The sequence below is a fragment of the Ipomoea nil genome, unplaced genomic scaffold, assembly GCF_001879475.1.
Source record: "Ipomoea nil cultivar Tokyo-kokei standard unplaced genomic scaffold, Asagao_1.1 scaffold2279, whole genome shotgun sequence".
Taxonomy (NCBI): Eukaryota; Viridiplantae; Streptophyta; class Magnoliopsida; order Solanales; family Convolvulaceae; genus Ipomoea; species Ipomoea nil.
In genome coordinates this window covers 2,804,810-2,927,598 of record NW_017618707.1, presented here as the reverse complement: position 1 = coordinate 2,927,598, position 122,789 = coordinate 2,804,810, and the positions used below count along the sequence as shown (strand labels likewise).

Below are 122,789 nucleotides of genomic sequence, written 5' to 3'. Positions count from 1 at the left end.
ATACTACAATGTAATAGAGCTAGTAGCATTCAAAAAAAAAAAAAAAACGATCATATTTATAGAAGTTGAAGAAGAGGGACTAGATTTAGAATTTAGAAAGAATAGAAGTAATAAAAATGTAATTTTTTCCTTTTATTAGACTACATTTAATTTGGTCTTTCGTCCTTTTCCTATCATGAACTTGACTATTTGTTGAGCATTTAATTCAATTTACTTTAACTGTTATTTAGTTTCCATTAATGATTATTATGTAATCTAGTGTGTGTATACACACACACATGTTATACTGTATTCACAATTTCTAACCAATGTAATTTTTTGCTTTTATTAGACTACATTTAACTTACTAGGACTATATGGTCCAATGGTACCCGGGTTGGACTTCCATTTGGAAGGTTGTGAGTTTGAGCCTCAGTGGAGGCGTTACTAACTCATTGTGTTTTAGTAGGTTGAGAAAATATATGAACAGATACTACAATCTAATAGAGCTAGTAGCATTCAAAAAATGGTCCTTTTCCTAACATGAACTTGACTATTTATTGAGCATTTAATTCAATTTACTTTAACTGTTATTTAGTTTCCATTAATGATTATTATGTAATCTAGTGTGTGTATACACACACACATGTTATACTGTATTCACAATTTCTAACCCAAAAAAAAAAAAAAAAAAAAAAAAAAAAAAAAAAAAAAAAAAGATGAAAGAGAATGCTCTCATTTGATATTATTTAACCCTGATATGGTGTTGTACTCCTAAAAAATTAAATAATTATATTTGGATATAGTTATAACTCCATAATCCAAAAGTACAACTATACGGGGAAAAGATACAACAACTTTAATTAAAATATTATTCGCATGAACAGCTCAGTTGGTCACATGGGTGAAGTTTAGAAACAATGACCTCTGTGTTTAGCTAAATTATCATGATTTACATCCTTCTAGATGCTTTGCCGGGCCTGGGGGGGGGGGGGGGTGCTTGATTAGGGATTCAACCTTTACATGGCGTTTGATTGGAGAGAATTTAAATTCCATTCCCACTTAATTCCCACCTAATTTCAAAGGCCATTAAATTCCTTAGTTTGGTTGGAAGGAATTGCAATTCCCTCATTTTCATGGAATTAAAATCTCATGCTCCCCTTGAGATTTTAATTCCATAGATTTTAGGAAGAAAAAAAGATAATGATGAGACAAAATTATTCCTCCCCTTTTTTAACATAAGATTGATGTCTGACAATAACAATGAGCATTTTGGACTTTATACTACTTATTCCCTTTCAATTCCAATGTATACCAAACATTGGAATTGAAATTCCCAATCATTTTATTCCTGTAAACCAAACACTTGAATTTAAACTCCCACTTTGTTCTCAATAATTCATCTCTCATGAAATTGCAATTCCTTTCTCACGTAATTTCCTCCCTCCAACCAAACGGCTCGTTAGGGAACAACTTTAATTAAAATATTTTCTTTTTGGTGTAGAATTTATTTTTCATTAAATGTTAAACTTAATTGACCACATTTATTTCAAACAAAAACAAAAAGTACATGTCACTTATCATTTGAATAAATACTAGTTTTTGTCTTTTAAATTATAATAACTAGTATGATACTAGTATGATATTCGTGCGATGCACGGGATGAATATTGTTCATTTTATTGTGTAATTATATGAAAATTTTAAGAGATGATGTAATATATAAAAAGTTGGAATAGAAATATAAAATGGAAAATAGACACAATAAAGAAATTGCTTTAACATACAATATAGAAAAATAAGAGTGACAAAATTACAAATTATTGAAAACTTCGTGGTATACCATGTTGGTTGCTGATGTAATAGAGGAACTTGAGTTCTTGGCAATCAATATTTTAAGACCATCTGGGTTGTTAACTCGATAAGCAGCCACGTACAACTGATCATGCACAAAAACTGGTTTTTTAAGTAACAATCCTACGTGTGACAATGTTTGACCTTGACTTTTGTTAATAGTCATTGCATATGATAACATCAATGAGAATTGTCTTCGTTAAAACTTGAATGGCAACCTGGTATCAGATGGTGACATTGACATTCTGGGGATCAACACTTTTGTTCCTTTGTTAGCATCATCTATTAACTCAGCTTCAATTACACGGTCTGCTAACTTGGTGATTACCAACCGCGTACCATTACACAATCCAACTGAATGATCAACATTTCTTAACAACATGACTGGTGAGCCAATTTTTAAAGTTAATGAATGGTTTGGTACACCTGAAGCTCTAATACCGTTCAAAATTCCGGTGTGTGTACATCACCCAGTATTCCAATGTCTGCATTGGCTTTGCACACTGTGTCACAACTAAAATATGTTCTACTTTCAGCCGTATGCAACACTCTCATATGTTGTACATTTTTGCACGACAAAACTAAATGAGTAAAACAACTAGATTAGGGTTGTCATAGTTGACATGCTGTAATAGTTGATCAACATATTGCTCCAAAAATGTGCAATGTAAACGTCTCTCTCTGAAAAGAGAAAAAAAAAAAAAGAGATTGTTATAAGGCGTACACACATTAGGAAACACATATAATCCATGATTAAGTGTAAAGTTGATTGATATAACATGACTTACTCATGATCCTGAAGAACAAAGTGGATGAACTTGGTTTCTCTTCCATTAATTATGGTTGTACATGGAGATTCAATCGAGACAACAGAACCAACCAAATCTATAGAGATTTATCATCATAACAATAACTACTATTATATATATATATATATATATATATATATATATATATATATATATATATATATATATATATATTACTTGAAATGATAAACAAAATGAGGACCGTAAATAAGTATTACCAAATAGTTCGGAAGTATTAATTTGGGTAGGACCAAGTTGATCGAAAGCTTTCAACATGTATGTCATGTTTGGAAAGTCGTTGTTATACTGAAAGACTTTTGTAGAATGCATGAACAGGATCTTGTATTTGTGGTGCGTAGTTTTGTATCTCATGTCATTTGTTGCAACGATACAGTTTTTAATGGAGTACAAATGACCCTCAAAAAGGATTTTTATTTTTAAATTCATCAACTTGAGCCTTTTTTATTGTTGCATGTATACGCGTACCCTAAATTAGCAAAACGTAAAAATTTAATGGAAATCTATATTATAATAGAATATGAAATACATGAATATGTGTTATATAACAAACATATTAGCATGTGAATTATAAAACTAAAATTAAGAAAAATATATATTGGTATTGAATATATTATAGTATTATTATAGTATATAAGGCTAATTCGTTATTATAGTATTATTATAATATAGTATTATATTATTATTATTATATTGTTATTATTATTATTATTGTTGTTGTTGTTGTTGTTGTTATTATTATTATTATTATTATTATTATTATTATTATTATTATTATTATTATTATTATTATTATAAATAGTAATAGTAATTATAGTAATAATAATTGCCTAATAGGATGATTACGCGTTTTTGTGTTGTTATTAAGGCTGATTTTACGTTTTGTATTAAAGATTGATTTAATAAAGGTTAATTTAATTTAAATAATTTAATTAAGGATGATTATTTGTAATACTAAATATATAGACTGGTTTAATTTAAATGATTTAATTAAGGATGATTTAATTTAAATAATTTAATTTAATTAAAATACTATACTATAATAACGAATTAGTATTACTATAATAATAATAATAATAATAATAATAATAATAATAATAATAATAATAATAATAATAATAATAATAATATACTATAATAACGAATTAGCCAATTTATAAATAAATTCATGTAATTTAACATGTTGAGTAAAAGAAGAATATAATATTGGCTATTATTATTATTATTATTATTATTATTATTATTATTATTATTATTATTATAGTAAATAGTAATTAAAGTAATAATATTTCGTTAAGGCTAATAGGATGCATGATTCATCTATTTATAAATTAATATGAATACAATAAATGTTTTCACATTTGGAGGGAAATTTTTTGGGAATTACATGAATCTATTTATAAATTAATATGAATATAATAAATATTTTCACATTTAGAGGGAACATTTTTGGGACAATTATTTTGCTTTAATATATATTGAGATAGAGATAGTATTATATTATTATTATTATGATTATTATTATTATTATTATTATTATTATTATTATTATTATTATTATTATTATTATTATTATTATTATTATTATTATTATTATTATAATAACTAGTAATAGTAATTATAGTAATAATAATTGGCTAATAGGATGATTCCGCGTTTCTGTGGTGTTATTAAGATTTATTTTACGTTTTGTACTAAAAATTGATTTAATTAAGATTAATTTAATTTAAATAATTTAATTAAGAATGGTTGAATTTAATTTAATTAAGGATGATTATTTGTAATACTAAATATATAGGCTGATTTAATTTAAATGATTTAATTAAGGATGATTTAATTTAATTAAAAATAATCTAATTTAATTAAGAATAATTATTTGTAGTACTAAATATATAGACTGATTTAATTTAAATGATTTAATTAAGGATAATTTAATTTAATTAAGGATGATCATTTGTAATATTAAATATATATAGGGTGATTTAATTTAAATAATTTAATTTAATTAAAATACTATACTATAATAACGAATTATTATTACTATAATAATTACTATAATAATAATAATAATAATAATAATAATATAATAATAGTAATAATAATAATAATAATATACTATAATAATGAATTAGTCAATTTATAAATAAATTCATGTAATTTAACATGTTGAGTAAAAGAAGAATATAATATTGATTATTATTATTATTATTATTATTATTATTATTATTGTTGTTGTTGTTGTTGTTGTTGTTGTTGTTATAGTAAATTATAGTAAATAGTAATTATAGTAATAATAATTCGTTAAGGCTAATAGGATGCATGATTCCACGTTTTTGTATGTGAAAAATTCATTTTGTATGTGAATTATTATTATTAATATAATAATTACTAATATATATATATATATATATATATATATATATATATATATATATATATATATATATATATATAGTAACTAATATTATATTCTTCTTTTACTCAATATGTTAAATTACCTGAATCTATTTATAAATTAATATGAATACAATAAATGTTTTCACATTTGGAGGACAAATTTTTGGGAATTACATGAATCTATTTATAAATTAATATATGAATTCAATAAATGTTTTCACATTTGGAGGGAAAATTTTTGGGACAATTATTTTGCTTTAATATGATAGAGAATAGAGATAGAGATAGAGATAGAGATAGAGATAGAGACGATATTTTTTTACTTTTAGTTATCCACTACTAATATCAATTTGATCAAATTCTAAAATGTCCAAAACATACAAATTTTTTCTCTTCTACAAGTGAGGACATTTCAAACATTCTAGATTGAATTTGTCCATCTATTTTGTTAGGTGTTCAACAAATTCATATGTGTTCTTATCGAGAAGTTTCTTAGATGTGGTATTCTCTTTTGTTAAGCATTCAATGAATTCAGTAGCTCATGGCCTAGCAAAGGCTGTTGTATCCTTGTCTGAATGTGTTGTATGGTTCGACTTTCCACCCGCTATCATTTTGGATAGTTTAGGATTTGACTTGAATTAATAAAATCTATAATTTTTCTTATAATAATAATAATAATAATAATAATAATAATAATAATAATAATAATAATAATAATAATAATAATAATATTGAATTCGTCTCTTATTTAAAAGAAGCTGTTATGCTTTGTACCAAAAAAAAAAAAAAAAAGAGATACAAGATTTTAACTAAACAATTTTATTTTCTAAAATAAAATATGAGATAGTGTGATGTAACACTGTACAAAAAATTATTAATAATAACATATCATATTTTTGGAGTTAAAAATTTTAAGAAGAAGAAGAAGAGGCACTAGATTTAGAATTTAGAAAGAATAGAAGTACTAAAAATATAATTTTTTCCTTTTATTAGACTACATTTAATTTGGTCTTTGGTCCTTTTCCTATCATGAACTTGACTATTTATTGAGCATTTAATTCAATTTACTTTAACTGTTATTTAGTTTCCATTAATGATTATTATGTAATCTAGTGTGTGTGTATACACACACACACATGTTATACTGTATTCACAATTTGTCAATTTCTAACCCCCCCGCCCCACCCCCACCCCCACCCCCACCACCAAAAAAAGAAGAAGAAAGAAAATGCTCTTATTTGATATTATTTAACCTTGATATGGTGTTGTACTCCTAAAAAATTAAATAATTATATTTGGATATAGTTAACTCTATAATCCAAAAGTACGACGGTACGGGAAAAAGATATAACTTTAATTAAAATATTACCTGCATGGACAGTTTGGTCATGAACAATGACCTATGTGTTTAGTTGAGTTACTATGATTTACGTCCTTCTAGATATTCTGTCGGGTCGAGGCGTAGGAGTCCTTGGAGTTGGGGATTCAACCTTTAAGGAACAACTTTAATTAAAATATTTTCTTTTTGGTGTATAGTTTTTATTAAATGTTATACTTAATTGACCATATTTATTTCAAACAAAAAGTACATGTCACTTATCATTTGAATAAATACTAGTTTTTTGTCTTTAAATTATATAATAATTTTTTTACTTTTTGTTACCCACTACTAATATCAATTTGATCAAATTGCAAAATGTCAAAAACATACAAATTTTTTCTCTTCTACAAGTGAGGACATTTTAAACATTCTAGATTGAATCTGTCCCTCTCAACACATTCTTATCGAGAAGTCTCTTAAATGTATCATTCTTTTTTGTTAAGCGTTAAGCGAATTTAGTAGCTCATGGCCTAGATAAGGCTATTGTATCCTTGTCTGAATGTGTTGTATGGTTCGACTTTCCACCCGCTATCATTTTGGATAGTTTGGAGTTTGACTGGAATTGATGAAATCTATCAGTTTTTTTTTTTTTTTTTAAATGATTGAATTCGTCCGTTACGCTTTTTACAAATAAAAAATAAAAAAAATAAAAGATTTTAACTAAACAATTTTATTTTCTAAAATAATATAAGAGATAGTGTGATCTAGCACTGTAAAAAAATAAATATTAATAATATCATATTTGGAATTAAATTTAAGAAGAAGAAGAAGAAAAAAAAAAAAAAACTGATATAGCTACCTGTGCTGCACACCACTCAAAGAAGACGCTAACGATCCTTACGACTTGCCTACTTTCTCTCTCACCTACGTATGTAGTACATTGAACGCACTTTCTCTCTAAAACGACAAGGGGAAATGAAGAAAAAGATGTCAATAAAGGGGAGTAGAGAAAAAGGGCAAAGGCCACTTCCTCTTTGTTTTTTCTCAAACTAGGCACCAAAATCCACCAACACTTCTGATCATTTTTGTTACCAAAACCCTAATAAAGTTTCCATCTTTCTGTCTTTCTTTCTTCTTCTTCTTCTTCTTCTTCTTCTTCTTCATCTTCATATATACCCTCACTCGCTCTCTCTCATTTATCTTTTGTTTTTCTTCCCTAGATTGTATGTGTTTATTGTAGCCTTCCTTCTGTATACATTTGGTGTGTGAGAATCCGCATCCATTTATATTTACTAGTTTCAGGGATCACCCAATTGATGTTTGGTATCTGAATAGGGTGATAAAGATTGAGTCTTTGGAGGAATTCAGGAGAGGGTCTTTGTCTTGACTGATCAGATATATAGAATTCTTGAATTTCAGAGTCTTTTTTGCTTTTTTGAAATTTGGGTTTGGTTCAATGGCTGCTGGTGCGGAGGTTTCTGATGAGACAGCACTGGATAAGGTCCCTGCTGTTGAGAATTCTTCTCCATTGCCCAACACTGGTGCTGATTCCAACAAGATTTCTGATGCTGCTTCTGATCTTAGCACCAATGCGAAATCTGAATCTGTGATGAATGGTGATAAGGAGGAGTCTGATTCTGATACCAACTCCAATTCAGGGTACCAAATGCAGGATATTGTTGATATGCTGAAGACATTGAAGTTGAATCCACTGGCAAAGGAGTTCTTCCCTTCTTCCTATAACCAAGAACAGAAGCTGGTCAATAATTTTGTGGGAGTTAATAAGCGTCAGGGGGCTGATGGTTTCCCTAATAACCGAAGGGTATAAATTCAGTTCTCCATATTGATTGCCTTTCCTTTTCTGTTGGTTCTTGAAATCACTCATTATTTATTCTTTTTGGTTTGTCTTCCTAGCTTAAAAATTTTCATTTCATTTCCTTTTTATCTGTTTAGATTTCCAGGTCTGATGCAATCTATTCCTTAATAGTTTTATGTGATTAGATTTCCATTTTGATACTTTTACCAATGAGAACTGAAATTGCACTGCATTTTGTACAAAAGGATTGGATGCTTTTTGTGAATTTTGTTTGTATGCTTTTATTTCTCTTATAATTGTTGGTTTACATGTAAATTTAGCAGTATCTAACCATTTTTAAAGTGTGGATAATTGTACTTGAAGAAATTCTGTTTTATGTTCTTTTTTGGTGGGGTGGGGAGCTTGATTGTAATTGCATATAATACTTTATCTGATGAATTCTAGTTTTATGATATCTTTACTGATATTAAGATTGTATGGATTGGGAAACCTGATTATTGTTGGATTCAAGTTTAGTCTTTTTTGTAATTGTTTTTATATTGCAAACAACCCTTTCTTTGAATTTGGTTTATGGCTATTACTTTTGGTCATCTTCCGTTTTGACAATTGCTTTGCTTACACAGAGAGGAAACAACCAGAACCAGGGCAGAAGGAGAATGAATAACAGAGCTTTCAATGCTCAAAGAGAAGATAGCATCAGGCGAACAATTTATGTATCTGACATTGATCAAAATGTAAGTAAGCACGAGGCTTTCCATTTAACTTTACATGAATATTGCAGTTTGTATTAGTTCTTATGTCTTTTTGACTGTTATTTAGATCACTGAAGAGCAACTGGCTGCACTGTTTAGTGCCTATGGACAAGTAAGTTACTTTCTCAAAACATTACAACGTATTAACTTGTGTTATTTTGAACTGTCCCTTTTTTTTTTTAATCTTAAATAAATATTTTGCCGTTAGTTTTGAAGACTACATGTAAATTGTGGGGAGACACGAATTTGACGGGACTGGGGATGTGAGGCCCTATTTGTATTGTTTTTAAGAAACTTGAGCTTTAGGTCTTATTTCCCAAAATTGGAACTGAGATTTAAACTGAGGTGGCTATTGAATTGAATATATTTCTTTTGAAGGTATTTTGCTTAAGATTCTTTAATTGTAATACTTATTTTAACTAGTGAAGAAACTTTTTGACCGGGCCTTCTTTTCAGGTTGTTGACTGCCGCATTTGTGGCGATCCTCACTCCCGTCTTCGCTTTGCTTTCGTGGAGTTTGCTGATGAATGTAAGTTGGTTCTACTTTCTCTATCGTCTACTCCCGTTTTTGCTTTGTAAAGTTGTAATCTGACCGGAAATAAATTTCAACAGACTCTGCAAGAGGAGCGCTTAATCTGTCTGGTACGATTTTAGGTTTCTCGCCACTGAAGGTCCTGCCTTCGAAAACTGCCATCTTACCTGTGAACCCAACATTCCTTCCGAGGGTATGTGATAGGATTTTGTAGTAGTATATAGAGGATTGCGGAAAATATTGGTTTAATTTTACCTTTTCTTTGTTTTGCGTGTTTCTTGATCTATAGTCTGAGGATGAACGTGAGATGTGTGCTAGGACTGTTTACTGTACCAACATAGATAAAAAGGTATTGGCTTCTAGAAATCTTTATGGTCGGCCTTTCTGTACTTTTCTCTCGATCATGGTTTTAGTATAAATGGAAGTCCTAACAGATTAATGCGCTCTGTTGAGCAGGTTACTCAGGCTGATGTTAAGAATTTCTTTGAAACAAGATGTGGTGCGGTCAGTATGACGTTTTGATGCTCTGGAATTCAGTGCGTATATCATATATTTTGCGTATATGCTATGTTTGTTGACATCGAGTTTATGTTTAGGTTTCTCGTCTAAGGCTTTTGGGGGATCAGGTGCACTCAACCCGCATTGCTTTTGTTGAGTTTATCCTGGTATGCTTACTCTTATGTCTCCCTACTACTATTTCCGTTGGTTCATGTGTTTTTTTTTTCTTCTCTCAAACGGTTGAATCCCCAACCCTAAGGCACCCCGGCCTGATGTATGTGGGAGGAGGTAAATCACGGTAACTTAGTGGCTCAGCAGACAGTGCCCTGACACTGCTGCTGCTGAGTTTTGAACCTTGGTCTCTTCTCCCAAATACTGCCTACTGAACTAGTTCAGGTTGAACCCCAACACTAAGGGCCCCCCACAACCTGGCCCGACAGAGCATCTGGGAGGATGTAAATCATGGTAACTCAACCGAACATGAACCACATAGGCTAGACCTTTGCTTACTGTGCACAAGGAGCCCCCCTCACTTTGAGAGGTTGCTCCCACACTGCCGCGGGTGAGACTTGATCCCTGGTCATTCTTTTCAATTTTCACCTCTATGACCAGTTGAGCTGCCCATGCGGGCTCTCTCACTAAACATTGCTTCATGATGTGGTGATTGAAAATATAAATCACGAGGCATGTGAGGTATGCTGATATAGGCCCTTGATACTAACTAACGTGCAGGCTGATAGTGCGATTCTGGCCTTGGACTGTTGTGGCGAGATATTGGGATCCCAACGCATCAGGTAAAGGTTTCTCGTGCTGATGATTCTTTTTCACTAATAATAATTTTCTCCATATGCAACAAGCCCCTAACCTAAGCCTTCCAACCGAGCATATGCAAATTTGAATCTGAAGTGAGTAAAACTCTTAGTTTGCTAATACTGTAGGGTGAGTCCTTCGAAGACACCTGTGAGGCCACGGGCTCCTCGAGCTGCTATGGCTTAGCGATCTGCAAATGCTGGAGGTCTAGATGAGATATGGCGCAAGCCTGCCAGCCCCGCATGGTAGATACTTTTTTCAGTTATGGAGGATGGTGAAACGAACTTTTGTTCTGTAATTCCCTTTTCTTTTCCTGCTAGAAGCACATTCGCTTTTGCAACTGAACTATATGACAGTTTTACCTGCTGAAGTTTCAATGAGAATCTTTCAACTTTTTACTATACTTGTTTTGCCTCATTAATCATTTCCATATTCAAATGTATGAATCATGGCTTTCACTAACAGTGGCCTTTTACCACTGTTAATTCTCATACTTGTGCTGGTTAATTTTCTATATTTTGCTTCCTAGTTTTTTAAACAAACCCAATGAGGTAGGTTGGAAAGGAGAAGGAAAAAAACTTCCCTCCCATGTAGGAGGGATTGGTTTTTCACGATTTTTGATGACTAAAAAATTGTGTGAATAACTCGAGTAAGAGCATCCACAATATAATGGTGGAGTTTTTTTGTAGTTTTTGAGGAGTTTTTGTAAGTGTGATTAGGAAAGTGAAGATGAGAGGGTTTTTTTTTACGGTTTTTGATGAGTTTTTGTAAGTGTGATTAGGAAAGAGAAGATGGGAGGGGAGAGAAAAAAAAAAAACAAAATTGATTTAAATAATAATAATAAATAACTGTCATTAGGGCAACTCCAATATAAGGGGTTCATTCCCACATTTTAGCACAGTAAATCTCCATGAATTGCTTTTTGACAAATGAGATAGCAAACTTTTCACAATAATTTGTCAGAAATTGTTTTTTTTTTTTTTTTTTAAACAATAAATGAAGGGTGAGGTTCGTCTCACCCTTATGCCAGGCGGCCACTCTAAAATCATTTTAATTTTTGTCATTTGTGCCGTTGCAATTTGCAACGGCACAAATTATTTATTTATTTTTTATTTTTTTTATTGTTAATCACAAATTGAAAGCTTGCAATTTTTATTTTTTATTGTTAATCCATATTTTTTTTATTGTTACTCACAATTTTTTTTATTGTTAATTCATAATTTTTTTTTTAATTGTTAATCACAATTTATTTTAATTATAAGTTCGGAAATGAAGCTTGCAAATTTTACGTATGCAATTTATGTTTATTATAAAATTATAAATTTATAAATTAAATAAAAAATAATAATTGAAATATGGAGATAAAATGGTGCGTCCACAAAAAGTTGTGAAAAAACTTAAAACTAATGGGAAGAAGAGATTTTGAAATTGAGTGAGATAGTGGATGATGAGGTGAATGTTGGACCCTATAAAAATCTGGGGTAAAATTTCCAACTAGTGAAGATGCCCTTAGCGCGCTGCACGCGCCCATGTGGCCAATTATCTTCTAAAAGACCTTTTGATATTTAACTATTTTTTTTCCTTTTTTGATTTTTTCGCCTCCCTCTCTCCTTGATGACATCCAAAATATTTTTCAAAAATGGTTCATTTATAAATTATAATGCTGATTATTGTTTTTAATTTTATTAATTAAGATGAAATGGGAAAAAAATGAAAAATTCTCGTAGAATCGAGAATGAAGTTTTCATTCTGTACATGCCAGCTCATGAATTAGTAACTGCTTCCAATTTCAAAAAAAAAAAATCCCAATTGTGTCGAACTTTCCATTTTATCTTCATAGTATATAATTTAGTTTATCAGTTATTTCTAGTATATATTGAATCTCTAATAACTCAAGATTTATAAAAGTTTTGAGTCAAATTAATCAAAATTTTGAGTTGAAATGGTGTGGACATAGAAAAGTCCACGTTGCACGTGTTGGTAGGACTATAATCTTGTCGTAGAAGCAATGATTGGATTTGAATCTAATGACTATTTTGACTCATTAATTCGTATGTGACGATTTCAATTTTATGGATTTTCCAGCATAAGTTATACCCCTACCGTTATAACTTTCATTATCTTTTCCACTATTGTTACCATGCACGTGCATCCACCATATATTTTCTTATCTTATTCATTAATAATAATATATACATTAAATATTTGAGTTATATGTTAATTATTACATAAATATAAATATCAAATTTATAAAAATGATTTACATTATTATTATTATTATTTAGAATAATTTAAATAAACTTAAAATTTTAATATAAAGTATTAATATTGGGCACCTATTTTGTGCGCATCGCGCACAATATATATATATATATATATATATATATATATATATATATATATATATATATATATATATATATATATATATATTAGATGATCTTGTGATCTAGTGATTTGAAGGCACAAATAGAAGGTCTTAGGTTTCAACCCTAATAGGGTAATATTAACTCGTTATGCTTTAAAAGTTTTAGCAACAGCTTACCCAGCTTACCCCAAGGTTTCTTGTACAAATCCAGTCGATCTCAACATTTTTTCCCTGGGAAATTGCACTTGGAATTGAGTGCGATGAACCGCTGATGAAATTGTCATCGAAATTTGCATTCTTCTCACTGAGAAACCGAATATATGGTTTCTCATGTAATATTAGAAAACATTTATGATGTAAATATGTTGTATCCAGGATATCATCATGATACTGTACTTGGCTGTATGATGAGGTATTTAATTTGTATTTTTCCATTCTTTGGTGACTCGACCTGTGCAGGGGAGGGCATGATATGTTGTATCTAGGATATCATCATAATACTGTACTTGGCTGTATGAGGTATTTAATTTGTATTTTTAATTTCCCATTCTTCGGTGACTCGACCTGTGCAGAGGAGGGCATGATGAATAAAAATATAGGACATAAAATTATGTGCTAATAAAACAAAACTTATAAAATTATTTTGAGTGTGGACAAAATTGATATGCATGTAAACATGATTACATCTAGCTAGCTTGGTAGCATTGAATATTCAATGAACAAGTTTTAGGGGCATTGACTGGATGGTCCATTTTGTGTTGACCAAGCTAAGCTTCGATTCACATTAAAATTAAATGACACAAAGAATTGAACAAATCACATGATGCAACTTGTTATAGTTTTCGTAGGTTTATGCCATTTTTGCATGGTGGGTATGTAGCAATAACTGCCAAAGCCCAAAGGTGGATTGATGTGACCGTAACCTTTTTTTAGAATAGAATTCAAACATGATACATTTTTCTTTGGTCGTGATTCAAATTTGTTCTCATCGTATTTATCAAAGTTTCCATTCATAAACAGCTTCAGATCTTAGAATCTCAGTTGATATTCAAATGTTACTGTTACACACTACATTACTTCAGCAGTGCTTTCTAGTTTGCGTGTAAAAGTTTATATTTAATTTTCATGTGGATATAATTTTTTTAAAAAAAAAAATTAATGGGTAAGATTTAAAATAAAATTGAATAATAGACAACATGTATATATATATATATATATATATATATATATATATATATATATATATATATATATATATATATAACACTAATTTAGTTTGAATGAAATTAATTTTAATTTATACGAAGAGTTAATTCCATTTTTATCCTAGATTTATAGGCGATAGTCCACTTTTTTAGTACTTTTTATCATAACATTCTCATTTGGTCCTAGTATTATTGTGACATGACCATTTTTGTTCTTCCGTTAACAAAATCGTTGAAATACCCTTAAATATAATTATATTTTGATTTGTTTTATATAAAGTTAATTGGTTGACCCATTATATTTGTTATGTTTTTTTTTTTGAAAAAATTCATAATTAAGGACTGAAATATTCTTATATTTAACGACATTTAAACTATTTTGTTGATAGATGACCAAAAATGATCATGCCACAATAATACTAGGACCAAAAGTGAATGTTTTGAAAAAAAAAAAAGAAAAAGAAAAGAAGATTAAAAGTGAATTATCACATGTAAATCTAAGACAAAAAATAAATTAACTCTTTTACTATTATGAGCTATAATCAATACCTTAAAGTTGTTAAGCTGCTACTTTGTGAAAAGGGGGACAACTAAAATTGTTACTTTGTAAAAAAAATAATTAGATAATTAATAATACTCACCACAACCATTGAAAATTAAAATTAAAATTATTATTTTGTATAAATATAAGAATAAAAACGTTATTTTTTCTAATATAATAATATAATGGAAAGGCGCTACAAATGTGTAGTCTTCAAAAACTGCGCGCTGGTTCAAAATTAGAATTGAATTGGTAGTATATATATCGCCTATTGCGTATGCATGCATGGAACTAATTGCCTAACCAAATAGAATATTAGAGTTAATTCCATTCTTGGTTAAACTTTCATAATCTATAAAATTCAATCCGTCTAAATTGACATGTAACATATATATAAAAAATAAATAAATAAAAATTTAGGTAATCCTAGCTTCTAGCCAGACTAATTTTTCAATAAATTGGTGTTATATTACAAGTTAGTATACACAAATAGCTTATTTTAATGGAGTATTCAGGTGAGAACACGCTCCAACATAAAAATTAAAGATTGATATGATCTATCTATTTGAATAGATCAACAATATAAAAAAAAAACAATAAAAAATTGTTGAAAAATAAAAGGAAAAATGTATTAACATTCTTTTTATAAATACTGAAAACTAAAAAAATTACCATAATTATAAAATTAATCTCAAATTTTCTTTTTACTAAAATTTTCAACTATTGATGAATCATGATAGATGGTTGAGATCAAATTTTTTTAATTTACTTTTTACCAGACACCCTATTCTAAATTTTAAAAAAATTCTGGCGTAGAGACCTAATCGAACCAATTCCAATCATTATTATGTGGACCATGGCTCACACAGTATTGCTGTATAGACCATATTATTAAATAATGTACATTTAATATATAAATAATGTACTTAATTGGGATATGTGGATTATAATATGCCAACCAATTGAATGCAGTTTCCTATCGCTTGCAGATTGGAAACTCAAAACCTTGGTCTGACTACATCAATTATCTAACAGCCTTTCTAGACTCAGATCCTTGTTTGATTCTTAACGCCGGTCAACTCACCTTTTTCCTTTTCACTCTCAACTTTCCTGCACGCCACACATCTCTCTCTCTCTCTCTCTCTATATATATATATATATATCCCCGCCATGCATACATAAAACCTGGTAATTTCTCAACTATATATTTTCCAATCCAATACACAAGAAAAAGCAAAATTGTTAAAGATCAGATCTATATTAAAGGAACATATATAGTGGCCTGGTCATTTTCTTGACCCTTTTTAGCAGAAAATTAAAAAATTCTGTCTTTCCGACAAAGCATTTGATTTGATCGAGGATGTCTAGAGGAGGAAGTAATAATAATGGCGGCGCAGGAAGGCCTCCTCTGAAGGTGGTGATAATCAGCACACAGTACGTGGAGACCGACGCCCGGAGTTTCAAATCGGTGGTTCAGAGGCTAACCGGGAAAGACTCCACGGCGGCCGCCACAAAAAATGAGCACCATTACGGCGGAGTGGTGGCGGCGGCGGAGAGTAATCCGCCTCTGTCCAGGGGCCTGTCGTTTAAGGATTTCGATAAGTTGTTTAAGGAGTTGCCTCCTGTTGATGAGCTTTACCGAGCTATATACTGAATATATATATATATATATATATATATATATATATATATATATATATATATATATATATATATATTTCAATCGTGTAAATGTTTATTCTCATCCTTTGTTATGTAGTAAGTAGCTAGCATTCATTGATTCTTTACATGTTTTTTCGTTATGTATAATGTACCAGCAGAATCAACTTATAAATACAAAATTTATCTTATATTTTGATGCAAATTAAAATAAAGTTTGATGTTCATTATATTACATGGCGTCATGCAATAAATAAATAAATAAATAAATAAATATATACATATATATATATATATATATATATATATATATATATATATATATATATATATATATATATATATATAAGTATTTTCTTGCAAAATAGCATTGTGTTTGTTTTGAATTCGAGAATTGTCTACATTGTCTGCAAACAACAAAATAAAATACTTATTTTGTGACTAAAGCTACATAATTGTGGTAATGAAGGTATATTAGATAAAATTTAAGTACCATTGGTATATTAAAAATAATTGTGATAATTAACCCTTAGTAACTTACAACTTTTTTTTGTTTATGGTCCGTGCAATTCTGTGGACCATGGTGCATGTGATAAGGATTGCAACAAATGTATCATTTCTTACGATTATTTTATTCTTCAAAACAAACCCAATCTATTTTGCAAGAAAATACTTATAATTCATTGACGGAATACACACCACAACCTGTGTCTACTTCAAATGATACACCAAGAAGTTCTCTTACAACAGGTAAACGGTTTATAATTAGCAAATTAAAATTAAAAATACGACTGCAAATGTCGTATATAAAGAAGTATTCGATAATGTCTAATAAATTTCAAATTTTTGGCTACCCTATTTTTTTTATTATATAATTCTATATATTCTATTACTTATATATATGACCGTGCATCGCACGGGTGCAACTACATATTAGTAATAGTATTAAAGTCATTGTTAGGTTAGTAGTTTGTAGTTTAGTAATTTCTTAGGAGTTAATACCCAAAATGGTCCTTTGACTATTACCTAATACTCGATTTAGTCTTAAAGTATTAAACGCACTCAATTTAGTCCTCTAACTTTTAAAACGGTACCCAATGTAATCCTCCATTAGAATTTTCATCCATTCACCGTTATTTTAAAGGGCACAAGTGTCATTTAGTTGAAGCCCTTCTTCTCCACCGCATTTCTCTGGTTCTCACCCTAAGAAATCCCTCGATGTCCACATGAACTGTGAGTGAAAGAAATTTGTACTTAGAAATCTCTCATTTGTCTGCTTTTGCGGTGATCCTTCTCAGCTTCTAACCGCCCGGCCATTGGTTTACTGGATTCCAGGCGCCGAAGAATATAGTCATATTCCCGTGTTTTGGCTCTATTATAAATTTTTCGAACCGATTACCCGGGTCTGTTTTTTGTTTTTTTTCTTTCTTCTCAGTTGATTGCAAAGGTGCCATCTTTCCCCATTTTCTTCTGTTTGGGTATTTTATGTATTTTCAGATTTTATTTGGTAAGCATAGTTAGCTCAGTTTACTAGTTTAGACTCATAGATCTTAGGCTTATATTTCAAGATTCTTTGTGTGCTTGATTATAGTAAAGAGCATGAGGTAATCCTTCCCAGGTGGCTCTTCCCGGTCGGGAAGCCATTCGACGGTAAGCGACGGCCACTCAAGCGAGCCACTGCATGGACAATCGGAGGATGCTATTGGTGATAGGGAAGGGTCGAGAACATCCCCTGCTGCTCAGATTGTTGATCGGAGGTCGCCGGAATTTTTGGGTTTTGTTACGCGATCGGCGAGTTTCCGGCATGAGTCTGGCAATGGAACATGCGGTGGCGGCTTCCTGTTCGTCTGACTTATTTCCTGAGTGGGGGAGTGCAGGTTCCAAAGGGAGAGCTCCTTTTTGATATTGTAAAATTGCAGTTGAAATATGCACTTGTGTTTTTTCAATTTATGAGCTTTATATATAGACGAATGTTTTTTGGTTGGTGTATTAGTAATTTTCAGATGGTTTAGAAATATATATACATTGATTTATTATTTAATATTCTCGATTTTAATAAATGTTGCAGCGTCAATTCCAGATTCTGTTAATAGGAATCGGAATCGAAATGGGTATCAAATATTTATTAATAGTAATGGATTTTGATGAAAGTATTTAACATGTTTGGTAGTAGGGTGGAATGGAAATGGTTACTAATAGTAGTGTTTGAGAATGAATAAGGTAATAAAACCCTTATTGTATTTGGGTATGAGTTTTTCAATTGATGGGGTATTCGAAACCCATAGTAGTGTTCTAAAAACCTATCAACCAAACAACAATCACTTTCATACCCATTCCTATGGACAAAATCCACCAACCAAACACACCCAAAAGGATATGGTAAGGGGTCTTCGAAGCCGTCAAGCGCTTCGCCGCTGCCGACGTCTCCAATTCAGCGGCCAACACCGGTTCTGTGCAATCGTTATATCCTACACCACGGCGCACATAGCACTGTGCGCCGCGCGCCTCCCAAAACGACGTCGTTTTGGGGTAGTGTTGGGAGGCGCGGTAGGAAGTTGCTGAGATTATGTGTATTTGTTCACAACGTTATGTGTATTTGTTTACAACGTTATGTGTATTGGTTCATACAGTTATGTGTATTTTTTATACAATTATGTACATTCTTTTTATACAATTATGTACATCCGGATCAGAAAATTTGTGTGTATTATGTTAAGAGTTGATGTGTATTATGTTAAAAGTTTATGTTTATTATGTATTATGTTAGATTATGTGTATTATCTTTTAAAAAGAGTGTATATTTTGTTATATAATTATGTACATTCATGTATAACATTATGTGTATTCTAGTATAACATTATGTACATTCTTGAACAGCGGATTTTTTTTAAAAGAAAAAACTACTGCCATTCACTGGGGCGGGAAATTTAAAAAAAAAAAATAATTAAAACGAGGTCGTTTTGCATCTGGGCGCATAGTGCAACGCGTACCGGGGTGTAGGATATAAATTGCCGGTTCTGTGAACTGAGGAGTCGTTTTCATGGGAAAGACAATGACGAAATGAGGGGTGAGTTAGAGGAGAGGCAAATTAACGAGTACAAGATTTGGAAGAAGAATACTCTGTTTCTCTGTGATCTGGTTATCACTCACGCGCTTAAGCCTCCAACGACGTTGACCAGAGGAAGAAACAAGTTTAGACCAAATAAATTGACTTCTTTACCCTCAAACTAACGGTGGATAGATGGAATTTCTAACGGAGGACCACATTAGATACGATTTTAATTTCTAACGGAGGACCACGTTAGGTACGATTTTAAAAGTTAGAGGACTAAACTAAGTACATTTAATACTTTGAGACTAAATCGAGTATTAGCTAATAGTCAGAGGATCATTTTGGGTATTAACTCAATTTCTTAGGAATGTAATCCAAGCATTTTAAAATTTTTAAAATATCAAAATAATGTAAAATTTGAAAGTACGACTTAAAATGTTGTTTATAAAGAAACTAATTTTTCACGAGTATTACGCGATTGAGATAATACCCAATGTTTATATTTTTATATAAGTGCTTTAAAATAGTATATCAATGCAATATTATATTAGAGTTGTTCATGCATAGATAATTAAATGTTGAATTTACTTATTTAAATAGGTAATTCTAAATTTACGAATGCAATATAATATAAGAGTTTGCAGAGAATTAGGTCTCAGATCAATTTTTCATAATAGGAAGATTTAAGGTACATAACCCAACAATATAAAGTAATTGCTTTGCAAGTTAAGAAAATTAATTTTCTCAAAAAAAAAAGTTAAGAAAATTACTATTGCATTTTTATAAAAGTAAACCCTCTGTCCAAAAATAACTAAACACAGAGCAAATAAAAGGTTGTCACTTGTCAGCCACCACGAAATAATCTCTCACATCATATTTCAGAGTTCAGACAGAATTTGGCCAACACACCATATGTCAGAAAATAACCTTCAGCAAAAGTTAAAAAGATCATTCTTCCACTGGTTGCTTTCTCCCAGAGATAGACAGGGTCGTAAAGAATAATAGGGAAGTCAAGTCAAATGCATACAAATACAATGAGAACCCTTATGGAGTTATGGATGAGAGCATAAGAATATTTACTCACCCCTTGCAGTTCCCTAGTTCAAAGGATTTCCTAGGGACAGAATTGTCTGCATAATTCTTTTCAACTGGCTGAACCCCTAATCTGATGAAAACATAGTCAAGAAACACATCAAAGCAATGATATATATCCTCAATTTACATATTAGAAAAGTAGTAGAGGAAGGTCTGGGAGAAGGAAGTTTGCCTTCACGGTGTTTAGACTTTTCCTGACATCAGAAACCTAAGATAGCATGAAGTATTTTAGAAATAGTTACTTTCAATTGAATAAGCAGAGGATAAATTTTCTTACCTGGGACTGAAACTGAAGCTTAAATGAAGAAACTCTGAGTTTGGACTGAATTCGAGGAACTTACATTAATTCCAAGAAAAACTGTCAAATAAATGCATAAACCTCATTCTATGTCAATAGAAATCACAAAACCAACTTAAATAAGAAAGAGAAGTAATACAAATTATAAGAAATGAGCACAAGCAAGGGAAAAGAAGAAATGCTAACCAATAAAAAAATAATTAAAAAAAAAAAAAAAAAAAAAAAAAAAAAAAAAAAAAAAAACAGACACATCACAAAAGCACAAGGAACAACTTTGCCCCAGTTTATATTGGACAAAAATATATCTCTAAAACACATATTGCTTTTGTGCATAGTGAACAACTACATGGAAAGCTTTCCTCTCTATAAAATCTGTGCAGGTCTACCTTAGCCAGATATAATTAATACAGCAGTATACAATGCATCTCAAGAGAACATTACAGAAGATAGCAAATCTGCACAGTCTACTTTTGGATTGTATCTTTTTCCAATAGTACAAAACTATAACCATTTCAGAAGATAGCAAATTTCTTCAACCAAAAGAAAGGGAGCTTTAGGAAATAACTATATTTGTTTCTTCATTAGCCACAATATGACTTTGATTTAAATATCAAGAGAAGATATTGAACAACAGAATGCATCTTTGAACAGCAACTAAATTACTTGTATTTGTAAACAGCAGGAGAAAGGTCTATCCAAAATCAATAACAGAAAGCTAATCAGTAATCAAAGTTTCAAAATCCTGTGTAATAAGACAGACACTAAACATAATTGTGGAGGTGGTGCTCCTGGGCAAAAAAAATAAAACTTCATGGTGCAAAATCGGCATTGAAAAAGCGGTATAAAGTAAATTGCTTTCTGACTTCGAACTCCATAAATGGTGCTGCTTTTGTTCGTCCAGAAAGGTAATGTGACATTGTTGACAACATTTTAGCTCCTTATGCATGGTGGTAGTGATGCAACTTGTATAGTAACACTTTTCCTGACGCATTTCCCATGGCCATGAAACCACTGTGAGGACTGAAATCCAAACACCGTGGGTAGTGCAGGGTTTGATTTGGGGGAGGCCAGTTTGAGAAAACTGTGAAGGATGGGATGTGTATCAGTTTTGAACTGTTCTTCTTCATGGTTGAACCGATGGCTAGAATTTGGGCATCACTATTGAATTTCATATAATCAACTTTGGTAGTGAGATTCTCGATTGTCTTCACAGGTTTTCTTTTCCCACCTAAAAAGTCTTCGGTGTTGTATATATTCACAATCCCACTGTCTGAACCAGCTGCAAACAGACCTCCAATTGGTGAAGTACAGAGAGCAGTACCATTTATGCAGCCTTCATCAACACCTTTATGAAAGCAAGCCCTTCTTCTCAAGTCCCAATGATAAATCTGGCCATCTCCACCAGAGCTCAGCAACTTTTGTCCGTCGTGGCTGAAAGCTAATGACCGAACAGTCCCATTCATTTTTAGTGTTCCAACCAGTTCCTTTGTTTTGAGGGAAACTAGTAAAATATACCCTTCATTGCCTATAAAAGCAATCATGTCAGAGTCGGGGGATACCTCAAAACTTTCCAAGCTCCTTTCCTCTCTACCAGCAAGAGGACCTATTTTATTCAATGTTGTCTTAACCAAATCTAGGGCATAAAAGAATTTTCTTCTACCTGATATAATAACTTGAGATCCATCAGGTGAGAAAGCTGCCTTTTTAATTGGACAATCTTCAATAAAGATGCTTTGAATTTTGGTATTATCTTTTCCATCAATTTGAAAGAATCGAAGTTTTTTATCCAATCCTCCAACAAGAAGCAACTGGCTATTCCTATGGAACTGAACAGAATTTATCGGACCACTTGAATACTCCCCTTTATTTGCATCAGCCAGTCTAGAATACTCTAGCATCCCTGGTAACAACTTTGCACTGCTTTTTACAACAAGTTCTTCATTTGTTCGAAGGATATCACCAACCACTTTGGCATCCTTGTAACCATAGTCATTGGCTGCTCCATTTTCTTCATCAAAATCTGAATCTTCACCATCAGAGATGTAGCTTTCTCTCTGCGAATCAGTTCGCGCCCATTCCGTTCCTGGATTTAGCTTAACATGTTGAGCCCTCAATCTTGCCACGTATGCAGAACCAGATATTACACTCTCGTCCTCTTCCTTCCTCAACTTCCTCAATCTGTTTACTTTAGCTACATTGATACTAGTCTTCTCTTCCTCTTCATCTATCCATGCAGGTTTCCGTTCCTCAGCCTCCTGTTCATCACTTCTTCCATCAAACAGTTGATTGTCATCTTCATAAGCAGTCAATGAACTATTGGCATGCCGGTCCACAAAGAACACTGCTGAATCTTTTTCAGCCTCTTCGGTAGTTGTTTTTTCATCTACATTTCCAAATTCAATAGGCGAGTGCAAGGAGCCAAACAAGAAGTTCTCAAGCCTCTTCATCTCCCTCACTTCCTCGGGTTCTAATTCCTTCCGGTGTTTCTTTCTCTTCTTTCCACCTGTGGTGTCTAAATTAGAGATCTGCATATCTTCATTTTGTTCCTTGCCCTCGAGAGGTGAACACGCATCAAGAGGCTCCCTTTTCTTCTTACCAGTTCGGTCTTTAGGAGCAACATTTTGAGATATTAAATTCATAGTTTCTAACATGGCAACTCCTGCAAGATTCCAAAATATACACAGAATTACTCAATTCCCATGAAAACACAGAATAAAAAGAAAAATAACAGGAACAGACACTGCAATATACATGCACATAACCGGAGAAACTTCAATGTCCTATATGAAAAAACATGGGCATATTGAAATCAGAGCACACATATCAGCATTATTACTAACTTTAACAACACAATATAGTAATAGGAATAGGTTTTTATGTCACAATTAATTCTCATATCATACTGTCAATTAGGTACGATTAAATAATATTAGGCAACAATTGCACGTACCTAATGTCAACCTTAGATTTATCTGCCATGTTGCTATAGGTTGAGTTAATTGAACTTTATGTGCTTTTCAGTCAATAGTAGCTACGCTAGGCGGTAATAATAGGATGACTTTTTATGCATTTTTTGTAGAATTTGTGTTATAAATTCAACTAAGGAACTCCTAAATCAATTGACAAATACTAATACTATTCATATTAGGCAATTGTCCATCATCCAGCGCAAGATTCATTGCTAATGACATAACTAACTCTAATTAGCATTAGGCAAACTAACCCTAAACTGCCAGAAAACTCACAACAAAATGAAAGGATCAAAATGACAAAATAACAACTTTTAACTAAAACATGGAAGCACACCACTGTTGTAAGGCAAAATACTTAGTTCAGATATATAGGGGCATTGAGAAATAAGGTCCAGTTTGGTACAACATAATGCAAAATCCAAAGGCAACTAAAAACTATTGAAATTGAAAGCCCTAATTCAGTAAGTCAAGACTCAAAACTATTGAAATTGAAACAAGAAATTGAGAAAATGTATAAACTATAAAGAGTAAGGCAAACATTAGTACATTACCTCTTTGGTCAGGCGACTGGAAATCTGGAATGGCGGAGGCGTACAGAGACTCAGCGAGGGCAGAGGCGTGGCGGACGGCGGATGCGTGGCGGAGGGCGAGGGCAAGTGGTGAGCCGTCGATTTGTCGAGGGGGTAGGGTTCGATGAAGTCTGCTGAGTGAAGGCTGTGAAAAACTGAAGACCGTCGAAATGGGAATTAGGGTTATTTAGTTTGTTTTTTATTTAGTTGATTAGTCTTTTAGTAGGTTAGTAGTTTATCTAAGTAAGTATATTCTCTCTCTAGAATTCTAGGGTTTCGCTTCCTCTCCTAGGGTTTGGTTAGGTTTTTGCACAATTCCGATTGCTTTTTCACCAGTTTGCTTGCTGGTTTTTTGTGTTGTTTGGACGTTTTGATTTCGTCGTGGTGCAGTGTCTTTCTACAACGATTCGGCGGGGTGCGGTCTTCTGCTACGACGTGGCAGAATGGCAGAAGGCGTGCATGTGCAGCAGATGGCGGCTCTTACACAGCGCACAGTCGAAGTCGGCATCGAAGATGTAGAGGAAGTTTGTTTTGCACCTGTGGAGGAGGAGGGGGTTACGGGTGGTTCTGAGCCACCGATTCAGACCTGGAGTGTCGTAGGCAGGTTTCTCACGGCACGCTTCATTAAATTGGAGTATATGAGGCAAGTTTTGGCATCCGTCTGGCAACCGGTGATGGGAGTTACGGTAACGGAAATATATAAGGGCTTGTTTTTATTCGTTTTCTTTCACAAAACAGATGTTGATTATGTCCTGAATGGTGATCCGTGGGCATTTGAGAATAATACACTGGTATGCCGCATGGTGGAGGATGGAGTATTACCGATCGATGTTGAATTGAACACTGTTGATATGTGGGTGCAGCTTCATGATGTTCCTATGGGTTATACGTCTCTACCGATGCTTGAGCAGATGGGGAATTTTATTGGAACTTTTGTTAAACATGATGAAAGGTTTGTGGGGGCGCCTTGGCTAGCATTCTATCGGATCCGTGTATCGATCCCGGTGGATAAACCTTTACGAAGACGTATGAAATTGTTGAAACGGGACAAGACTACTTGTTGGATTAATTTCAGGTATGAACGGTTGCATTCATTCTGTTTCTTTTGTGGGCTCTTGGGGCATACATACAAATTCTGTGTCAAAGCCCGGGTGTCTACGATACCGGTTCATCTTTACTCGTATAATGCGAAGTTGAGAGTTGGGGGAGGGCGTGGACCGAGGGAGGTGGGGGAGAGCTGGTTGGTTCCAGTGGGGGGACTGCCAAGGGTAGCCGAGGGGACACGGGATGAGGGAGACCGGAAGGGAGGAGTGGTGTGGGAGGGTATGTCACGGCCGGTTGTAGTTGATGAGGCCGATGAGGCGGTTGAGGTGGTTTCGAAAAGGAGAAGGGAAGGGGGGCATGAGGGGGAAAGGCGGGGAAACGGTCAGGACATTACCATGGCAGATGTGTCAAAAAACTTGTTTATGGCGGGTGCTGGTTCCCAGACCCGCCCAGCATCATGAGTACGTTGAGTTGGAACTGTCGTGGCTTGGGTAATCCACGAACAGTTCGAGAGATTGTGGACATGGTGTCCAGTAAGAAGCCCGACTTTGTATTTCTAATGGAAACCATGGTTGCCCAGGATCATGCAGAGCGTCTCCGAGTCAAACTTGGTTTTGATGGTGTGTTTAAAGTTGATAGTGTTGGAACGAAAGGCGGATTGGCATTATTATGGAGAACGAATGGTATGGCAAGCCTGTTGAGCTACTCTAAAAATCATGTGGATATTGAGGTAACGATGCCGGGATTTGATAAGTGGAGGATGACAGGGTATTATGGTTATGCGCAAAGGGAGAGACGGAATGACTCTTGGGAATTCATCAGATCCTTATCACATCGCTCTGAGTTGCCATGGGTTATTATAGGGGATTTTAATGATTTATTATATCAGTATGAGAAGCGGGGGGGGGGGGGGGGGGGGGGGGGGGAATCCCCATCCAGAGGCACTATTACGAGGCTTCGGGGAAACTATTGATTAATGTGGCCTAGCTCAGTTACCCATGCAGGGGTACCCGTTTACCTGGGAAAGAGGGGAAGGGACTGTAGACTGGATTGAAGAAAGATTGGATAAGGTGCTGGTCACACAGGAATGGCGAGATATGGTCAGAGATGCAAGTGTCTTGAACATTCTAACCCGACGCTCAGATCATTCTGCTCTTTTCCTTGGGATTCTGAATCTTCGGGAAAGGACAGGTGGTGGGAGAAAAGGGTTCCGTTTTGAGATGGCCTGGCTCCATGATGAAGGCTGTAGAGGAGTGGTTGAGACGGCATGGACGGAAGGAAGGGACAGAGGTTTACAAGCCTGTATCGAGTTATGCGGTAATAATTTATCACGATGGGGGGGGGGGGGGGTGATAAGTTCCATAGATTTGATGAGAAATTGAAATGCTTACATAAGGAGCAGTTGCGGTTACGGGGATGCACAGACCAATATTCATTAGCTGAATATCAGCGTTTGGAGGAACGCCAGGCCCAGTTAGAGGCTCAGGAGGATGCTTTTTGGAGACAGAGGGCGAAGCAACACTGGCTGAAGGGGGCAGATGCGAATACAAAATTCTATCACAGGTATGCCTCTCATCGTAAAAAGAAAAACACAATTTCTAAAATTATGAATGATGATGGGGATTGGGTGGAAGGAGATGCCATGAGAACAACTATTTTTGATTATTATCGGAATATTTTCTCGTCAAATCCATCTCAGATAGATGAAAGTTTTTATGCCAATGTCTTGCCCCGGGTGACACACACACAGAACGAAGCATTATTGCGCCCCTTTGAAAAAGATGAGGTGAGAACGGCCCTGTTTGCTATGTTTCCGGATAAGGCGCCTGGCCCGGATGGAATGAATCCGGACTTTTATCAGCAGTTCTGGGATGTGGTGGGAGGTGATGTATCGGATTTTATTGTGAACTGTTTGAATACACGGACTTTCCCAGCCAATTTAAATGATACTGATGTGGTTCTAATACCAAAGAAGAAAAATCCAGAACGGGTTTCGGACCTCAGACCTATAGCGCTAAGCAATGTGATTTATAGGGTCATGGCGAAGATGATTTCAGCCAGGATGAAGCCACTCATGGATGATATTATTTCTGATACACAAAGTGCATTCATACCTGACAGATTGATTACAGATAATATTTTGATTGCTGCATAGGTTGGACACTTTTTGAATAGAAAACAATGTGGAAGAATGGGATGGGGTGCTTTAAAGCTGGATATGGCAAAAGCGTATGACCGAATGGAATGGCCCTTCCTGCGAAGTATGTTAACAGCTTTGGGATTTAATAATATATGGGTGGATCTTATCATGTTGTGTGTGACTACTGTGTCTTATAATATTAAACTGAATGGAATCCGAGGATCGCCGATTGTCCCGTCTCGCGGACTCAGGCAAGGAGACCCGTTATCACCATATCTATTTATTATCTGTGCGGAGGGACTCTCTCTGTTATTACAGCAGGCACATGTACAAGGAGCGATTCACGGATGCAGAGTAGCAAGAGGGGCACCCTCTATTTCACACCTATTTTTTGCTGATGATAGCCTTTTATTCTTTAAAGCAAATGTGCAGGAAGCAAATGCGGTTAAGCAGTGTTTGACACGGTATGAAAATTTATCTGGCCAAGTGGTAAATTACCATAAATCCAGCATATGCTACAGTAAGAATACACAAGATGATGATAGGGATGCAGTGGCGCAGATACTTGGGGTTGCTCAAGCACCAAATTTTGGGAAATATTTGGGCCTCCCCTCATTCATTGGAAGGAATAAGAAGGCATCTTTTTCGTATATTGAAGACAAGATAAGGCAGAGAATCCTTTCTTGGAATAAGAAGTTGCTATCGCAAGCTAGTAAGGAAGTCTTATTGAAAAGTGTGGCTCAGGCAATGACCACTTTCTCAATGAGTGTCTTTTTACTACCTATGGGAATTTGCACAGCTATTGAGCGAGTCATGAACCGATATTGGTGGGGTCTGGGAATGAACGAGGAATTCATTGGAAGGCTTGGGACAAGTTGTGTATACCAAAGAAGTATGGTGGCCTAGGGTTCAAAGAACCGCATGCATTTAATATAGCAATGCTGGGAAAACAGGGCGTGGCGGTTTTTAACGAAACCTGACTCATTGGTCTCACGAGTTTACAAAGCGAGATATTATCCAAAAGGGACCTTTTATGATTCCAAGATAGGAAATAACCCCTGTTTCTGTTGGCGCAGTATAATGGCAGCTCAGAGCATGGTTTGTGGTGGAATCAGGCGCAGAATTGGAAATGGAAAAACAACCCTAATCTGGGATCACCCATGGATGCAGGATGAACATGACCCAATGATTCATACTGATAAGCCACCATATTTGAATAATGCAGCAGTGGTGGGATTAATTGATCATGAGACACACACCTGGGATCCGGATATATTGACAGATATTTTTAATCCTGCAGATGTGGCTAGAATAAAAAAAGATCCCAGTATCACTAGATTATGAGGATATGTGGTATTGGTATGATGATCAGGGAGGTAATTATACTGTTAAGAGTGGCTACAAAACAATTATGGGAAGTCTCAATGATAATACAGGCACCCATAATTGGTTGTGCCTATGGAAGTTAAAAGTCCCCCCCAAATGGAAAACATTCTTATGGAAAGCTTTGAGTGGTATCCTCCCTACCACAACAAACTTGATTATAAAGAGAGTGGATGTACAACCAACATGTGCTATGTGTGGAATAATGGATGAAGACACAATGCATGCTTTAGTAACATGTGATTATGCAACATCCATTTGGGCTCAATCTCACCTTCCAATCCCCATGATAACAACAAATATTTGTCATGCTTGGTTCAGTGATCTATTGAATATTTTAGACACTAACCAAATTGTTCACGCATCTGCAATTTTATACCATATTTGGAGAGTCAGGAACGGAGCGGTATGGGATGCATGTCTACCGCGACCACGAAAAGTGTTAGCATTGGCCAAAGCCACCACACTTGCATGGCAGCGGGTCCACCACACCCATCACCAAGTGAACCACCAGGCTGCCGTGCAATGCCATATTACCGCCACTGCCGCGGCACGGCAGCAGCAGCAACACGACACTGCCGGCGCACAGGTAACGCCCGAGGAGGCTGCCCACGAGGTGTTGCGGATGGAAACTACCGAGCCAGTACGCAAGTGTTACATCGATGCTGGTTTTATGCCTGCTTCAGGAAAGGCTACGGTTGGCGCGATTTTACTCAACGAGGAAGGGGAATATGTATCGGCTTTCAGTGCACCATTATCAAATTGTCTCTCACCGCTTATGGCTGAGACAATAGCATGCAAGGAAGCCTTGTCTTGGCTATGGAATCGTGGAGAACGCTCAGTACGCTTACTTACAGATTGTTTGACCCTACAACAATATTTGACAAGTCAAGTTGTCACAATACGGACTTACGTAGGCTATGCCATTGATGTTTGTAGAGCACGCATTACTTCTTTTGATTACTGCTCAGTTAATTTTATTCCTAGATCAGAGAACTATTTAGCACATAGATTAGCATCTTCTGCATTTAATTCTCCTACAGCTATGTATTCGGACGATGTCCCTCCAGACTCTATTTCTGAGTACTTTTAATATATGCCTCATTGGCCACCTTTCAAAAAAAGGTTAGTAGTTTGTAGTTTAGTAGTTTCTTAGGTATGTAATCTGAGCACTTTGAAATTTTAAAAGAATATTGTAAAATTTAAAAGTACGACTTAAAATGTCGTTTATAAAGAAATTTTGAATAGTTTGTATGTTTATTGTTTATACTAATAGTATGTTGTGATGTTTAAGTAACATCCAAATTTGTATTGCTAAAGAGAAATACATCTTAGAATGAATTTTATTATTAATGTTTGATTTTATCGTTTTCTCGTTTTCTAAAACATTATCAATTATAAAATTACTTAAATTTTATGTCTGCATCGCATGAGACGCTTACTAGTTTTACTTAATAAGGTGGTTGGTTAGTCATTCAATGATTAAAAGAATAAAATTATCGTTAATAAAGTGATTGATTTAGTCATTTAATAACTAAAATAACCATTTTGCAAAAATCAAAAATACAATTTCTCTTATTGCAGTATTATTTTGTTAGATAACACAATCTGATAATTTTTTAGATAACTCCATTCTCAGCTTAGAAGTCTCAACGGCAGGGCCGATCCCTATCATTTTATAGGCTCGGTGTAAAGTAAAAACAAGGGCCCTGGTCTTAATATAAAGTTAATATATATATATATATATATATATATATATATATATATATATATATACATACATATATATAGTTCAAAAGATGGTGTTAATTGAAAATAATTCATGAATAACTTTGAATTTTTATCGACATATAATTTTTTTAAGATTTTATTTTTTTAAAAAAAATCAGTTGGACTAATTCTTGAGTAGTGCTCATTCAAAATTTGGGTCAAGTTTAATTATAAATTAATTTAATATTCTCTAATATATACAGAGTATATATTAATTGAATTATTATATACCAAGGATCTTATGGTTCAATGGTATCAAGATGCTCCTTTATGTGAGAGGTGATGGGTTTGAGCCTTAGTGGAGGTGTAGTAGAAATTTATATATTTGAGTATCTTAATTTTGAAGTTGTGAGTTTAAATCTATGTTCATGCAAGAAATTTTTTTTCTTTAACTTTATCAAAAAATAAAAATCCAAGTTAGGGGCCCCCTTTCAACATTGGGCCCTGGGCGGGTGTCCATGTTGCCCGCCCCTCTGGGCCGGCCCTGCTCAACGGTACTATTCCTTTGCGTTATAATGCTTTGAGTTGATATATGAATTTTTGTTACCTTTCTGTTGCGTGGTGATTATATATTTGCTTCAATGTACAAAAAATTAATGTGTTTTCTGTATAATTGTATTTTCTTACTCATTTAGTAGCCACTGATACATCTTTTGGGTTTTGAATCATCTTAAACCCCTCTTAACGTGAAGAAGCAATTACTTAGATAAAGTCACTTTATAAAACTATAATCCAAAGCCTCATATTTATTAGTGAGTGGTAAGTTTCTAATGGCCATAGACCATAGTACGTACAACACTTTCCAAAAATTGAACACTACACTTACTTCTTATTTGTCTATATGTAGCTTCATTGTAGCTTTGGTTTCAATTTCGTTCTTAACTGAACATTCCAGACAAACTGGACGAGGTTTTAACATGACTCCCATGCTCACAATGGTAAGAGTATTTTAGGATCAATAAGAAACAGGATTGAAACTAGTACTAATTAAAAGGTTTGAAACACTAGTTGAATGTCATTCACTCAAAGAAAATTGTTTTTATCATATCATTATTTTTGTTACTTGCAATTCCACTCTTATAGGTGAATTTTGATACCAAATAATGCTTCACAGACCCGAGACCACCATCTGAGTACTCTTCTTTGTTGGGTTATGTGCAGCAACTGAGTGAACGGACGACAAAAAGCTTCAAAGTGGGGCAGAAGAGTTTGCAACATTGGCAAAAGAGCTGACCAAATGATAAAACACAAGCCCCTTATGATGAAGATTAAGTACTTTATATTTTTATAATTTTTTTTTGTGTGTGTGTATGGTAATATTGCATTGCTTAAATATTAATGGACACAATATTATCTTTTTATTGTAAATAATTTTGATATTTAAATATATTTTCATTTTCAATTTAGATAGTGTGTATATTACTTTGTTGATGATTAGAATGTATTGACAATAGGTAAAATAAAATTATAGCAAGATCAAAATAATAAATATTGATTTTACTGCCAACAGGTGTTCACAATTTCCAACCAACGGTTGGAAGGAAATCAACATAATGCACTAGGGGAATTTCCGACCAACATATGGTCGGCATTTCCATCCAACGGGTCAAAGTTAGACGGAAATTCTCATTCTAAAAATGGTGGGTTCCCATTCTACCTCTGATGTTGGACGGGATTACGGATATTCATTTTTCCGAGTCCTCATTTTGGTCGGAATGTTGGTTGGAAACCCATTTCTCGACCAATAAATCTCGTTTTTCGTCCAACGGAATTAGGGAGATTTCCCGCCGTGCACATTAGTAAACGAGACTTTGCAGTAGGACGAGGGGATCCGTATCTACTAACACTTCCCAAGCATCTTGAGATATCAGAGAGAGGACGAACTTGGGGTTCTTGGAGTCATGACCACAATGACGAATGAGGACCAACTAAATGATCTTGGAGTCTTTCAACCCAATCCTTATACAATGGATTAGGGTTACGTTCACGGTGCACTATGGACCCGCCTTGGTGTATATGTGTGTCTTATGTTGTGAGTGTTTTGTATCTTGTGTTACGAAATTATGTAGCTTAAGAGTAAGTATAAATTATGTACCTGAAACAAATTTGTAGTTGTGTGTTATGTTATGAATTTCAGTGTCTTGTGTACTGAAATTCTGTGCCTATAAACACAAATTATGTACCTAAGTTAGATTTGAAAAATAAGTAAATATATAACATGTGTATGTGTCTTGTGTTGTGATTTTTTGTGTCTTGTGTTATGAAATTCGAGTGTTTTGCACTTTTGGTCCCACGACTATAGTGACTGATATGAATCTAATCCAAGATTCAAATAAGATGGAGTATTGTCCCAAGATTACTCTCAATGCAAAGATAGAGATGGATCAAAATACCTTAAACCTCACGAGAAACCCTTTGTGTAACACCCCGTGTTACGACCCCTGAGATCAATTGAATCATTTAATCAATTACCCAAAAGAAAGAATTAAAACACAATAATTAATTAGGAAAGGCCCACCATAGTCCACGGGCCCTTATCCTTAAACCCAACCCTTAGTCCCAAAAGAAATAGAATTAGCAAGCTCATAATATTAGTTCCCAACTAGGACTCCCAAATATATAAATAGGGGACTTAAGAGGCACCTAGAAACCCCCACCACAAGAACAACGCCCACCACCCCAAAGAGCTCCAAGAATCCCCTAGAAGAAATCAAGAAAGCAAGAAAGCTTAAAGAAAGACCCTTCATAGCCAAGGAATTAATTAAGGCTAAGAGGTAACCCATGTCTCAACAAAACCTATTTTCGTAGCTATGATTTCCCCCGTAGGATTTCCCCATATTATTGTGTATTGATGATTTGTGATGTTATTATTGATGACTGATGGGATAATTCCATGGGTGATCTTGATATCGGGAGATTCTTGATAATTATGGTGTTCTTAACGATTACGTGGAGTTCTTGATAATTATATGTTGTTCTTGATAATTATATGTTGCTCTTGATAATTGTATGGCGTTCTTGATACTTATGTGTTATTTGTACCGAATCTTGTAATTAGAAGACGAATCGTATTCTCGTTGGCATAAAAGTGATTAGAACCCTAGGTTGTATCGTATGGAATTATTCTTGGTATATTGGGTGGGAATTCGCATGATTGGGTGTTTATTATGTTAGAAAAGCATGATAGGTTATGTGCCGATTGTTTCCTGATTTCGATCCGTTAATTGTCTACGTGCGTTATCAATTGCGTTTGAAAGTGTCCAAGCATGGTTTCGGGTTCCACAAAGGTTCCCGGGGCGTTTCTTGATGAAAAGAGTCAGTGGGGGGTAGGTGGGGGTAGGGGACCCGCCACCTACCCGCGGCCTCCTTGGGCAACGCCGGCAGCGGGCAGCCGGCGGGCGGGCAGCTGCCCGCCGGGCACCCGCTGCCCGGTTTTGTTACCGCCGGCGGGTGATCCCTCACCCACCGGCTACCCGCTGGTTTGCACCCCAATTGGGGATCTTGGCTTCCCCGTTTGATGTTTCCCCGACCCCCGAGGTGTCCCAACGGACTCCGTCTATCGTGCCTATGTCTAGTTTGATGTTTCGGGTACCGTTCGTAGGTTGTATGAGTCTTATATATTGCATGCTAGTTGAATTGGTATCCCGTTGACCTAGGAGAAAGGAGTATGAACCCCTTAGGACCATTCTTAGTATGTGAAGGATCACGCATAGGTTTTGTTATACGTTTTATCCCCCTTCCCAATGTGTTAATGTGGATTGCATGTACTTGCTATGTGTTATGTGTGCATGTAACCCCGAGTTGGTTAAGATCAATCGGGCTATACGGCCAGTCGGGTGGGCTGAGAACCATACCGGCTGTTAACCAGGCTGGTAGAGACAGGTCAGGTATATAAATATTATATAGGACTAAGTTCTACTATACGGGCAGTCGGATGGGCTGAGAACCATACCGGCTATTAACCAGGCTGGTAGAGACCGGTCAGGTATATAAATATTATATAGGACAAAGGTCCACTATAAAGGCAGTTGAATGGGCTGAGAACCATCCCAACTGTTAACCAGGCTGGTAAAGACCGGTCAGGTATATAAATATTATGTAGGACAAAGGTCCATCAGTCGGTTGCGATCGGCTCCTCCGTAATGTGAGACGGGGCAGGGTGCTGCGGGGCCGTGTCAGAGCTATATGCGCTGACCCTCATGTATGGGCATGCGATTGGTCCTGTGGCGCCAACAAAGTGTGCTATGTGATGAGATATGGAGGAGTTGTGTTTATGAGTATGTGACTAAGGGATTTATGCTGGGGATTGTTTATGTTGGGTTATGACTATTAATTGTGCTCAGCTTTATCTGTCTTACCTGTTGTGGATTGTATACGCTTGTTATAACTGTTGCTTGTGTCTAGCCTTATCTGTCGAGTCATTCCCGGTTTTAAAAGCTAGAGTCTCGTAGGATATATCTTCATGCTTCAAAATGGTTTTCGTATATCTATATATATCTCTATACATATTGTATTTCAACGCGTTGGAGTGGGTTACCAGCATCTCTCGCTGAACATATATATTTGGCTTTCAGGCACAGAAGATTAAGTCACTGGAGTGCGCTAGAGCTTGGAACATAGAAGTAGTTAGTTTCCCTTTCGGCCTGCGTGCCATGTTTATGCATTCATATCATTGAGACATTAGTTAGTTAGCCTGTGCACCTGAGTTCTCTAGCTCAGGTGTGGCATAGCACCCTGGTACACTCGTACTCTGTTTGGGATCGTACTCTGTTTGGGATTTAACAAGATTTCACCTTTATTTTATAAGTTTTAAATATCTTGAAAATCTGGGGTGTTACACTTTGTCTCGAATCCTCAAAGACTTGGAAGAATCTCATGTAGCTTCAAGTACCTCGATGTTGCAATCTTCAATCAACTAGAGTCGGATCTAGTTTCCTTCGATTCAAGAACGAGCCCACGAACCTAAATCTAAGATTGAAGAAAGTAAGATTGATTCGAGTCCACGAATCAATTTGCTAGTCGAGTCCACGACTAGCCACTAATTGAGTCCACAATTAGCCATAAGGTTTCTTACACAAGTGTAAAGAAAAACTTAAGAATTTTATTGAATTAAAGCCTCCTCAAAACTGATATGGATGTGCCCTATTTATAGGTATAGGGCAGCATTGTAATCTAAATACAATGGGAAAAAGAGTCCTAAACCTAATCTAGAAAACAAGTAAATAGAGTTTTATTTAGAAAAGGATTTAAGAAATCCTTTCTAAATACAACTAGTGTTTTCTCTTTAATTCTAAACAATTTAAAATAAATGATGACCACAAATAATAAAGTTGATTTGGGCCTCGGATCTTGTGATTGGCCCAATTTGTAATCTTAATGGATCTTCATTATGTTGGGCCGCATCATCCTCCCCTTCTTGAAAAATGATTCGACCTCGAATCTTATAAACATTGTCTTCGATCCGTGACATCACTTGAAACGGGCCACTATAATACTTTCCTCTATCGAATGGAATTATTATTGGATGCTTTAAGGATGTACTTTTTGGCCTTGTGATGAGCCCACTATAGACCCTTATTGGATTCCATGTGTGCTGGTTCCTATTATTCTCCCATTCTTGAAAAGGATTCGTCCTCGAATCCAAATCTTCAATGAAAGACAAAGTAGCAAGCTCACTTTCTGTTTTATCACGCTCATGGAACTTTTTCTTGGGGTGCTTGACACGAGTTGCTCCAATCATCATCCTACAATCAACAAGTAAGGCAATTAAGTCTAATGACACATCATGGAATTTAAACATTCTGGATAGTAATAGATCAGCAAAACGAGACATATTAAATTTAGCCATCTTTTTTGAATTTTCAACAAGCACAACATCTTTCCTTCTAGAGCTTAAGGCTAAACCAAACACAAAATCCATGGAAATATCAAGTAATGTTTTAGATGTATTGTGGTGGTAAGTAGCACAATTATGAATATAAGATTCTACATCTTTTTTCTTCTTTGGCCAATGGAAATATCCATGCAAAACATCATCACTCTTTGGAAAACCAAAGTGTCCTTTATGTGAATCAACAATTAAACCATTGCCCAAAACAAAGCAAAAAGTGCAAATCCCATTGACTTTGAACCAAAACCCCTTGAGCAAGTAGTGTTTCACATAAGAAGTTTTCAAATGTGCCTTATAACTTTCCAGTGATTCCTTATCTCTATCAAACAAAGTTTTAGTAAAATCAAAATTAAGGAATCTTGGATGTATGGAGGCAAACAAATTTCTAACACATCTAGCAAGTACGTCATTAATAGAAACATGGCAAAGAAATCTAGAGAATAATAATGCATGCTTTTGGAATAAAAGTGAGTATAAAGTGACTCCCCTTCCTTTCTCTTGCATACTATCCTTTTTAGTTACCAAGAGATGTTGCACTTTGACACCTTGGGCTGGTCCTTTCCACTGTATCACTGATTGTGGTCCCTTTGTTTGGCTACAAACTGAGTTAGAGGATTGGAGTGGTGATTGCAATTCCAAACATGGAGGTTCCACTTTTCTCTCTATGATTTCTTCATTCTTTGAGGCTGGTTTGAGAGCTTGCATCAATGTCAATTGAATTTCTTCTACTTGTTTAGGATACAAACGAGACAAGAAATATGTAACTCCATTCATGTGAAACACATAAGTGTTCCTCATTCCATCAGAACTTATTTTTCTGTCAAATTGCAATGGTCTACCTAATAAGATATGAGCAGCCTGCATTGGGATATTATCACACAAGATTTCATCAGAGTAACTGTTAATAGATAAAGGAATAAGATCCTGTTTGGTTACTCTAGCTTCTCCTACATCAGTTAACCATTGCAAACAATAAGGATTTGGATGATTAAGCAAAGGTAACTGGGGAAATTTAACCATAGCTGCACTAGCCACATTTGTGCAACTTCTAGAATCTATTACCATAGCACAAGCATTCTCTTTAATTGACCCTTTAGTACAAAATATATTTTCTCTTTGAGACTCATCTTCTTTTAAAGGGTGAACATTCAAAACCTCCTTAACAACAACAGTATGACTAGACTCACTAGCAACATATTTAGAATCAGAATCTAAAGGTATGAATGGTTCTCCCTCAACATGTTCATTGAGAGTTTCAAAATGGTCACATACCTCATCCTTAGACTTATATTCAAGACAAGAAGCAAAATTTTCAGATTGTTTTGTTATCTTAACTACCCTTTTGTTAGGGCAATCACGAGCTATGTGGCCTCTCCCATTACGTCTATAACAAATCAATTCTCTATCATGTTGAGGCCTCACTGCCTCACTTACCTTTTCCTTACCTTTTTCTTGTGAATCATCTCTTGGAGGGGGATGTTCATCACGCCTTTTAGGGGTGGAACTTGTGTTGTTCCATCTTGATGCACCATTGTTGGACTTGTACAATTTCATCTCTTTGATTTTTGCCTCAGATTCACGTGCAGCATACAAGGCATCATAAAGGGTGTCATATCTCTGAATACTCATTCCATATCGAATTTCTAAGTTCAATCCATGTACGAAACGAGCAACAGTTTTTGTCTCTTCTTCATGTATGTCTCCCTGTTTAAGTAAAATATTTGTAGTTTGGTAGTACTCATCAACTGACTTTTTTCCTTGCACCGTTCCCTGCAATTTTCTTTCAAGATCATAGAAAAAAGATTTAGGACGAAAAGTTAGGCGCATATCTTCCCTCACTTGAACCCAAGATTCATAGGGAATAAAATTAGCAACTCTTTCTATATTTCTTTTTCGCCACCAAGATAATGCATACCCCTTAAAAGATGTAGCAACTATCCTAATTTTTGTAAGATCAGAATATTGCTTTAAATAAAAAAAGAGTTTCAACAGCATTCTCCCATTCTATGTATTCGGTAGGTCCTTTCTCACCGGTGAAGTTAGGAATTTCATGTTTAATGTTTCCCAACTCCGCATTACGCTGCTGGATCCTTTGACATATAGGATCCACTCTTCCTACTGGTAGCAGGTGTCGCTCATCATTGTGTGGTGGTTGCACTTGCTGTGAGCGTTGGTCCAAATTATTCATTCGTTTGAGTAACCTGTCTATCTTTTGTTCTAATGTCTGGGGAAAGTTTGGAACTTGATCATCCATCTGTATAGGAAACAAAATATCTAAAAAAAAAAAAAAAAAAAAAAACAAGAAGATGTGTGAGTAATCACGTTAGTGAAGCCAAAAAGTTGGCTCGCTCCCTCACTATTCTCAGCTCGCAGGTAAGAGGTGGATTATATGGCTCTGGGGGTGCACTACACACTCTTACAAATACACACTCCACTCGTGTATCGCTCAAGGTGGCAGATACTCTCACAAGCCTTTTTCCAAAAAGGAAAATTCTAGTCCGGAACTCAAGTTGGTATGGATTCAACCTCAAAGTTCAAGAAAACGTACCTTGGAAAACTTCACAAGCCTTTGAGAGTAAGGTGTATCGCGAGGTAGGTAATAAAATTGAGAGCAAGAAGCAAAGAAAAAGGACAATACAAGCAAAGAAACTAAGCAAGATTTGAAAGAAAAAAAGGAAACCAAAGAAGGAAGTATGACAGAAAGATATGCAAGACCAATATCAAAAGATAGAGACAAATAGAATATAAAAGAGGTTCACGTGTACCACAACCAATTAGGAATCTATCAAGAACTCCTTCCAACCTTATACTTTTCCCCTTCCTTGTCCCTCCAAAATTCTCCTACCAGCCAAATTCTTTCCCCAACCTTATTCTTCTTCTTTATAGCTTTCTCTTTTTTTTTTTGCTTTTTTTTTTCAACTTTCTTGATTTTTTTTTTTTGATTTTTTTTGATAAGTAACCTCCAAATAACTACTGTAAATATAAAAAAAAAATTCGGACCAAGAGGATCCACACAACCCCTTCAAAACAGAACCAAGAATTTCAAGAATCACCCAGAAAAACAGAAACGCTGCCCTTACTTCGAAGATCAATATCTCAATGGCCGTAAGGAATTAGAAAGTGAATAATATATAAATAGAACGCCCCAGAAGAGATCTAAAACATATCAAAATTTCAGATAAAACTAACCGTTGGATCTCGAGATATAGGTCATTCTTTGAAACTGGTCACAGAACGCGGAAATCTGGACAGGGTGTGATTGCGACGTGATTGCGCGTAAATGAGCTTTGGATATAGGTAAGGGTGGTATGGGGTTGTTTTCCTGACAGAATGTGTGATAATATGGTGCTTAGGAGGTGTGAGGTCTCGTTGATATTGGATGGTAAAAAAGGAAAACTTTTTCGGGATTGTTTTTCAAGAAACTGGACAACATGTATCAAGATTCAAGAACACAATCAAGAATGCAAAGGAAAATTTTTTGGGGGTTTTTAATGAATAAGACACGAATAAAAGTAGTATGTAAGATAAGAACGAGATAAACCTAGGGAACCAAAGAAACCAAATTTCTAATGATAATAAGATAAACCTAGGCTCTGAATACCAAATTGATATGAACCTAGTCCAAGGCTCAAATAAAGATGGAATATTGTCCCAAGAATTCTCTCAATGTGAAGATAGAGATGGATCAAAATATCTTAAACCTCACGAGAAACCCTTTGTCTCGAATCCTCAAAGACTTGGAAGAATCCCATGTAGCTTCAAGTACCTCGATGTTGCAATCTTCAATCAACTAGAGTCGGATCTAGTTTCCTTCGATTAAAGAACGAGTCCACGAACCTAAATCTAAGGTTGAAGAAAGTAAGATTGATTCGAGTCCACGAATCAATTTGCTAGTTGAGTCCACGACTAGCCACTAATTGAGTCCACAATTAGCCATAAGGTTTCTTACACAAGTGTAAAGAAAAACTTAAGAATTTTATTGAATTAAAGCCTCCTCAAAACTGATATGGATATGCCCTATTTATAGGTATAGGGCAGCATTGTAATCTAAATACAATGGGAAAAAGAGTCCTAAACCTAATCTAGAAAACAAGTAAATAGAGTTTTATTTAGAAAAGGATTCAAGGAATCCTTTCTAAATACAACTAGTGTTTTCTCTTTAATTCTAAACAATTTAAAATAAATGATGACCACAAATAATAAAGCTGATTTGGGCCTCGGATCTTGTGATTGGCCCAATTTGTAATCTTAATGGATCTTCATTATGTTGGGCCGCATCAGTGACACTATCAGGATTGACCTGCGACTTTCAAACATTGCAATTTCAGTCTATGACTATTATTTTTGTTGCAACAATGGTCTTCCGGCCAACTTTCCGTCAAAATCTCATCCAAGAAAAAATTCCTCATTTCAAGTAGGGATAAAATATACATTTACATTGACCTTGCAATCTCGGACCACTGCTGACCTCTTATTCTGACCAAAGTTTGAAAAAAAAAAAAAACAATTGCGAGAGACGGAAAATTGGGTTTGAAAATGGCCACCGATGTAGCCATTATGTTTTCTTTAAAAATAAAGAAGATGAAGTTCGGCAATGGATGTCGTGTTGAAGATGGCAATCGATGTTTTCCTTTTGTTCGCAGATGGGTTGATGGGATGAGGGTAGATTAGGGTTCGTCTATGGTAATTGGCGGTTTTTTTTGTTTGATTTTTTCGCACTTTGGTCAAAATAATAGTTCAACAGCGGTTCGAGATTGCAATGTCAATGTAAATGTCTATTTTATCTCTGTTTGAAATGAAGAATTTTTTATCCGGTGAAATTTTGACAAGAAATTGGTCGGAAGGACCATTTTTGCAACAAAAACAATAGTCGTGTATTGAAATTGCAAGATTTGAAAGTCGCGGATCAATCCTGACAATGTCATTATAATCGCGAGACTAAAAGTGTAAACTTTATAAAATTTTATACTTTACAAATATTATTTATATATTTTGTCGATTCGATTCAGGATTCACAATGCTATGTAAACCATGGTACATGATATAAATGGCCGTTTCAACCTCCCCTCCGAAAAAATTGTAGGGAGAGTATATTAAGTTTCAGGGCATTGACCGGAGGATCGATTCGTGTTGACCACCTCTCAATAAAGTCTGAAAGTAACATTTCAGATTTCAGAAGCCACTTGCCAACTTGCCAACTTGCCAACTTGCCCAACAATAATTTAATGCTTGTACATGTCATTCTACCTAACGTTGATGGATTTTTTTTTTTTTAAATAATAATTACTGATTACATGCAAAAGTAATAAAGTATTCTGATAAGGTAATTTACACGAGGTTATTGTTGTAGAAAAATAACCTCCTAATATGGATCGTCTTCATACTAAAATCAATTTATCAAAATTATGCTAATTGACAGTTATATATAGTTAAATGTGTCAAACACCTTATGCTCAGATGACATGTAGTGACTCTTCAATATTAGAAGTCATGAGATCGAATCTTCTCTTTGTGCTTCAAAAAAAGTACAAAGAGTGTTGGCGAGAATCATGTTCTACCTACTCGACACTAGAAATAATTACTCCTTATTTTTTACCTCTAAATTTAAATGATTAAAGACATATTTTTTTCTCTAATTTTTCCCTCTTCATCCTCAACTTTGTTTTCCAAATTACATAATTTAAATGTACAAGTTGACGCATTTTTTGTTTATTTTTTTTAACAAGATATTTCTGTAGTTATTTTATTAATTAAACAGACACCCTAAATATCTTTGAACAGATTTGACTTAAATGTACCCTATACCACACTTGAAAGGATTCTTAGTGAACAGAATTAAACTTCTAACTTATGAGTTATGACATATAATTTTTGACAACAAAATCTATATAATATTAATACGAGTAACAATTTACTAGGAAGTAATGCTAAAGTATAGTACTACATGATGTTCTAAATTAATATTCTGAAAAGTTAATCTCTTTGACACAGTTCAATTGATTGACCAACTCAAAATAAATTAATAATATTACTTTTACTAATCGCCACAAGATGCATGCAAAGGGAATTGGTGTTGTTATGAGCAGCAATATACAAGAATTTGAGACGAGCTGAAATCACATATCAAGATTTACCTCGTTCACTAAATCTCTAAAGCATAAGCGGTGGATGTTTCGAGGTTGAAATGCAATCGTTAATAACTGATGGAGAAGAATTTAAGACTTAGGAGGCGTTTGGTTCAGGTTATATAAGATAACAAATGTTATATTTGTTTGGTAATATGCGGGTTGTATCCTAGAGGAGTGCCGAATTCTAAAACGACACTTTGAATCAGTGTCTATTCGTTTTATTCCGAGATCAGCGAATAAGTATGCTCATACCCTTGCTAGAGCTACTCGTTCACAGTCTGGTCCTCTATGTTGGCTGTCAGTGATTCCTTCTTGTATTGAGCATTTATTTTAATAAAAGTTTTACATTTACCTTTCAAAAAAAAAAAAAAAAAAAAAAAAGATTCCCATGTTTGGTTCAGGTTATGTAACTTTCCCAGGGAATGTCAGATAACCTCCGCATTAAGTTTTTAGATATTAGAAGAGAATGTGAGATACCCTCCAATTTCTTAGGTAATCTTACATTCCCTTGTCTTATTACTAATGTTGGACTTTTGACGTTTTAATCAATTTATCTTATTATCGGTTGTCTTATTTATATATCTTAGTTTTAAGTCAAACACAAAAATCTAACATTCTATAAGGTAATCTAACATTTCATGAACTAAACTCACAGTAAAATTCTCATTTCTTTGAGTCAACCTAATAGTCTACATTGACTGTTGCTTCATCAATCATCATCGGTCAACTCAACTCTGATCGAGTTGGCATTTCTATGGCGTCAACTTTCCAGCTCACAAACCTCACCTTCCTCTCCCCTCTCCCTATAAATAGGAAACTGGGTTTTCTCATTTCCCTACAAACCCCACTGTTAACACACTCCCTCTCTCATCAACGTATTCTGGAAACACCTTTAGTTGTCATCAAGTAGTGTCATGTCTTTTTGGTAGATTCACCGGATTATCAGTGGGGTTATTGAGATTTAAAAAAAAAAAAAAAAAACAAGTATAGAACATGTCAGGAGGGTCTGTGAAGGTGGTGGTAATCAACACTCAATACATAGAGACAGACGCCCGGAGCTTCAAATCAGTGGTTCAGAGGCTCACCGGCAAGGATTCTACGGCGGAGTCCACTGTGGCGCCGCCGGGTCTCAACGGTAGTGGTGAAGGAACGGCGGAGATTAGTTCGACTTTGTCGAGGGGTCTGTCTTTTAAGGATTTTGACAATTTGTTCATGAATTTGCCTCCCTTCGAAGAGCTTTATCGAGTTTTATACTGAATTCCATATATTATTCCAAACATCTACATATGTTCTTAATTAATTAGCTTCTTCAGGATGGTTAGTTATTCCTTTAATTTTTTATTTAGTAAAATTTACATTGGTTTACTCGGAATAAATTAACCTGTTGGTCTACTACCTACCGACATTTGCTCATACTAGCTTAAGTAGTTATTAGAGCATTCATAATAGTATGGTTTTTTTGTAATTTTTGAGTAATTTTTACATGTGTGATTAAGAAAGATAATATAGAGAAGAGGAAAAAATAAAAATAAAAATAATATTGAAAAAAAAAAGATATTGTGAAAAAGACTCACACGACCAGGAGTGAGAGCAACTCTAGTGGGACGGTAAATCTGCAAATTCCAGCGCCATCCCACCATTTTGCCAAATTTTTCATCTCCGATCCAAGGTGTAGCGTCAAAACGCCATCTCGCCATTTTTTTGGCGATAATGAATCACTAGTTATATTTTATATTAAACTAATTAAGTTCGAACTAAATTATATTAAACTAATTAAATTCAAACTAATAATTGAGAAATCAAATTATTTTAGTATAGAAATTTGGTGTTTTGGTGTAAATGGATTGGATGTTAAATAAAATTTGGTGTGAGAATATTCCTTCTGATATGACATTTGGTGGAGAAATTTGGTGTTTTGGTGTGAATTGAGTTAGAGATGCTCTGAGTGATCTTCATGCGTTCCATGGTTGCTTATTTAATTAAAAATGGGACCCACTTTTTCGGAATAAACTCCATCCTTGCATAAGTTTTTTTTTTCATACTTCTCTCTCTTCCACCTTGGATGCAAATTAAAACATCAAAATCCGTGAAAGGACACTCTATAATCTGCTGCTATGGATGCTCTTACTTAGCTAAAATAAATTGATAATTTAGGGTGTGTTTGGTTGTCACATGAGAATCGGAATGTGAATCAAATACTTAGTAATGTTAATGAGTTTTGGTGAAAGTATTTTGCATGTTTGGTAGTATGGTAGAATTGGAATGATTACCAATATTGATGTTTGGTTGTGTATGATTCTATAATGTGAATAAATGTTTTAAAAATACGAAAACAAAAAATCAAAGCCGTTGATCCTAATATAATGACATCTAAATCATCAATATGAACAAAGAAAAAATAAAACAAAATTATAAAAATACTAATCCAAACTTAAAAGTTAGATTACCAATAAGATGGAATGATACCATTTTTAATTAGGAAATGAAATTTTTAATTAAAGGGGTAATCAAAACCACCCATAGTTGTGTTTTAAAAAAATTATCAACCAAACCCTATTTTCTATGGAATTTGATTTCCATCCAACCAAACACCCCCTATGGAACCAAACACATGAACTAAACACACCCTTAGTTTTACTAATTGTTAGAATTAACCTCTTTCACAAATCTTCAAAGTAGAAATGGTAAGACTCATGAGGATTGGTGCAATCATTTACAAACTCGTTAAATTTATTGAAAAAAAGTCTATCGTGTCTTGTGTGATCCAAGTGAAATTCATGTTGTGATCTTAATTGATAAATAATCATAAAAAAAAGTCTAAATTATACGTAATTGATTGGCTAAAAAAAACAATAAATATTAAGTCCATGACTAGTCGAAATTGGAACTCATCACATGATGCACTTAGGATAATAAGGTTTGATCAAGGCTAAGAAACTGCACTCTTGATTGGGAACTAGCTCAAAGTGGATTGTTTCTACTTTGACAATACATTTATATTTTACATTATAATATGCACATATAATTGTATGATTTGTTCAATATATCAACTAAATCACACTCTAGCACCAAATTAAATGATGTATTCAAATTCAACAAAAATATTAAATTTACATATAATTGGATTGTCCGCAGAAGGAGAACAAACAAACAAAGAAAAATAGAGAAAAAAAATGTGGTCTTCAAACAGGAAAACGACGAGTAAACACTCCACTAATAATTTATGAGAGGGACAATATATGTCACGTTTTGAAAATTGAAAGGCAACATTTATATCACTAATAATTTAGTTGTGACATTGATAATTGACATATTTGTGATGAGCATAAATTACAACCTTCCCTGATGGGGTGAGGACCCCGGCCCAAGAAAGATTGGCCCAAAGAAGAGAGCCCAAGACAGGAAAGGTGGGCTAGCATCGGGAGAAGCCCGGAGGGTGCTTGGGCCGAGTCCAGGAATCGGCCCAGGCCCAAGTACGGGGACCTAGCTCAGGATTGCTAAGAAGAGCCCAGCAAGAGCTTGGGTCGAGGGCGAGGAGTCGGCCAGGCCCCAAGCCCAGAGAAAGACTCGGCTCAAGGAGCCGTTGAGATCATCAAAGAGACTCTTAAACAGGGAACCGTTAGAGCATTAAAAGGCCGGACTTGGTCCGGCTGTTACGAGCTTGAGAGAGCCGTTGGCCGACTCAGTAAAGGCGACCAACGGCTCGATACTTTAATTAGTCTTGAAGTCGGCTATTAAGGGTCTTCAAGTCAGTGGGGGAGGAGCCGTTATATAAATGCTCCTCCACTCTTGTAGAAGGCAGACACAGAAAAGAGGACCCGGAGAGGGAATAGAAGAGATTCTAAACAAAGCATTTTCTTTCTTTCGAGACACACATTTTATTGAAAGGTGTATCCTCCAGCTAAAGGTTGTGTTGGACCTCCTTGGGCCCGAAAACCCAAAAACCATCACTGGCGCCGTCTGTGGGGATTGAAACTAAGAGTCGCGTGTCCTCCTGAGCAAGGCGAGTTCGAGAAACAACGAGAAGAATTTCGGTCATAAGACGTAAGGAATCAGAAAAGCTCCTAACATGACTGGAAGTCAGGAACAGTTAAGCCGACATGATAGCGGATTGGGGGCGGACTTGAGAAACCAATTGAATCGGAGAAACACTCGGAGCCGGGAAAACGAGACAACGCCGCCGCCCACACCACCGATAAATCAACAGCCGCCTCAGGTGCAGCTCACCCCGGAGCAACTACATGCGATCAGGCGTGCCTTCGCCGAGGCGAGTCGAGGAGTAAGAGAACAGTCTGCCACTCGTTTACCGCAACGCAATCAGCAGCCGTCTCATGGGCCTGATGACCGGCAACAGAACCGCCGAGCCGAGAGCCAGCCGGTACAGTCCGTTCATTCTTGGCTAGGTCCGAGCGTCGGACGGCGGTCGGGGAGAGAACGACTAGGTCGGAGGGAACCCAGTCGTGCCCCGTTGGCTGCTCGCAATCGGTAGACTGCACGCGAGGAAAATCGTACCAGAAGAACCAGGACTGAGGCTCGCCGTATAGAGCAGCCCGTCCGCAACCGCAACGAACCGGCCGAGTCGGAGGTCGGTGAGAGCACGGAATCAACAGGAAACCATACCCGGGAGAGGGTCGAGGTGGCAAACTTAGTCCAAGAAGTGCGAAATCTGAGAGAGCAGGTAGAGGGTCCACTTGCCCCGGACCTCTAAAATGATAAAACTGGCCCTGTTTATATATGAGAGAGTAGGAACGGACGTTCAGTCCTCAAATAGTATAGTGCTCTGATCTCATAAGTCAAGCTTCAAACACGAGCTCTAATCATCCCGATATGAGGTATGAGTAATAGTAATTAATGATGATGAGGGGCCCGGCCGATTCATGAAGATATGTCTGTATATTTTTATATATACATATATAGAATTAAATGTTATATAAAATTTATATTTATGTTTAAATTATTAATAGTTTGAATAGCTTAGTTGGTTGAACTCCAAACTTGAAGGTCACATATTCAAAACTCATTAGTAACACTTTCCCTTACCTACTTTTTAAATTATGTTTAATATTTTGTCATAAATATTTTTTCACCCCACGTAGTCTATCAAAAACATTCTGTTGTAAATTATAATGTATTTAACTCGTATTTTAACATTATTATTACTGTTTGATATATATTTTATCATTGATATTTCTAATTTCATTTAAACTTCGTCCTCACTCAAATAATTTTTTGATTCGTCATAAAGTAGGAATACATTTGATGAGAATTTTGTGAATAATATTTAGACTTGGTGATTGGGTTTGAATGAACACATATGAATGGTAGATATGTAGATATGTATCTGGATATACATTGGACCCATGTAGATAATGGGTAGTCCACAAACCCAAACCTACAAACCAGTCTAAACTCTTGGGAGGACCATGACCCAATAACAAGTCCAATATTGTTTGAGTTCCAAAAAGTAAGACAAACAAAACATAAACATCTTTGTTTTACAATTGAAATTTTCTTGATATTGTCGTCTTCAATAGCTAGTCTCCAGCTGAACTAATCAAGCACTTGAGCAAATTAAAGCAGAAGAAACCCTCAATTCGGCCTGGATCACAATACAAAACATGTACCTTAAGTAGAAGCATAAAAATATGATGATTAAGAATGAAGCAAAAACTAAGCATAAATAATCTCAATGTTCCCTGAGTTGTTTGTGAAATGGCTGGTCGTGTCTTATTGTACAGTATCTTAATTGAGATCTTCTGAAGCTGAGAATGATGACAGTGTGTTGGTGACTTTGGTCCCAAAATAGTGTTGGAAATGGATGCAACTCTACAAACCCACAACTTCATAAATTGAAAACCAAATTAAAATCTTACTCCACCTCATATATATCTAATTTATAAGAAAATTCTAGCCGATTTACCTAATGCACACTCTTAAGTAGTGACAACAGATTTTGCTGGTCATTCAAATAAAAGAATAAAAAAAAAGTCTACAATGTCCATAATGCTCTAACTGAAAATAAAAGGTTAAAATGTTGTGTACATAAAAGTATTGATTTTTTTTTTTTCTTCCCTAAAGTAATCTAATCTAATACTTTAATACCTATAGCAAAATCATATTGGAAGTAAAAATGACAACATTGCCCCTCCCATTCCAAAAAGTATATAAAAAGAAGTCCTAAGCAATATGAACCAAACATTCCCTATCTTAAACTCAAACCTGAGATGAAACCATGACCCACAGTTTTGGATACAAAGTCACCAACAAACTGCCATCTTCTTCACTTTTGCCCTCTAAATATATAAAATGCTCAATTCATTCTTGCTTTTCTGTGATCTCCCAGACACAATAGCCCTGAGGTTTTTATACAAAGTTTCTTGGGGTTACATATTTAAATTATATTTTCCTTTTAATTTAGTACACAATTGTAGTACTGCTACTTCTTCTTCTCCCAACAATTGTAGTACGTACTGTTACCAAGCCTAGTTGTTGTTCTCCATTGTTATCTAAGCCTCTCCGAAGTACTAATTTAGTACTATGTATTATTTTGCTTTGAGGTTGGAGGATGTACTACTTCTGTACTATTTGTAGTACAAAGGTTTTGGAATTTGGAGTGCCCAATCAATGCAAGCCTTTAGTGCAATCATGTGCTTCCGTTTTGGGAAAACAATATATTATTTGAGTTGAAAAGTCTTGACGCTCCACTAATATTATGGGCCAGAATTTTATTTTTTTTTGTTGGTTACTCGGAGTTCGCCCGTCTGATTCATGGAAAATATTTTAAAAATTATTAAGCAAAAAATTTTATTATTTGATTGGTAGAGAAAAAATTACTGGAAGTATTGATTCTATTATTTAGTTTGATTTGAAATGGTAAAAAAAATGAGTATAAACACTTGTATGCTCTTACAAAATAATAAAAGTAATAATAATCTAAGAAACAATAAGAAGGGCAAAATTATTAAATCACCTCATTTTTTCTTCTCAACTCCCATGAAAAATAAAATCACATGTCCTACCAAGGATTTTGTTTTCCTCAAATGTGAGGAATTCATTAGAAAATGATCAATTCCATAAACCAAACACAAAAAAATAACATTTTCCTCCACTTTAAGGAAAACTTTTCCATCCAACCAAACATCTCCTAAAGTTTTAAATTTGATTTTTCATGCAAGTTGTCTGTATTGGTCCTCTTAATTTGAGTCAGTCATAACCGGTCCATTATAAGCCAATCATTATTGTGTGGACCATGATCCACATAAGTTGCGTGGACCATATTTTGTATATTGTAAATATAATGTACATTCAGTACAAAAATAATGTAATTGTATTCATGGGATGTACATTATTTGTGTACTGAGTGTACATTATATTATATAATGTACATTCATACAAAAATAATGTACATTTAATATATTAAAAATATATTTTTTGTTATGGTCCATACAGCACTGTGTAGACCATGGTCCACACAATAATTTGTCATTTTAAGCAATTAAGGCTTAATTATCCCTTTGTTGTCCTTTACTAGCTGGACTACAAGACGGACTTTATCTAGGACACACTTTAGGGTAGCTACAAGGTTTTTTTTTTTTTTTTTTTTTTTTTTTTTTTTTTTTTTTTTTTAAATCAAAGGTAAATTAACAATTGGAATATTTTTTTCCTGAAAAAAAAAAAAAAAAAAGGAAAAGAAACAATAGGAAGATCTTTAAGTATACTCGCATATATGAAACATTACTTTTGTTATATGTCTTGATTTTAACAAAGAAGATTGAGAAAATATGATTTTCCTTTCTTCTGGATTCATCAGTGTGTTCCAGAAGAAGAAACAATTATGCCCCTTTTGAATTAATCAACTCCATCGTTTAACAGCAACAAAAAATGAAAATAAAAACAAAGTGAAAAAATATAAGAGTAAGTATAATATTAATCATAATAACACTTATACTCGTTATTTGTACTTATGCTCACACATTTTATTTGAAGAAGTATGAGTGTGAGTGTGTATTTTAATAAATTTGTGAGTGCAAAAATGAATATATGAATAAATTGATTATTACGTTGTTGTATTACGTTTTAAGTTTATGGGTGAAAGATTTTTTTTTTTTTTTTTTGAGTTTTTATAATTAAATGTTTTAAAATTGGTAATATACTAAACAATTTAAAAATTTTAGTGTAATTTTATCCTTATTTTAATCTAATAAGGATTTACTTCTGCTGTTTTAGTTTATATTTTTGGTTCGATGAACAATGTTAAATTATAAGAAAATATTAAAAAGAAGAAGTTAGTTTGATAAAAATGATAGATAAAATGGGATAAAAGAAGTATATAATTTGAATCCAATTAAAATGGTATAAAAGAATGGATCAATGGATCAAGTTTATAAAATATGCCATTTATTTATCAATTGAGCACTATTTGAATAAAAAATTAATTGATTGTATAGTGGTCATTTATAGTTGTTGCTTGCACACACTAAGAGTAACCTTAAGAGAGGTTTTTGCACGGACTTTTTTGATTTAGTTGAAGAATAAATAAGGTGAGTTAGAGACGTCTAGTAACATGAAGTGACTCTCTCAAATGGGAGATCATAAGTTTAATTATATTGAGTTTTAGTGGGGGGTTGTATTGGCTCTTTGTGTTTCAGTATGATGAAAAAGTAGTTGAGTAGTTATGAATAGATATTATAGTGTAACAGAGTCAGTAGTACTAAAAAAAATGTGAATTAAAAGAAAAAAATAAAATGAGAGAGAAGAAAATTATTTTGTAGTAAAATGATTTTTTTTTTTTTTGGTGGGCCTCACAAAAAAAAAAAAAGAAAAAGAAAAGAACCTGAGAGAAGAACCTGTTTTTTTTTTTTGTTTTGTTTTGTTTTGTTTTTTTTTTTTTTTTGTTCTCTCCCTCTCTTCCAACCATATGGCAAAAAAGAAGCATTTTGCAAAGGGACATGCAATATTTTAAAGGTATTTAACACCTAAGAAATAATGTCAATTTTTTAGGGTTAGATTTCCTTGGATTGTGCTAATTTTTTTTTTTTTTTTTTAAACTTGCTAAAAAAGATTATAATTGCTACCAAGTTTTACATTTTTTATAGTAAACTACTAACTTTGGATATGCAACTATAATTCTTGAAACACATAAATATTTTAAATTTTCTTCTATTATACTAAAATCACAATTGTTATATTATGGATCATGATCCACCATGCACATTGTGAACCCTAATCCAAATTATGTATATATAGTTAACATATTATATACCTTTGATTTATTTACGATAATTATGCACATATTATGAACTTAAAATTAAATGTACATAATATGTTAACTTTAGATACACAATTTGAACTATAATTCACCTTAAAATAGTATACGTAATATGGACTTATAATTTGCGCTAAAAAGCAAATGTCACCTTAAAATAGTACGGAGTATTAATTTGGGTCACTTGGCCTTGAGTCCCTTGACTACGGATTGTTGTGTCGTCGAACCTGTCCAGCTTGCAAGGTGGACAAGATTCTATGTTTATAATTATAAAATTTTATGTTTATAATTTTGATCTTCATATTCAATATTATTGAACTCTATATTCACAATTACAGAACTCTATGTTCATAATTACTGAACTCTATGTTCATAATTTTTGAACTTCATATTCACAATTATTGAACTCTTCTATGTTCATATTTATAGAACTCTATATACATAACTTTATATTCATACTTATTGAATTCTATGTTCATAATTTTTGAACTCTATAATCATAATTATGAACAGTGTTGAAACCGTGTCCACCTTACAGCATCATTTGCGGCAAATTATGTTGTGCATCCGTATGCACCATGCATGGTGCATACGGATGCAAAAATGACGTCGTTTTATTAAAAACGCGCGTCTCACTTAAAAAAAAAAAAATCAGTTTCGATTCCCAGCAACAAGATTATATTGTGCATAATTTGAACTATATATCCAGAATCGATGAACTAAAATTCCTGAATCTATGAACTAAAATTCCAGAATGAATGAACTAAAAATCCATAATGAATGAATTAAATATCCATAATGAATGAACTAAATATCCAGCATGAATGAAAAAAATCAGTTTCGATTCACGTCTAAATATCTATAATCAATGAATTAAAATTCCAGAATCTATGAACTAAAATTCCAGAATCTATTAACTAAAATTCCAGAATGAATGAACAACATGAACAACAAAATTCCAGGAGAATCGAAACTAATTTTTTTTTAAGTGGGATGCGAGTTTTTAATAAAACGACGTCGTTTTTGCATCCGTATGCACTATACATGGTGCATATGGATGCATAGCATAACGATCCATAATTTGCCCTTGACTACTTGTCAGGCCCGTTTAAAACCACTAGTACCTCAAGTCCTCAAGTAGCAAGCCCAACGTATATGAAAACCCATTTGTTGTGGCCCCATACCTGTTGAAGGGCAAATTACTCTGTAGACCGCGATCCACAATGTATCGTGGTACATGCATCAAAACGACGTTGTTTTTTTTTTTTTAATGAAAAGAAACGCACATGTTCCGCGCCGTCCGTAAAAAGTAACTTTGATGGTATAATATATTCAGTTTCATTTTGTATACACTGCAGTTTCATTTCAACACAACTACAGTTTCATTCCGATATAACTACAATTTCATATTCGGTATTTACACTCAAATATGTGAGATTGTTATTCAATTTCATTTTATATACACTATACTTTCATTATAATACAATTGCATCATCATTTCGATATAACTACAGTTTCATTGCACAATATACACTCAAATATGTAAAATGTTATTCAGTTTCATTTTATATACACTGCAGTTTCATTTCAACACAATCATTTTGATATAACTACAGTTGGACAATATACAGTCAAATATGTGAAATTGTTATTCAGTTTCATTTTGTATACAATATAGTTCCGTTTCAATTTAATTGCAGTTTCATTTGATAATATAAAAATAATACGTGAGACAGTGTCAGTTTAGCTGTTTAGATATACTGTAGTTTTATTTGGTAATTAACACACCAAAAATACGCGCTCCGTTAAGTTGTAACGGTTGTCGTTTCTTTACTTAAAGAAACGGCCCCGTTTTTGGACCATGGTTCACGATATAACTGCTGCTGTTGAAGGCAGTAGTAGTCCAATTGTTATACCATGGACCAGGGTCAATCTTGCATTGTGGGCCCTGACTAAAAAATTATGCGGCAATTGACATATTATGTACCTGCAGCAGTTAACCCGTTATGTGTCTGTAGTTACCATTTTATGTATTTGTAGTTAACATGTTATGTACCTTCAATTATATATTGTACAACTACAGTTAACATATTCTGAATATCAGTTAATAATTTATTTGTCTCTAATTACAATTTTATGTCTGTAGACTGTAGTTATCCAGTTTTGTACCTTCAATTTATTTACATGAACATAAACGGTTAATTGCAGATATATAATAAGTCAACTGCAATCACATAATCTAAAAATTATTTTGAAATAGGTTCACAATGCAAGATAAACCTTAACCCATAACATTTTCCGTAGGCAAATTATGTTGTGGAAACGTGCCCACCTTGCAAGGTGGGCACGGTTCCAGATTCATAATTTCTAAATTGTAGATTCATAATTTTTCTAATTAAAAAAAAATTATTGTTTTTCACTTGTCGCTAACGACGTTTTTCTCTTCGCAATCGCATTGTTTCGTATTCAGTATAAATCTATAGTGTAGTAATTATGAATCTACAATATAGAAATTATGAATCTATAGTATTAGGTTTGTGAACGTATGATAGAGTTATATGTTCATAATTATAGAGTTATATGTTCATAATTTTCGATATTCCCAATTGTTGAACTCTGTATTAACAAATCATAGAGCTATATGTTCATAATTTGATAACTACACAGTTTAGAAATTATGAATCTACAATACAGATATTATGAATCTGCAGTATAGAAATTATGAATCTACTGTATAGAAATTATGGATCTACGGTATAGAAATTATGAATCTACAGTTTAAAAATTATGAATCTACATTATAGAAATTATGAATCTGGAACCGTGCCCACCTTGCAAGGTGGGCACGATTCCACAGCATAACGTTCCCTTTGCAGTAGGCAAATTATATCGTGCACCGCGGTGCATAATCGATTATGCACCGCGCATCAAAACGACGTCGTTTTGTTTAATGAAAAAAAAAAAAATCGGCACCCGTTTCTCGCCGTTCCGCACCTTTCCGCAAAAAGTAACTCTGTTATTCAGTTTCATTTTGTAAACACTGCAGTTTCAGTTCAACACAACTACAGTTTCATTTCGATATAGCTACAGTTTCATTCGATATTTATAGACTAAAATATGTGAAAATATTATTTAATTTTATTTTATGTACACTATAGTTTTATTAAAACGCAACTACATGGTCATTTTGATATAATTACAGCTTTATTGTACAATATACACTCAAATATGTGAAATGTTATTCAGTTTCATTTTATATACACTGCAGTTTCATTTCACCACAACTACATATCATTTTGATATAACTGCAGTTTCATTTGATAATATAAAAATAATACGTGAGACAATGTCGGTTTAAATATACTATAGTGTCAGTTGGTAATTAACATACAAAAAAATACACACTCTATTAAAACTAACGATACGTCGTTTCTTTACTTAAAGAAACGTCGCCATTTTGACCGCGGTGCACACCACGATATAACGACTCTTTGCCGTAATAGTCGGCCTAAACTATATGAGCAAGTTGGGTATAAGGTTAAAGGGCCCATAAGCCTGATTTTGATTGGGTACCAGGCCCAAATCGTTTAGACAGATTAGTCTAAAGATGAGTTCGCATGATACTATGTACTCAACCAATCGTTATGCTGTGTAACCGTGTGCATCATGCATAGTGCATACGGTTACAAAACGACGCCGTTTCATTAAAAAAAAAATCTCATTCGAATCGTTGTTAACGGTATTAGGCGGTTTCCTTTCATATTCAAACAGTAGGATATATCCATAATTTCATAACTATATATTCACAATTTCATAACTATATATCCACAATTTCATAACTATATATCCAGAATTACATAACTATATGTCCAGAATTACATAACTATATATATTCATAATTTGACAATAGTACATTCAGAAATAATAACTACTTTGGGATAAGAAATAATAACTACACATTCATAATTTCATATCCATATATTCATAATGACATTCATAATTACATAACTCCATATTCATAATTCTTAAAGTGCTTGTTCACAGAGAACCATATCCATAATTGCATAACTACATATCCATAATTTCAAAACTATATATCCATAACTTCATAACTATATATCCATAACTTCATAACTATATATTCAGACTTGCATAACTACACGTTGATTGGAGTTTTGTAAAAAAAAAATTAAAAAAAAATAAAATTATTTGATTCGTTGAGTTAAACGGTGCATAACTTCATAAGTATATATTCAGACTTGCATAACTACACGTTGATTGGAGTTTTGTAAAAAAAAAAAATAAAACTATATATTCAGACTTGCATAACTACACGTTGATTGGAGTTTTGTAAAAAAAAATTAAAAAAATAAAATTATTTGATTGGTTGAGTTAAACGGTGCCACTAATGGCACCGTTACTCCATCATATTATGGTGTCGTTTTGCAACCGTGTGCACCATACATGGTGCACACGGTTGCACAGCATAATTTGCGGTACTTCGCATGATACCATGGACTAGGGTCCACTTCGTATCATAGACTATATTTCAAAATGACATCAAATTATGTCTACAGTTAACCTATTGTGTTTACAGTTAATAAATTATGTGTTTTTGATTAAATTTTTTAATTACATATATTGTGTCTGCAATCTATATATATATAAGTTCCAAGATTTCAGCCAATCAAAATCGTCCATTTTCTCACCCAGCCATAACGACGCCGTTTTTTTTGTTTACTGTTCAGCAAATCAAATTCATCCATCTCCCGCCTATTTAGTGTGTAATCAGAAAGTCATGGTCTTAGCCTCTTAGGCCTGAAAAGTAGGGGAGTGGACTATTGCAGAGTTGGTACCCTAATGTGCTTAGGAAGCGTGTGATTTTAGTGTACATGGGTATGGGAGTGTAGATATTTTGTATTATTTTATATCTTACACAATTTGACTTCCACGATTATAAATACATACGTATTGAGAGTCTTGATTGTTGTCTATGCAAACACAAAGCAAAGAAAAAGAAAATACAAGTTTCTAGAATCTGGGCAGTGTGGGTGCGCAGCTTCATCCTCAGCTTGATACATCAAGGGCATCCATCTCTGGTCACTCAATGGGTGGGTATGGAGCACTAACAATCTACCTCAAAAACTTGGACAAGTACAAAGTAAGTTAATTTCATGTTCTTGAACAAAATAAATGGTTACTCATTTCCTTTCCAACAAAACATGTTATAGCTACGTGTTAATCACAGTTTTGAGACATCTTCACTATATTTACATGGTGTGTGTGATTGGAATTACACGAGTTAAGGGAATTGGTGAAGTGCCTATCAAATTTGGTATAGTTTTCCATGGTTAAGATGCCCCAAATGGTTAACCAACACTATCTGTTATGAGAAAGAGATTTAGACACTTTTGGATTCCTTTTGTTGATACATTACTGCTGTTTATTTCAGTCAGTCTCAACATTTGCTACAATTGTGAAACCTGTGAACTGTTTTTGGGGCCAGAAGCCTTTCACAAACGACTTGGGTGAAAATAAAACTGATTGGGAGGTATGATCTTGCAAGTTGGTTAAATAATTACATTACATATATATGTGCGTGTTGCGTGCGTAGTTCGGTGACCTATTTGACCCTTATTCTTAAAATATATTGCATACAAATTATGTGTGACATGAATGAGGAAAAGAGAGTGGTGTTTGTGAAATGAAGGAAAGTGTATATTAGTGATTTTTGGTGGATTTTATAGAATTTAGCCCTATATAGTAAACACATCTAAGATTTAGAGAAGCTCAAATTCATTAATCGAAGAACGTAAATGAGAGAAGTGATTTACTTGTTAAACTCTAATTAGCTTCCGTGTTTAATTCTTCAAGCTCTTTCTTTTATACCTCCCACTTAGACTTAGTTCGACTTGCTCAACTATATAGAGCATAATATCATATACAATCAACACATCTTTAAGTGACCAATTTCAGACACAAAACAATAGAAACACATATAGGAAACCCCAATATTTACCTGCTTACTCCAATCCTTCTGCTGAATATCATTGACCCGACTCAAAGGAATTCAGGAGATCAATTCTCAATAAGAAATTTACAATCCTGCAAAGAATATTAAGTATTTGACAATAACAAAAAGGGTCAAAATTAAAGACAATGTATATTAAGGACAATCGTTTCTAACCCGATATTCAACACTTGATTGAATTGCGATTCACCCACTCAATCCCAACACAAATTATAATAAATGTAAGATAATAAATATGCAAAAATTATAGATATCCTTTTTTGTTATCTAGAGTAAAACTTATTCTAACTTCAAAAGGAATCCACATCACCAAGTAGCAATATATAATCCACAAATATAATCAACAATTAACATTAAAGTTCAAAAAAAAAAATCAATTCAAACGTAAAATAAAAATCCTCTTTTCCCGTATGGTTCCCCTCAACATTTGAAGCTCAAACTCCAACTTCACCAACATAATCTTCATCTAAATAGATACGGAGTAACATTTATTTATTAATAGTACGACGACGGTGATTGATTGACTGGAGACGGGGATTACCGCCGAAGAAGGAGAAGGGATATGTATTGCTAAAGACCTAAGATGATTAATCCTGACCTTGCTAAAATCATCAACTCCGAAGCAAGTCATTTCCATTAACAAGAGCCGATTCCTGAGACTCGGGTAAAAGAGGCATCCGAGACTGGGTGTCATAAGGAGTCGGCGGCGAGCGGTCGAATGAGGAAGAGTCCTAAGAATACCGTTAAGAGCAATAAATGAGGAGTTAAAGTAGCTATTAAAGGCAGATTATGGGAGGGGTTAGTGGCTAAAACATGAGTTAAGAGCACATTAAAGGCATTCAATTCTCATCATCACTCATTAGATGTATGTACGTTGAATCCGAGATTCGAGTACCAACGAACACTCGGATTCCTATAAATAGTCTCTCGCAACATTGTAATAGGCTAAACTTTCCAAATATACAAGAGTAGTTTTTCGATAAATACCAGACCTTTGTTTACATATTTTCCGGTGATCCACCATCTTTTCCAATTGTGTTGGACCTCCGGTTGGCTTCCCAAAAGTCTAGAAACCAACACACATGTTAACCGTACCAATAACAAATAAACAAATATGATTAACACCATAAATGATTCTTGTGATTGAGAAGTAGATACTCTTTTCTATGTTGGAAATATAGACTGATAAAGTGAAAAATAAATAAATGTTGTGCCGTGGTATAACCACTGCCATAGAAGCGAATTCGCCGTTACCGGTGCAGGCTCACAACAGCAGCGTCGCCCCCGAAGGTTAACACAACAATCCCCGTCTCTGTGCACCCGGAGCAGGGATTGGAACATACACAACCTTCTCAGAGTGGAAAAGGGATAATAAAGTTAACAATACAATGTTTTTCTGTATCCTTTAACTCAATAACACCCCCACCTTAAATAGTAAAAGGCCAAACAATTAAGACCATAGACGCTTAACAAATCTTGGCCATTCACCACCTTGTGGTGAATAGTGGACCAAGACTAAGTTATCAGTAAATATTGGTCAGACACTTGCATTTTCCCAACAATCCCCCACAAATGCAAGGGAATGATAAGAACGCTAATACTCTGAGAAGTATAAAGGTTTGACACTTAAGTGCTAGTGAACGAATCTTGAACTGGCACGTAGTGACACATGGTATCCTCTGATCTAATGAGTGAACAAATCTTGAACTCTTCGACTAGAGGCTTAAACCAAGTGGCACGCATCACACCTTAAGTCTTGTGTAAGTTCCGCGAAAAACTACATATATATTTAGCCCAACTGAACTTCGGGTTGCTCATGAGTGCTCTAGAAAGATAACCCATTATCTTTCATAAAAGGCGGCTAACCCTTTTTACTCAAGTAGGTGATTTTATTAAGTCTATGTCAATATAGACTATGCCCAAATTTGGGTATGAAATCATTAAGAGCATTCTATGCTCACCCTCTCAATTATTAAGCGGTGAATTCATTAAGTCCATCTCAATAGGACTACCCATCTCATAGGGTTATAAATTCATTAAGAGCTGTAGCTCAACCTCACCAGTACACACATCATAAGAATGACCAATTAGTGTACTACTTTGTGATTCTTTCCATGACTTCGTTTGACCACAAAAGTGGGATCCACCACGAATTCATCAACTCTTGGGCTTTAAGCCATTCCTTCAATAATTCAACGACTAGCCTCATAATTAGTCTTCTCTATTAAAGTAAGTTGATCCTCTCGATCAAACTTATGTACACTTTGACGAGTACTTTATCTACTCGCAAATAATTCCCTTGAAATTTTCATGTTCAATATGAAATATTCTCTTTTACCATTATTCTCGGTACCACAAAGAGACTTAGGAAAGAAATATATAAGGAGTTAATTACCCCCACAATTACAAAAACTTTTCTCAAAAGTATTTGATCTCTTACCCAGATTGATCTTTGGAGCCCAACATTGGCTCCTTTGTAGACTAAGTTTTACAAATTTTCTTTCCTAAGTCTCAAACGAACTTGGTTATATTTCAACGAACTTGGTTATCTCAAACCACTATAATTACCCTTTAAATAGAAATATATTATAGGTCTTCCAAAATTACTCAACCAAGATTTTAAATACTATATATAAATGTTCATTGCTCGTAAGCCACAAAGATAATGTTGTCTGCATGCTATTTCAAGTGAAATAACATAACCACAAATTTCACATAATTTTATTGAGATTAATTAGTCTCATATTCAAAGAATATATTCAAACTTATATTTATTAGAGAATGATTTATCTACATAAATATCATCAAGGGTGAGTTCAACATATAATAGTTTTAATATTTAAAACTATTTCAACTACACCATTTTTCTTCACTTGAGAAAATTCATAGCTCATAAATAACATTGATATAATACAAATCAATTCAGATGCCATATTTATTCCAAAAAGAATAAACACAAATCAATTCAGAATGATATATGTAGTAGATAAAGCATCACCTTAATCGTAACAGAGACTAAGTCATGATACATTCTGAAATAATAGCATCTTTACTGCATTAAAGAAGCCAACCTCCTAGGCAAATCTCTTGCAATCTTAGTCCAAAGGATTATATATCTACATGTATAGCATGAACATCCAAAGGGACCAGAATGTGAAACTTAGAGATAGATGATTCATGAATGTATTACTGACACCCATTAAATGATAAAATAAATAATCATACATGCACATTTAAGCATTAATAATATATAATACTTAGCTCAAGTAGGAGGTAGTAGACAACCAACCATTGTTCTGAGATGACAAAGCCATGGGTTTCTTAGAAAATGCTTAAGACGAGACCCCAAAGAACGATGGGCAGCGAAACAGCTTCTCAAACACCCACTTCTCCAGGAAATTAATTCTTTCGCTTTGTCAAAACAAGAATTGATCATAATTCCCCCAGCAAGTATTCTTGATCAAGGCATTTGGAATTCATCAATGGAGGAATCACAAAGCACTTGTGAACATACCCACACATTTACTACTTCATCAGATTCTCCGAAGCAAAGGGTGGAACACTTCAATTTCCCCCCACAAAGTTGTTTGTGATCAAGCTATTTGATTTCTTCTCCATATATATCTACTCGATTTCATGTTGGAATATATGCTATTCACATTGATATGTTGATTGCTCATGCATATAATCTATATACAACCACAAAATTATCATCATGTAGACATGCCATTTGTATAGATATATGTAGATATGTGCAATGTGAATACAAACCTAATTGTATGCATATTTAAGACTGAAATGGATAATTCGTCTCTATGCACATCTAATGGATCACATGAATTGAACAAAGAAATAAGCTTTGGTATACGCAAACATTATTTGAATTAAAACTCCCAATAGTGTTTGCCTTTTGTACTCCATTGTTTATCTACTTACCTTTGTTAAAAGACCCATACGTATATACATATGCAAAGCATTAATTAATACATAATCACCAAAAGCACGTGTGGAGTACCTAGCTAGCCACCGAATTTGCTGTAATTGACCATATGAATAAAACATAAAGACAATAGTAAAATATATGAGTACCAATTGCACACATTAAGATTAGTGTGTATATACATGCAGTTGGTCACACACCATGTATAATATATATTCATTATATGAATACGCACATGAATTATGGATGCCCGCATAAACTAATAATATGTTATACTTAGCTTTGCATGTAAGTCGTATAAAACGCAGCACTTGGTATTCATGTTGTAACATTACCATCGCCTTGGCCTGAACATCGTAGCAAATCGACAAGTGTATCTTTTACATGGTCGGGCCGGACATCAAATTCACCATTATCAGTATGAATTCGCTTCTATATTGTTGGAAATATAGACTGATAAAGTGAAAAATAAATAAATATTGTGTCGTGGTATAACCACTGCCATAGAAGCGAATTCGCCGCTACCGGTGCAGGCTCACAACAGCGGCGTCGCCCCCGAAGGTTAACACAACAATCCCCGTCTCTGTGCACCCGGAGCAGGGATTGGAACATACACAACCTTCTCAGAGTGGAAAATGGATAATAAAGTTAACAATACAATGTTTTTCTGTATCCTTTAACTCAATAACACCCCACCTTAAATAGTAAAAGGCCAAACAATTAAGACCATAGACGCTTAACAAATCTTGGCCATTCACCACCTTGTGGTGAATAGTGGACCAAGACTAAGTTATCAGTAAATATTGGCCAGACACTTGCATTTTCCCAACAGAGGCCAATTCTCTTGCAATATAATAACTCTGTCAATTTACTCTCTCACGCTCTCCTTTAAATTATTTTACGATTGTGTTGGCCTGCCGTCCGATTGCCTCGTGGTCATGAAATCAACATTGTCATTCAAGAAAGATTGAATGGTTCTAAAGTAAAGAGAAAATGCAGTGAGAATTTAATAATTATCTCAAAATTTGAGGGCACCCATATAAGAGCAATTGTGTGAGGTTTTTTTGTTTTTTTGCAGGGAGGAAATAAGAGGTGAGGTGGAGGGAAGAGAAAAGAACGAAAAAAAAAAAAACTTAATTTGTGGGAAAAATATTTTTTTGACTCATTTGAAGTTACATCAAGAAGAAGAAAAATATTGGAAGTAAAATTTAGGACGGGAAGAAAAGTATTTTTCTAATAATTTTACACCCAACTTGAGAGGCTTTTTCCACTATATATAAAGAGATGCAAAGCAGAGTGGATTGGTCACACGACGCCCAATGGCTTCCCTCACTTCTCCATGCACTCCCACCGCCACCACCCCAAAGTCTTTCTCCTCCGCCGCCAATTTGTCAACTCCCCTTTCCAAACCCTCCCAACATCTCATCAGCTCCAAACGTAACCGCCACTTCAAGATCTCATGCAACGCCGCCGGCGACGGCGGCGGCGACTCCCAATCCAAGCTTGACCGGCGAGATGTCCTCCTCGGCTTGGGCGGCCTCTACGGTGCTTCCAGCCTCGTCTCCAACCCCCTGGCCTTCGCCGCGCCCATCCAAGCCCCGGAGATCGCCAAATGTGAAGTCCCACCCGCCGATCTCCCGCCCGGCGCCGTAGTCGATAACTGTTGCCCTCCCGTGGCGACCAACGTTATTAACTACAAGCTCCCGGCTGTGACCACCATGAGAGTCCGCCCCGCGGCTCACACCATGGACAAAGACGCCATCGCCAAGTTCGCGAAAGCCGTCGAGCTCATGAAGGCTTTGCCGGCCGACGATCCCCGGAACTTCTACCAGCAAGCGCTCGTCCATTGCGCTTACTGCAACGGCGCTTACGACCAAGTCAACTTCCCTGACCAGGAAATCCAAGTCCACAACTCTTGGCTCTTCTTCCCTTTCCACAGATGGTACCTCTACTTCTACGAGAGAATCTTGGGCAAATTGATCGGCGACCCCTCATTCGGATTGCCGTTCTGGAACTGGGACAACCCCGCCGGAATGGTGCTTCCCAGTTTTCTCAACGACTCCACATCCTCTCTCTACGACAGTAACCGTAACCAAGCTCACCTCCCACCTGTCCTCGTCGACCTCGGCTACAATGGAGCGGATACCGATGTGACCAACCAGCAAAGAATCTCCGACAACCTTGCTTTGATGTACAAGCAAATGGTCACCAATGCCGGAACCGCGGAACTTTTCCTCGGAAAAGCTTACCGTGCCGGAGACGCTCCTAGCCCTGGTGCAGGCTCCATCGAGACCAGCCCTCACATTCCAATTCATAGGTACGTACGTAACCTGCACAATTCCAAAATATTATATGGCTTCCTACATTTATATTTTTGTCTCAAAATATCTCCACATTTGAGCAGGCCAGTAGCCAAATTGGTTAGATAGTTTACTTGATAACCACAATATTACAAATTCAACTCATTTGATTAGCTAGAGACAACTTAGGTAGCTCAGTTATGAGCACCCTAGACTAGTTGCTGGTCATGGACAATTTGGGCTGTCTATTTTAATTTGAGTTGATCCGTTAAGGCAACTTAGACAGCTCCGATCCGCAACCCTAGCATCCAAGTTTGTTAGACAGTTGACTTAATAACCACAATGTTACAAATTCAACTCAATTGACCCACACAGACAACTTACCCAGCTCAGTTATAAGCAACTTAGACTAGTTGTTGGTCATGGGCAACTTAGGTTGTAGGCAACTTAGACATCTCCAATTTGCTATGAACAATTTAAGACTGGTTGTAGTTCCTATCTTGCAATCATTTGCCAACTAAAGTTATAAAGCAAAATTTATGCTCTACACATTTTTAGATAATAGCTGCTAACACAGGTGGGTGGGTGACCCGAGAAACAAGAACAATGAAGACATGGGCAACTTCTACTCGGCCGGAAGGGACATAGCCTTCTACTGCCACCACTCCAATGTTGACCGCATGTGGACCATATGGCAGCAGCTCGCCGGAAAACCAAGAAAGCGAGACTACACCGATTCCGATTGGTTGAACTCCACCTTCCTCTTCTACGACGAGAACGGCCAGGCAGTGAAGGTCCGGGTGGGAGACACCCTAGACAACCAGAAAATGGGGTACAAGTACGCCAAAACCCCCCTCCCATGGCTCGACTCCAAGCCAGTTCCCACCAAGAAAAAGGGCGGCTACGCCGCCAAGTCTAAGGCACCCTTCGTCACCAGCGTCTTCCCCGTCACGCTCGACAAGGTTGTCCAGGTCAAGGTTGCTCGGCCCAAGAAGTCCAGGAGGGCAGAGGAGAAAGAGGCGGAAGAAGAAATCTTGCTCATAGAAGGCATTGAGGTGGCCATTGACAAGTACGCCAAGTTCGACGTTTACCTGAACGACGAGGACGACCCCAGCGGCGGCAAAGACAAGGCGGAGTACGCCGGGAGCTTTGCGCATCTCCCCCACAAGCACAAGGGGATGAAGAAGATCAGGACTACTCTCAGCCTGGGTCTGAATGAGCCGCTGGAGGATTTGGGCGCCGAGGACGACGACGATATTCTGGTGACTTTGGCTCCAAAAGTTGGCGGCGGCGTTGTCTCCGTCGACAACATCAAGATCGTCTACGGCTCTTAGAATGCCATGCCGCCGCCGCCGACGTCGTAATCTGTCGAAATTAAATAATTCCGGTCAATCGTCGATGGATCGTTTGTACTGTTAGGCTCCCCTCCGAATAAGACTTTTCTCACAAACTAAAGGGTCGTCCCATATGGCTCATCCAGTTGTTTAGTTTGTGATGAATAATATGTGGAGGTGCTTTTAAGCACCATTTATCAGTGTAATTTATTGTGAATTTCTTATGATATTTTGGTGTCTCCTTTCGAATCAACGGTGGCAATATAATGGATCGGAACATCCTTAGCTTTAAGGTAGGATCCAAGAATACTTGCTGGAAAAGATTAAACGTCATATTTGAATTCTATTATATATATATTTTTTGAAATATTGAATTCTATTATATATATATGGAAGGAATCATATGCTGGTGGTGCTTCCCGTGCGGTTGTCCAGGTGGACTCACATTAGGCATTACACTGGCTCACTTTAAATACACAATAGACGCACATTAAACACACAAACAAAATACATTCAGAACACAAAGTCACGCACCTTAAGTACAAAACTCACGCATCTTAAGCACAACCCTCACGCACCTTAAGCACAAAACTCACGTATCTTAAGCACAAAAACACACGCACCTTAAGTTTTAACAACAACTCATATTAAGTAAACACTCACGCACATTAAGTACAAAACTCACGCACCTTAAGCACAAGACTCACGCACTTTAAGAACAAAACTCACGCACATTAATAAACCGCACAATCGCACGGGAAGCATTCAACCCCACTGAATATGTATATATATATATATATATATATACATATACGAACTACTGAAACATTGCACCGCAATTATTATATGATTGTACCGTAACGACTCATATCCAGTGCAATACAATCATTTAATAATTGTAAATTTGCATGTTAAAATCGGTTCGAGATCCGATCTAGATATTAAAGCACCCATATTACTTCCTCTCGACCTCTCGTCATAACTTTTAAGTTAGACTATGAACTAACTACGTTAGCTCATGGGGCTGAATTCGATTATATTGGCCGGGCACATGCATGAACATAAAATAAAAAGTTCCTAGCTAGTATAATTTTCAACATCTGTCGTTACATGGTATGAGGTATGTTCCTGCTAGCCATCATATTTGACTGGAATTTGTCCACGCTGTAGGCTTAATTGGCATATGCGGCCAATTAAGGGAGAATAAATAATTAATTACATACACTAAAAGCTTATTTAATTTTCAAAATGCATGTCAACATCCATGAAAACACTACCCATTATATTGTGTATTTATCGTTTAATGTATGTTACTGATGATTATTTTTTTGCTCTAAAACGCTGAATTTTCAACTCCAACAACTAGACATAGTATTTGGGAGAATGTAATATACAGCACTATCGAGTTTTGAACATTGATATCTTATTTCAAATATTACTTAGGAATAAGGGTCAAATAGACATTGAATTGCACACGAAAATGAAAAAAGTTACTATTTTAATATTAAATTACTATTATTATTTTAAAATAAAATTATTATTTTAATATTAAAATTATTATTTAATAAAATAAAAAATTATTATTTTAATATTATAACCTCTACGTCAGAAAATTAACACGTAAAACAGGTCACTTTGATTCAATTGCATCATTTTGTGTTGTTCAGGGACTCAATTACATATTTTTTGAGTTGAATGACCTAATTGCATTTTTGTGTGTAATTTAATAGCCTATTTGACCCTTATTCCTATTACTTAGCTTACTAAACCATCCGAGTGAGTTAAGCCATATTATTTTCTTAATTTGACTTGAAATTTCCCCCATTATTACAATAGCCTATTTGACCCTTATTCCTATTACTTAGCTTACTAAACCATCCCAGTGAGTTAAGCCATATTATTTTTCTTAATTTGACTTGAAACTTCCTCCATTATTAAAGCGAGTTGCGCTCATGCAGAAAAAGAGTTAACTTTAATTATTCTTTCCAAAAAGGTTGAACCCCAACCCTAAAGGCCATCACATCCCAATTTGACAAAGCAGCTGGGAGGATGTAAATCATGGTAACTCAATAACATGAACCACAGAGGTTAGACCTTTGCTCACTGCGCATAAGGAGTCCCCTCACTTTGAAAGGTTGCTCCCACACTGCCGCTGCTGGTGAGACTCGATCCCTGGTCATTCTTTCCAACCATAGAGGAGAATGATTCCGTATATAATGTTTTTTTTTTTTTTTTTTTTTTTTTTTTGCCTTTTGTCTACTATATATATGAGGTAGATCTCCAAGGGAGATTTAGGGGTTGTTTATCAAAATGAAAAAATGAAAGATTTTCTGAAAAAAATAGAGGATTGCAGAAGTGAAATGATGAAAAATGAAAAACTTGTTTACTAAAATCAATTTATCAAAATGAAAAAATGAAAGATTTTTTGAAAAAAATAGAGAATTGTAGAAGTGAAAGGATGAAAAATGAAAAACTTATTTACTAAAATCAATTTACAAACATAGCTTTCCATCTCCATTCTTTCGTTTTTGTATAATTATATGCAAATGAAAAACTGGACCCCTTACTTTTTAAGTCATAAACTACTTTCTCAACCTAATAGAAGTCCAACCTTATTGTCATTAGACCACAAGGTCTTGGCGCCCAATGTAAGTAATCTATGTAAATATATTTGAATAGTACATGTATTTTTCTTTTATTTTAATTTATAAGGGTATGTAATAATGATAAAAGAGATACTTATAATAGTAGAATGATGAGATTGAAAGGTTTAATGTGTCCAATTGACAAACACAAGTCCCATGTCGGCAAATTAAAGAAAAATTTGTTTGTGTAAATTACACCCTATCAATATATTTGACACGTTTTATATAAATGATCAAAAACAAATGTGCATGCATAGAATCAGAGTGGAGAACACTGCTCTTTTTTTTTTTTTTTTTTTTTTTAATGTATAATTGTTTTAGAAAATAATGGGTGTGTGGGTCACTAGGTTGAACAACTTCATTCGGTCACCCATTGCTGAGGCATGGCCACTTGGGAGTAGGTGGTGCGAGTTAGGTAACGAGATAGACCAATAATGCTCACGTGTATTATTATTGAATAATACTATATTTACTTTTATTTTTAATTTTTTGTTTACCTCATTCTTTACATCACTTAGTTGATTATGTAAAAGAAAAAAAAAAGTAGGCATTTTTATTTTATTTTTAATTTTTTTTTGAAATAAAATTTGATCTGAGAGTTTTTTATTATTCCATCCTTTCCATTTTATGTATATGGTTCGACTAGCGAGGCTTGATTGAAATTATTTTAAAATTTTTTCATGATATTAAGTTTAGTATTAATATAAAAAATTTATATATTTAGATACTAAACTAAAAGCAGTATTAACTATTAAACTCAAAAAAAAAAAGTTAAAAAAAAACTAAAGAAAATAAACGAAAAAAAAATTAATTTGTCTAATAAATAATAAGTATAACGATAAAATGAGACAGAGATTGTACTTCCATATGCAGCTAACATTTTCCAATAATATTAATTAACGAATCTAGGTTGGATTTTTGGTCCCTACCTTCGCTCACTTTTCACTCGTTGATTTTGTTGTCTTCCACGTGCTAATGAAAGGTCAAAGGAGTAACCAAATTACAATTATTATTCTTCCCAAAAGATTGAATCCCAACTCCAAGGGGCCCCAACACCCCGACTCGACAGAATATCCGTGAAGATGTAAAAAATTACAATTATTATTATTTTTTGAGATAAAGGTCAAATAGATCATCAAAGTATACCAAAAACAACAATTGGACCTTCAATCTATAAAAAACTCCAATTGAACCTCCCAACTTGTTAAATTAGTGTAATTCACCCATTTTACCTGTAACCTTACGATTAATGCTGACATAAGCAGTCACGTGGACTAATTTTTTATTTTTTATTTTATTTTTAAAAAGCTACATGTAATCACGCCAGAGACGACTCCGGCAATCTGAGGCTTTAAGCAGCACCAACCCGAGAGCCATTATGGCTGGCCAGGGACAAAAGCAGACGATAGAATCTCCAACTGCGACGGCGACCGGAGACTTCATATATATATATATATATATATATATATATATATATATATATATATATATATATATATATATATATATATATATATATATATATATATATATATATAGCCAGGTTCCTGTGAGAACAAGTCTTCCCGTGCAGTTTACACCATTATGTATGCATAAATGCATCACATAGTGTTTAAAAATACACCATTATGTGTGGTGTATTTTTTTTGGTGTGTGGTGCATTTTTTTACATTTCGTTCTGGTGTACTTTCGAACACTGTATGGTGCATTTATGCATATCTAATAGTGTAAACCGCACCGACCGCACAGGAAGACCTGTTCCCGTGCGATTGTGCAGTTAAATCTGAGCCATTGACCTTGCTTAAATCAACGTCGAGGATTAATAATTTTTTTTAAAAAAAAAAATACGGTGGCAATTTGGTAATTTTTGCATCTAGGTCAAATTTGAGGTGCGTGATTTTTGTGCTTAAGGTGTGTGGTTTGTATGCTTAATGTGAGTAGTTGTTGAAACTCAAGATCGTGATTTTTGTGCTTAAGGTGCGTGATTTTTTTGCTTAATGTGAGTAGTTGTTAAAACTTAAGGTGCGTCAACCTGAAGCTTAATGTGCGTGGTTTTCCTTCCTAAGATGCGTTGTTTTCCTTCTTAAGGTGTGTGTTTTGGTATGCTTAAGGTGCGCCATTTTAAAACCTTAAGTGCATGATTTGTGTTCTTTAGGTGCGTGATTTGTATACTTAAGGTACGTGGTTTCTGTACTTAAGATGCAGCCTAAAGCTTTATGTGCGCGTGGTTTGTGTTCTTAAGGTGCTTTGTTTGTGTGCTTAGGATGCGTCATTTTAATGCTTAAGGTGCATGAATCGCACAATGACATGGGAAGCTATACCCACACTTGAACCCTTCCGATATAACCCAAGTAATACCGAGTAATGATTCAGGTTGGGATTAACTCAAGGAATACCCTACACCCTTCTATTTTAATTTCTTTTAAATTTTTTAACAAGTTCCAAACTTCCAATCAACCCAATTAATACCATACTGAGTGATACAATATACTTTTTTTTTTTTTTTTTTTTTTTTTTTTAGAATCCATACACCATCGATATCATAAACGGCTAGTCTTGACATACATGGAGAGATTTAATTATATTTAATATATTTAATTATAATCGGAATAAGAGTCAAACAGGTCACTCAATTGCACACCAAACTACAATTAGATCATTGAACTCAAAAAATTGCAATTGAGCCATTGAATAACACAAAATTATGCAATATAGTCCAAAATGACCCTGTTTACCTTATGTAGCAAGTTACTGATTTTAAAATTAATTTGTTAAAATAATTTTTAATAATTAATTAATTAAAATATTTTTTTTTTAAAAGGAACTGCCGGCCGGAGAAGAATTTTAAATTGCAGTTTCTATTTTTTTCTAATATTTTAATTATTTATTTATTAAAAATTATTTTAAAAAATTAATTTTAAAATCGGTAACTTGCTAATCAGCTAAACATGTCATTTTATGCTAAATTGCATATTTTTGTGTTGTTCAATGGCTCAATTGTTTTTTTTTTTTTAGTTCAATTGCTTAATTGCAGTTTGGTGTGCAATTGAGTGACTTTTTTGACCCTTATTCCTATTTAATCTAAAAAGACTTTCAAATTTCCATTTTAATACATCTTAAAATGTTTTTCACTTTTTAAAGATAAAATAGGGTTAATTTTAGTTTTGATTCCTTAACTATATGTGCTTTTCATTTGGTTCACAAGTTTAAAGTCGATTAAATTTAATCTTCAATTATTCAAAATATGTCATTTTTAATAGTTAATGTCTTAAAATGACACTTCAAAATATGTCATCTTCAATTATTAAAAATGACACAATTCAAGACTATAATTAATATATTTTAATAGTTAATGTCTTAAAATGACACTTTTTCGATTGAGTTTGTTAAACAAAGTCTTCCTAGTGCTATTTATCTCTTGTGTATAATTTGCAGGTTATTACACAGAAACGGAGTTTACCTTATACATACTCTCGAGTAGTGATGACGGGTTTCTTTATTCATTCAAAAAAAATTATCTAATAAATTTTAAATATGATGACCAAAAGTGAAGAGTGAAATATTTTAGAAATTAAAATAAGAATTTTAATGAATGTAAAACTCAAATAAGAAGCTGTGTTTAAATAAGCAGCATTCAAACAGAGAAAGCTCACCATTAGCCCAAAAGAAAGTAACACTCAACATCTGTCCAAACATCAATCTTAGCCCAAAACGGCCCATCTCATTATTACATCCAAAAGAAATCTAAAAATGACATTTTCTGTTTAAAAATAGGATATATTTCAGTTCAGCAATTATACTGCGGACCGCAGTGCACAATCCATTGTGCACCGCGATCCAAAAACGGCAAGTCGTTACAGTTAACGGAATGCGCGCGTTTGGTGTATTAATTACCAACTGAAACTATAGTGTATCTAAACTGACACTGCCTCACGCATTATTTTTATATTATCAAGTGAAACTGCAATTGAAATGAAATGAAACTATAGTTGTGTTGAAATAAACTGCAGTATATACAAAATGAAACTGAATAACAATTTCATATATTTGAGTGTATATTACCCAGCGAAACGGTAATTATATCAAAATGATACTGTACTTGTGTTGAAATGAAACTGCAGTGTATATAAAATAAAACTGAATAACATTTCACATATTTGAGTGTATATTGTGCAATGAAGCTGTAGTTATATCGAAATGATCATGTAGGTGTGTTTTAATAAAACTATAGTGTATATAAAATAAAATTAAATAACACTTTCACATATTTGAGTGTATAAATATCGAATGAAACTGTAGTTATATCGAAATGAAACTGTAGTTGTGTTGAACTGAAACTGCTGTGTATACAAAATGAAACTGAATAACAGAGTTACTTTTTGCGGACCGGCACGAAACGGGTGCCGTTTCTTTTCATTAAACAAAATGACGTCGTTTAGAAGCTCGGTGCATAATCTATTATGCATAATTCATTATGCTCCGCATGTCATGATATAATTTGCCATTCCAGTTAAATTTACTACATAATATTCACTAGATTAAATAAAAATGCACTATGTCGATAGAAGGTGAATATTAAAATATCTCTCTCTAGCTTTTATGGCTAGCCTTCCCTCTTGTGCACAGTAACAAGCTTTCTTCTCCCTTCTCTCTATTTTTCATCCAACCTCCTTTCCCCGTTCTTTTCTATGGCTACCACTACCCACCATGGCGAAGCATCGAGTTCCTCTGAACATCATGACTCCCCCCCTCTAGCTCCTCAAACGAACTCAGGGACCGCAGCCGAGGATCTGGAATCTGCCTACGCCGCCCTTGAGCTAAATGACGATGAATATGGGGACTGTGAATTCGACCAGAGCATGAATCACAGCCTCATGTTGGTAGGGCGCCTTGTCACCGAGAAGCCTGTGAAGTTTGTTTTCCTACGAGATACGCTGGCAGCAGTTTGGCGTCCAGGCAGAGGAATGGCCGTCAAGGATATAGGTAACAACACTTATCTATTTCAGTTCTTCCATGTGATCGATTTGAACCGTATTTTGGAGGATGGCCCATGGTCCTTTGAGCAGAGTTTGCTCGTTCTGGCGAAAATGCAACCGGAAGTCACTCCACTCGCTATGGATTTGAACAAGGTGGACTTCTGGGTTCAACTTCACGATTTGCCCATAGGTTTTTACTCGGAGAAGACGGCGAAGGTCATTGGTGATCATATTGGCACTTTTATCAGTTTTGCAAACAGTAACTATGAAGGATGGTGGAGACCTTTCCTTAGGATCAGGGTAACTATTGATATATCAAAGCCTTTGAAGGATAAGATGTGCATCAGGAAAACTGGGGGTGAATGGTCGTGGATCTCCTTCAAGTACGAGCGTCTTCCTCATTTCTGCTTTATCTGTGGTTTGATCGGCCATACTGAGAAATTCTGTCCAAAGCTTTTCGAAGGCGTTACCCTGTCAGCGGAAAAACCCTATGGCCCATGGCTTCGTGCGGCTAGCCGCCGTGGATCTCCGGCAGCAGGTAGCCGTTGGCTTGTGCTAGACGACGACCAGCGAAATACGACAAATCAGCGTGTCAGACAAGGACAGGCGAGTGCTACGGCAGAAGATGGTGGGGGTACATTGCCTGGTACAGCGTACGACCGGATCATTGCTCAGAATACGGAAGGGATGGCGGACCAACACGTGTCACCCATGGTAACAGATGTCACCAATGTTGGTGATACTTCAGACAGTGATGGGCTGATCATATTGGAACAAAAAAGGAGAAGGGTTGAGGCTGATGGGCCTACACCTCAGCCCACATTGATCCCTGCTGATGTTTATGGGCTTCTTTCAAAAAATGGTTTAGGGGCGGGACCTGTGGACCAGGCCCGCCCAGATCAATGAGTTGTTTAGCTTGGAACTGTCGTGGGCTAGGGAATCCGGCGACAGTTCAGGTTTTAGTGGACCTTGTCCACTCTAAGAAACCCAACCTTATATTTCTACAGGAGACTTTTATGGACCTTAGTAAGTTACAAGGCATTAAAAATAGACTGGGCCTGACTGGGCTTTTTAATGTTGATTGGGTTGACCGTAGAGGAGGCCTTGCTTTATTCTGGAAGGAAGGTACTGAAGTAGACATTAAATCCTATTCTATGCATCACATTGACGCCGAGGTGTGTCTGAGCTCTGGCGATTGCAGATGGAGATTCACAGGTTTTTATGGTGTCCCGAACAGACAAGAACGTTCAGTCTCTTGGAATCTTCTAAAGCATCTATCCTCTCTCAACACCCTCCCTTGGGTTGTTATGGGGGACTTTAATGATATCCTAAAACCGGAAGAAAAAAGGGGAGGCAATCCACAACCACGGAGACTCATTGAAGGTTTTAATGAAGCGGTCGAATTCAGTGGTCTAAGTGATTTCAGCTTCCATGGTCACCAATTTACATGGGAGAAATCAAAGGGAACTCCTAATTGGATTGAGGCGAAGTTGGACCGGGTTCTTGTCTCTGATTCTTGGCGTGAGACATTCTCCCAGGCGAGGGCTTTTTCAATTGTTGCAGCAAAGAGTGATCACTCACCTCTTCATCTACAGATTCTACCCTCTATTCTTCCTTCAGGGAGAGGACGCTTCCGGTTCGAAAATTTGTGGCTCAGGGACTCTATGTGCCGGGAAGTCATGATACAAAGCTGGTCTCAAACTCATGGTCACCAACTTCTGGACAGAATTGGCCGCTGTGGAAAAGCAATCTGGAATTGGGGGAAGAATTTCGCAAAGGATTTTACCCGCAGATTAGATTTCTGGAAACGCCGAATGGAAAATACCAAACACAGAAGGGATGCTCGTGGGATTCAGCTCTTTAAGGAGGCGCAATACCAGTATTTGCTTGTTCTCCGGCAACAAAACGACTATTGGCGTCAGAGGGCGAAACAGTTCTGGTTACAGGAAGGTGACACGAATTCCTCCTTTTTCCACAATTCTGTGCGTAGGCGCCGGCAAAACAATCAAATTGATAGGCTCAAGAATGATGATGGAGCTTGGGTAGAAAAAGGTACTCATCTTGACTCTCTTGTTACTCAGTATTTTGCTAATATTCTTGATTCTACGGACACTACCATGTCTTACCCTATTGAGGGTCTTAGTGCAAAGATTACGGATGCCCAGAATGCTATTCTTGTTAGACGTGTATGTCTCCAGGAGGTAAAAAATGCCCTGTTTGATATGAAGCCTGATAAGTCACCTGGACCCGATGGTTTAAGCCCGGGCTTCTTTCAACATTTCTGGGATATTATATGCTCTGAATTATTATCTTTTTGCAATGAGTGTTTCACAAATGGCAAACTCCCAGCTGGTCTTAATCTCACCCATATTGTTCTTATACCCAAGAAAACAAAGCCTGAATCCATGAATGACCTACGACCTATATCCCTCTGCAATATTCTTTATAAACTGGTCTCAAAGGTTTTAGCCAATCGAATCAAGCCTTTTCTAACCCAAATTATCTCAGATTCCCAAACAGCTTTTGTCCCAAGAAGACTCATTACTGACAATATAATGATAGCCTATGAGATGAACCATTATCTGAATAGGAAGAGACAAGGGAAGGTTGGTTATGTTGGCATAAAGTTGGATATGAGCAAGGCTTTTGATAGAGTCAATTGGAATTTCTTGAAAGCTATCCTATTGCAGCTTGGTTTTTCTGCTTCTATTATCAATCTCATCTGGGAGTTTATTTCTACTGTTGAATTCAGAATATTGTTGGAAGGCAGAGAGGTGGGGTCCGTTTATCCTAAGAGAGGCCTGAGGCAAGGGGATCCTTTGTCCCCCTACCTGTTTATTATTGCCTTAAAGGTTTTCCATTCTATGATCCAACAGAAAGTTGATGTGGGTGCTGTTCATGGTGTTTCCATTGCCAGGAATGCACCCGTTATTTCTAATCTCTTTTTTTGCAGATGATTGCTACATATTCTGCAGAGCCACCCCCTCTGAGTGCTTGATCATACATGACATAATTGATAATTTTGCACTTGCTTCTGGTCAGCTTGTAAACTACAAAAAATCCAGCCTCATCTTCAGCAGAAATGTCTCCCAGGACAGTAAAAGCGAGGTCTGTGCAACTTTGAACATGCGTGAAGGGAACATGAATGGAAATTATCTAGGGTTGCCATCACTGATTGGAAGGAACAAAAGAGAAATCTTGGGGTTTATCAAAGATAAAGTGCTAGGCAGGATCAAGAGTTGGACTCATAAGTTCCTCTCTAGAGCTGGGAGGGAGATACTGCTTAAGAACGTTATTCAAGCTATCCCATCCTTTGCAATGAGTGTGTTCCTTCTTCCTTTGGAAATGGCAAAGGAAATTGAAAGAGTAATGAATGGGTTTTGGTGGGGTTGTGATGGAGAGAGAAGCAGTGGCATAAGGTGGAAGAGATGGGAGTCTCTTTGCATTCCAAAGCAGTGGGGTGGTCTGAATTTTAGGAAGATCCGGGATTTTAATTTAGCCCTTCTAGGCAAACAGGCCTGGAGGCTAATACAAAATCCAACCTCTCTCCTAGCAAGATTATACAAAGCCAAGTACTATCATTCTTGCACCTTCCTTGAGGCAAATATTGGAAGCAATCCTTCATTTATATGGAGAAGTATTATGGAAGTGCAGCCTATTATCAAACAGAGCCACAGATGGAGAGTAGGTAATGGCTCCTCCATCAAAGTTTGGAAGGATCCATGGTTACCAAACACGGATTCTCCTTATATAATTTCTCCAGCACCTCATCCCCTTGAAGATAGCACAGTGGACTTTTTATTCAATCCAACTCGGACATCATGGGACTTTGATTTGTTAAATTCTTTGTTCAATCCCAATGTTGTGAAACTTATTTCAAATATTCCATTTGCAGAGTCAAACTATCAGGATAGAATTATTTGGATGGAGGATGAAAAAGGGATCTACACTGTCAAGAGCTGTTATAGGAAATTGCAAGGCCCATTGCAAGATGATCAAAAACCTTTCTAGACAAAATGTTGGAACTTGAGGCTGCCACCAAAAGTAAAGATATTCTTTTGGCAACTGTGCACTTCATCTTTGCCCACTGTGGACCTGCTTAGGATAAAACGAGTTCAGGTATCCCCAATCTGTCAGATTTGTAACCTTGACGATGAATCTGCTTTCCATTTGTTTGTCAATTGTCCTCTTGCTAAAAGATGTTGGGATCAACTTGGAAATATTGTTTATCAGGGTTTCTCTACTTTGTTGGAATGGTTGGAGTCTAATTTCTGCAGCCTTTCTGATAACCAGCTCTGTTTATTCATATCTATCTGCTGGAAGCTTTGGGAGGCTAGAAATAACAAAGTGTGGAATCAAGTGGTAACCTCCTGGCAGGTAATTTTCAATGAGGCTCAATCTTACTTTACTGAGTGGTACCAGGCTAATTATGGAGATGAGCAATTGATTAACAAAGCTGGCCTTCCTACTCAATGGTCCAGACCACCATCAGGATGGCTAAAACTGAATACAGATGCAGCTTTGGACTCAAACAACTTAAAGATGGGATTTGGCTTTGTTCTAAGGGACTCAAGTGGAGAATTTAAAGCAGCAGTCCAGGTTCCCTATAACAGTTTATGTAGACCTGATGAAGCTGAAGCAATGGCAGTGCGTGAAGCCTTGAAGTGGTTAAAGTCCCAGAATATCTTGAACTTTATTCAGCTGGAGTGTGATTGCATAAAGGTTATAAACAGTGTGCCAACAAGTTCTACTATCACTTATTTTGATCTTATTATGCAGGATATTAGAGACATAGCTAGAGACTTTTGTAATCTCAGCTTTTTGTTTGTTAAACGATCCGCGAATATGGTCGCCCACTTGTTAGCTAGGGAGGCCTTATTTAAGACTGATCGTGTGGACTGTTTTTCGGTCCCTTTCCCTTTTGTTGTTGATGCTTTGGAGTTTGACTCCCGTTAATATATTTCGCCGTTTCTTCTCAAAAAAAATAAAAAATAAAAATGCACTGACTTGAAATCTTCGACAAAAGACCAAAAAAAAAATTAATAAAAGAATTTTATATTACAACATTAACTTTTCTCATTAAAACAATTTTTTTTTTTTAAATATTAGACTAAAGATTTAATAACCAAAAAAAAAAATTAAATAAATATCTATAATGGAAAAAGTAACACTTTTTAGTAAAAATGTAATACTTTTCAATCTAATAGTAACACATTTCGGTAAGGCCATCTCCAACGGAGCGCCTTTTTGCCCACCAACGCCATTTTGGCGCTGAAACTGCTCCAATGAAGGCGCCAAAGTGGGCGCCATTTTTGGCGATTGGCTACAGTGCAGCGCCAAATATGGCGCTGCACGGTAGCTTTACGCCATTTCGGAGTAAATTTTTTTTAATCCAACTTTGCCCCCTGTTTTTTTTTTTATTAATTCTTTTTGTATCCTTATTTTGTTTTTATGGATTTACATATTTTGTTAAATACATGAATATAAAGTTTGAATAATTAAAAATAAATTATATCATGTGAAAGATCACATCAAGACGATTAAAACAAGCCTAATATTATATATAGATTAATTAAAAATTAAAGTACATAAAACATAATTATCATAAAATTAAACTGAATACATCCGAAATTAAACAAAACATACTTAGAATTAATAATCTCCAAGACCACCCTGTTGATATGTTTGCTCTTTAGCTCTCTTTGCAAAAATTTGCAGTTGCTCATTTTAGTGTAAATTTTGGACAGAGAAGCGCATTATGCACTTCGTAATGCATTGGTTGAGCATATATGAAAACGATATGTTAATTTTGAAAATTAAATGTAATAATTGTTATATGTTATATTATTGTGGAATAAAAATGTTATTTGAATTACAATTAAATTTTATAATAAAAAAATTAAAGTAAAAATTTATGAGAAAACAAATTATTTTAGTGTAGAAATAGAATTTGGTGTAATGGGTTGGAGATGAATAAAATTTGGTGTAAGAATATGCTGAGAATATTCCTTTTAGTGTAAAATTTGGTGCAGAATTTGGTGTAATGGGTTGGAGATGACCTAAGCATGCATTACTTTTTCCATAAATCTAGTTTTAAAAAAATAAAAAGTAATACTTTTTACTTGAAAAGTATTATGCCCATGTTTGGCATATCTAGCTTATTTTGAAACGTTTTTTAGGACAACGTTTCAAAATAAATTATTATTTTAAGCTCCCCATGTATTAGCAAACAGAGCTTATAACTTATTTGTAGCTCAAAATAAACTATAAGCTCTAAAATAAACTCTGATCTTTCAACTTATTTGTAGCTTAAAATAAATTTTACCAAATAAAGCTATAGCATACATATTTACTAAAAAAGTATTGACATTCGAGTAAAAAACAATACTTTTTTTTTTTTTTTTGAAGTATTATGTGCTCACTAAAAATTAATAGTCTATAATTTTTTTAAAATATTACATTTTTCTAAAAGTGTATTATATTTTTCTTAAAAATCATTAATCTTTGATTGAAAAGTATTACATTTCGGTTGTAAGTTTGTAACTTTTTTTTTATTTTTTTTATTTATAAATATTAAGTGTTTGCTAAAAAGTACAAGCATTTGATTGAAAAGTTACAAGCCAAAAAATGAACACACTTTGACTCATATTTGTTATTTAATTTTTGGCTTGCCTCTAATTATTTTGGAGGTTTTTTGAAAAAATCAATCTGTGGATTGTATTAACTGATTTAAGCTATAATAGCGTCAGGAGGGATAGAATCCCAATACATAGAATGTTCCTGAGTAAGAGCTAACGAAGCTAAAGTATGCGCATGCAAATTAAACTGTCTAGGCACATAGCTTAATGAAACAAAACTAAATAAAGACATCATTATCTTGCACTGATCAATTACTAACCCAGCGTACGAGCGAACTTCCCGGGTGTAGTTTGGTGATGTATAGCGGTTCGCAGAACCATACAATCCGTGAGCAGATCGGCTGTATTAATACTCCTTTCTACTAACCAGGACAGTGCCTCTTTAAAAGACATAGCCTCCGCCATGAGTGGTGAGAAACAAACAGGTAATCTGCCATTCTTAGCTGCCACAAACGAGCCACCGGGCTCCAATAACACAATTCCATACGTAGCCTCCCCGGTTTCCTGCCGAAACCCCGCATCTATATAGCATCGCATGTGATTGCCGGGCAACACCGGTTCGGATTGTGCCCGTAAACCATCTCTCGCCGTACGACCGTGTATCGCACCATAAGCATTCATCAAGGTTGCCACCCCCTTCACCACAGCCTGCGGCCGTGCCATGGCCCCTTCCCACACTGTCGAATTGCGATTTCTCCAAATATTGTATAGAACACCCACCATCAGTTGTGTTTGTTCTTCTGTTAGAATTGCCATACCCTGGTTAACCATTCCGCAAATGAATCTGTAATAATATTTGTAATAGGTAATTGTGTTATATTCCAAACTAATACAGAATATTCACAATAAACTAATGCATGCAACATATCTTCATTATTAAATCTGCACATAGGGCATGTCGGGTCTATCTCCACCCTCCTATTAATTTGATTTGTAGGTAGTGGGTAAAATATCACATACTGCTCTCCACAAAAAAGTCTTTCATTTTGGTGGTACTTTCAATTTCCACATCTTAACCCATTTATCAAAATCACCTGGGTTATTCTCATAATCCCCAACAATACGCCTGTAGGCATTCTTTACTGAATAAATACCTTTTGGGTCACCTATCCAGTACCATGAGTCATCATAACCAGGGCTAACAGGAATCATAACTATTCTGCTCACATCCTCCGGGATAAATAAATCAGATAAAATATGTGGATCCCAGGTTTGTGTTTGTGGGTCAATCAAACCTGCTACTCGTGCATCTCTTAACTCCTCAGGCATAATTGTTTGTACAAGGGACTTGGATTATCCTGGAGCCATGGGTGTCCCCAAATAAGAGTTGTCTCCCCATTTCCAATCCTGCGTCTTTTCCCAGCTACCACTACTGGATGTGCTGCCATAATACTTCTCCAACAAAAACTTGGGCAATTACCAATAGTAGCATCAACAAAACTAGAAGTGGGGTAATACCTGGCTTTATATATTCTTGCCACCAGAGACTCTGGGTTTGTCAAAAATCGCCATGCTTGCTTGCCCAACATAGCTAAATTAAAAGCCCTCAATTCCTTGAAATCCAAACCACCAAACTTCTTGGGGATACATAACTTATCCCATGCTTTCCAGTGAATCCCCTTATCTCTGCCACTTCCCCACCAGTATCTATTCATGGCTCTCTCAATGGATTGACAAACTGTTTCAGGTAACAAAAAAACACTCATTGAAAAAGTTGGCATAGATTGAGCCACACTTTTCAATAAAACTTCCTTACCAGCCTGAGACAATAATTTTGTGTTCCACGATCCAATCCTCTGCCTGATTTTTTCCTACACATAGGAAAAAACTGCTCTTTTATTTCTGCCCACAAACGATGGGAGGTCCAGATATTTCCCAAAATTACTTGCCTGCACTACCTCAAGACAGTTCGCCACCTGTGTTCTGACCATGTGCTGGGTATTACGGCTAAAGCATATATTTGACTTGTTATAATTCACAACCTGTCCAGATAGTTCCTCATATCTCATCAAACATTCTTTAATCACAGTAGCCTCCTGGATATTTGCCTTAAAGAACAGCAGGCTGTCATCCGCAAAGAATAAATGGGACACCGGGGGAGCACCCTTGGCCACTTTACATCCATGTATAGATCCTGCTATCTGTTCTTTCTGCAATAACATCGAAAGTGCCTCAGCACAAATAATAAATAAATAAGGAGAGAGAGGATCTCCCTGTCTAAGTCCACGAGTCGGTCTGACCCGTCCCCCCACCTCCCCATTCACCATTACAGTATAACTCACAGTTGTCACACACAACATTATTAGACAAACCCATTTATCACTAAACCCCAGCACCGTCATCATTTTTTCCAGGAAACCCCACTCCATTCTATCGTATGCTTTTAAATGAATTAGTTCCTTATATTTTAATTGAAGGATGGTCAAATGCATGATTTGAATGACTTCTAATATGTTTTGAATGGTCCTTAAGATGTAAGAAAACCAATGCAATGACAAAACAAAATTTTGCAAAATTACATTTTGCAAAGTTACGAGGGTGGAAATTAACCTAGAAATCAAAGTTAATCTACAAAGTGTTTGAACTGCATTCAGTCTCCTTTTGGCGTGTGGAAGGCCTGGTTTTTGGACTATGCAGTGCAAAAAGGTTTAATCTTGTAATATATTATGCCTTGTTAGTTTAGTTCTTAATAGTTGTTGTGTGAAAGATATATTGTTGATGTGTGTGATTTTTGCTAAATCATATTTTTATATGTTATGTTTCAATGATAATCAGGTATAGCTAGAACACTCTTGTCACACACCTATGAATTTTAACACTACACGGGTGTAGAAATCGTAAGGAAATTTATTTACTAATAACCTTAGGTTTTACACTGTGTGAGCTGGTGAGAATTTATGGATTATTTTTTGAATTGGCTTAGTGTAATCTCTAACAACTTATAGGATTAGCTTGTATGTGGGTAAGATGAATTGCTTAGATTCTTCATCACTACCTTTAATTTGCTTGTAAACTACAGGGTAGTATACTCCGGTGTTAGACATGTATTTCTATAAGTCAACATTTATTATTTTGAGCATTGTATTCCAATTCAATAAATATAAAAAATAAAGAGAAAAGGGCCAAATAGGCCCTCGAACTTTAGCTTAAAAGTTAATTAGGCCCTTAAACTTTTTAAAGGTACAATTACACCCATCAACAATTCATTTAAGTGCAACGAAGCCCAAAAATAAATTAATGACCTGCTATCACAGGTCATTAGGGTTCAGGTCACCTTCCGGCGAATTTTCCGGCAAAAAAAAAAAAAAAAAAAAAAAGTGACCGGCAAATTTTCGACAAAAGAAGTCACCGGCGAAATTTTCGGCAAATCTGGGTCGGTTGCTGGTCACATTTCTTTTGTCGGAAAATTCGTCGGAAGGTGGCCTGAACCCTAATGACCTTGATAGCAGGTCATTAACTTGTTTTTGGGCTTCATTGCACCTAAATGAATTGTTGATGGGTGTAATTGAACCTTTAAAAAGTTTAGGGGCCTAATTGACTTTTAAGCTAAAGTTCGAGGGCCTATTTGACCCTTTTCCCAAAAATAAATATCTTATAGGGAAACTGGTCAAATAAGTCCCTAAATTTTACATGAAAAGTCAATTAGATCCTTAAATTTTTAAAAAGTGTAATTACACCCTTTAAAGGTCATATCGGTTCTTGGCATATCTCCTGTCATATATATAGAGTCCGTTTCAGGAGTGAACCATTGCTATCATGTGAACATGTGAATCCTCACGCACCGCTGAGATGTGAGATTAGACGGCCAAGATCTGAGGAGTGATGCAGTGGTGCATCTGGTGCAGTTGTGCAGTGGTGCAGTGATGTGGTGCTGATTGTAGTATATTTGACAAACAAATAAATATCCGGCGTATCGGGTTATCGATCCACAAGGAAGTGGGGCGTATCAAGCACTAGCATCGCCACCCAAACAGACCTAGAGGTGGAGTGACCGATGGCGAGATACAGAACTTCCTCTGTTAAAGATGATATCAACATGCTGAGAATAGATTGATCTTGTTGCACCCAGACGGCGTGAAGAAGGTTGTCGTTGGGCTAGTCGAGGACGAAGAGGCAACGACGAATCTGGCGGGCAGGCATTGGTGCCGTCCACAAAGCTGTAGAGATTTTGGCCGTGCAAGAATGGAACGAGTTGCGCTCTCCAGAACAAATAGTTCGTGGAAGTCAGCTTGATGGGCACATAGTGGTGCGCCTGTTGGAGCATGTTAGGACTCCGGTGTTCGGATTGTGAAACAAAGGCGGCTGACCGCCCGAAGAGTCGATCGGAACGTTGTCAGTAGCCAGGTGGAGGAGGAAGATGATTTTGGTTGGCCATAGGACCGTGCTAGGCTGATACCAAATGAGTGAATAATATTTGAGTTCAATATATTTGGAGAAGATTACACGATATATATATATATATATATATATATATATATATATATATATATATATATATATATATATATATATATATATATATATATATATATATATATATATATATATATATATATAGATTTTGGTTCCTGTGAGGTCAGGTCTTCCCGTGCGGTCAGTGCGGCATACACCATTAGGTATGCATAAATGCACCATACAGTGTTCGAAAATACACCACACAAAAAAAAAAAAAAAAAATACACCACACATAATGGTGTATTTACGAACACTGTGTGGTGCATTTCTGCATATCTAATGGTGTATGCTGCACTGACCGCACAGGAAGACCTGACCTCACAAGAACCTGACCCTATATATATGTGTGTGTGTATACACTAAGCTACAACACAAAAGCAGGAAATAAAGTAAAGACTAAACCAAAAACTCTAACTAAACCAGGAGACTCTAACTACTTAATAGCTACTAATCTATTCACGATAAGCTAATCCTAATAAAAAGGGTGATTGATTGATTGTAAAAGTAAAACTAATTAAAAGATGACAAGGTAGCAGGTTGATGAAAACAATAGAAAAAGAGTGGAATTTCTCGGATTCAAGTGCTTAATCACCTAGTGCGAATCTAAGGTGCAACATTTAGTTCGGGTTCAAACAAGTATTAGAATGCATACAAGGGACGGAATTACTCCCATAATTCCAACCTAAAATAATGCAAGTGAATATTCATTCCCATGATATAAACACTCAACGATTCAAGAAAAAACATTCAAGATAAATCCTTAACTAATATGTAATCTCCCAATGTGCAATAGTTAAGTACAATTGTGCGTGCTCTAAAATATGCCCTAACTCCCATTAAGACATAAAGATAGCAATGAAACAAGTTATTTAGGCCTTTAATTACTAACATCAACAAAATAGAACACAATTGCAACACAAGTCATAAAACCCAAATGTAAATATATTAGTGAATTTAAGAACTAGGCACATAGGTTCATAAACACTTTCACCCAAAAATTCCTAAGATGTTTTAGCCACTACTCATTGCTAGAATAGCATTCATAGCAATAATATCAAGGAGTTCACAAGCAACAAAGAAAGTAAAATAAAAGGGGAAGGAATTATCTCAAATCTTCCTAGTTTTTCCTCGTTCCTCCAAGGTAACTTGTAGCTCTTGATGTGATCTCTTCTCTTTCACTCTTTTTTTTTTTTTTTTTTTTTTTTTTTTGTCTCCCAAAAACACAGCATAAGCCCTAGGGTTTGAGGAAGATGGACCTTTTATAGTGGGAGCCAAATAGGGGTAGACTAGGAATTTCCGCACAACTTAAATTCTTGCCTAGGACGCATTTTCGATGCGTCTAAACTTGATCTCCTTTCTTCGTGTAACTTACTGGAAATTTTTGACGCGACGAATTTGCTTGAATCGGACATTCCTAGAATGAGATATGATCAAAATACTAAGTTGACGTCATATTTAGCGGGAATTACAACTCTTTGGTCTTTTGCTCTGCTTTTCCCTTGTTTTGTTCTTGTGATCAAATCCATTGAAAGTACCATTCTTTGGCTCTCTTTGAAGCATTTTAACCACCTCCTTAGAATCATCTTGACTCCCATTGACTCAAGATTCACTCAAAATGCCCCGAAAAGCATACGATTATCTTCAAATCAACAATTTATGCACCTAAGGATATAAACAAATGAATTAAGACACATTTTGCATAAAATCAGAGTATCTTTCACTCAAAATAGGTCTATATATGGGGTAGAATCATGGACATAAACACAGTTATCAAACTCCCCCACACTTAAACAGTTGTTTGTCCTCAAGCAAACACAAAGAATAAATTACAAATCATAGCAGCTCGGAAGCTACTCATACCCTCCCTTGCACAACCAAGCATACCACAAGAGAAACTTACCACAAAACAACATGTTTCAAGAATCATCTCAGTTTGGCACACAAGATCCATTCTCAAGCCAATACCCAAGCACCATGATCATTAGTAGTGAGAAATCTAGTGTGCACAAATACTAAGTTAGGTTTATGCAAAACTTGGCATCAGAAAAACATTCCATAGGCTTGCCTTCATACTCCTCCTAGTATAGACATAAAGTTGCATGCAAAGATCAAATAGGTCTTTTATTTGGCTTGTAATGAGGCTAAGGGTTAAAGGCTAACAAAGAAGGGGTATGGAAAATTAACAAAAGAGAAAGAATGTCACATTTATCTATCTTTTCAAAACTTAGAAGAGATAAGACAATAATAAGCAAAGTGCAACTCAAGAACAAAGCAACACTCTAATGAAGTGGAGGTCTAAAAAAAAATGTCAAACAAATAACTACAAACTTCAAACTTTTATTCTTCATTTTTTTTTTTGTCAGGTTTCTTTTTTTGATTTTTTTTTTTAGATTTCTTTGGAATATAACAAACTAACAAAGAATCAAACTTTATACAAACCATCAAGACCCCACACTTAAACATTTCTAATCAGTGTTGCAAAAATCCCGCTGAGGCGCCGATTGGTGCTAGACAGTCGCCCACCTAGGCGCTCTAGGCGGTCCCCATGCGCCTAGCAATTTTTTCAAACTTGTTTCTAACAAAAATTTGCTTTATATATAGACAAATGCATACAACGAATTTTGTGTCCACAGACCACAATTACTCAGAAAATGTTGAAGACGAAAAAGAAAGAACACCTTAAGCATTAAAATAGTGCACCTTAAGTACACGCACCTTAAGCACACAAACAAAACACCTTAAGAACACAAATCATGCACCTTAAGTACACAAATTAAACCACGTACCTTAAGCACACAACAAAACACCTTAAGAACACAAACCACGCACCTAAGGTTTTTAAATGACTCATCTTAAGTTTCACACAACTGACGCACCTTAATCATACAAATCACGCACCTTAAGAAGGAAAACAACACACCTTAAGAAGGAAACTCACGCACCTTAAGTTTCAACAACTACTCACCTTAAGCACAAAACTCACGCACCTTAAGCACAAAACTCACGCACCTTAAGCACAAAACCCACGCACCTTAAGTTTCAACAACTACTGACATTAAGCACACAACCCATGCACCTTAAGCACAAAAACAACGCACCTTAAATTTGACCTAGATCCAAAAATTATCAAATTGCCACTGCATTTTTTTTAAAAAAAAATTTTAGCAATCTTAAAAGTTGATTTAAGCAAGATCAATGGCTCAGATTTAACTGCACCTAGCAGTGTCAACCGCACCAGAATATATATATATATATATACAAATGCATACTCCGAATTTTGTGTCCACAGACCACAATTACTCAGAAAATGCTAAAGGAGAAAAAGAAAGAACATATTTGCTAGCTAGGTGGATTGGTCTATATATTTCTTGCTTGGGCTTTTCAGAAAGAACATATGGACGGCAGCAGTGAGATAGGAATGCAACCTAGCTAGTAGGCCAACCTTAACCTACCTACCTAAGAGAATTTGTTGATTAGAATCCACGTAGCACGGCAAATTTTTCTATTGAACATAATCCACACATCTGTAGACCATTAATACAATATATATTTTTAATATATTAAAATACACTATTTGTATAGTAAATGTATATTATTTGATAGTATACAAATTAATATACTTTCAGTACTTAAATAATGTTCATAGAATAATGATTGACGCATGCAGCAAGAACAGCTTTCACAGCACCAAACAATGAATGAAATGATAGTGAGATTGACTCAAATGAATTGGATATATAGATGGAAGGGATGAGTTGATGAGATGAGAGAGTACAGTGGTTTGCAGGGAGGCACATTGGATGGTGGTTGTGAATGTAGGTATGTAGGTATGTAGGTTAGCATGCACCGTTTGGTTCGATCACATGCACATGTATGTTGTACGTTAATCAACCTTTAGGTGCATTGCATTTGGTTCATAATAGTCAATTAGTCATTACATATATGCATTGGTACGTGTGATATAAGAGCTGTCTTACCTTTTCTGTAATCAAACTTGTTGTTCTTATTTCCCTGGCTTTTTGTTGGAACTGGATGGATACAAAACCGTAACGACTTGGAATTGATATGTCTCCATGTCCGTATGATATGATATATATAATTAAGGACGATGGATAAATAATACAATATAGTTTGACAATTTGTTCATATCTACAATTGTACCTGTTTTGAGTTTCTTTTAAAAAAATAATTAAAAAATTAAGAGAATAATCCTTACAAAGATGGATAATTGAATTGCTGAACATGAGGTTAGGATGTTAAATCTATCAGGTTTCATATCCATTAATAATGTCTATGAAATAGGAGAATTTCTCTCGTTGATGGAGAAGTCATGCACGGAAAATTAAATGAAAGATTGAATCTAGAACAAAAAGAACAGAGAGAATTTTTAAAATTTTGTAGGGAGTTAATTTAATTTTTGGTCCTAGATTTATAGGTGTCAATCCATTTTTAGTTCTTCATTTTCAGAACATCTTCCTTTGATCCTATTATTATTATTGTGACATGATCATTTCTGGTCTCCCGTCAACAAAATCGTTGAAATGTCGTTAAATACAAAGACATTTCGATCATTTTTTTTTTTTTATATACAAAGTGGGCTACCCGATATATTTTTATTTTTACTTTTTTTTTTAAAAAAAAAAAATCATAATTGAAGATCTAAATGTCCTTGTATTTTATAGAATTTAAACGGTTTTGTTAATGAAAGGCAAAAAATAGTCATAGTCATACAATAATACTAGAATCAAAGGAGGATGTTTTGAAAAAAAAAAAAAAAACTTAAAGTGGAGTGTCACTGACCAAAAATGAAATTAACTCATTTTGTAGATTAGATTTCTTTTTAATAGCAAAATCAAAGAAATGATATGATTACTGTAAGGTTTAAAAAAAAAAAAAACTATAGAACTAAATAAAGAGAAACAATCTCACACAACATAGCCAGCATGTATAAGAGAAATGGGACGCCCGACCATTGATACGTACTATGACAGGCATTCAAGATATATAAAGCCTCTTCACACGATACATCATTAGTTAAAATTTAAAGTTTTCTATAATATATTTTACTCTGTTATTTGCCTCTTTTAGAAAAGAAAGAAATGTATGTAAGGCTTTATTTGGCACGCCTAGCTGAAAAATTAGCTGAAAATTGAAAGTTGAAAAGCTATTAGCTAATAAGCTAACTAATTGGAATTAAAGTGTTTGATAAACTAAGATATTATAATTTTTATTAATGAAGAGTAGATGATGTTATTTTTATAAATTAATAAAAAAAAAGTTAAAAAGTCATGAGCTTATTTTGAAATGTTAAATGGTAGCATTTCAAAATAAGCTATTATTTTAAACTCTCATTTTTTACCAAACAGAACTTATACCTTATTTATAACTTAAAATAATCTATAAATTCTACTAAACTGAGCCAAAATGACAACAATATTAAAAAAAAAAAAAAAAAAAAAAAAAACCCCATTGTAATTTCTCCATTAAATATGAATTAGTAGATGAGTAATTAAATTTTCTATTGTCCGTCTAGTATTCTAATATGTAACAAGTAATTTATTCTTGATTAGTATTACATTTTTCAACATAAATAATATATTTTTATCTTGACCCAACTCATCTCGAATAAAAATCTATGAAACTCACCGTGAGACGACTAGGAAACTCACCCATAATTAAAAACATAAATTAATTTGCTTCCTCTCGCCTTTTCGCGAGCTTCGACTTCTCCGGCTGAGAGTTTTTTCAAGTTTTCTTCCCCTCCTTCTCTTTCCTTGTCCCCCTCCACCGCGTGGTCATGGCGAATTCAAGGGCATCTTCGTCTGCTGTTAATATCACCATGGCGGATCTTGATGAGGAGGATGTCGTCCAGCAGATTGCTAATGTGTCGCTGGGATCTACCAACGAAACAGAGGAATTTTTAGCGGTAGGTCGCTTAGTCTCAGACAAAGCTACTAAGTTCGTTTATTTCAGAGATACCATGGGCTCGGCTTGGAGACCGGCTATGGGTATGAATGTGCGGGAACTTGAAGGACAAAGGTATCTATTTCGTTTCTACCATGAAGGTGACATTGAGCATAAACTTGAGAATGGCCCATGGGCATTCGATCAGAATCTACTAGTACTCAGACGTATTACTCCGACGGAGGATCCTGCTACTGTTGCATTGGATGAAGTTGCTTTTTGGATACAGATTCATGGTATCCCTGTGGGACTTCGATCTGAGGTTATTTTGGAAGCCATTGGAGGTTTCATAGGAAGATTGGAAAAAGCAGATGAAAGAAACTTTGATGGTGCTCTCCGCACCTTCTTCCGGATTCGAGTGGCTATCGACGTGACTAAACCTTTGAAGAAGGGTATGAAGTTAAAGAAAGACGATGGGGCTTGGGTAACGGTGGATTTCAAGTATGAACGACTTCCCACGTTCTGTTTTGTATGTGGATTACTTGGCCATGGGGATCGTTTCTGCCCTAAGGTTAAACTACGTATCTGGGATCCATCACAAGGGAAACCATTTGGTCCAAATCTTCGTGCGGGGGGTCGAAGAAACTCATCGGCGGTTGGCTCCAAATGGATAGCTCCTGACATGACGGCGGAGCGGAATGCATGGACTACGCCGGGGCTGCGTCCGGCCGGGATGTCCCTAGAAGGAAAGGATTCCCCAAATCAGAACATCAATATTCTTTCCATATCAGACAGAGCTTTAGACGTGATGCATGACAAATCTTCGATTATTAAGGAAACAACAAATCTCCCCATAAATACCACAATTGTCACGTGTGAGGAAGGGGTTGACGGTGGTCTTGTGTTTTTTGACCAGAAGCGACGTCGGATGGAATCACTTAGCAACACTAATGATGAAGTGGCAATGGAGGTTGAACAAAGCCTCTCAAAAAACTTGCTTTTGGCGGGTACTGGTGGTTCCCAGTCCCGCCCTTCTCAATGAGTACTTTATCATGGAACTGTCGTGGACTTGGCAATCCACAAACAGTTTAGGAAATTTTGGCCCTAAAAGCCAAGAATAAGCCAACCTTTATTTTTCTTATGGAAACGAAAGTTAGAAGACAACATGCTGAACGTTTGAAATTGAAGTTACACTACGACGGTTTATTTTATGTGGATGGAGGTGGTATGAGTGGTGGATTGGCTCTTTTGTGGAAAGATAGGGACGTTGCACGGTTAATCAGCTACTCCAAAAATCATATTGATATCCAAGTCGATTTGCCAAATAGTCCAACGTGGAGATTAACCTGTTTTTATGGATTCGCAGACAGACAGGATCGTCATCAATCTTGGGACCTTTTGCGAAACCTGCATGGTAAATCGAACCTACCTTGGTTGGTCATCGGTGACTTCAACGAACTCTCATCCCCAACCGAGAAGCGAGGTATACATAGTCACCCGTCCCGTCTTATGAACGACTTCAATAGTGCCCTAGACCATTGTCAACTATTTGATCTGGGAATGAAAGGACTGCCATTCACTTGGGAGAAGAGTAAGGGCACTGCCGATTGGGTGGAGGAGCTGCTCGACAGAGCTGTGGCTAGTGCGGACTGTTGTATGTTATATGAGCATGCGACTGTTTTTAATAAGGAAGTTATAAACTCTGATCATTCAGCTATCTTTCTCGATCTAGAGAAACCAAGAATTCGAGTTCAACGTCGGAGATTCATGTTCGAGAATGCGTGGCTTCATGATGTTGGTTGTGGAGAAGTAGTGAGTGACGCATAGCTTAACTCTGCGGGTGACCCTATCCCTAGTCGACTAGACTACTGTGGTGAAAAGCTACGAAGATGGGGTGGAGATTTGGGAAAGCGCCTCTCACGTGAAATTGAAGCCCTCCAGAAGCGCATAAATCTGCTAAGGGGACGCACAGACCAGTCTTCTTTGAGTATGGTTCGTGACATGGACAACCAGATGCGCCTTTTAAGCAATCAACAGAACGTCTTCTGGCGTCAACGTGCCAAACAACACTGGTTGACGCAAGGGGATCGAAACACAATGTTTTTTCACTCATATGCGACATCCCGGAAGAAGAAGAATACTATTGTGCGATTAAAAAATGAGACCGGCGATTGGATAGAAGGTACCCCGTTGATAGATTTGGCTAAAGATTATTATTCTAACATCTTTCACACAACAGGTACCACTGTTTCTACTCCTCTTGATACGCTGAATCCGAAAATAAATGATGAGGATAATACAATATTGTTACAGCCTTTCACACCTGAAGAAGTAAAGGAAGCGATTTTCTCTATGGCCCCGGATAAATCACCAGGACCTGACGGTTTTAATCCGGGGTTTTTTCAACACTTTTGGGGCAGTATAGGTAATGATATCACGGGTTTTGTCCTTAATTGCCTCCACTCGCGAACATTACCAGAAGGAATGAACGATGCTTACATAACTCTGGTCCCTAAGAAAGCTGTACCTGAAAACATGGGTGATTTGAGACCGATCGCGCTTTGTAATGTCACCTATAAAATTCTGGCAAAAATGGTGGCGAATCGTTTAAAAGAGGTCCTCGACAAAGTTATATCTGAAACTCAAAGCGCATTTCTCCCGGGTCGATTGATAACAGATAATGTTCTTATTGCTTCTGAAGCTATCCATTACTTAAACCGTAAAAGAGAAGGTAAGGCAGGGTGGTGTGCACTAAAGCTCGACATGGCAAAAGCGTATGACAAGATGGAGTGAAATTACCTTCGTGTCATTATGGAGAAACTGGGTTTTCATCATCAGTGGATCGAGCTGGTAATGTTATGCGTCTCTACTGTCCGCTATAAGGTTAATATGAACGGGGCTCTCACAGATTTCATCACTCCTACGAGAGGCTTGCGTCAGGGAGACCCTCTTTCCCCTTACCTCTTCATTTTATGTGCAGAAGGCTTGTCTCATTTGATATCAAAATCTGTTGGTGCTGGCCATATATCTCCCTGTATTGTGGCAAGAGGTGCTCCAGGCATTTCACACCTTTTTTTTGCGGACGACAGCCTCTTGTTTTTTAAGTCTTCCATTAATGAGGCGAATGTGGTTGGTAATTGTTTACAGGCCTATGAAGCTATGTCCGGCCAAACGGTAAATTACACAAAGTCTTGTATTGTGTTTAGTAAAAATGTTGACAGTCCTAACAGATTTGCAGTAGCATCCGCCCTTGGAGTGAGTGAAACGGAAAGTATTGGTAAATACTTGGGCCTCCCTTTGGGTATTGGCAGAAATCGTAAGGAGGTCTTCTCTTTTATAGAAGCTAAACTTAAGCAACGGCTGGGTGGTTGGTCGAAAAGAATATTATCTAGAGCCGGGAAAGAAGTTTTGATAAAGAGTGTGGCTCAATCCCTTCCTACGTACACTATGAGTCTGTACTACCTCCCCGTCACCTTCTGTGAGCATATTGAGCGGTTGATGAATAAATATTGGTGGCTTTCTAAATCTGAGGGTGTTGTGCGCTGGTTAGCTTGGAACCGCATGGCTTCTCCAAAATCTGAGGGTGGTTTAGGATTTAAGAACCTCAACAAATTTAATATTGCGTTGTTGGCGAAGCAGGGTTGGAGAATGCTGTGTAATCCTAACTCTATTGTTCCCCGACTCTATAAAGCCCGTTATTTTAATGACACAAACTTCTTGGAGGCTAGACTGGGATCTAATCCTAGTTATTGTTGGCGCTCGATTCTTGCATGCATGGATGTGTTGAGGCGTGGCTGCTTTCGTCGCATTGGTGATGGCAGAACAACAAAAATTTGGCACTATCTTTGGCTGCCGGACAGGGATCATCCATACATTCAAACTCCAACTTCGGCTGTGCATGAAGAGGCAGTAGTCAATTCCCTTATTAATTCGACCACTGGAGATTGGGATACAGATTTACTCCGTGATCTCTTTCTCCCTCGTGATGTTAATCTGATCAAGTCGATACCCATCTCAATAGACTTTGCGGATACGTGGAGTTGGCGAAATGACCTTCGAGGAATTTACTCTGTCAAGCAGGGATACAGACTCCTTATGGAAAATGGGTTGCCACCGACTCCCCTGGAGGGCCTTATGGAAATCAAAGCTTCCTCCAAAAATCTTAGAACTTTGCATGGTGATGTGCTAGGAATGTTTTGCCTACTGTTGTTACTCTAGCTGCTAGGGGCATTGATGTGGATACTTACTGTCCTATTTGCCTTAATAATCCTGAAACCATGAACCACCTGTTTTTTAAATGTCCAAAAGTGAAGGAGATTTGGCTTGGCACGCTGGACTGCTCTACAACTGCTCAGGTGGGTTTTGAGATGTGGCTTTCCTCACTATTTGAGCAACCGAGTAAAGACAAGCTGTACAAATGCTTAGCGATATGTTGGTGTGTGTGGAAAATGAGAAACGATTGGGTGTGGAATAGAAAGCAATGGACTATGGAAATGTTAAAGAAATGGGTAGAAAGCAGTATACTGGAATGGCAATCCACTGCTATAAGCTCCGGACCCAGTATTAGTCACCATGCAACGTCAAATACCAGCTTTGCTATTCCCCCTTCGACTTGGCTGGTGGAGGTTGATGCGGCTGTCCAGCAAAATGATGATTTTGGATACTATGGTGTTGTGGTTTCGTCGGATGATGGTGGTTTTGTCGCGGCAAAGAGTGGCCCCATTTGTTGTCTAAAGGATCCACACCTTGCTGAAGCCATGGCTATCAAGGAAGCTCTATCTTGGACCATCTCTCAAGGTTGGAACAAGGTAATTATACGCTCAAACTGTCAGATGGTGTGCAGGTTTCTAAATCAAAATCTCCCGGATAACTCCTACACAGGCAATATTATTAATCAATGTCGGGTTCTGAAACGACACTTTGAAACAATGTCTATTGAGTTTATCTCTCGATCAGCGAACAAATGCGCTCATGCTTTGGCTCGAGCTGCTAGTTCTCATTCTGGTCATATGTCTTGGTTTTCTACTGTTCCTTCATGTATTGAACAATTCATATCTTAAGTTTGAATAAAATCCTTTTTCCTTCAAAAAAAAGAACATAAATTTAAAATAGAGTTAATTTCACTTTTAATCCTATGACTATTGGGGCGTTGTCAATTTAAGTCCACAACTTTCAAAATTAACAATTTAGTACCCTAACTACTCAATTTTTGTCAATTTTAGTCAGTTCGGTCAAATTGTATGTCAATTGTCGCCGGAATCTTTTAATTCAGTGTTAAAAATAGAAGCTAAAGTGAACCATTTTTTGAATTAATACAGAGGCAGGTGGGATGTGGATAAAAATTGGTGACAATTGGTCATCAATTTGACCGTACGGACTAAAATTGATGAAAGTTAAATAGTTAGTGTACTAATTTGTTGATTTTGAAAATTGTAAACTGAAATTGACAATAACTCAATAATCATATGACCAAAAGTGAAATTAACTCATTTAAAATATACGCACTGTGTATCTTTATTTTTTGAGAGAAGTGTCAAATAGGCACATCTATTACTGCGAAGTGCTCAATTCTCACTATGAACTAAATTAAGTGTCAAATAGATCCATCTACCAGCTAAATTTGTTCAATTAACTTTTTTTACAGATTGCTAATAGATTGCATATTCAATTATTTTTTTATTCACATCTTAATCACACCAATTCCTCTTTTTTTTTCTTTTTTTTTTTTTTTTAAATATCTATAGGGAGGGGATACCCAAGAGAACAAACACTAACACACCAATTTCTCTTTGAATTGTCGCCAGCGAATTCCACAATATATGAAATTCTTAGATGTATATATATATTTTTTAGAATTGATAAAAAATAAGTAATAATTTTTAAAATTAAATTATCACGAAATTTAGATATAAAAAAACATAAATAATTTAAGATTAAATAATTAAATAAGTTATTTTACATGTTACTATCTAAAACTAAATAAGTAATTTATCAAAATTTTCTTTATGAATGATTAATACTAACTACTAGTAAAAATAATTACCATAATATACTATCAAGTAATGTAAATTTTTTTTTTTTTTGGTACCTAGGATTTCCACCGTCGAGCATAGTAACTAATCCTTTCGCTGAATTGTAGGAACAGCTAACCTGCAGATTTAAGGTTGCTCCAAGTAATATAATATTCTACTCCGTATTAGATAACACAATCCACTAGCTGCATGCTAATTACTAAGTACTCCTAAACCTTTAACTCTTTTTTAAAAAAAAAAAAAAAAAAAAAAAAAATAGAGTGATTAGCTAGGGTGGCGATTCAGTTTGCAATATTTTTTTTTTCTCTCTCCCTCAAGTCTCAACTTACCATTTTTAACAACTATTTCAAACATAACAAGAAAAACAAAGATAGCGGGGGGAGGGGGGGCATAGACCTAACCTTCAGAAGAAAAAAAAAAAACCTAACAAACTAACTAACTAAAGATTGCATTAAAATAGTAAATATTAATAATAACAACAACAATCATTGTTGTGTGGACCATACTATCAAATAATGTAGATTTAATATACAAATAATGTACTTTATTATATTAAAAATGTAATTTTTGTTATGGTTCACGCAACACTGTGAAAACCATGGTCCACACTATAATTTGCCACCGAGTGACATGCCTTGTTGGTGTGAGAGACAGATCCCAATTCAACCTCAAATTTACCTCCCATATTATTCTTCCAAAAGGTTGAACCCCAACCCTAAGGGTCCCTCACACCCCGACCTGACAGAGCATCTTCCCATATTATCTCTATAGATGATGCTGTCGTTTAACACCAAACAAAATACCTAAACCTACCTATAAATAGAGCAAGTTCATATCAATTATATTCCACATGAAGCTTTGAATTAATTACTACTTCTCAGATAGAATTGTACTTAGTAAGTGGAAGATTTTTAATTAAACCAAGAATAAAATAAAAGACAAGAAATTAAATCCAAAAATAACCAACAAGAAAATTGATATCAAAATCGAAAAAATAAATGAAAGTTTTCTACAAGTTTGAGCTCTAATTAGTTTAAGTCAATCATTCACATCACCCCAATTGTCAGAATCCCCTCATAAACATCAATCTTTTATCTTTGTAGTCCTCAAAAATCACCTCCCAAGCAACGTAACGAATTAAAGATATAGGTGCAAATACAAGTTATAAAATTATTATTCTGTATTTCATAGTAAAACATTTATATTATAAATAAATTAATATTATTTTAAAATTGTTATTCTGTATTGTTCTTTGGAGATAATTTTTATACTACCAATAAAAACACTTTTTATTATAAAAAAAAAAAAAAAAAAAAAAAAAAAAAAAAAAAAAAAAAAAAAAAAAAAACAATACTAATAATAATAAAAAAATCTTGGCTGTCTATCTTTGGGACCATTTTAGGTCAAGTGGGCTTCTTTATTTTCCAAAAATAATTCTGGAAGGAAATGGATGCATAGCCGATGATGCAACCCATTCTCTATCATACATTCTTCATGCACTTATTGGCTTTCCATGACCTTCTAAAGTTTGAAATATCTTCTACATCCTTCATTTTCCTAACTATATAATAAATACCATATGCCCCATAATATGATTGGGAATCAATTCTCTCTCCCTCCCTCTCTCGCTTTACAATTATTTGAGGGCCATGGACTTGAAAGATTGACCAACAATATAATTTTCAATTTTATTTAAAATATTTTTAGTTTAATATGTGGTGCAAAAAAATTTAAAATGTTTTATAAAACTCTTAGAATAACTTTTTAAATTCATTAATATTCTATTAGACTTAGTTATTTTTTCAAATTTGCACTTCACATATATTAGCTAAATGAGGCCGGGGTAAGCATTTTAGTTTGGATTATCTAAACTGAGTCAAGTCGAACAGTTAGATTTTGATTTTATTATTAAAAATTAATTGATTCTAATATTTATAAATCGAATGTTTTCAATTTTGTTCAGTTAAAATCGAACACGGAAAATAATATATATATATATATATATATATATATATATATATATATATATATATATATATATATATATTTATATTTATTTATTTATTTATTTATTTATTTATTTATTTATTTATTTATTTATTTATTTATTTATACCCAATATTTTTATATATATTTAAAAAATTATCCACATATACTAAATCCTCAATCTTTTAACCCAAATTTTCACAATTGTTCTTTGTTTCAAATTTGTATTTGCGAGTTTGTAACGTTGCTGTTGGACGACATATGCAAATTAAGAGGTCTGTTCGATTTGGCCTTATTTTAGATTGAGAAATTGAAAAAATGCATTGTGGACTTGTTGTCATTGTTCTTTGTTTCAAATTTGTATTTGCGAGTCTATAACGTTGCTGTTGGACGACATATGCAAGTTAAGAGGTCTGTTCGATTTGGCCTTATTTTAGATTGAGAAATTGAAAAAATGCATTGTGGACTTGTTTAAATTTTCAAATTCAAATTATTAGTGAAAATAAATAAATATTTATGAGCACAAGAAAACAATGAAACTTTGATTTTTTAAATCGAACTGAAATCCGGATCGAAACGAAACTATTTCAAACCAAACAGAAACCAAATCGAACTTTTTTCAAAACAAAAAAAAAAAAAAAAAAAAAAAAAAACTGAAACCAAACCGAACCCCAAAAAAAAAAATGGAAACGCCCATGCACCCATAAGCTAAATACATATAACTCATTATTGTATTACTCCAATATGTTTTTGGCATGTTTTAAGAATGGATTAAAACCGACTTACCAAAAGTGACTCATATCATAAAGTGAGTGATTTGATCAAACTGATGGAAAGATGGACGATTTAAAAGTCTAAAGTATCACTTTTAACATAAACTAACTTATCATTACTCCACTATTGGAAATTCTGAAATTTCTGACCACCTGAAAGTTATCTTAAATCAAGTCAAAAGCCTTGTTCCGACCACTTTTGGTATCTGGAAAAACCCTTGTTGCTATTTCCGACCACTTTTTGCTTTCAATTTGATTTAAGATCACTTTCAGGTGGTCGGAAATTCAATAATTTCCAGTAGTGGTCGTTAATGATCTTGTGATTTAGTGATACAAAGTGACTTTTTCAAATAGGAAGTCAATATAAATAATTTAAACAAAGGACATAACTTACAATGGAAACTATCCAAGCTCATTTTCATCTTTAACATAAAATGCAACCATTTAAATATTTGAATTGTTTCACCATAAAAATACATTGCAAGAAAAGTATATATGGCTGAAATGTATGCAGATGTATATATAATTTAGTGATGTTATGGCTGGAAATGGAATTGAAATATAGTTGGGGAACATCTCCTTTTATATATTGGTGTAATGGCAGCTCATGTCTCGTATTCTGCTTCCTACCATCCTGACACCTGTTATATTAGCACAGCGTTTGGGACGATTTGCACCTAACTTTGCTAAGCTTCTTTAATATAATATATGCCGACATTTTCGACAATTTTCTACTTTTTATTTTTAAAGATGTCAATAATTTTTTTTCTAGAAATTATTAAATGGATTATAAATTATTTAAAAATGTACAAGTTGTTTAATTCGAATTGATAAAAAAACAACTCATAATCATAATTGTTAGTTATCTAATAATTAATATATAAAGGTGCAAATAGTTTAATGATATGGATAGTGCAATTATTTATGTCCATTGTTAGTTTAATTCTTTATGCAACACATACATATACATAAACATACCTTTGTTAGAAGTATAATATTTAAGTCACTATAAGAAAATGATAAAATATTAATAGATTTAGCAACAAATTAAATAGTTATCGCTTAAATATTTATATATTTTAATGTTTTATTGATGAAAATCGATTTTTAATTAAATATTACGGACTTCACTAATTTACCAATAAATTTTTCGTTGGAAAATTTGAATTAAAATGTTGATGGTAATACCCAATAAATAGTTGCAATTCCATAATTGATCGAATTATTAATGCATGAAACATATCAATCGTTATATCCTACACCACGGCGCACATAGCACTGTGCGCCGCGCGCCTCCCAAAACAACGTCGTTTTGGGGTCGTGTTGGGAGGCGCGGTAAGAAGTTGCTGAGATTATGTGTATTCGTTCACAACGTTATGTGTATTCGTTCACAACGTTATGTGTATTGGTTCATACAGTTATGTGTATTTTTTATACAATTATGTACATTGTTTTTATACAATTATGTACATCCGAATCAGAAAATTTGTGTGTATTATGTTAAGAGTTGATGTGTATTATGTTAAAAGTTTATGTTTATTATGTATTATGTTAGATTATGTGTATTATCTTTTAAAAAGAGTATGTATATTTTGTTATAACATTATGTGTATTCATGTATAACATTATGTGTATTCAAGTATAACATTATGTACATTCTTGAACAGCGGGTTTTTTTTTTAAAGAAAAGCCTACTGCCATTCACTGGGGCGGGAAATTTCAAAAAAAAAAATAATTAAAACGACGTCGTTTTGCATCTGGGCGCATAGTGCAATGTAGGCCGTGGTGTAGGATATAAATTGCCGAAACATATATGATTATTTGATTGTCATCTATTTTATATCTTAATTATTAAAATCTCGATTTCACTAAGCCTTAGTTAATTTTTGTGGAGCAAGGAGGGGTTTACATCCATTTATGATGGGTTGAGGGAGTTCTAAATTAAAAACACACCGCATAGTACTAACTAGGATAAGATTTAAAACACACCACATAATACTAACTAGGATAAGATTTCATAAACCCTTGCGGACTTAGTTCACTGGTTCAATAGGCAGTATTTAAAAAAACAGACTAAGGTTTGAACCTCGGTAATCCCAGTGTGGAGATTATGTTCAAAGTATGATATTTGGTCCTGCTTATTGCGTCAGGCCAATACTTTTATCGGGTTGGGGATTCAACCTTTTGGGAGGAAAATGATAAGATTATTTAGTACGGAGTATATATCTAAAACGTGTAGCAAAATAAAAATGAAGAAGAAAATATTAAAATTAAAGAGGAGAGGCGTGTGTGTTTATGTTATTGCCACGCTGTTGCTGAGGCATTCATATTTATAGCACATAAAGCCATAAATACATAAAAAGAAAAGCTTCACTATCAGAAATGATTGAATGATAACTACAATACCAAAGGTGATATATCTTTCCATGGCCCAACCTATATCTTTCCATGTCCCATTGGTCCAACATCTCTAGCCTGGAATTGAAAACCAACTAGCTAGGAGCGGCTATACAATGAGTTCAGGTAAGTACATGCATAGTAGGCACAGATGTAGATAGGTTAGGGATCGTTAGAAAAATAGCTAAAATTGGTAAGTAAAATGATTATTTTGAGGTAAAATTTTGAACGGGTCAAGGTTTATTTTTGAATTGAATCGAGTTAAAATGTATTTGAATCTCTATAAGTGAAACATTTAATCTAGAGTAAAAGACATTTTTTGTCATAGACTTATAGTGGCACGGACAATTTTGGTCCTTTATAAAAAAAAATCAGACAATTTGTGGACACTCTTATTGTGACGAGGACAATTTTGGTCCTCCGTCACTCTTCCCGTTAAATGCCCCGTTTAAGAGGGGGTATTTACGTCTTTTCATGCACCATCACCTTCATCTTTGTCCCCTTGGCCGGAAAAGAGCTTCCCCTATTTTGACGTGGAGTTTCCCAAAATCCAAATCCCTCAAATGTCTTCAATTCTCGCCCTCCATGGCATCGATTATGGCCTGGTTGGCCACTAGGAAAGCCACTTTCGAGAACGGGAAAAATTCGACGAACACATTGCGTGCAAGGAAATCATAGGCCGGCGACGCTAGCTTGGTGGAACGGAGGGCCCGGTAAACGCCGGGCAGAGTTCGGGCCACCCTGTCGGCGAGGGCCTGAGCGAAGTAGCAGGCGATGCGCTGCATGGTGTCGTCGTCGGGCGCGGGCAGGTGGGAAATCTGGTCAAGGGCTATGTTGGAGTTCTCTAGGTTGCCGCCGGCGCAGGTGAGCAAGAGATGGATCAAGTACATCCGATTTCACCTCCTTCATCCACGGGTATAGCGATCCAGACGAACTTGACTCTCCCACCGGCAAAGCTTGCAGCGGCGACGATGACGTAATAGACGATGACGATCCCTCGTCCTGAAACATCAGAAAACTCCCAGAAACTATTCAACCAAGCTAAAAATAGTCAAGAAAACGAAACCCCTAGCTGGGTATTCCGACCGATCAAGAAAAAGAGAAGAACCCGAAGCTAATTTCAACCGAATCAAGCAAGTTTAAGGGAAGAAGAAGAAGAAGAAGAAGAAGAAGAAGAAGAAGAAGAAGAACAACAACAACAACAACAACAACAACAACAACAACAATAATAATAATAATAATAACAAGCAAGTTTAAGGGAAGAAGAAGAAGAAGAAGAAGAAGAAGAAGAAGAAGAAGAAGAAGAAGAATAATAATAATAATAATAATAATAATAATAATAGTAATAATAGTAATAATAGTAATAATAATAATAATAATAATAATAATAATAATAATAATAATAAATATGTGTATATGTTTTGAGGCCCATGGGGACAATTTTACTATCAATTTAAGCAATGATACAATTGGATGAGTCATTATTGTCAATGAAATCCTAACAAGAATCATATATATATTGGGGATCATATAAAAACCTTTTCCCATATGAGAACTAAGGACTAATATGAGCCTTTATACCGAATTTATGTATAGTCATGATTCTTTTAGATTTGTTGGATTATTTATTTATATATATTTATGGAATGGTGAATTAATAATTTTTTGTGCATTAAGAATCCTGATATTATTATTTTTAGATGTTACACATGATTTTAGGAGGTATATTTTCTCGTAGAATTATATTTTTTTGTAGGATTTTGTGATTCCAATTCCATAGTGTGCATTTCATATTAAAACCATGTGCAATCTAGTATAGATTGGTGTGCATCGATATCTAGGGGTTAAAGTAGTCGGTATTTGTGCATTGCATTGTAGTGTTATGTGCATTCCATGGTTAGTTGTATGTGCGCTTCTATTTCAGTGTGCACATTTAATCCAAGTATGTTAGTTATAGTGTGCACTAAATTGGGCATCAAGTGCACTACTGATTTGTTAGTGTGCATGTCGTTATTTATGCTAAGCCGTTGTCTGTTTTTCTTGTCTTTGGGTTCATATGTGCACATGTGTGCTATTGTTTGTGCACTTTCGCATTGTGCGGGATTTTAAAGGTGTGCACTCGTGTTGATTTTGTTTGTGTTCAAACTGTGAAATTATTTGTTAATGCTCGCAAATTTGTATATATATGCACACACCCATTAAACATGACCCACATTCGTCTTTGTTATGTAGAAAAATAAGCTTAATTGTGTGCTTACATGAAAAGAAATAAATTTTTTTAAAAAAAGATATACACCAATGAGCTTATTTTGTTACGTAGAAAAATAGGTTTATTTTGTTGTTGACTTACCTATTTTGACAAAAGTTTAGAATTTTGCTTGGACAGATTTTTCCCTTAATTGATATTATGAAGGATTTGGATTGTTGATTAGGCGCATGAATTTAGGGTGTTGACTTTAAATCATAGCGATTGATCTCTTGATTTCTACGACTTAATAAGTTTCTTCTCATGTTCTCATGTGGGGAAGGATTCTAATAGGATCGAGTATCACCACCCTCCCCCCCCCCCCCCCCCCTATATATATATATATATATATATATATATATATATATATATATATATATATATATATATATATATATATATATATATATATATATATATATATATATATATATATATATATATATCGTCAGTAAAAGTAACATAATAATGAGATCCACTCATATAATACCTCCCTCGTAGGTCCCCACACATCATAATGCACATAATCAAGAATTCATTCAATTCTATGCTTCCTTGTGGAAAAGGTAACTCTAGTTTGTTTTCCAATCACGTAAAACATACAAAAATCCAACTTGCAGCACTTAACACCTTTTAACATATTATTCTTATGCAATTCATACATACCACACTTACTAAGAAGCCTAAAACACAAATGCCACAACTTAGTACCATCACCATCAAACTCAACAAAATGAAATCCACATATAACTATACTCCCTAATAGTTTATTGATATTCCGATCCCTACCGTTCTCTTGCCTTTCATTGCAGTCAACGCACCCTTACAAATTTTAATGGTTTTCTTATCATCTTCAACTTTATGAATAAAACAATTTTCATGCAAAGTGCTAAGAGAAATCATATTCTTTGTCAACCTCATTATATGTTTAACATCACATAAGGTCCTAACAACATCATCATACATCTTAATTTTGATTTCACCAATGCCGAAAATATTATGACACATATCATCACCTAGAAAAACAGAACCAAAATTTCCTAACATGTATGTGGCAACAATTCTCTGTAAGGCGATGTATGATAAGAATAACCATAATCAAGAATCCACGCATCACATAAGGTCCTAACAACATCATCATACATCTTAATTTTGATTCATCAATGCCGAAAATATTATGACACATATCATCACCTAGAAAAACAGAACCAAAATTTCCTAACATGTATGTGGCAACAATTCTCTGTAAGGCGATGTATGATAAGAATAACCATAATCAAGAATCCACGCATCCGACAACTGATTGGATGAAATTGCAAGAACATCACCTTCACTACAATCTGAATCGTCACCGTGTACCACATTTACAATCTCTTGTTGTTTCTTCAACTTGGGACAACCTCTTCGGATGTGCCCAACTTCTTTGCACTTGTAACACTAGAATTTCTTATTGTTTTTGGACTTTGACCTAGAATCTCACTTTCCAAAATTCTCATTCCCTTGCTACCTTTCACAAATCTCGATTCCCTTTAACATATAAACTATCACTATTAGAGCTTTCCCTTGCATTCTTTTTGCATTGGTTATTAGCCAACGGAGCTACAGAAATCTTATTGAATTTGATCGTCTTTCTCATATGTAAGAGTCATCGCCAGATATTTAAAGAAAGAGGTAACGAACACAACAAAATCATTGACAATGTCTTCATCTCTAATCTCGACATCAAACCTAGCCAAATATGAAATTATTTGCCTAAAAACATTAGTTTGCTACACCAAGTTAGAAGCCTCCTACATCTTCAGCCCATAAAATCTATGCTTATAGTTTATTAGTCATAATTTTTTTGAATGAACTGAGCCTCCAAAGATATAATGTGATACATCACTTCATCCGCTAAGCATAATCGAATGGTTCTTGCTACACACTCCTTTAGATCTTCAATATCCGCCTAACTTATATTGGACGAGTTTGTATCCTTAAAGGATTTTAGGTGACCCTGCTGCACCAGTGAATCTTTTTAACCCTCAATTGTCACAACCCAAAATTCTTCGTACCATTGAATTTGGAGACTTTAATTTGAATTTCGCACTCGGCATAACTCTCCCAACAATGCTCTGCTTTGTACCAAATTTGTTGAGGAAAAACGATAGCAAGAGATCACAAACAAACAATCAAAAAATTGAAGAAAGAGAAGAAGAAGATTCACGCGTTTCGACATATTTTGAATTTTTGTTTAAATTGGGACTTAATTTTTTTTTCTTCAAGAAGGATTATTTTTATATATTGTTAAAAATTCCCAACATCATTTGTCTAGCTAGAACAAGAAATATGCTTTGTGTAGTATGTAAATAGGTTGTACTAGGGCTGGGTACTTCGGTCTTCGGTTCGTTTTTTTTCGATTTCGGTTTCGGTTTCGATTTTTCGGTTTTAGAAAAGTTGAACCATTCGGTTTAACATTATAGTTCGATTTGGTTTCGGTTCGGTTTCAATCGGTTTGGTTTAGGTTCGGACTTCGGTTCGGTTTAAGACTTTACGAGAATTACGATCATCAAATTTCAACATTTCATAATTTTCTAAACATACTACCAAACAATACCTATTCACATAATCCACATCTAAAACATAAACGTTATATAACAAAATAATAATTCAAAGTTTAAACATACTACTAAATAGTAAATACTAACATCACATACTAATAGCAATCTAATTACCAAAACATCACATACTTAGAAATTAGAATCCAAAGTTCAAAGTTCAAACATTACAAACATGAATCACGTAGTTCAAACTTCAAATCCAATGTTTAAAGAGTACAAACATAAAACATCAAATAAAAATATTCAGTTGGAATATTTTTATTGATAAGATGAATAATCATCTATCTGTATAGTTGATATTAAAAAAACAAGTGTCAATTACTATATAGTTAATTTTTGGACACAATCTGTCATTGCTAGTGCACTCAAAATATAGTCCAGTACTAGAAAATAATTATAATGCACTGGAAATCAAACTTAGAATGACGGTAAAGCACATTAAATTTATAGAAAAACATGAAACTAAGGAAAATACTGAATATTGTAAATATAACTCAAGTTAGATATAATTGTGAGGTAAAGAACAATTGTGACAAACAACAAAAGTGCAATATAGAAAACAAGCTATAAAGAAATTAAATAAAAAATTTAAGGTTCGGTACCAGTAAGAATGAGAACTGAACGGCGGAGCAATCATCAAGGAACTTGGATTTACTTCTTTTATTATTATTATTATTATTATTATTATTATTATTATTATTATTATTATTATTATTAAAATTATATAGCATTCAATTCGGTTCGATTTTTGCCAAACTGTTCGATTTCGATTCGGTACTAAACCATTTGGATTACAAAATTTCGAACCATTCAATTTTCTATTACTAATTCGGTTCAATTCGGATCAGATCGGTTCGGTTCGATTCGGATAAACCGAACCAAAGTGCCCACTCCTAGGTTGTACTATGTCAATCTGCTACATACTCTTGTTTTTCTCGTGGGAATTTTCTTTTTAAATTTGAGGCTCCAAAGGTTTTTTTTTTTTTTTTTTTTTTTTTTTTTAAATGCTTGGATAGATACAGCCTTCATCAAAGGGCCCACTTAATTTCTCTCTCATGAATCTACAGGCGATCTTACAAAGATAAACCGTAAACGCAGTGGATAAGTCATAAGTCTAAGGTGCAAATTCTAGGAGCAATCTAAGGAACCACGTCTATACACATCAATGGGTAATTGTTTTTTTTTTTTTTTTTTTTTTTTTTTTTTTTTGAAAACAATGGGTAATTGTCTTTAATAGTTAGAATTGTGTATACTTGTTGATTTAAGATATTTTATTTACTTTGTCAAATTATAATATACAAACATCACATTATATTAACCTATGACAAAAATGATCAATTATCAACATGTGCATCCGTATAAGTTTTGTTTCATAATTAACGATTAGTGATTAGCAAATTATGTTAAAAGTTAGTTGTTAATTGGTTTGACCAACATGTAATATTAACTTTAGTATATATGTTTGATAAAATTAACAGTTAAATGTAGCTATGATATGTTAATGACTTTAGGAGAGATAAATATATTTTATAACAATAATTTATTAATTATATGATAATTAAATATATAAAAAAACTCTTCATAAAAAATAATTAAAGATATCATTTTCACTCTTTTTCATTAAAAAATACATTGAAATTTTAAAATAAAAGATAAAATATGTTGGTTAAAATAAAAAGTTAAGAAAATGAGAGACGAATAAAGAAGTGGAAATATAAGGAGAATTTAATATCTTTTTCAAAAAGTCAAAATAAATATCATCGAAGTAGCTTTTTCAAAATTGATTTTTTAGATTTAAAAAAAAAAAAAAAAAAAAAAAAAAAAAAAAAAAACTCATCTCAAAAGTTATGTATTAAACATTAACTTTAATTATTTTTTAATTTTTTTGGAATTAACTTTAATTATTTGATTAATTCAAATAATTAAAGCTTGTCAAAAGTTTAAATGTTATCCCAAAGAAAACATTTACCGAATAAGATCATACGCTAGTACGCTACAGAACTTTTTAAGAAATATGGAACTTTTAAAAAAATAATAATAATAAAAAAAATCCTTCCTTCATAATCTTTCTCTCTCATTCCCTCCTTTTCCCCAAATTATCTTTCAACGTCGGCATAAGGCTGATGGCGGTAAGAGATATTGTGATAAATACTTTGGGCTGCATGCAATTGACTTCCTTTCTGCATAGAGTTTCATTACAATCTTTTTTTTTTTTAATTATTATTATAAAGGAAGAAGATACCCATATATATAAACTACTACATCATATCATATGTCACCATAATCTCCTTTTAAATTCACCATTTCTCACATAGGAGAGTAATTTGGTACGAGTGAACCACAAGGTCTTTAGTTCATTACAACTTTCTTGAGGGCTCATTCTTTGCCTATACCATCGTTCGAGAATATAAATTTTGGAGAAATTTTCTTTTTCACTTTTTTTATTCGATGATATTCTTTTTCAATTAAGTTTCTGATTTTTATCAAGTGGTTTGTGGTTCACTAGTATCCGGGTGCTCCTTTATGGAGACTATAAGGTCTAAGGTTCAAGCGTGTAGGCCTAGATTGTACATGTGGGATCCCTTCTTTTGTAATAAAAAATTTATTTTTATTTTGATAACTGGTTGTTAGTGATAACTGTTACCCAACCAGTTATTTTGTTAGTGATAACTGTTAGCTTATTGAGAACTGGTTGTTAGTGATAACTGTTAGTTGATTGAGTGTATTAAGTAGTTGAATCAAAATATTATCATTCAAAACCTAATGAAGAATCTAAGTTGACAACCACGTTTCCTAATAACATAGTACACTAGATGATAAAGCAAGGAAAGAAAAGTACAAAACATCATGAAGCTGCAATCTTCTCGAAGGGAACCAGCCTGTTTACAGCCAACCTAGAACTAAAAGCAGATTTTTTGAACTCGAACCATGTAAACTCTCTGTACAAGCTATCTTGTTCAGCTTCCATTAATGAAGGCAGGGGAGCTATCTTCTCCGTCAATGGCGGCCCTCCGAAGTAAATCATTGACAGCCTCGATTTTGCGCTGTTCGACAAAACCCTGTGCCTAACGCTCTTAAACCTCCCATTCGTCATAACCTGCAGAAAACACCACAATTCTTAAAATTCCGAGGAGGAATATAATGAAAATTATTAAGAATTGCATAATCATCAGCACCGTGTTACCTGGAGAGAATCTCCGACGTTGATGAAGAAGGAGTGTTGGTCGGGGGGGACAGACATCCAGCTGCCGTCGTTCAACGCGATTTGAAGGCCGGAGGTGTTGTTGGATCTGAGAACGGAGATGATCTGAGGGTCGGTGTGCTCTCCGAAGCCAATCGGGTTTTTCCCGAGCTCCGGGCAGGGCGGGTAGTGATTCAGCCGGAAAACAGAGTCGCTCTGTTCATCCATTAGCAGTTTACTAAACACATTCCGAGGATGAATCTTTAAACCATCCGCTAATAATTCAAGAATCTCGCAGGCCATTCTCTTCACTGCCGTCACATATTCATTCACAGCAGTGCTATAAAAAAAAAAAAAAAAATCAGTACGAGAAAAAAAAAATGGCGGCCGGAAAAGTGTTGTTGATTGAATTGATGAAAATTAAATTACCGGAGATTTTCCGGCGATAAGCCCATGATGGAAGAGAACTTTTGGAAATTGAGTTGTGGGTGACGGGTAGAGAGGAGAATGTATTCGACCCAGCCGATATCGCCGCAGGCGCCGACGTTCTTATTGCCGTAGCCGAAGGGGTCAGGGGGGCCTGCTTTGAGCTTCTCCGACAGGGGAGAGGAGAAGAATCTGAGGGCCTCTGATTCGAGTGTGGATATGAAGTCAGAAGGGACGCCGTGGTTGACAACCTTAAAGAACCCGAACTCCTCGCAGGCCTTGACGAGGAGGTGTTTGGAGTCGGGCTTGGAGAGGTCTATCAACGGCACGGCGCCGGCAGGGAAAAGTGCCGGCGGTTTGCAGGTCTTGACGACGGAGGAGAACTTGGACAAGACCACCATGGGTGCTGGCTGGGAATTTAATTAAGATGATTGATTGATGGAATGTGAAGATGGTTTTTGATGGTTGTGTTGTTGGGAGCTATGGATGAGGTAAGAGATGTTTGAGTTGAGTTTCTTGTAACGAACACATGGCCTTGCTATTTATAAGACAGGAAAGAGAGGTTGGGGCTATGGGGTAATGGGGATGGGCGGCGCCCGGGTTGGGGTGGGTAGGCCGTGGGCAGACACAATAGATTAGGATCAAAATTATCACCTACATTCAACGAATTTCCAATTTTACAAGTTTAAGTCATGCCAAGAATTTGTTTGCACGAGCTTAATTTACTGATTCAGTAGAATTATGTTTAAAATAGACAATCAAGCACTTTGTGCTCAGATGGCATCTGGGTTGGATTCCCACATGGGAGGTTGTGAGTTTGAATCTTAGTGGAGGCGTTATTAGCTCTTTGTGCTTCAGTATGTTGAGTTAGTAGCATTTAAAAAAAAAATGATCACTTTTGATTTATATTAGAAATATATAAGGTAATAGACGGATAGAATAATTTTATTGGCAATGTCAATTAAGTTGGTAAAATAGTTGGTTTGGTAATCACAAAAATATAATTTTTTTGTGATTCTTTATTGGCTAAAGTTCTAGACAAGTTTCACTCAAGGCATGCTTTCAAGTGGTTGTGGGCTATGCAGCATTAGGACAACTTCAATGGAAGTTTTTGAGTGGGTTTTGATTGCAAATAAAGTGACAGAGGAGAGAGTGTGTTGAAGTTCTTCTGGGTAGGGTATTATAATCAGAGGGTAGCTTGTTAGTTAGATAATTGGTTTGATAATCACAAAATTATTTATAATTTTTTGTTGATTAGAATTAACAGACGAATTTTACTGTATTTTTAAGTAGTTGCCGGCTATGTAGCATTACGACAACTTCAATGGAAGTTTTTGAGTAAGGTTTGATCTTCGAGAAAATAAAGTGTCGGAAGAGAGAGTGTGTTGAAGGCTTGAAGTTCTTCTACAACAGCTATGCTTTAGAAAAATAAATAAATAAATGATGGAGATGCACCATGCAGACACGATAGCTACCCAGTGGCCACATACAATTTTTTTTTTTTTTTTTTGGAAAAAAAAAAAAAAAAAAAAAACAATGGAAACATGTTATGTGTACACGATAATTACTCTTATTATTCCAAAAGATTGGGGAGCCCCCCACACTCCGGCCAGACGCTAATTACTCTTATAACTCAGGATATTATAAAATCTTTCATATAATTATTATTACAAACAAAATAACTTTACCATTAACAATTAAATACACAAAAAAAAAAAATGTCACCTCATCAAACACTAAAAATGTTATCTTAAAGTATAGTACTTGAATGATTCGTGTAACTAGATTTACAAGATTTTGTTTAATGATTTGATAAGGTAAAAGTACAAACTTTTAAGTGGAAGCTGTGAATGAAGCTGCATCAAATCAAATTGAAACACATGATTTCAAGTGTGTTTCTTTTGGTGGTGTCACAGTTTTTAGAATTGTACTTTAAACAACTTGCTTTGATTTAATATAATAGTCATCTCCTGCTGTCGCTTTTAAGATTATTAAGGGCATGCATGTTTAGTTGCAGAAAATGCTTTCTATTTTTCATTTTTATTTTTTAAAACATATTTGGGCTTTTATTTTTTATTTTAGAATTATAAAATATGTCCAAATTGTATTAATTAGTAATTTATAAAATGAAATTATTTGAATTTATTATTTTCTATATATAAAAAGATCAGTGCAGGTGGGAAGTGGCAATGTAACATTATATTAATAGTAGCTTTATTGGCAAGCTAGGTCAATGATGGTGATGATTGGTAAATAGTGGTGGCGAAAGTTGGTAGGTTGCGGCAGTAAATTAGTAATTGGTACGCTATATATTAATAGAGATGATAATTGGTCCTATTTGGTAAAAAATTCACTTATAAGTCAATTTTAGCTTATTTGATCATTATTAATTATTTAATTTAATTAAAGGTCCAATTTGGTAAAAAAAAAAAAATAGTTTATACGCTATTTTGACTTTTTTATTTCTATTAATTGTTTGATTTAGTTAAAATATCAATATAAGTGTTTGGTTAATTAGCTTTTTGCAACTCCAAAATGTTAAAATTTAAAAAGTTACTCCAAGCAACTTTTTCAATTAGCTTTTTTAGAAAAGAAATTATACCAAACACCTATCAGCTAACAGCTAATTTATCAAACACTTTTCTACAACAGCTAATGTTATCAACTAGTTATACGTACCCTCTAATTAACACAATCAGCTAACAGTCATTTACCAAACAGGGTCAAAATATCAATATAAAATATAAATGTTTGGTTAATTAACTTTTTGCAACTCCAAAATGCTAAAATTCAAAAAGGTACTCTAAGCAACTTTTTCAATTAGCTTTTTGAGAAAAGAAATTATATCTAACAGCTAATTTACCAAATACTTTTCTACAATAAGCTAATGATATCAATTATTTAAACATTTTAATTAACACAATCCACTAACCGCTAACAATTATCTGCTACCAGTCATTTTACCAAACAAGTCCAATAAGTTTGGAGTCTTGAGTAACTAATAAATCACTTCTGACCTGACTTCGTCGTTATACTTTGTCAACCTATCCTTACTTCCCAGTTCCAACATGCTATGGTGGGCATTTTCAAAATCCACACCTATTTACTTTTTATTTTATTTAAAAAAAAATAAAATGTACAAATATTTCAATTAGTTAGACATAATAAAATTCACTAATCATATTAAAACATAAAATAACAAAAAAACTTATATAATAACTAAAATTTTCATAAATAAATTTTATGTCAGTAGTTTAATTTATAATGTGGACAAGAATTTACTATATAATGATTGACTCAAGGCTACTTTATATATATAATGATTGACTCAAGGCTATGAATGGGCGTTTGCCTTTGTGTGAGAATGCAGTCACGGCGGAAGCACTAGCTTGTAAGGAGGCTTTGTCTTGGCTAAGGGATCGCCAGGTTACAACGGTAACTCTATCCACGGATTGTTCGGTACTGAAGTCTTATCTCTCTAGAGTTGATTTACATCCAAGATCCTATGTTGGTGTTATTGTTCGGGAGTGTCAAGCCATTATGGCTCAGTTTATTTCTTGTTATTTATGCTTTATTCCTAGACGATTAAATGTTATTGCTCATACGTTAGCGTCTAGGGTTACTACTCAGGATATGACTATGCTGTGGGAAAATGTCCCTCCTGATTTTATTGTTACGCATATTCATTAATAATATTCGATCTTCCTGCTTTCAAAAAAAAACTAAAATTTTCATAAATAAATTTTATGTCAGTAGTTTAATTTATAATGTGGACAAGAATTTACTATATAATGATTGACTCAAGGCTACTTTATATATATATATATATATATATATATATATATATATATATATATATATGTGTGTGTGTGTGTGTGTGTGTGTGTGTGTGTGTGTGTGTGTGTGTGTGTGTGTGTGGAACAAAATATATAAGATTGTAAGTAGACTCCACTTAGTTTTTTTCTTTTTGAATTAAGTTTTAAATAAAATTTTAATAAACGTATTGATAAATTTATTACAAAATAAATTATTATTTATGAAAGTAAATAATGAAAATAAAAACTATTATACTTATATTACATTATAAATGTGAATGAATTTATTTTTTTATTTTAAATAAAAAAAATTTTATTATTATAAAAATGTTAGTAATTAATATATTTTATTTTATACAAATGTCAATAATTGTTAAATTATGTTTTTTAATTTAAAATTTGAAATTGAGAATTTGAATTAATTAAATGATGTTTTAATATACATTTATTAATATAAACTAGTCTTTTCTATGCGCGATGCGCAAAACTAAGTGCCCAACATTAGTATTCAATGTTAAAATTATGGTTATATTTTTTTAAAAAATAAAATTTTATAATTTATTATAAAAAATGCATAAAATTTATAGTTGTAGAGAATTCATATTATATATTAAAAAGTATATTAATAATTATGGTATGATTAATAATTTATTTATTACATATTCTAATATAATATCTACATATATTATTACAATTAACACAATTAAAGAATGTCCTTTTCAAAAATATAAAATAAATAAAGAATGTAAGGAAGTATATGGTGAATGCTAGTGTATGGTAACAACAATGGAAATAGATAACAGAAGTTATAACAGTAGGGGCATTGTTGTCCAAAAAATTATATAGTACAACATTTATAGCTTAATGTATCAAAAAAAGATAACAGAAAAACGGACATAAATGAAGGATACCAACCTTCATTCACACTTATTAGATTCTTAGATGTGCTAGTTTGTTACAATGAACATTTTAAAATGAACTAATCCCAAGTCCACATACCTTGCCCTAGTGGCATTACATGTGTAATCATGAGTCGCACAATTAGTTCATCGGCCAAACAACGTCCCATTCATGTTTCCAGTGGAATTCAATCAACCCACTAGTTATAAGCTAGTCTTCATACGGGCATAAGGGATTCAATTCACACCTTTCATCATCCTGGACCTTTTTTTCATTTATATTTTAAATGGTGTCGGGTTGTGATATCAAAATAAAACGTGAACCACTAAGCTAAGCCCTGGGGCAACATTGATTGAGTTGAATGGAGTATTAAGTAGTGTTTGAATATCTCTTTACCTAAAGTAAAGTTTAATAATAGTTCAACTTTAATTTTAAAAGGGTAACCCAACCCGGTTGTTTAAGGTGTTGAATTGGTTTGAATCATGAATTATAGAGTGAATTGCATTTTTGGTCATACTGTTATAGGGGCGTTTCGAATTTCAGTCCACTTTAATTTTTTTGGCCACTTTACAACCACTGTTATTGAATGTGTTCCACTTTTAGTCCACCGTTAATATTTCCGTCAAGAGGTCGTATAATCAAAGGGTATTTTGGTCTTTTTATGTTTGTCTCTTCTATTTTAATCCAGGCGCTTCGTCCTCCTCCTCCGATATTCGAAGATGGCTCTTCGAACAACGAGAATGGGAAGCCAAAGCTACATCGTTTCATTCGTTCCAACATGAGCCGGCGAGGTTTCTTAGATTTTAGGTTTAATGTTCTCATTTCTTTAGTCAAACATAGTCTTAGATGAGAAGAAAGATCAAAATACCCCTAAATTACACGGCCTCTTGATGAAAATACTAACGGTGGGACTAAAAGTGAAACACATTCAATAATAGTGGTTATAAAATGGCAAAAAAAAATTAAGGTCGACTAAAATTGCAAACGCCCCGTATAACAATAGGACCAAATATGAAATTCACTCTGAATAATATAAATTGCTTTATTATCTTCTTGTAATTTTTTATCTATCTAATACATACCTTCAGATAATGGTTACAAATTTTTCTTGTCGACCAATAATAATAGTTCAACTTTTATCCTTTTCATCAGATTACAGAAGTGCTATAACTTTTATATGGTTAGAAATCCAACATTTATCATGTTTTTACGTATGAAACATGCGAAATAAATGTATGTACGGTATGAAAACAATTGTTAAATTAAAAAAAAAATAAATAAATTCAAATTGCATCATCATTATCTACTATCTACTATACTAATAAGAGCCCAAGAGAGTTAGTCTATAATGCATAGAAAAAATAACGGTCAAATTTTTTAATCAAATGAATGGCTCAGATTGATCAGATTTTAATTTTTCTTTAAGATTTCCTAATTTATCCTTAATGAATATGGTTATCCGTTAACTTTTATGTTAATTTTTGTTAGTTCACCGTTAATTTACTCATTGATTTCAATAAGAAATGTGTTAGGTTCGAACTCCATCCCAATCAAAGTTGGCATAATTAGTACTATATTTTACTCTTATTAAATTAAATAATAATTTAGTAGCTACAACAAAAAATAATACATATTCATTTCTTTAATTTAGAATTATGTGTCTACAATGTCTTTATTCAAAAAAAAAAAAAAATTATTCATTATCAACAAATTAAATAAGAGAAATAATTTAAGAGAAATAATTTCATTAGTTATATTGTCTTTATTTTTCTCTAATATAAAAATTCTTTACATTCAAATTCATCAATTGGTTATATTCGCTACATTGTCCCTACAATGTCTTTATTAAAAAAAAAAATTATTCATTATCAATAAATTAATTAAGAGAAATAATTTTATTAGTTATATTGTCTTTATATTTCTCCAATGTAAAAATACTTTACATTCAAATTCATCAATTGATTATATTCACTACATTGTCTATTATCTTTTTTGTGCACTATTTTTAATTAAATATCAAAGTTATTGATGAAGAATATACACCGGGTTTAGGCTCCCTGTACGCTCCGTACTCCTGCTTGGGTCGAGGTCAAACGGTTCGGTTCCCAGTCTACGGGTCAAGGTCAACCCGCCAACCCTTGACCCTATAAATAAGGCCTTAGCCCTCCATTTTAAGGGGTTCCTTCCCCTCTTCCTCCCTAGACACACACACACACACTCTCTCTCTCTCTCTCTCTCTCTAAATGTTCTCCCTTCTCTCTACAAATATGAACATCAATAATAAAAGAGATCCCTTTGAGCTACTTCTTGTCTACTTTATATTCTTTATACATTTTACATACACCGTACATACGCGGGAATTACCCGTATCAGTTATAATACAAAATAATACTATATATTTATTTACCCCAAGTATTTTATTAATACCATGAAAAAATTTAAAAATATATATATATATATATATATATATATATATATATATATATATATATATATATATATATAATTAAAAAAGTCAATCATATTAACTGCGTACGGGATTTGTTGACAAAGAGAATATTCAAATCACACAACAAATTGAAATGAAAACTATCTCGCAATGTCCTTGTTTGACAATCAGCGGTTAGCGGTTAGCGTTAGCGGATTTGACCAGTGAATTATATCAATGGAGATATTTGAAAAAATTAATTGTTTAGATTAACATGTAAAATGACCTAAGGGTATACATAATAATAATAATAATAATAATAATAATAATAATAATAATAATAATAATAATAATAATAATAATAATAATAATAATAATAATAATAATAATAATAATAATAATAATAATAATAATAATAATAATAATGGTTTTAAAAAAATTTAAAAAAAAAAATAAAAAATATATATAATTAAGCCAATCATATTAACTACTTGGGGGATTTATTGAGAAAAAGAGTATTCAAATCACACAACAAATTGAAGTGAGAAACTACCTCGCAATGTCCTTGTTTGGCAATCAGCAGTTAGCTCTTCAATATTAGGTAATATATATTTAATATTTTATGCCCTAATTTTTGTTTGCTCTCCCTTATGTCTCGTATTTGGTTTCAACCATAACAATACAATTATAATATTGACAATTATAATCAATCTTGACTATATTATCTTGCATTTGTAAACTTAGAATTATCTATTTAAATGCGCAAATTCAACATTCAATTATCTATGCATGAACAATTTCAATATAGTTTTGCCTTAATATATTTTAAAGTACTTATTTAAAAAAAAAAAAACGTTAGGCATTATTTCAATCGCGCACTGCGCGTAAAAAGCTAGTTCATTATATATATGCCATAGGTTATGTCTCTTTACAATTAGGTACTACTATGTGGAAGGTATGATTATATAAAATATTATTTAAATAATATTTAATTGTATTAGGTACAATTAAGTAGTATTACATAAATATTATTATATTTTGTATCAGTATTACTGATGATCGAAATGATAAAAGATATTGATGATGACTATTATAACTTTTTTTAAAAAAATAGTGATATTTTTGTAAATAAATAATATTTAATTACAAAAATACTACCGATTATGTTTTTGATATAGTAATAGGCACAAGACATTGTATGCATAAACATAATTTTTATCAATAAAAATAAAATTACTTTTACAATGTTACGGATTATAATTAATGTCACATGTTTCGTTCGTAAAGTACAATATACTTTGTCAAAGATACATAAATGAACAATACAATTTTATAAAACAGAATACGTACACTTTATAAAATAGTGATCAGAGTACATTTATGACATTGTAACCTCACGCAATTGCAAACTTTCTCATAAAATATAAATAGACAATTTCTAACATTCAACAATAAATTAAAACATATATAACAACGCTAATAATGAAAATCAAATACGTTTACAATATAAAATTAAAAATGTTATATAGGCAAACGCATATCAAATACCTTTACAATATAAAATTAAAAATGTTATATAGGCAAACGCATATTCAACAAGACTTGAAGCTAAGATTCTCTCATTCTCATCACTTTTAATTAAAAATTAATTAGAGCAACATATCATTGTCACACATATTAAATTATATTATAATATAATTCACAAATTGTCTAATAAAATGCATGATTGGTGTATTGAAGTGCGTTTTAAGATAATATTCCATTCATGTAATCATACATACATAACTACTTATACATTATTTCTCATTAATTAAAACGAATGGATAAAAAGATGGCATCTGATCTGCCCCACTCATATAATAATATCTAGATTAGTATGCACATCCATAAGGGACATGATAAGGATGATTAATCAAGTATTTTGCTAACCTCTTTAATTAATTAGACATTAACTCAATAACACGTCTATTTTCTTGTTCTTAGAACAAAAGTCAACTCTTCTTAGAATAATAGTGAGATTAGAACACTTAAATCAGTAACAACAATTTAAGCTGCTCTGAATGTACCATTTCCACCAAACTCTTACCCTTCTAGTTAAATTTTTTACAATGACTCCCATAATAATTCATCCATTTCCACCAAACTCTTACCCTTCTAGTTAAATTTTTTACAATGACTCCCATAATAATTCATCAAAACCCGATCTTTCAAATTATAGTTCGAATAATTCAATAGTTCAGTTAGACAGTATTTGTGAGAAGAGACTAAGATTCGAACCTTAACGGTGACAGTGTAAGAATTATGTTCGAAATGAACAGATCTCTTGTGAGCACCTGCATTTAGTTTTACACACAGAGTCATTGAGGATTCAACATTTTGAGAGAAAAAGTTATGATATTCAATCGATCAATAATAGAATAAGTATGGTTAGTAACAAGACAGATATCTAGTTTCACTCTACCACTAATGTGAACACCAATTCAAAGATGCAGTGAGAACCAAGAAGAATCTCCCAGAAAGATAAGATTATTATTACCACTCATCTTAGGACAAGACAACTAGATGGCCAACCTTAAAAAGTTCCTATGAAGTATCTTTTTGGACAGTGATGTACATGTACTATCTAGTTCAGTGATACATAATACTAGCTTGATTGTACTACAAATATTGGGAGTGTCAATAATAAAATTGGTGTAGCTTTAACCAAAAGCCAACTATAAGCAGTCCCAAAAGTATACACTTTTGCTTCATTAATTTTATGACCAAGGGGAAAAGCTCAAGAGCATTTAGATTTGTCTCTCTGATGACCATTCTTGTTAATTGTTCTGTAATTGGAATTACATTAAGGGTGTACTGTTTAGTTCAAGTTATGTAATATTATCTGGTAATGTGAATATAATAGTGTAATATAACATTATTTGATTCAAGTTATATGATTACCTCAGTAATTTTATATTACCACCATGTAGGATTTGAAGGTAATTAATCAAATTACATACCTCCATGTTGTTATTAGGTATTCTCCCATTACTTTTCAATAATTTAATTTTTTCGTTATAAACTAATCCTTACATATAATAATAAATAAAATAATAATAATCAAATAACGACGACAACAACAATATATTTATACCTATATATATAAAATAACATACATCAATGTATGTATATATTATTTATTTATTTACTTATTTGTATTGAGGGCATTTAAGTAAGTTATACAGTTATACATCGTAATCTCACTACTGAAAATTATGGAATTTCCGACCACCTAAAAGTGATCTTAAATCAAGTCGAAAGCCTTGTTCCGACCACTTTTGGTATCCGGAAAAACTTTTATTGCTATTTCCGACCACTTTTTACTTTCGACTTGATTTAAGATCACTTTCAGGTGGTCAAAAATTCTATAATTTCTATTAGTGTCTAAAATATAACTCCAACTAAACATATTAATGTTACATCGCCACAATGTTTAACTTTGATTTTCCCTTTGATTTTACTTTGGTAATGTTTACCTGATAATAAAACTCTTTATATTTATTAATTATTACGCTTGAATTGACCGACATCATCCTGCATTAAAAAGAAACATACTTATTAATGAAATCTAAAAATAATCAATTAAGTATTGTCATATATATAAGGAGGTAAATAGTATGAAGTAAACTGGCGTTTGGCTGGAGGGAGGGAATTATGTGGGAAAGGAATTGTAATTTCATGGGAGTTGAATTACTGAGAATAAAGTGGGAATTTAAATTCTAGTGTTTGGTTGACAGGAATAAAATTACTGGGAATTTCAATTCCAATGTTTGGTATACATGGGAATTGAAAGGGAATAAGTAGTATAAAGTCAAAAATGTCCATTATTGTTGTTAGACATTAATTTTAGGTTAAAAAATGAAGGGGTAATTTTGACTCATCACTATCTTTTTTTCCCAGGAATTAAAATACCAGGGGGGGACCTGGGATTTTAATTCCATGAAAATGGGGGAATTGCAATTCCTTCCAACCAAACTAAAGAATTTTATGGCCTTTGGAATTAGGTGGGAATTAAGTGGGAAGGGAATTTAAAGTCCCTCCAACCAAACCCCTTACAGGGTGTAAGGGGTTTGGTTGGAGGGACTTTAAATTCCCTTCCCACTTAATTCCCACCTAATTCCAAAGGCCATAAAATTCTTTAGTTTGGTTGGAAGGAATTGCAATTCCCCCATTTTCATGGAATTAAAATCCCATGTCCCCCACTGGGATTTTAATTCCTGGGATTTTAGGAAGAAAAAAAGCTAGTGATGAGACAAAATTACCCCTCCCTTTCTTTAATCTAAAATTAATGTCACAACAACAATGGGCATTTTGGACTTTATACTATTTATTTCCTTTCAATTCCCATGTATACCAATCATCGAAATTGAAATTCCCAGTAATTCTATTCCTGTAAACCGAACAATGGAATTTAAATTCCCAGTAATTCATCTCCCATGGAATTGCAATACCTTTCCCACGTAATTCCTCCCCTCCAACAAAACGCCTTGTAAAAGGAAATGCAACATTGTTCTTGAGCTAAAAAAATTCAGCCGCCTAGCTACCGCTTAGTAATCAAAACATTAATTTTAGGGAAAATCACCATTTTGGTTCCTCAATTGTTTGTCAAATGTCAATATAGTCCCTAATCTTTAATTTCAACTAATTTGATCTTTGATTTGTTTAGAATTTTGTCAATTAAATCCTTCGAGGATCAAATTAACGAAATTTTTAAAATGAAGAAATCACTATTTTGATCCATCAAAAGGGTTTAATTGACGAAATTTTAAATAATTTGATCTTGTAATTAATTGAAATTGTAAATCACTATAGGGTACTGAAATTGTGGGTCTTGTTTAAACAATTGGTTAAGGGTAGCTACCACCTCATATGGCCATAACGTGTGGGTCTTGTTTTTCTTGAATAACGTAACTTAACTTGCTCCATATATCTATTTCATTTAATTGTTATTATATTTATTATTAATTAATTAGTCAAATCAAATTGGTCATTTATTTTCTTCAATATGTTCTTACTATTTTTAGATTTAATTTTTTAATTAATAGAAAATAGATTACAATCATTCTTTAACAAAGAAAATATAATGCAATTTTAAATATATAAATAATGTTACTCAATTATACTAAAACTAAATAATACAAGTTAAATGAATAGAAATTTTACAATATTCAAAAGCCGCAATTCCTATTATCATTGAAAAAAGAGAGCAACCCGCATGGGCAACTCAACTGGTCATAGAGGTGAAACTTTGGAAGAATGACTAGGGATCAAGTCTCACCATTAGTAGTGTGAGAGCAACCTCCCAAAGTGAGGGGGGTTCCTTGTATGCGGTGTGTACCGGTCTAGCATTTGTGGTTTATGTTCAGTTGAGTTTTGCCTTTTGGAAGAATTGAAAAAAAAAAAAAAAAAAAAGAGCAATACTACATGTACTCCTACATTCTATTTCATTTTTTACTCCATACTTACATGTCATTCTTTGTTTCATTCAAAACAATGTGGGCCACACTTTTTATTAATTACTTTCTTTCATTTTCTTCCAATAAAATCAAGACACGTGGCGGAAGTTTTACACCCTTGGAG

General features: G+C 34.4%; 5 protein-coding genes and 3 long non-coding RNA genes across 8 annotated transcripts; 4 read left to right on the top strand and 4 right to left on the bottom strand.

The window, feature by feature from the left end:
• Positions 1-7,281: 7,281 nt before the first annotated feature.
• Positions 7,282-11,188, top strand: LOC109150655 (polyadenylate-binding protein-interacting protein 9-like). The gene is made up of 10 exons (XM_019298639.1): positions 7,282-8,199; positions 8,817-8,927; positions 9,013-9,057; positions 9,402-9,474; positions 9,558-9,670; positions 9,767-9,826; positions 9,934-9,981; positions 10,074-10,142; positions 10,708-10,769; positions 10,914-11,188. Exons 1-10 carry the CDS (start codon positions 7,834-7,836, stop codon positions 10,969-10,971), a joined length of 1,005 nt encoding a protein of 334 aa, XP_019154184.1. The 5' UTR covers positions 7,282-7,833; the 3' UTR covers positions 10,972-11,188.
• Positions 11,189-16,259: 5,071 nt separating this feature from the next.
• LOC109150435 (VQ motif-containing protein 1-like) lies at positions 16,260-16,553 on the top strand. Its single transcript, XM_019298344.1, has one exon. The coding sequence runs from the start codon at positions 16,260-16,262 to the stop codon at positions 16,551-16,553; it is 294 nt and encodes a 97-aa protein (XP_019153889.1).
• Positions 16,554-21,645: 5,092 nt separating this feature from the next.
• Positions 21,646-24,713, bottom strand: LOC109150606 (U3 small nucleolar RNA-associated protein 18 homolog). Its single transcript, XM_019298559.1, has 2 exons — positions 24,527-24,713; positions 21,646-23,662 (listed from the first exon to the last, which is right to left on the bottom strand). The coding sequence occupies exon 2, from the start codon at positions 23,652-23,654 to the stop codon at positions 21,942-21,944; it is 1,713 nt and encodes a 570-aa protein (XP_019154104.1). The 5' UTR covers positions 23,655-23,662; positions 24,527-24,713; the 3' UTR covers positions 21,646-21,941.
• A 23,505-nt stretch (positions 24,714-48,218) lies between these two features.
• Positions 48,219-49,465, bottom strand: LOC109150607. Its single transcript, XR_002049188.1, has 2 exons — positions 49,119-49,465; positions 48,219-48,661 (listed from the first exon to the last, which is right to left on the bottom strand). It is a non-coding gene; the product is annotated as an uncharacterized LOC109150607 (long non-coding RNA).
• Positions 49,466-63,355: 13,890 nt separating this feature from the next.
• Positions 63,356-66,022, top strand: LOC109150558 (polyphenol oxidase I, chloroplastic). Its single transcript, XM_019298496.1, has 3 exons — positions 63,356-64,452; positions 65,013-65,888; positions 65,924-66,022. The coding sequence occupies exons 1-2, from the start codon at positions 63,455-63,457 to the stop codon at positions 65,767-65,769; spliced, it is 1,755 nt and encodes a 584-aa protein (XP_019154041.1). The 5' UTR covers positions 63,356-63,454; the 3' UTR covers positions 65,770-65,888; positions 65,924-66,022.
• Positions 65,970-71,561, bottom strand: LOC109150560. Its single transcript, XR_002049175.1, has 3 exons — positions 71,547-71,561; positions 68,353-68,354; positions 65,970-66,050 (listed from the first exon to the last, which is right to left on the bottom strand). It is a non-coding gene; the product is annotated as an uncharacterized LOC109150560 (long non-coding RNA).
• Positions 71,562-84,580: 13,019 nt separating this feature from the next.
• LOC109150561 lies at positions 84,581-109,261 on the top strand. The gene is made up of 3 exons (XR_002049176.1): positions 84,581-84,592; positions 89,663-89,681; positions 109,154-109,261. It is a non-coding gene; the product is annotated as an uncharacterized LOC109150561 (long non-coding RNA).
• Positions 109,154-110,543, bottom strand: LOC109150559 (gibberellin 2-beta-dioxygenase 1-like). The gene is made up of 3 exons (XM_019298497.1): positions 110,031-110,543; positions 109,605-109,941; positions 109,154-109,517 (listed from the first exon to the last, which is right to left on the bottom strand). Exons 1-3 carry the CDS (start codon positions 110,426-110,428, stop codon positions 109,266-109,268), a joined length of 987 nt encoding a protein of 328 aa, XP_019154042.1. The 5' UTR covers positions 110,429-110,543; the 3' UTR covers positions 109,154-109,265.
• Between the last annotated feature and the right edge of the window lie 12,246 nt (positions 110,544-122,789).

Coding starts and splice junctions, on each gene's coding strand:
- LOC109150558 (XM_019298496.1), top strand. CDS start 63,455: ATGGCTTCCCTCACTTCTCCATGCACTCCCACCGCCACCACCCCAAAG. Junction 64,453..65,012: donor CCTCACATTCCAATTCATAG/GTACGTACGTAA, acceptor CTGCTAACACAG/GTGGGTGGGTGACCCGAGAA.
- LOC109150655 (XM_019298639.1), top strand. CDS start 7,834: ATGGCTGCTGGTGCGGAGGTTTCTGATGAGACAGCACTGGATAAGGTC. Junction 9,058..9,401: donor TGTTTAGTGCCTATGGACAA/GTAAGTTACTTT, acceptor CCTTCTTTTCAG/GTTGTTGACTGCCGCATTTG. Junction 9,982..10,073: donor TTGAAACAAGATGTGGTGCG/GTCAGTATGACG, acceptor GTTTATGTTTAG/GTTTCTCGTCTAAGGCTTTT.
- LOC109150559 (XM_019298497.1), bottom strand. CDS start 110,428: ATGGTGGTCTTGTCCAAGTTCTCCTCCGTCGTCAAGACCTGCAAACCG. Junction 109,942..110,030: donor TTATCGCCGGAAAATCTCCG/GTAATTTAATTT, acceptor TTTTTTTTATAG/CACTGCTGTGAATGAATATG. Junction 109,518..109,604: donor ACGTCGGAGATTCTCTCCAG/GTAACACGGTGC, acceptor TGTTTTCTGCAG/GTTATGACGAATGGGAGGTT.
- LOC109150606 (XM_019298559.1), bottom strand. CDS start 23,654: ATGTTAGAAACTATGAATTTAATATCTCAAAATGTTGCTCCTAAAGAC.
- LOC109150435 (XM_019298344.1), top strand. CDS start 16,260: ATGTCTAGAGGAGGAAGTAATAATAATGGCGGCGCAGGAAGGCCTCCT.